General features: G+C 44.6%; 1 protein-coding gene across 1 annotated transcript; it reads left to right on the top strand.

Moving 5' to 3' along the window:
• The first annotated feature begins 49,478 nt into the window (after positions 1-49,478).
• Positions 49,479-108,968, top strand: LOC135507601 (vascular endothelial growth factor C-like). The gene is made up of 7 exons (XM_064927146.1): positions 49,479-50,083; positions 71,876-72,089; positions 72,372-72,562; positions 84,550-84,689; positions 99,976-100,088; positions 104,242-104,566; positions 107,664-108,968. Exons 1-7 carry the CDS (start codon positions 49,955-49,957, stop codon positions 107,773-107,775), a joined length of 1,224 nt encoding a protein of 407 aa, XP_064783218.1. The 5' UTR covers positions 49,479-49,954; the 3' UTR covers positions 107,776-108,968.
• Positions 108,969-144,179: the final 35,211 nt, after the last annotated feature.

The raw sequence follows: 144,179 nt of genomic DNA, 5'->3' as shown, positions 1-144,179 counted from the left end.
AAAAGCTACCAGACTAAGCCATCTTGGGGAGACAGGCAGGGAGGCAGTTTGACTTACAGTAATTACAGATACTCAGCACATTAGAACCCTGCTGCATTAGGAGTCGGGCGTTGGTTATAGGGAAAGGATGGTACTGGTGAGATGAACAAACAATGGCGACTGATTGGTTTTTCTTGCTCGCATGTTCGAGCTAAATGACGGCAAATATATTCAACACATTAACAAATGAATTACTTCTAAGAATAATTTGTAAAATAAAATATTATGAGAAAAATGCCATGGTAGAGCGTACATGCCAAATTGGGACAGAGCATTTATTTAAACGTATGTATGGTTTATTCATGATGTCATACAACTTAATTTCCTTGTTTTCAGTCCTTATCACTCGGGAGAGTGGAGCATTGGTCTAAGGCACTGCATCTCAGAGCTAGAGGAGTCACTACAGACATCCTGGTTCAATTCCAGGCTGTATTACAACCGGCTGTGATTGGGAGTCCCATAGGGCAGGGTGCACAATTGGCCCAGCGCCGTCCGGGTTTGGCTGGTGGAGGCCGTCATTGTAAATAAGAATTTGTTCTTAACTGACTTTCCTATTTAAATAAAAAATGTGACTTGACAGCAACCTGCATGTCTGTCTAGTTCATACCAGCTTCATACAGCACAGAGGGGGATCATTGCTTATTTTGTACACTGAGCCATCATTAGCATTGTTTAATGCGCAAGCGATGCATAATGCATGTCACACAAGCCCCACACACATCCGCGAACCCAGGATCCCTGCTGACAGGAGTGGGCATGTGGTAAGTTCTGTAAAGCTGAGGATCGTGGTGGTCTGAGCTGTTGACACACACACACGTGTGTGTGTGTGTGTGTGTGTGTGTGTGTGTGTGTGTGTGTGTGTGTGTGTGTGTGTGTGTAAACACACACACAAACACACACACAGAGAGCTGTTGACACTTAACGTCCCCCATTCTGCTCACTTGGAGGTGACTAACAAACACTGAGCTGTCCTGAAACATTCATCCTAAGGGGTCCTGAAACATTCATCCTAAGGGGTCCTGAAACATTCATCCTGAGGGGTCCTGAAACATTCATCCTAAGGGGTCCTGAAACATTCATCCTAAGGGGTCCTGAAACATTCATCCTAAGGGGTCCTGAAACATTCATCCTAAGGGGTCCTGAAACATTCATCCTGAGGGGTCCTGAAACATTCATCCTAAGGGGTCCTGAAACATTCATCCTGAGGGGTCCTGAAACATTCATCCTAAGGGGTCCTGAAACATTCATCCTAAGGGGTCCTGAAACATTCATCCTAAGGGGTCCTGAAACATTCGTCCTGAGGGGTCCTGAAACATTCATCCTAAGGGGTCCTGAAACATTCATCCTAAGGGGTCCTGAAACATTCATCCTAAGGGGTCCTGAAACATTCATCCCAAGGGGTCCTGAAACATTCATCCTAAGGGGTCCTGAAACATTCATCCTGAGGTGTTCTGAAACATTCATCCTAAGGGGTCCTGAAACATTCATCCTAAGGGGTCCTGAAACATTCATCCCAAGGGGTCCTGAAACATTCATCCTAAGGGGTCCTGAAACATTCATCCTGAGGGGTCCTGAAACATTCATCCTAAGGGGTCCTGAAACATTCATCCTGAGGGGTCCTGAAACATTCATCCTAAGGGGTCCTGAAACATTCATCCTAAGGGGTCCTGAAACATTCATCCTAAGGGGTCCTGAAACATTCATCCTAAGGGGTCCTGAAACATTCATCCTAAGGTGTCCTGAAACATTCATCCTAAGGGGTCCTGAAACATTCATCCTAAGGGGTCCTGAAACATTCGTCCTGAGGTGTTCTGCGTGGTTATAGTTCATGGTTCTTTAATAAGAAAACTCCAACATGAACAAACTACAAAACAATAAACGTGAAAACCGTAACAGTCCTAACTGGTGCATGAAAACACAAAGACAGGAAACAAAAGGAAAGGGAAGCGATGGCAGCTAATAGGCCGCCGAGCGCCACCCGAACAGGAAGAGGCACCATCTTCGGCGGGATTCGTGACAGATATGAAGGTATGAAAAAATAAAGGTGGAATTTCACACACAAAAAAAACATTATCACAAGGCCCTATTCATACTTCAAATAAGCTGATTTAACGTGGATTGATGACTGTAGTCAATTTCATCCTCAATCCATGTTTAAGTCTACTATTCTGAAGTCTGAATCGGGCCCTGTGATCAGAGTAACCAGGGTGGTTCAACACAACAGCTTACTCCTGTGGACTAAAGCAGTGTTTTGACAAGCAAGACGCCTGGGTTCACATCCACCTTTTCACATGATTACCCATGTTAAAGGCTCACTGTATACATTTTAACTCTGCAATAACTTACATAGCCCTAACCATTTTGGTTGTAACATTATTTATATCACAAAGTTGCCTGGCAACTGCAGCCTATAATTAGTGCCAAAGTCTACCCTGGGAAAAGCATTCTATTCCCAGTGTCTTTTTTAAAATGTTAGTTCAAATATTGACTGAAATCGATATCAATATTTCTAATCAATAAATATTTATGCTATAAACCATTTGCAATTTAGAAAGATTTGATTATATGAGAGACACAAGTCGGACAAAACATTTTGTGTTTGGATGCTACCTTTGACATGCATTAAAACACCCAACACGCTCTTAAAATTCCAAATATTCAGATTGGTGCCTCAGAAAACTTCCATTCTGTTTGGAAATACATCCTGTGTATAACACTTACATTGGGTTTGCATTCAAACACCCTCCAAAACACCAGATCTCAGCTAAGGTGCACTACTTTACATGGTTTTACTACACGAGGATGGTGTTGTGTGCCTTTCTATTTTAACAGTGAAGGCTCTCATGGAGAGCCTGATTGAGTTATAACTACGAGTTTTTCTATGAGAAAACTATCAGCATCTAGTTTGACTCTTTTGTTTTTTAGGAGCCAGATGTGCTCTCAATCATTGGTGTCATGGAGAAACCATAGCGGTACCTGTGTCTGGAGGTCAGGAGAGGAGAGCAGGAGGGGACCATGACAGAGACCACCCAGTGTCAAAGGCCATCCAATGACAATTCTCTGCCCAGTCAGCCAGCACGGGCCAGGTTCCACCTCAGTAACAGTCCACTGCTCCATCAGTTGAACTTTGTCTTTAGCCATGTCATCCATTGCCCATGCATTTCCTCTGTTCTATTATATAAATATTACAAATCTATACACAGTACCAGCCAAGTTTGGACACATCTATTCATTCGAGGGTTTTTCTTTATTTTGACTATTTTCTACATTGTAGAATAGTAGTGAAGGCATCAAAACAATATGGAATCATGTAGTAACTGTAACGTCCGTTGTTAAGGGTAGACCAAGGCGCAGCGTGATTTGAGTTCATCATATTTGATTGAAATGTGAACCAGCAACCAAAAAAAACAATAAATAATACGACGGCCGAAAAGCTTTGCCGTGCAAAAATACATGCAACTAAACAAAGACAAGATCCCACAACTGAAGGTGGGAAAAACGGCTGCCTAAGTATGATCCCCAATCAGAGACAACGATAGACAGCTGCCTCTGATTGGGAACCATACTAGGCCAATAAAGAAAAAGAAAACATAGATTTACAAAAACTAGAGTACCCACCCTAGTCACACCCTGACCAAACCAAACTATAGAGAATAAACAGGGATCTCTAAGGTCAGTGTGTGACAGTAACCAAAAAAGTGTTTAAAAAAATAAAAATATATTTTACATTTGAGATTCTTTAAAGAGGCCACCATTTGCCTTGATGAAAGCTTTGCGCACTCTTGGCATTCTCTCAACCAGATTAATGAGGTAGTCACCTGGAATGCATTTCAATTAACAGGTGTGCCTTGTTAAAAGTTCATTTGTGGAATGTATTTCCTTCTTAATGTGTTTGAGCCATTCAGTTGTGTTGTGACAAGGTAGGGGTGGTATACAGAAGATAGACCTATTTGGTAAAAGACCATGTCCATATTATGGCAAGAACAGGTAAAATAAGCCAAGAGAAACAACAGTTCATAATTACTTGAAAACATGGTCAGTCAATGGATAAAATGTCAAGAACTTTGAAAGTTTCTTCAAGTGCAGTCGCAAAAACCATCAAGTGCTCAAATGAGGACCGCCACAGGAAAGGAAGACCCAGAGTTACCTCTGCTGCAGAGGACAAGTTCATTGGAGTTAACTGGACCTCAGATTGCAGCCCAAATAAATGCTTCACAGAGTTGAAGTAACAGACACATCTCAACATCAACTGTTCAGAGGAGACTGCGTGAATCAGGCCTTTATGGTCAAATTGCTGCAAAGAAACCACTGCTAAAGGATACCAATAATAAGAAGAGCCTTGCTTGGGCCAAGAAACACGAGCAATGGACATTAGACTGGTGGAAATCTGTCCTTTGGTCTGATGAGTCCAAATTGGAGATTTTTGGTTCCAACCGCAGTGTCTTTGTGAGACACAGACTAGGTGAACAGATCATCTCTGCATGTATGGTTCCCACCGGGAAGCATGGAGGAGGAGGTGGGATGGTGTGGTGGTGCTTTGCTGGTGACACTGTCAGTGATTTATTTAGAATTCAAGGCACACTTAACCAGCATGGCTACCACAGCATTCTGCAGTTAACGTATTCGATATAGGGGGCGCTCTTTTAATTTTTGGATGAAAAACGTTCCCGTTTTAAACAAGATATTTTGCCACGAAAAGATGCTTGACTATGCATATAATTGACAGCTTTGGAAAGAAAACACTGATGTTTCCAAAACTGCAAAGATATTGTCTGTGAGTGCCACAGAACTGATGTTACAGGCGAAACCCAGATAAAAATCCAATCAGGAAGTGCCGCATTTTTTGAAACCGCCTCATTCCAATGACTCCTTATATGGCTGTGAAGGAGCTAGGAGTCAGCTTACGTTTTCCACATTTTCCCCAAGGTGTCTACAGCATTGTGACGTATTTGTAGGCATATCATTGGAAGATTGACCATAAGAGACTACATCTACCAGGTGGTCGCTTGGTGTCCTCCGTTGCAATTATTGCGTAATCTCCAGCTGCAGTATTTTTCCATTTGCTTCTGATGAGAAGCCAACTGCCACCACTGATAGATTATCAAATAGATATGTGAAAAACACCTTGAGGATTGATTCTAAACAACGTTTGCCATGTTTCTGTCGATATTATGGAGCTAATTTGGAAAAAAGTTTGGCGTTGTAAGTGACTGCATTTTCCGGTCTTTTTCTTAGCCAAATGTGATGAACAAAACGGAGCTATTTCGTCTACACAAATAATATTTTTGGAAGAAATTAACATTTGCTATCTAACTAAGAGTCTCGTCATTGGAAACATCCAAAGTTCTTCAAAGGTAAATTATTTTATTTGAATGCTTTTCTTGTTTTTGTGATAATGTTGCCTGCTGAATGCTAGGCTTAATGCTATGCTAGGCTATCAATACTCTTACACAAATGCTTGTATAGCTTTGGTTGACAAGCATATTTTGAAAATCTGAGATGACAGTGTTGTTAACAAAAGGCTAAGCTTGTGTTTGAATATATTTATTTAATTTCATTTGCGATTTTCATGAATAGGAAACGTTGCGTTATGGTAATGAGCTTGAGGCTATGATTACGCTCCCGGATACGGGATTGCTCGTCGCTAGAGGTTAAACGCCATCCCATCTGGTTTGAGCTTCGTGGGACTATGATTTGTTTTCAACAGGACAATGACCCAAAAAACACCTCCAGGCTGTGTAAGGGCTATTTGACCAAGCAGGAGAGTGATGGTGTGCAGCATCAGATGACCTGGCCTCCACAATCACCTGACCTCAACCCAATTGAGATGGTTTGGGATGAGTTGGACCACAGAGTGAAGGAAAAGCAGCCAACAAGTGCTCAGCATATGTGGGAAAAGCATTCCTCATGAAGCTGGTTGAGAGAATGCCAAGAGTGTGCAAAGCTGTCATCAAGGCAAAGGGTGGCTACTTTGAAGAATGTAAAAAATAAAATATATTTTGATTGGTTTTACACATTTTTGGTTACTACATGATTCCATATGTGTTATTTCATAGTTTTGAGGTAGAAATGTAGAAAAATATATATATATACATTGTGGTGGCAGTTTCCTAGTGTTTAGAGTGTTAGGCCAGTAATCAAAAGGTTGCTGGATCAAAACTCTGAGCTGACAAAGTAAAACCAAGGCAGTCAACCCATTCTTCTTCTGTAGGCTGTCAGTGTAAATAAGAATGTGTTCTTAACTGTGTTGCCGAGTTAAATAAAGGTAGAAATTATATATATAATGATTTACATACTCAGAGTTCTTTCTGCAGCAGGTCTCAAAATTACTTTTTATTATAAATACATAATTCATCATTAAAAAATGATGTAAATAATACATATATCAATAAAGGTTGAATAATTAATGTTGTTTGTGTGGATCATAGATTGATCTATGTGTTCATATCATGCTGCATTCATATACTGTGAATAGCCCACTGCTGAGAGCATGGGAAAATGAGAGCCACAGGTGTGTTTGAGTGCAGAGTGATTTAACAGAGCAGGTGCTTCCTATTGACGGAGTGCTTGTTGTTTCTCTGTGGTCTGGGAGGGCATAATAAACTATGGAATGCCTTCTTCAGAATCTTCCCACAGGAAGTGATGCAGTCCAGTGGCATGGTGAAGTTCCTGGATGCACAGAAATAATGGTGGTGACTTTTAGTGGTCCTTTGTCATCCAATGATCAACCATTTAGGGTTTTTTAAAGAAGTCTGCCACCTGGACTGCAACATTTCCTGTGCCCATGTTCCTTCCTTTGTTTCTGCTTTGTGACTTTATTTATTTCCAGGTTTTTAACAATCATATGTTTTAGAGACATTAGAAAAACATTTAAATGAATGTGAAATGATGTAATGAAAGAGGGAAATAAACAGCATGGAATTTGAATCAAGTAGTTACGAGGAGAAACGTAAGACAGCTTCCTCACACAGTGGTCCACCATGATCTGCTCCAGCAGTCCAGAACCATAGCTCTGACACACCCAGGGGATGCTATGATATGCTATGCTAGGCTACACATCCTCACGACTTGAGGGGAAAAAAAGAAGGGCCAACTAGACCGTCTCCCTCTTTCAGCTTGACTGACGGACAGGACACAGATGCTCAAACAGTAGAACGCAAAACGTATGTTCTTGTCAGACAACAGAAATTCACAAAGGTATATTCCCCGACAACGAGAGAGAGAGAGAGAGAGAGAGAGACGAGAACTCTGGCTGTTATTTCGATTTTAACTAAATATTCAGTTGATTCCCTTCCAGTGAGAAGTTGTATGATCTTGCTGTAAGCCACTGACTGACAGGCCATGACCTGCTCCACCTCGGTCTAACAACCACAGCGCTCCAACACGGCTCCACAACCAACGGGATCAATCAATTCTGGAAACGAATGAAAAATGATTTAGGAAAAACATGTCATGTGTGTGCGTGGTTTAACATACTCAAATTGCTTCAGAGGCTAAAAACAATACTGACCCTCGATTGAACATACCTTGGGTGAACATAACTTTCTCACCAATTGTAGTCTTAGCAATGGACACGTTTGATGATTCTTTGAGATAGACATTCACTGTAGATCTACAGAGACCACTCCCAAGTGTCCTACACCATTTACCAAGAGGTTTGTGTACAACACACATTTCCCCTGTAGCAAACTCTTGGTAGCATACAGCCCCACACAACACAACGCATCCCCCCTTTCTCTCTCTGTCCTTCAAACCCATGAAGTGAACAAATGCCAAAGTAATGGTAAAACAGCCGTGTGAGAGCTGACTGCCGTGTGGGGCTTTACTCTTCATCCCCCTGCAAAGCCCTCTCCCAACACAGAACAGGAGGGAGGATGGAGGGAGACAGGGGGAGACAGGAGGGAGACAGGAGGAGACAGGAGGGAGGATGGAGGGAGACAGGGGAGACAGGAGGGAGGATGGAGGGAGACAGGGGGAGACAGGAGGGAGGCAGGGGGAGACAGGAGGGAGACAGGAGGAGACAGGAGGGAGGATGGAGGGAGACAGGAGGGAGACAGGAGGAGACAGGAGGGAGGATGGAGGGAGGCAGGGGGAGACAGGAGGGAGACAGGAGGAGACAGGGGGAGGATGGAGGGAGACAGGGGGAGACAGGAGGAGACAGGAGGGAGGATGGAGGGAGACAGGGGGAGACAGGAGGAGACAGGAGGGAGGATGGAGGGAGACAGGGGGAGACAGGAGGGAGGATGGAGGGAGACAGGGGGAGACAGGAGGGAGACAGGGGGAGACAGGGGAGACAGGAGGGAGGATGGAGGGAGACAGTTGGAGACAGGAAGGAGGATGGAGGGAGGCAGGGGGAGACAGGAGGGAGGATGGAGGGAAGCAGGGGGAGACAGTTGGAGACAGGAGGGAGGATGGAGGGAGGCAGGGGGAGACAGTTGGAGGCAGGAGGGAGGAGGGAGGATGGAGGGAGGCAGGGGGAGACAGGGGGAGAAAGGAGGGAGGAAGGGGGAGACAGGAGGGAGACAGGAGGAGACAGGAGGGAGGATGGAGGGAGACAGGGGGAGGCAGTTAAGAGACAGGAGGGAGGATGGAGGGAGGCAGGGGGAGACAGGAGGGAGGATGGAGGGAAGCAGGGGGAGACAGTTGGAGACAGGAGGGAGGATGGAGGGAGGCAGGGGAGACAGTTGGAAGCAGGAGGGAGGATGGAGGGAGGCAGGGGGAGAAAGGAGGGAGGAAGGGGGAGACAGGAGGGAGACACTGAGCACAGCCTGTCAGGTTGGCGTGACGGAACACTCATTGTCACGATTCCCGGGCGGTGACATGCCTCATCTGGCCGGCCCAGGATGATGGCTAATCTGTGGACGGAATTACAGCTGCATCTGATTGACATGGAAGCCATGTGTTTGATGTGTTTGAGCCCGGTGCACTGATTCCGCACCAGTCATTAACATGAACCCGTTCTCCCCAATTAAGGTGCCACCAACGTCCTGTGGAACCCAGTCCCTCCTACAGGTTATGGAACATTGTCTCTTTTAGTATTTCTCTGCTGTGTTTCCTCAAGGAGAAAAGCCACCCACTTCTATGTTTTATTTGATTTATTTCACCTTTATTTAACCAGGTCGGCCAGTTGAGAACAAGTTCTCATTTACAATTGCGACCTGGCCAAGATAAAGCAAAGCAGTTCGACGCATACAACGACACAGAGTTACACGTGGAGTAAAACAAACATACAGTCAATAATACAGTAGAAACAAGTCTAAGTCTGTAAAGGATAATAAAACAAAATACTACATTAATGTCCCCAAAAACACCACAGTAAATACTACAGTATACTACAGTCTGCAAAAACACTACAGTTATTAATGTAGTATATACTAGTCTATACACTAGCATTTTTTCATCTAGGATTCCTGTGTTAGTAATAGACTGTATGCACAGAGAGAAAACAGACTGTGGGCTGGATTGATGTGGCCTTGATGACAGTTCAGTTGTATAACGGCAGCCTCTGACTGTAATTTAGAAATTAAGAATGGAAACAATTTGGTCTTCCAATGATTGCCCTAATGACAGTAGGGAGATCACATTAGCCTGACGAGCAAACGCATCAATAAGCTTACGAACCGGGGCATTTCTTCGTCTTTCCACCTGCCAAACGGCTGTTAAGTCAATTCAAAAGGTTTTCACTTCACTTTAATTAAAATCAATTGCAGTCTCTTTCAGTAGGAGACAACAATGGGGAGAGGTGCTCGTCAAGCCATTAGAGGGGAGACATTTAGTTAGAGATGAATAAGAATAAGCACCCTCTGTTCTTTTCAGAGTGTTTGAATTAAGGAGGGAAGGGAGGGAGGGAGGGAGGGAGGGAGGGAGGGAGGGAGGGAGGGAGGGAGGGAGGGAGGGAGGGAGGGAGGGAGGGAGGGAGGGAGGGAGGGAGGGAAAGGGTGAGAGAGAATGGAGGTGGACAGAGAAAGAGAGAACACTAGAGAGACAGAGAGCCAGAGAGAGAGAGAGAGCGGGAGAGAGAGAAAGGAGGTGGACAGAGAGAGAGAGAGCGAGAGAGAGTGAGAGAGATAGAGACAGACAGAGAAAGACAGAGAGATGGAGGACAGTCTCTCCTCTCCTCTAAAGTACTGTATGTACCCAGTACTAATAATTACAGCAGGGGGCTGATACAGTAGTCATAGAACCATGATGATGGAGGGAAATAAAATGGGAAAGTGTATGTAAAATCATTTAGCTCTCTACGTTTGTAGCCTATTAACAATGTCTGCTGTGTGTGTGTATGTGTATGTTTATGTGTGAGTTCACCAGCACTATATACTGTGTAATTCACACAGCACATCTCGCCACTCCTGAATTACCATTCAGATAGATCGGCACCATTTTGTTTGATTTACATTTTACATTACATTTACATTTAAGTCATTTAGCAGACGCTCTTATTCAGAGCGACTTACAAATTGGGGCCAAGACATAAAAATTGTAGGCCAAGACATAAAAACCTACACTTTGTGCCTTCCTCCTTGGGTAAACAGGTAAGCTACAAGAGGAGGAAAATGTCCTTCCCCCACATCTGTTATAGAACCTTTAATATACACTATTCTAAATGTATTAACATAAGAGGCATGAATCTTGAACACGTCTCTCCATCGCAGATGGGTGGATTCTGACAGTTGAGGGCAACAACCAGAAGGTGGCAGCGTTGAGTCGTTTTCTAAAGATACAGAGAGGAAAAACACGCATGGAAATGTTTCTGGTGTTTACAACAAATGCTGAGCTTTAATGTACTGCTTTATCATTAAAGAGGATATCTACTTCCATGTTGTGACATCCCTGACCTGCTGCTTTTCTCTTATCTGTTGATATTTCCTCTTGGCAGAGAGCAAAGCACACAAATGTCAAGAATCAACACCAAATGATTGAGTAAAATGTGTTTGATGTGTTCCCTTTAAACTGCAGATCAAACAGGCAATTCATTACATAAGATGCTGCCAAATTGTGTTTGTGTAACACCAAGATACTGTTCAATTGTGTGTTTAGACCTTTTCCACATTGTCATTGACTCATTGACTCCAGTCCACTTAAAACAGCACTTTTTCTTGATTCTGAAGTAGGCCTAGATTTATGATGGTGTCCATGGTAACCTAATGAACCCCTTGTCATTTTTTTCAGACCTTCCAAGCACCATCGTAAATCAAGGAGCAAATAAGGAGTGAGAGGTGAATCTGTTCGAGGTCTCTCTCTCCACTCTGAAGAAGGGGCAGGACTGTGAAAAACCATTGGGGTTGGTCACCATGGCAACACAGGGTCATAAGAGGTCACGATCTCCCGCCTCAAGCTCAGCTCAGACCTTTCCGGTCTCCACCGGTAAACCCCACATACTCTAGGTGTGACAGTGTCGTCTGTGAGTGTCGTCTGTGAGTGTCGTCTGTGAGTGTTCCTAATAATCGCCTGTTACTATGTTTTCACTGGCATCACTCCTGTGACACTCCACATCACGTCAACCTTCTGTCACAATTAAAAGAGTTATACCCATATGACAAATGTCATTCCAAGTCCTCTTGACAAGGCCTACCCACACACTCGAGATTAGACAGAGGGGGCTCGGAGTTAAACGCTGGCCCTCATCAAAACCATGAAGTACTTTTAAGTTGTCCACTCTTGACATTGGCCAGGAAATCATTTGGGGTGACTTGAGAAATTGCTGCTGGAGATTTCCCAGAGAAAATAAGAGTGGAGTGGATGGGTCTGTGGGTCTGTCAGGGCAGTGACTGATGCGGCGGACATCGCTGGTGCTAAACGTCTCTGTCGAACCCGCAGGGTACTGTCCAACCAGAGTCCTCTCTCCCATACTGCACCGCCTGCAGACGAGGTCTGGACCAAGACTGAAACCTTGAAGTTATCAGTGCGATGATGATGATGATGATGAAGAAGAAGATGATGATGATGAAGCAGAGACGTACCGAGAGTCAAACCAAGGACAGTCCATGGGAAACTGTCAAAGGAGTTGTCTGAAATGTGGCATTACCACAGAGTGAAAGCAGACAACGTTCACACAGTCAGGTTCCTTCAAAAGAGATATATTACTTAGCATAGCAAATTGAATAATGTACTGTAGGCTACTAACGGAGCCAAAATACACACAGTCTATTACAGTAAAGCGCACATCCTGTAAACCATTTAGACAGTATTGAGTCGCAGATAACGAGTGGTACATGTCACGCCCTGGTCGAAATATATTATGTTTTTTCTTAATTTATTCGGTCAGGCCAGGGTGTGACATGGGTTATTGTGGTGTGTTTTTGTCTTGGGGTTTTGTGGGGTGTCTAGCGTAGTCTATGGCTGCCTGAGGCGGTTCTCAATCAGCGTCAGGTGATTATCGTTGTCTCTGATTGGGAACCATATTTAGGCAGCCATATTCTTTGAGTGTTTCGTGGGTGATTGTTCCTGTCTCTGTGTTTAGTTTCACTAGATAGGCTGTATAGTTTTTTCACGTTTCCGTCTGTTGTTTTTGTACATTTCAGTATTTTCATGTCAAGTCATTTTCCATCATTAAACATGAGTAACCACCACGCTGCATTTTGGTCCGCTCCTCCTTCAACAGAAGAACGTCGTTACAGTACATGTCCAAGGCTGGTTCTCAGAGGGTTGTTGTTGGGTAATATGTCCCAAGGTCCCATGAGAAGCTGCCAGCACGGCGACCTCATCATCGTCGTCCATGACCTCTGACCTCTCTCTGCCATCCAATGGTGACCCTGTCTTTGAGACTTGTCAAGTGGCTGGGCTCTTTATTTAGCTATGTTAGGAAGTGGGAGCAAAGGACGTCTTTATAGGAAGTCAGTTGTGAGCCAATTTGTTCTAGTATGTAGTTAGGGCCTGAGAGAGAAGGAGAGAGAGAGAGGATGATAGGAATGGAGAGGGCGTTCATTCAACTCATTCCAGACATGTACTAGGCCTATTTAGTAATGGTTTCATCCGCATAGATGATGTGCTGCTGTTACAAAGAATGCGATGTAATGGTTTCATCCGCATAGATGATGTGCTGCTGGTGCAAAGAACGCGATGTAATGGTTTCATTCGGATAGATGGTGTGTTTGTTGTTGGTGCAAAGAACGCAATGTAATGGTTTCATCCGGATAGATGATATGTTGCTGGTGCATAGATGTCATTTGACTCTCCGACAACGAGCATTTCTCATGGATAATTGCTCCCTAAAAGGTAGTTAAGAATGATTGTCTGTCACACTCTGGAGCATTAGGCCAGCCATTATGTCTGACCCTTGGTGCTAGGTGTTTAGTAAACTGATGGGTGCTAGTGACACATGACGCCCCCCACGTGTTGGCAGTGGGGGTAGTGCCTGGATGAATCTGTCATTGGGTCAGTGGGGTTATGGTCGTTATAAGTCATAGGGTTACAGATTTTGACTGGTTTCTTCAGAGAGGCTATGGACTGAATTGGCTAGATTGGGCTCTGAAGTCTCAATTCTTGATATTCCAACAATGATTCTGCAATTAGTTTTGTCGTATCTGTGCCTGTCGTTTAGGGTTTTGATCTTTCAAGTTAATGAAAAGGTAATGACAGTGTACATAACATTGTAATCTATAGGCTCTGGGTACGAAGTCAATGCAGAGAGGTCTGTAACGTGCTTCAAAGAAATCACCAGAAAACCATCTATCATATAGAAACAGATCACAATCGGTGTGTATTCACGCAGGAAAAGAGAAGAGAAAAAGCTCATAAACTACCTTGGTAACCAGGCGATATTTCCGGACGTTATTCCGCTTGGCACAGCTTCCCAATGGATCCAGGAGGATACCTCTTTCGAATGACTGGAGCAGAATGGCATTCCCACCTCTCTTGGCATCACCAGAGGGATTCATCCTGAAACAAAAACAACCAGATTCCGGAATCCAGTGGCATTGCACAGTGACGTAGGCATAACGCTCCGTAGGCATAGTCATAAATACGGATGACTCTTACCCCATTGTCAATGCAGCAATTCACATAATCACATACGTACAGTATTCGCATGAAATACTTACACTACCGGTCAAAAGTTTAGGGTCACTTAGACATTTCCTTGTTTTTGAAAGAAAAGCACATTTTTTTGTCCGTTAAATTAACACCAAATTGATCAGAAATACAGTGTAGACATTGTGAATGTTGTGAATGACTATTGTAGCTGGAAACAGCTGATTTTTTAATGGAATATCTACATAGGCATACAGAGGCCCATTATCAGCAACCATCATTCCTGTATTTCAATGGCACGGTGTGTTAGCTAATCCAAGTGTATAATTTTAAAAGTCTAATTGATCATTAGAAAACCCTTTTGCAATTATGTTAGCACAGCTGAAAACTGTTGTCCTGATTATAGAAGCAATACAACTGGCAGTTAGACGAGTTGAGTATCTGGAACGTCAGCATTTGTGGGTTTGTGGGCTCAAAATGGCAAGAAACAATTAACTTTCTTCTGAAACTCGTCAGTCTATTCTTGTTCTGAGAAATGAAGGCTATCCCATGCAAGAAATTGCAAAGAAACTGAAGTTCTCGTACAACGCTGTGTACTACTTCCTTCACAGAACAGCGCAAACTGGCTCTAACCAGAATAGAAAGAGGAGTGGGAGGGGTTAGGGGGAGTGATGAGCTCTACAGCAGAGTCTCACAACTCAATCGCTGGTTGAAAACTGTTTTCTGCCCCTCCGAAAAGTTAGAATTTGTAGATAATTGGCCCTCTTTTTGGGACTCACCCACAAACAGGACCAAGCCTGACCTGCTGAGGAGTGACGGACTCCATCCAAGCTGGAGGGGTGCTCTCATCTTATCTACCAACATAGACAGGGCTCTAACTCCTCTAGCTCCACAATGAAATAGGGTGCAGGCCAGGCAGCAGGCTGTTAGCCAGCCTGCCAGCATAGTGGAGTCTGCCACTAGCATAGTCAGTGTAGTCAGCTCAGCTATCACCATTGAGACCGTGTCTGTGCCTCAACCTAGGTTGCGCAAAACTAAACATGGCGGTGTTCGCCTTAGCAATCTCACTAGGATAAAGACCACCTCCATTCCTGTCATTATTGAAAGAGATCATGATACCTCACATCTCAAAATAGGGCTACTTAATGTTAGATCCCTTACTTCAAAGGCAATTATAGTCAATGAACTAATCACTGATCATAATCTTGATGTGATTGGCCTGACTGAAACATGGCTTAAGCCTGATGAATTTACTGTGTTAAATGAGGCCTCACCTCCTGGCTACACTAGTGACCATATCCCCGTGCATCCCGCAAAGGCGGAGGTGTTGCTAACATTTACGATAGCAAATTTCAATTTACAAAAAAAAAAAATGACGTTTTCGTCTTTTGAGCTTCTAGTCATGAAATCTATGCAGCCTACTCAATCACTTTTTATAGCTACTGTTTACAGGCCTCCTGGGTCATATACAGCGTTCCTCACTGAGTTCCCTGAATTCCTATCGGACCTTGTAGTCATAGCAGATAATATTCTAATCTTTGGTGACTTTAATATTCACATGGAAAAGTCCACAGACCCACTCCAAAAGGCTTTCGGAGCCATCATCGACTCAGTGGGTTTTGTCCAACATGTCTCTGGACCCACTCACTGTCACAGTCATACGCTGGACCTAGTTTTGTCCCATGGAATAAATGTTGTGGATCTTAATGTTTTTCCTCATAATCCAGGACTATCGGACCACCATTTTATTACGTTTGCAATTGCAACAAATAATCTGCTCAGACCCCAACCAAGGAACATCAAAAGTCGTGCTATACATTCACAGACAACACAAAGATTCCTTGATGTCCTTCCAGATTCCCTCTGTCTACCCAATGACACCAGAGGACAAAAATCAGTTAACCACCTAACTGAGGAACTCAATTTAACCTTGCGCAATACCCTAGATGCAGTTGCACCCCTAAAAACTAAAAACATTTCTCATAAGAAACTAGCTCCCTGGTACACAGAAAATACCCGAGCTCTGAAGCAAGCTTCCAGAAAATTGGAACGGAAATGGCGCCACACCAAACTGGAAGTCTTCCGTCTAGCTTGGAAAGACAGTACCGTGCAGTACCGAAGAGCCCTTACTTCTGCTCGATCATCCTATTTTTCTAACTTAATTGAGGACAATAAGAACAATCCAAAATTCCTTTTTGATACGGTCGCAAAGCTAACTAAAAAGCAGCATTCCCCAAGAGAGGATGACTTTCACTTTAGCAGTGATAAATTCATGAACTTCTTTGAGGAAAAATTATTATGATTATTAGAAAGCAAATTACAGACTCCTCTTTAAATCTGCGTATTCCTTCAAAGCTCAGTTGTCCTGAGTCTGCACAACTCTGCGTGGACCTAGGATCAAGAGAGACGCTCAAGTGTTTTAGTACTATATCTCTTGACACAATGATGAAAATAATCATGGCCTCTAAACCTTCAAGCTGCTTACTGGACCCTATTCCAACTAAACTACTGAAAGAGCTGCTTCCTGTGCTTGGCCCTCCTATGTTGAACATAATAAACGGCTCTCTATCCACCGGATGTGTACCAAACTCACTAAAAGTGGCAGTAATAAAGCCTCTCTTGAAAAAGCCAAACCTTGACCCAGAAAATATAAAAAACTATCGGCCTATATCGAATCTTCCATTCCTCTCAAAAATCTTAGAAAAGGCTGTTGCTCAGCAACTCACTGCCTTCCTGAAGACAAACAATGTATATGAAATGCTTCAGTCTGGTTTTAGACCCCATCATAGCACTGAGACGGCACTTGTGAAGGTGGTAAATGACATTTTAATGGCATCGGACCGAGGCTCTGCATCTGTCCTCGTGCTCCTAGACCTTAGTGCTGCTTTTGATACCATCGATCACCACATTCTTTTGGAGAGATTGGAAACCCAAATTGGTCTACACGGACAAGTTCTGGCCTGGTTTAGATCTTATCTGTCGGAAAGATATCAGTTTGTCTCTGTGGATGGTTTGTCCTCTGACAAATCAACTGTAAATTTCGGTGTTCCTCAAGGTTCCGTTTTAGGACCGCTGTTGTTTTCACTATATATTTTACCTCTTGGGGATGTTATTCGAAAACATAATGTTAACTTTCACTGCTATGCGGATGATACACAGCTGTACATTTCAATGAAACATGGTGAAGCCCCAAAATTGCCCTCGCTAGAAGCATGTGTTTCAGACATAAGGAAGTGGATGGCAGCAAACTTTCTACTTTTAAACTCGGATAAAACAGAGATGCTTGTTCTAGGTCCCAAGAAACAAAGAGATCTTCTGTTGAATCTGACAATTAATCTTAATGGTTGTACAGTCATCTCAAATAAAACTGTGAAGGACCTCGGCGTTACTCTGGACCCTGATCTCTCTTTTGAAGAACATATCAAGACCATTTCAAGGACAGCTTTTTTCCATCTACGTAACATTGCAAAAATCAGAAACTTTCTGTCCAAAAATGATGCAGAAAAATTAATCCATGCTTTTGTCGCTTCTAGGTTGGACTACTGCAATGCTCTACTTTCCGGCTACCCGGATAAAGCACTAAATAAACTTCAGTTAGTGCTAAATACGGCTGCTAGAATCCTGACTAGAACCAAAAAATTTGATCATATTACTCCAGTGCTAGCCTCCCTACACTGGCTTCCTGTCAAAGCAAGGGCTGATTTCAAGGTTTTACTGCTAACCTACAAAGCATTGCATGGGCTTGCTCCTACCTATCTCTCTGATTTGGTCCTGCCGTACATACCTACACGTACGCTACGGTCACAAGACGCAGGCCTCCTAATTGTCCCTAGAATTTCTAAGCAAACAGCTGGAGGCAGGGCTTTCTCCTATAGAGCTCCATTTTTATGGAACGGTCTGCCTACCCATGTCAGAGACGCAAACTCGGTCTCAACCTTTAAGTCTTTACTGAAGACTCATCTCTTCAGTGGGTCATATGATTGAGTGTAGTCTGGCCCAGGAGTGGGAAGGTGAACGGAAAGGCTCTGGAGCAACGAACCACCCTTGCTGTCTCTGCCTGGCCGGTTCCCCTCTTTCCACTGGGATTCTCTGCCTCTAACCCTGTTACAGGGGCTGAGTCACTGGCTTGCTGGGGCTCTCTCATGCCGTCCCTGGAGGGGGTGCGTCACCTGAGTGGGTTGATTCACTGATGTGGTCATCCTGTCTGGGTTGGCGCCCCCCCTTGGGTTGTGCCGTGGCGGAGATCTTTGCGGGCTATACTCAGCTTTGTCTCAGGATGGTAAGTTGGTGGTTGAAGATATCCCTCCAGTGGTGTGGGGGCTGTGCTTTGGCAAAGTGGGTGGGGTTATATCCTTCCTGTTTGGCCCTGTCCGGGGGTGTCCTCGGGTGGGGCCACAGTGTCTCCTGACCCCTCCTGTCTCAGCCTCCAGTATTTATGCTGCAGTAGTTTATGTGTCGGGGGCTGGGGTCAGTTTGTTATATCTGGAGTACTTCTCCTGTCCAATTCGGTGTCCTGTGTGAATCTAAGTGTGCGTTCTCTAATTCTCTCCTTCTCTCTCTCGGAGGACCTGAGCCCTAGGACCATGCCCCAGGACTACCTGACATGATGACTTCTTGCTGTCCCCAGTCCACCTGGCCGTGCTGCTGCTCCAGTTTCAACTGACCTGAGCCCTAGGACCATGCCCCAGGACTACTTGACATGATGACTCCTTGCTGTCCCCAGTCCACCTGGCCGTGCTGCTGCTCCAGTTTCAACTGTTCTGCCTTATTATTATTCGACCATGCTGGTCATTTATGAACATTTGAACATCTTGGCCATGTTCTGTTATAATCTCTACCCGGCACAGCCAGAAGAGGACTGGCCACCCCACATAGCCTGGTTCCTCTCTAGGTTTCTTCCTAGGTTTTGGCTTTTCTAGGGAGTTTTTCCTAGCCACCGTGCTTCTACACCTGCATTGCTTGCTGTTTGGGGTTTTAGGCTGGGTTTCTGTACAGCACTTTGAGATATCAGCTGATGTACGAAGGGCTATATAAATAAATTTGATTTGATTTGATTTGGAGGCCCCGGTGCACAACTGAACAAGAGGACAAGTACATTAGAGTGTCTAGTTTGAGAAACAGACGCCTCGCAAGTCCTCAACTGGCAGCTTCATTAAATCGTACCTTCAAAACACCAGTCTGGTCAACATTGAAGATGCTGGCCTTCTAGGCAGAGTTCCAAAGGAAAAGCCGTATCTCAGACAGGCCAATAAAAAGAAAATATTAACATGGGCAAAAGAACACAGACACTGGACAGAGGAACTCTGCCTAGAAGGCCAGCGTCGCCTCTTCACTGTTGGCGTTGAGACTGGTGTTTTGCGGGTACAATCGTGGGAGGTAGAATTGAGTGTGCCCTTATACTGGCCATTGAAAGAGCATGGTCTCTCTCTCAAAAAAATTCCAGTTTGTTTTTCTTTTTCTCCTATAATCTATTGTGTTATACTCTCCTACGTTATTTTAACATTTCAACAAACTTCACAGTGTTTTCTTTCCAATGGTACCAATTATATGCATATCCTGGCTTGAGGGCCTGAGTAACAGGCAGTTTACTTTGGGCACATCATTCAGACAGGAAGTGGAGAAAAAAGGGGCCTAGCCCTATGGATCATTTTAGTACTGTGACTTGTGGCTCAGTGGATCTTAATGTCGTTTCAGCACTGTCGTGACTTGTGGCTCAGTGGATCTTAAGGTCGTTTTAGCACTGTGACTTGTGGCTCAATGGATCTTAAGGTCGTTTTAGCACTGTGATTTGTGGCTCAGTGGATCTTGACTTCTTGACACTACCCATCCCTTTAGCGAGATAATTGTCATCAACAACCGCTGAATTGCATAGCGCCACATTCAAATAATATTACTAAAAATATTTATATTCATGAAATCACAAGTGCAATATAGCAAAACACAGCTTAGCCTTTTGTTAATCCACCTGTCGTGTCATTTTGAAAATATGCTTTACAGCGAAAGCAATCCAAGCGTTTGTGTAAGTTTATTGATCACTCAACAAAACATTAGCATCAAGTGCTTGGTCACCTAGCATCAAGTGCTTGGTCATGAAAATCAGAAAAGCAATCAAATTAATTGTTTACCTTTGATGATCTTCGGATATTTTCACTCACGAGACTCCCAGTTACACAATAAATGTTCCTTTTGTTCCATAAAGATGATTTTTATATCCAAAATACCTCCGTTTGTTTGGCTCGTTATGTTCAGAAATCCACAGGAAAGAGCAGTCACGACAGCGCAGACAAATTCCAAATAGTATCCCTAATGTCCACAGAAAAATGTCAAACGTTTTTTATAATCAATCCTCAGCTTGTTTTTAAAATATATTATCGATAATATTCAAACCGCAACTGTCTTTTTCAGTCGGAGAGGGAAAGGCAATGGCTGCCCAAACTTTGTTGCGCCAAGCAAAACACTGCTGGCACCCGGCCATACAATGACGCAATGTTATCTTTCTCGCTCATTTTTCAAAATAAAAGCCTGAAACTATGTCTAAAGACTGTGGACACCTTGAGGAAGCGATAGGAAAAGGAATCTGGTTGATATCCCTTTAAATGGAGCAAAGGCAGGCTATGGAACATGGAGTTTTCAAAATAGAAGCCACTTCCTGGTTTGATTTTCCTCAGGGGTTCGCCTGCAATATCAGTTCTGTTATACTCACAGACAATATTTTGACAGTTTTTGAAACTTTAGAGTGTTTTCTATCCTAATCTGTCAGTTTTATGCATATTCTAGCATCTGGTCCTGAGAAATAGTCTGTTTACTTTGGGAGCGTTATTTTTCCAAACATAAAAATAGTGCCCCTTAGCTTCAAGAGGTTTTAATTATTTAAGGTCGTCTTAGCACTGTGACTTGTGGCTCAGTGGATCTTAAGGTCGTTTTAGCAGTGTACCAGGTGGCTCAGTGGATCATAAGGCTAGTGAGAGAACAAAGCATTGTTATGACCATTTTGGCAGTGATGCATAGTTTTATATATAAACATGACCTACACTTATAATGATCTTACACCGTATGATGACTAATAGTACTGTACCCCCACTTTTGATCAACATATTATTATATTGATATTTTAAATGGTCAAAGTTGGCCATGGTATTTTCACTACAAAGCATTCCAGACATATGGTTTTCCACAATCTGTCCACAAAGGGTCATGTTAAAAAGTTAAAGGTTATAAGTGGCTGACCGGCAGACCTGCTCCCTCCATGAGTTTCCATCAATCACAGCGTCATTTCCTGTTTAGCATATTTCAGTCCGTAGGCAACCCGATCATGACTCATAGTAGTTTCATGGAAGTCTTTCCTCATGTTTCAGGGAGACAGGAAGTGTACAATCTGGAAGCTGTGACAGGTTGTGAGATGACCTCATCCCTCAATTCTCTCTGTGTGTGTGTGTGTGTGTGTGTGTGTGTGTGTGTGTGTGTGTGTGTGTGTGTGTGTGTGTGTGTGTGTGTGTGTGTGTGTGTGTGTGTGTGTGTGTGTGTGTGTGTGTGCGTGCGTATGTGCGTGTGTGTGCGTATGTGCGCGTATGTGCGTGTAAGCCCTGCAGACTGGTAGTCATAAATCCACCGGAATTCCACACATATGATTCCATCTCCAATGAATTCAATTCCTAAAATAAAATGACTTGTTTGGCGTAGCTGAGGCTCGGTTCTGCACTATAACCTGTGTGAAACGGTGCTCAATTGGTCTTTTTGTTTCCTTTTGATCGGGGTCACTTGGTATTCATACACTGTGATGCTGGTAATAATTGTGAATGAAGGCTGTGCAAAATTGAAAACACCTGGACATGCAGTCACCTGAGCATGGATCAATGTCATTGGTCAGTTGTGTATTCCAAGATTTGTGTTCTTCCGTATATGCAGATGAACATCTTGTCCAATGTTCTTTATTTAATGTTGCTGACTTTTTTTTTTATAATTCTGTCCTGGATATCATTCATATTAACACTCATAATCACTCTATTACTGTGAAATGTAGCAACTGAAATTGTCAAAGTTACGCGATTCCAATCAAATCAAACTGCAGATAATGAATTTAGAACAGAGACCCTGTTGCTGTTCTATACTGAACCTGGTTGGAATTTAGAGTTCTGAGTTCTAACAAAATAAAGGGTTCAACCTATTGGGAACATTAAGTTACATTGCCATTGCAGCCATTCCAATCATTAATGGAACCACTTATCTCCTCAGATTCATGTATTTTTCTATGTCAAACTGAATAAAACCCATTTTTACATAAAACCTCAGCACAACAGCTACTTCTGAATGATTGTGTTTCTGTAACGGTTTTCTTCTGGTGAAAGAGAGGCAGACCAAAATGCAGCATGGTTAGTTTTGTACATCATTAATAAAGATGAAAGTACAACAATCTACAAAACAACAAACATGAAACAACCGAAACAGTCCTATCTGGTGCCACAAAGACAGGAACAATCACCCACAAGAGACCTAAAGAATATGGCAGCCTAAATATGGTTCCCAATCAGAGACAACGAAACACCTGCCTCTGATTGAGAACCACTCTAGGCAACCATAGACCATAGCCATAGAAAACAAAGGGACAGCCAAGACATGTACAGTTGAAGTTAAAAGATTACATAGAGTCATTAAAACTAGTATTTCAACCACTCCACAAATTTCTTGTTAACAAACTATAGCTTTGGCAAGTCGGTTAGGACATCTACTTTGTGCATGACACAAGTCATTTTTCCAACAATTGTTTACAGACAGATTATTTCACTGTATCACAATTCCAGTGGGTCAGAAGTTTACATACACTAAGTTGACTATGCCTTTAAAAAGCTTGGAAAATTCCAGAAAATTATGTCATGGTTTTAGAAGCTTCTGATAGGCTGATTGACATAATTTGAGTCAATTGCAGGTGTACCTGTGGATGTTTTTCAAGGCCTACCTTCAAACTCAGTGCCTCTTTGCTTGACATCATGGGAAAATCAAAAGAAATCAGGCAAGACCTCAGAAAAATAATTGTAGACCTCCACAAGTCTGGTTCATCCTTGGGAGCAATTTCCAAATGCCTGAAAGTACCACATTCATCTGTACCGATAAGAGTACGCAAGTATAAACACCATGGGACCACGCAGCCGTCATACTGCTCAGGAACGAGACGTGTTCTGTAGAGCTAGAGATGAACGTACTTTGATGTGAAAAGTGCAAATGAATCCCAGAACAACAGCAAAGGACCTTGTGAAGATGCTGGAGGAAACAGGTACAAAGTATCTATATCCATAGTAAAACGAGTCCTATATCGACATAACCTGAAAGGCCGCTCAGCAAGGAAGAAGCCACTGCCCCAAACCCGCCATAAAAAAAGCCAGAATATGGTTTGCAACTGCACATAAGGACAAAGATCATGTCCTCTGGTCTGATGAAACAAAAATAGAACTGTTTGGCCATAATGACCATTGTTATGTTTGGAGTAAAAAGGGGGAGGCTTGCAGGTCGAAGAACACCATCCCGGCCGTGAAGCACGGGGGTGGCAGCATCAGGTTGTGGGGGTGCTTTGCTGCAGGAGGGACTGGTGCGCTTCACAAAATATATGGCATCATGAGGTAGGAAAATTGTGTCTCAAGACATCAGTCAGGAAGTTAAAGCTTGGTAGCAAATGGGTCTCCAAATGGACAATGACCCCAAGCATACTTCCAAAGTTGTGGCAAAATGGCTTAAGGACAACAAAGTCAAGGTATTGGAGTGGCCATCACAAAGCCCTGACCTCAATCCCATAGAACATTTGTGGGCAGAACTGAAAAATTGTGTGCGAGCAAGGCTACCCGAAATGTTTAACCCAAGTTAAACAACTTAAAGGCAATGCTACCAAATTCTAATTGAGTGTATGTAATCGTCTGACCCACTGGGAATATGCTGAAAGACATTAAAGCTGAAATAAATCATTCTCTCTACTATTATTCTGACATTTCACATTCTTAAAATAAAGTGGTGATCCTAACTGACCTAAAACAGGGCATTTTTACTAGGATTAATTGTCAAGAATTGTGAAAAACAGAGTTTAAATGTATTTGGCTAAGGTGTATGTAAACTTCCAACTTCAACTGTATGTCTTTGCAGATATTAAACATCTTGAAAGGAAAGGCAAAAGAAACACACATTAAGCATCATTAGGGGCAGAACAGTATCTCACTTTACTATTTCAATATATGTATAAAATGTTCACAGTATTTTCAGCGACAAAGTCCTTCAAAATGTCTTAAACAAAATACACTGTTTCCTACACACTTAGGCTATCTAATTGTTTATTACTGTTGCACAATCACAATCAATGAACGTAAGGTATGAAACCATAAAGTTTGATTGATATGTCTGGACATTTCAGTGATGGATAGTACCTGTGAGGTTGTGTGAAGGCAACTTGGGTAACTGGAGATTCCAGGAGGTTCCACACAATAAAACCCAAATGTGTTGTGAGGTTGACAAATGTACAGCAGAGATTCCCCTGCCCCAACCATCCGTTAAAACATGGAGCTGCGGTGACAGCAGCAACATTATTCATAAGTGTGGTGTACTGTTATATGTTGGGAAATCAAGGCGGAATAATATGGACACACACACAACGTTGATTTGTTGCCCGAAACTCACCTTTGGCCCATGGCTAACACCATTGTCAACAGAGGGACATTTGTTTTAAGTGTTTGGCTACCTCACTAGCGTAGCAGGCTCACTGCTCCTCTCGAGGATACAGAGCAAGTTAAAAAGGTCTTGAACCAAAACATTGACGACAATAAATGGGCAGACTGGTAAAACCTTGTGTGTGTAACATGTACCCTGGGAGTCAGGAAGCAAGTACAGGGAGTGAATCACTCAATAATAAATAAAACATGGAACAAACCAAGAAACAGGAAAAGCGTAGAGACATGAAACAGAGTCAATAACTCCTGAGGAAAGAACCGAGGGGAGTGACAGATATAAGGGAGGTAATCAGGAAGGTGATGGAGTCCAGGTGAGTGTCATGAGGCGCAGGTGCACGTAACGATTTTGGCGGGTGTGCGTAATGGTGAGACAACTGGCGACGTCGAGTGCCGGAGAGGGAGAGCGGGAGTAAATGTGACAGTGTGGGAGTTTTTTCTTTCTTTTTGTCCTGAAAAGCCCAGAACAGAACAGGGAATTATAGTTTAAGAGCAGTACGTCCATGAATCTATTCAAAAACTCCATTACCCAGTAGGCAACCAGAGCAAACGGGCAAAAGGACAGTGAGTAGTAATGTAAAGTTGTGGCAACATACTGATACATGACCCCTGCACTATAATACTGCTTCATCAAAGGTATAAAAACTAATGTTTTTTCCCATCAGACAACAGCATACATGCGCAGTTCGTTAGTGAAATAAAACATTCAGTCCTTGCTGGAATAGTTGGTTCTATCAATATTAACTTAAAAGCACTGTCCAAGACAGCTGTTGGTCTTGAATACTGTCCATGTGCAATGTATTCACAGTATGTGAGTACAGACAGCCTGTGTCCCTCCAAACTATTTTTGTTTGTACATAGTTGATAGAAGATATTGTCAGAAACGCTGGATTTTGATGATACAACTGAGTGTTGTTTTTACTGCTTTGGTTCCCCCCAAAGCTGATCTTGCTTAATAAGTTTGGTCAAAATGACAGCTCATCGAAAAGAACACTGCAAATCTTCAACACCATTTTAAGAAAGAAACTACATTTCCCATATTATATTATTCTCACTCCATGAGATCCTCTAGGTGCCCATATTACCAAACGCAACAACAACATTTCAAGACTCTATGTCCATCATCAATGAGAAAAATCCTAACAGCTAGTGATGATGCCAGAGCCTTCTATTGACCTGATGGAGGGAGTTTGTGCCCTCAGAGATGCAGGGTACATAATGCCTCAGCGTGCATATACAGTATACGTTAGTATAACCTAGAGAGGCAGCATTCCTTGGGCCTGGATCACAGGCGGCATTCCAAATACCACCAGATTCCCTACATAGTGCTTTACTTTTGACCGGAACCTTGTGAGCCCTGGTCAAAAGGAGTGCACTATATAGGGAATAGGGTGCTATTTGGGATGCGGCCACAGACGGCCTGTATTTCAACATACCCCACTGGGACAGTGAACTGAAGTACCCTGTCTGGCTTCTTGGCAGGCTACGAGGGAGCTTGAAATCACGTATTTATCAACCATTTGAAGGCACGAAAGTCCATGAATTCTTGAAGTCGACATCGGAGGTTGCCAGGAAAAGCGGTGATAGATAAAGCCGTACCGCGGCAACACACTGAAGGTCAAGTCGCCAGATGTGAATGTGTGGGGGAGGGAGAGGGACATAAAAAGGTTGAGGGGAAAGTGAATGGAGGAGAGGAGGGCTAGTGAGGAGAGAGAGCGGAGGAGATAGATAGAGGGAAAGATAAGAGAGAGAGAGAGAGAGAACTGAACAAAATGCTTGTTTTCTCAGAGGACAAAAGAGGGGGGGATGAGGTCTCTATGGGGCTAACAAGCGGTGGATGTATAAAGGGTGGGGAGGGGGGGGGGGGTATTTGGTCGTCCTGTTCTGAGGTGGTCCGAATCCTCTGGCTCGGGTTTCAAGGGCCTCCGATGCCTCTGCTGTGAGAGGGGGGTTTAGACCTGTGTGTGCGTCCAGGAAAACCAACAAACACACTGCAAGGTCTATTTAAGTCCCCCAGTCGAAAAAACACAAACACCTCGAAAACCGAGCGGCCGCGAAAACCCAGAATGGCTCAACAAACAAGACAGGGACACTTGTCTGGTTCGAGGGTGAGCAGGGGACATACACTCAGGCATATCCCAAAACAAAATGTGTGGCAAAGTAATGAAAGGTCTCTAGACTCAGTCTGCTTCCTTCTGAGTCTATTGAATTCAGCCATTCCCACTAGGTGCCATATAAGGAGGATGCAAATGAGCTAACTTTCACTAAGATAGCTAGCATGTGGCTAATTGCTCACTGCGGTGCTGAGCTCACCCTTTGATGAGGAGGAGGCAAGCACAGACTGCCAGGAGAGAGAGTAATGATCTTCTCTAGTGGCATAGCACACAAGCTATCCTACCAGCCTCCTTAGGCTTAGTAAGGAGACGCAAACTTTCCCCTACTGATATGTAATCAATAGGGGGATTTTGGTTCCGTTTGCGAAGTGCAATATAAGCATGAAGAAATCCGATAAAGTTAAACAGACTCATACAGCCAGGGCCATGTTTTGGCCAGAAATAAACAGGGAAATCGCTCTATACAGTACCCTAAACATAACAGCCACGTGGTCCTGTTTAGGACCAAACAACGTTAGTATTCTATAGTACTTCTGTAAAGCCAACACTCAAGAGTCTCTTCTAATGAAACGAGAGCGTTTACACACATCCAAACTTGGAATTGAATTACATTAACATTTCAGTCATCTAGCAGACGCTCTTCTCCAGAGCAACTTACAGGAGCAATTCGGGTTACGTGCCTTGCTCAAGGGCACATCGACACATTTTTCACCTAGTAGGCTCAGGCTTTCAAAACAGCGACCTATCAGTTACTGGCCCATCGCTCTTAGCCGCTAGGTTACCTGCAGGATCTAGACAATAAAGGACAAGCTAGAGAAATAAAGCAATGTCCACTCACTATTTGAATGTGTCTGAAAGCGAACCTGCTCCAGGGACACAACCTTCAGACCGTTTATAGCAATGACGAGACAAACAAAGTGAAATCAAACCATCATGCAAAGGCACGCAATGATTTGAAGTTAGAAACATGGAAGCCGACAGTAAGTAAAAACACATAGGAGGACGCTGGCTTTGTGGTTCGTATCGGTCTCACAAACGATGTGCGACTGCAAGACATCTCCCATCAGACCACAACGTACACTCGACTATTTCCTGTACTCCTTCTGTGATAGTAGTTACAGCGCAGCTCTTCAATAGGGGGCCGTAAAGAGACACAATGGGACTGTAGGGCGCTGAGGTGCAGCGCACAAATCAAAGGCTTTTTATGTCTCGTTGGAACCAAAGCAAAGTAGCGCTGCAACCGGTGTCATAAACATACCTTTTCCATATGTACTCAGACTGCTGTACTCACTGGCTATGCAGTATGTAGGCTGTTGTGCAAAACCCAAAGCAAATGTACCATTCCTTAGTTCATTACAGGCCCCGTTAATGGCCTGCAACAACACAATTGTGTTTACCCAATGCAAATGCTCCGCCATAAGGATTCCATTTACACACCGTTATCTCCTCAAATAACACACCACAGTAGGCTTATCAAACCGTTTTTATGGGACATTAATATAGCAGGCTTCATAATACATTTTATCGTCACGTACACCAGAGAGGTGCAGTGAAATGTGATGTTTTACAGGGTCAGCCACGGTTGTACCGAGCCCCCGGAGCAAATTAGGGTTAAGTGCCTAGCTCAAGGGCACATGAACAGATTTATTTTTACCGTGTCGGCTCGGTTCACCGAACCAGCGACCTTTCGGTTACTGGCCCAACGCTCTAACTGCTAGGCTACCTGGCACCCTATTAGATCTGTTCCTAACTCTTACTACAAGCTCTAAACAGGCGCAAGATTCGGAGTGTTGCAATGTCGTCACAAAATAATACGCCCCTGCAGTCGACATGCTTTTTGACGACCTGAAAATTGAAACCCACACTATCAGGTGTGTGGGTTTATCGCTTGGTTCCTTGATCTGATCTATAGGCTATATAGGTTGTTCATCAAAGTAGCTATTTTGCATTGATAGCCAAACAGTAAACGAAACAGCAAGAATCCACCCCAAAGGGTATTTTGTTTAGAACTTAGAACTTGTATTCTAGGCTATTGTGAAATGGTAGAACCTGCTGTTGCCAACAAGCTAGCCTTGTGCTTTTTTTCTCCAAAACATGATAACGTTCTATTTTTTAGCTAATATGGGAATTAATACACAAGCATCATATCAAACAGGGATCATGTTTTAGGTTACACCGGCAAGTATAAGAATATTTGACAGGTCATATTGTTTTTATTATGAATTAGATTATTTCACATGGAGATGTGGGAAGCCTAAAAGGCTGTTTTTAGCTAGGTTTAAGCCAGCTAGCTACTACTAGAAAGGAAAGGCGACTCTTTCTTGTTTTTTAGAAAATGAAAAGAGAATATAAAATAATTTGCTATCGCGCCTTGTGAATGGGAATGGGACCTGCAAGGATATCATGTTACCAAACAGTGTCCACTACTCCAAAAATCCCACTCCACCCATAGGCACGCACGTAACCTTTACACAAATGTCTTTCACAGAGGTACAAGCTTTCACATTTAAGTACAATAAAGAACAGAATCTTAATTTTATCTAAATCAAATCAAATTTTATTTGTCACATACACATGGTTAGCAGATGTTAATGCGAGTGTAGCGAAATGCTTGTGCTTCTAGTTCCGACAATGCAGTAATAACCAACAAGTAATCTAACTAACAATTCCAAAACTACTGTCTTATACACACAAGTGTAAGGGGATAAAGAATATGTACATAAAGATATATGAATGAGTGATGGTACAGAGCAGCATAGGCAAGATAGAGTAGATGGTATCGAGTACAGTATATACATATGAGATGAGTATGTAAACAAAGTGGCATAGTTAAAGTGGCTAGTGATACATGTATTACATAAAGATGCAGTAGATTATATAGACTACAGTATATACGTATACATATGAGATGAATAATGTAGGGTATGTAAACATTATATTAGGTAGCATTGTTTAAAGTGACTAGTGATATATTTTACATAATTTCCCATCAATTCCCCTTATTAAAGTGGCTGAAGTTGAGTCAGTGTGTTGGCAGCAGCCACTCAATGTTAGTGGTGGCTGTTTAACAGTCTGATGGCCTTGAGATAGAAGCTGTTTTTCAGTCTCTCGGTCCCAGCTTTGATGCACCTGTACTGACCTCGCCTTCTGGATGATAGCGGGGTGAACAGGCAGTGGCTCGGGTGGTTGTTGTCCTCGATGATCTTTATGGCCTTCCTGTAACATCGGGTGGTGTAGGTGTCCTGGAGGGCAGGTAGTTTGCGCAGACCTCACTACCCTCTGGAGAGCCTTACGGTTGTGGGCGGAGCAGTTGCCGTACCAGGCGGTGATACAGCCCGCCAGGATGCTCTCGATTGTGCATCTGTAGAAGTGTGTGAGTGCTTTTGGTGACAAGCCAAATTTCTTCAGCCTCCTGAGGTTGAAGAGGCGCTGCTGCGCCTTCTTCACGATCCTGTCTGTGTGGGTGGACCAATTCAGTTTGTCTGTAATGTGTATGCCGAGGAACTTAAAACTTACTACCCTCTCCACTACTGTTCCATCAATGTGGATAGGGGGGTGTTCCCTCTGCGGTTTCCTGAAGTCCAAAATCATCTCCTTAGTTTTGTTGACGTTGAGTGTGAGGTTATTTTCCTGACACCACACTCCGAGGGCCCTCACCGGCCCCAGTGTTGAGGATCAGCGGGTGGAGATGTTGTTGCCTACCCTCACCACCTGGGGGCGGCCCGTCAGGAAGTCCAGTACCCAGTTGCACAGGGCGGGGTCGAGACCCAGTGTCTCGAGCTTGATGACGAGCTTGGAGGGTACTATGGTGTTAAATGCCGAGCTGTAGTCGATGAACAACATTCTCACATAGGTATTCCTCTTGTCCAGATGGGTTAGGGCAATGTGCAGTGTGGTTGAGATTGCATCGTCTGTGGACCTATTTGGGCAGTAAGCAAATTGGAATGGGTCTATGGTGTCTGGTAGGGTGGAGTTGATATGGTCCCTGACTAGTCTCTCAAAGCACTTCATGATGACAGAAGTGAGTGCTATGGGGCGGTAGTCGTTTAGCTCAGTTACCTTAGCTTTCTTGGGAACAGGAACAATGGTGGCCCTCTTGAAGCATGTGGGAACAACAGACTGGGATAGGGATTGATTGAATATGTCCGTAAACACACCAGCCAGCTGGTCTGCGCATGCTCTGAGGGCGCGGCTGGGGATGCCGTCTGGGCCTGCAGCCTTGCGAGGGTTAACACGTTTAAATGTTTTACTCACCTCAGCTGCAGTGAAGGAGAGTCCGCATGTTTTCGTTGCAGGCCGTGTCAGTGGCACTGTATTGTCCTCAAAGCGGGCAAAAAAGTTATTTAGTCTGCCTGGGAGCAAGACATCCTGGTCCGTGACGGGGCTGGTTTTCTTTTTGTAACCCGTGATTGACTGTAGACCCTGCCACATACCTCTTGTGTCTGAGCCGTTGAATTGAGATTCTACTTTGTCTCTATACTGATGCTTAGCTTGTTTGATTGCCTTGCGGAGGGAATAGCTGCACTGTTTGTATTCGGTCATGTTTCCGGTCACCTTGCCCTGATTAAAAGCAGTGGTTCGCACTTTCAGTTTCACGCGAATGCTGCCATCAATCCACGGTTTCTGGTTTGGGAATGTTTTAATCGTTACTATGGGAGCGACATCTTCAACGCACGTTCTAATGAACTCGCACACCGAAACAGTGTATTCGTCAATGTTATTGTCTGACGCAATACGAAACATATCCCAGTCCGCGTGATGGAAGCAGTCTTGGAGTGTGGAATCAGATTGGTCGGACCAGCGTTGGACAGACCTCAGCGTGGGAGCTTCTTGTTTTAGTTTCTGTCTGTAGGCAGGGATCACCAAAATGGAGTCGTGGTCAGCTTTTCCGAAAGGAGGGCGGGGCAGGGCCTTATATGCGTCGCGGAAGTTAGAATAGCAATGATCCAAGGTTTTGCCAGCCCTGGTTGCGCAATCGATATGCTGATACAATTTAGGGAGTCTTGTTTTCAGATTAGCCTTGTTAAAATCCCCAGCTACAATGAATACAGCCTCAGGATGTATGGATTCCAGTTTGCAAAGAGTCAAATAAAGTTTGTTCAGAGCCATCGATGTGTCTGTGTCACGCCTTGGTCTTAGTATTGTGTGTTTTAGTTTATTAGTTAGTCAGACCAGGGTGTGACATGGGGTTATTTTGTATTGTATTTTCATATTGGGGTTTTGTAGTAGTTGGGATTGTAGCTGGTTAGGGGTGTGTGTGTGTGTGTTAATTAGGTTGGCTGCCTGAGGCGGTTCTCAATCAGAGTCAGGTGCTTCTCGTTGTCGCTGATTGGGAACCGTATTTAGGTAGCCTGTTTTTCGCTTTGCATTTCGTGGGTGATTGTTCCTGTCTCTGTGTTAGTTTCACCAGTCAGGCTGTATTAGGTTTCGTTCTGTTTGTTGTTTTCTTTGTATTTATTAGTTATTCGTGTTAGTTCGTTCGTTTTGTCTTCACTTAATAAACATGAGTAACATACACGCTGCATTTCGGTCCGACTCTCCTTCAACAACAAAAGAACGCCTTTACAGAATCACCCACCAAACTCGGACCGAGCAGCGTGTCAACAGGCAGGAGCAGCGCAAAGAAGAGCCGCGCAAAGAGGAGCCTCGTTATAAGGATTTCTGGACATGGGAGGAAATCCTGGACGGAAGAGGACCCTGGGCTAAACCAGAAGAGTGTAGCCGCCCTAAAGCGCAGCAGGCGAAGAGTAAACAGGAGCAGCGTGTCAACAGGCAGGAGCAGCGCGTCAACAGGCAGGAGCAGCGCAAACGGGAGCTACACGAGAAACAACAGAAGCAGCTTCAGTGGGAGAGGCTACACCATTTGGAGAATTGGACATGGGAGGAGGAACTGGACGGAAAAGGACCCTGGGCTCAGCCTGGTGATTATCGCCTCCCCAAGGAAGAATTAGAAGCGGCTAAAGCGGAGAGGCGCAAATATGAGGAGGCAGCACGGCGATGTGGATGGAAGCCCGAAAAGCAGCCCCAAATTTTTTTCGGGGGGGGCTATCAGGGGGAGTGACTGAGTCAGGAGACAGACCTGAGTCAACTCTCCCTGTTTATTGTGAAGAGCCAAGGAGGAGGTCAGAACCAGTGTTGGAGGTGAGCGAAGCAGAGACTGTGAAGGAGTTAATGGGAAAATTGGAGGAGAGTCTAATGAGCCTTCAGTGCGCCTCGCCTGTTCAGCGCTTTCTCCCTCTCCTGCGCTGTCGGAGTCTCCCGTTTATTCAGCGGTTCTAGAGCCTTCCTCCTCCACAGCGCTGCTGGAGTCTCCTGTCTGTTCAGCGCAGCCAGCGCTTTCTCCCTCTCCTGCGCTGTCGGAGTCTCCCGTCTGTTCAGCGGTTCTAGAGCCTTCCTCCTCTACAGCGCTGCTGGAGTCTCCTGTCTGTTCAGCGCAGCCAGCGCTTTCTCCCTCTCCTGCGCTTTCGGAGTCTCCCGTCTGTTCAGCGGTTCTAGAGCCTTCCTCCTCTACAGCGCTGCCGGAGCCTCCTGTTTGTATAGAGCAGCCTGAGCTGCCAGTCTACATTAAGCAGCCAGAGCTGTCAGTTTGTATAGAGCAGCCTGAGCTGCCAGTCTACATTAAGCAGCCAGAGCTGTCAGTTTGTATAGAGCAGCCTGAGCTGTCAGTCTACATTGAGCAGCCAGAGCTGTCAGTTTGCATAGAGCAGCCTGAGCTGCCAGTCTGCATGGAGTTGCCAGTCTGCATGGAGCTGCCAATCTGCAAGAAGCCGCCAGAGCTGTCAATCTGCATGGAGCAGCCTGAGCCGTCAGTCAGCATGAAGCAGCCAGATTTGCCAGTCAGCCAGACTCTTCCAGATCTGCCAGTCAGCCAGACCATTCCAGTCGGCCAGACTCTTCCAGATCTGCCAGTCAGCCAGACCATTCCAGTCAGCCAGACTCTTCCAGATCTGCCAGTCAACCAGACTCTTACAGATCTGCCAGTCAGCCAGACTCTTCCAGATCTGCCAGTCAACCAGACTCTTCCAGATCTGCCAGTCATCCAGACTCTTCCAGATCTGCCAGTCAACCAGACCCTTCCAGATCTGCCAGTCAACCAGACTCTTCCAGATCTGCTAGTTAACCAGGATCCGCCAGTCAGCCAGGATCCGCCAGTCAGCCAGGATCCGCCAGTCAACCAGGATCCGCCAGTCAGCCAGGATCCGCCAGTCAGCCTGGATCTGCCGGATTCAACTTCCTGGCTGGGCTTCATCTCAGTACTGGGCTTTTTCTCAGTGATGGGCTGCCTCTCAGTGCTGAGCTGCCCCTCAGTCCCGAGCTGCCCCTCAGTCCCGAGCTGCCCCTCAGTCCCGAGCTGCCCCTCTGTCCCGAGCTGTCCCTCAGTCCCGAGCTGTCCCTCAGTCCCGAGCTGTCCCTCAGTCCCGAGCTGCCTCAGTCCCGAGCTGCCCCTCAGTCACGAGCTGCTCTTCTATTATGTAGGGTTCTGGGTGAGGACTATTCGGCCATGGTCGGCGGTTAGGGTGGATTATCTATGGACGCGAAGGGGAGGAACATTGACATTTATGAAGTGGGGTCCACGTCCGGAGCCGGAACCGCCACCATGGACAGACGCCCACCCGGACCTTCCCTATGGTTTTGAGGTGCGTTCGGGAGTCCGCACCTTAGGGGGGGGGGTTCTGTCACGCCTTGGTCTTAGTATTGTGTGTTTTAGTTTATTAGTTAGTCAGACCAGGGTGTGACATGGGGTTATTTTGTATTGTATTTTCATATTGGGGTTTTGTAGTAGTTGGGATTGTAGCTGGTTAGGGGTGTGTGTGTGTGTGTTAATTAGGTTGGCTGCCTGAGGCGGTTCTCAATCAGAGTCAGGTGCTTCTCGTTGTCGCTGATTGGAAACCGTATTTAGGTAGCCTGTTTTTCGCTTTGCATTTCGTGGGTGATTGTTCCTGTCTCTGTGTTAGTTTCACCAGTCAGGCTGTATTAGGTTTCGTTCTGTTTGTTGTTTTCTTTGTATTTATTAGTTATTCGTGTTAGTTCGTTCGTTTTGTCTTCACTTAATAAACATGAGTAACTTACACGCTGCATTTCGGTCCGACTCTCCTTCAACAACAAAAGAACGCCGTTACAGTCTGCTTGGGGGGGAATATATGCAGCTGTGATTATAATCGAAGAGAATTCCCTTGGAAGATAATGCGGTCGACATTTGATTGTGAGGAATTCTAAATCAGGTGAACAGAAGGATTTGAGTTCCTGTATGTTTTTGTGATCACACCACGTCTCGTTAGCCATAAGGCATACGCCTCCGCCCCTCTTCTTACCAGAAAGATGTTTGTTTCTGTCGGCGCGATGTGTGGAGAAACCAGCTGGCTGCACCGACTCCGATAGCGTCTCTCCAGTGAGCCATGTTTCCGTGAAGCAAAGAACGTTACAGTCTCTGATGTCCCTCTGGAATGCTACCCTTGCTCGGATTATAAATGTACATTTTGATTACAATCAAAATACTTCTACTGCAGTTGGCAGAAGACATACACTTTTTTGACTGTTTATTACTAGCGTTCTGAGTCACACTGTATTTTGAGATATTAAAGTAAAGTACAGCTGGTCAGAGTGGAAGTCTGTATGTTGACAGACACTGAAGTAATATACAGTAGGCCCCAGACAGTAAATCACCAATGTACAGCAGATATTCATCATATTGGCATCTTTGTTTGGATGTCATTAAGATTTAGCTGTTGTTTTATAAATGTTGACAGGACTATTTCATTTAAAAAAATCATATTGTATTCTACTCCTTGACCTGTGCTAGATCTAACTCCTCTACACCCGCAGAATGCCCCAACCAGGGTCCACGCTCTCCAGCCATCCAGCTAGCCTTGCAAAACAAGTACTTGTTGGCCTAACCACAGTTTAACATTTCACTATCATCCTCAAAAGACCACAGTACAGTCAATCTATGGAGCCACCTGTGTATTCACAGTCACGAGCGCCAATGTGTTCTACAGCTGCGACCTGATAAAAATCCCCAAAACCACATTGACAGGTGAGTGGACCGGGGACCGGGGGTTGGCCAGAGTAAAGGCCATATTGACCCAGTTCTAGACTGGGTCCATCTCTGCTGGTCTCTAGGTGGTCGGGAGTTTCCTTCCTCTCTCCATCACTCTATAAAGTCCCACTGACAGCATCTCCATATACAGTAATACAGTACAAACATTGATTTATGGCAATAAATTGATTTATGAGAATTAAAATGCAAATGTATTTTTGAATGTTTTTCTATACAGGCGGACAGACGGGAAGGGACGCTTGCACAACACAGTCATGTTACTGTTACTAGGTGATAAATCACTTGGCTCCACTGTGACGATACGGTATATGGCGGTGGGGTTAGAAATTAAAACACGTAACGTTGTTTGCTCGGGGAGGGGTCGGGGGGGTATAAACTGCAGGGAATCGCTGTTAGGTGTGCACGCATTCCGGAAATACGTCCCAGGCAGTATGTCCTCCTTGGCAAAGAACGGCGTGTCGTCAAGGGTGCGCCTGATAAAACATGAGAAATTAGTTGAGGGTGTCAGAGATGTTTTGGATGTAAACTCGGTGTTAAGTTATTTCACACAGAATGAAGCCAGGCTGACACTATCATTGTTATCAATTGTTAAACACCCCTCGCCTTCTCGTCAAAATAATATTCATGATTTGTGTCACTAAGGTATTTTACGCACATTTTGTCGAACACATGACTGACCTTGTATAGTCCCCGGGGGGAAATGTGGATGTAGAATCTACATCGTGTCAGTTATTCGTCCACAGCTTCAGTCTCTAATTCCCAATGAAAATATCAGCAACATCAATTGTCACTACTGTTTTGTCTCACTGCGTAATCTTGCTAGACTTCCATACGTCATGCATGCATTTCCCAGAGTTTAGCATCGTGACGATTCAATAGGTTAATTAAAGGATCAACAGGGGTTCACTTAGGCTACTACATGAACTCAACTAGTTGGCCCTTATGAGACGCTATGGATCTCAGCTCAAGCCTCGTTGACCTGCTGTGGCCTCCCCTCTCCTTTGTTCTATAACTAGGTTGGTTAGGAAAACAAACCGTCTTTGAATTGATTTCCCACCCCGTCGCCTTTCAAACGTACCCTCCATGTTTTCGCAGATAAAAACATCTACAGTGCCTTCAGAAATAATTAATATCCCTTGACTTATTCAACATTTTGTTGTGATACAACTTGAATTCAAAATGGATTAAATGGAGAGGAAAACATGTCTCACCCATCTACAGTACACACAATACGCCATAATGACAAAGTGAAAACGTGTTTTTAGAATTTTTCAGGAAAGAATTTCGGGAAGAATTGACATTCCAAGGACAAGGACGCTTATTTGGTCATTCGTAAAAATCTGTCAGTAAATTTAAGATGACAGGTACATCAATACTAAGGACTAAGATAAGACATGTCTGCTGTCTCCAGTCTGTCGTTAGTTAAGTTTCCCAGTATTGTCTAAGATAGCCTTCTGTATTCCCAAATGGCACCCTATTCCCTATTTAGTGCACTACTGATATTTTCCTTGTCAAAAGTAGTGCACAATGTAGGGAATATGGTGCCATTTGGAACGTAGCCCCTAACCCCGTGGCTCTGTGATGTACACACACAGATAACAGAGCAAATCCCCTTAAATTCTCCCCTGAAACCAACCTTAAACAACATTCTGTCAAAGGAATTTTAGCTAAGTCAAAATATATATCGACCAAAGCAATGGTTGAATAACAAGAAAAAACATCCTCGTCGCTCTCCCAATGTGCATCCCAAATGGTATCGAATTCAAAAGTAGTGCCCTAGGGAAAAGTCTCAAGACAGTACCATCAGAAAACACACTCATTAGCTAACAAAAGTGTCAGATCGAATGCACTTACAAGAAATGACCCAACGACATCGACGCAGGCCAGAAAGACAACAAGACTATGGGCTAAGTCCTTGCTTGGTTTGCATCCAACAACATACTTTGCCTCCTTGGTTTGAATTCCTTTTTTATGCACTCATCTGACACTTGTGTTAACTGCTTGCTCTGAAACAATCATACGATGCATTGGCCCACCTTGCTGACTTTAAAAGAGGTCAAGTAGATGAGCTAAGGAGTAAACGAGACGCAGGACAGCAGTATCTGTCTCCTCTCCTCCCAAAAGAAAAAGAAAAGCCTCATTTGGTCCCATTAAAGACTGGAGAAAGGCAACCGGGAGGAATGTTCTCGTTACCTAAGCAGAAGGGCCCTGAAACAGTTGGCTTGTTTCTCGACTTGACGGGATTATCCTTGACAGAACCTGGCAAACGTTTCTGGGAAATGGCCTGAATACCTCCCTCCTCCCCTCCCCGGTCAAGTCTCTCCAATCCGCTTCTCAGCACGTTCTCATTTTCCCCCAGTTTCCCTACAGTTTCCCATTCGGGGAGGGGTGGCGGTGCCGCAGGACCAGGTTTTGATGCTATAGAGGGAAAACAAAGCGTTCTGTTGCCCTCGTTGGGAAGACATGCCTGTGGGATGTGACGCACCTTTCAGGGTTGGCCTGTTATGATAATGTTGCCTATTAAAACGGCGTCGCAGCTAATGAGGCATTGCCTCACTCTCAATACACACTATACGACGTTCCCGGAGGAGGTGTGAAAAATGTGCACGTTTCAATGTTCAAAACAATATCCTGGTCATTTAAGTTGAGTACTTATCCACGAGGTTGCAATATAAAATAATACACCGAGACATTTCCTCAGATCCAAGTGTTTGAACACTACTTTAGACCAGAGCCCAGGGTGCCATTTGGGTCTCAGTACAGGTATTTTCCCTCCACTTCTCAGAAGGGGGATGTTCCTTACTATTATAGGGGCCTCTCTGATGGCTTCGGGCAGGGGAAGGCGATGAAGGGTGATGAAGGTGTCCATCGCGGCTGACGCCACAGGGAGCCGTCACTCAGCCACCCAGCGAACAGAGGGGCTGACACAGCTGTGGTTTTAGCTCCCATCTTTCAAGTATGTTGTATTGTAAAAGGGTGGGGGGTATAACCACATACTATAGTGTAGTAGAATAATATCAAGAGTATCAACAGACGAGAACCAAGAGGCCAAAAGTGTCAAGTCTGGGGTTTCATCGGTATCCAGCAGTGCCTTTTCTCTTTTCTGACATTAGAACATTTTCTTTGGCAGCCGACCTTTAGTAATTTTGCATTGCGATGCTCATTTCGTATATTTCTACATTCCAGTTGCTCAACGTTTGCGTGGGATGAGGAGGACATCTTTCTTTAAGCAGGGCTCCGCTAGTCCAACGTTTGTCCACCGGCCAACCCCTGTGCAGTCACAGAGACACGGATATACAGATACACGCAAACACACACACTCGTACACTCGCGGTGAACGCGCACACACACACGTACTGTTCTATGTCTTCACACACACCTCTCTCCCAATCCGTTCACGGGCCTTCATCCCACCGTGTTGATTTACACAGTTTTCTAGACTATAAAATGCTTTTTCTTCTACCCATAAAAGCTTAAGGGGATGTTGTAATATGTCGCCAGGTTTCAGTCAGTCATGGTGAATATTCAGAAAGCCTCACTCTGTCTGTCTTCCAACTCTGAAAAATTCCCCAAATTCACATTCTAAGTGACTGTTCCGGAGGGAACCGCTGATGAGGGAAGCCAGTGACACTTCAAGATTGGTCGTGTGCGAGAGGCTATCAGCTAAGTCAACTAAACCATCGCTACAACGCGCTCTCTGTCTTTCGTAATCGGCATCTACCCTTCACATATGAACTGTGTCCCAAACACCACCCTATTCCCTATAGGTCCCTGGTCAAAAGCAGTGCATTAAATAGGGAATAAGGTGCTATTAGGGAAGAAGCCAAGGCCTTGTGCTGCTTGATTTCCTGTGTTATGGAGACACATACTTTCAACCGCTTTTGACCAAAAGAGCCATAAATTTCGGGTCCTGCCTAGCCGGTTCGTGCCTAATAAAAGGAATGCGCCATGGTCTAATTTGTTTTTCCACAACCTTAAGTGCTTCGTCCTCCATTGCGAGGTTACGATAGGACGTTTGGGGAGCCACACACAACTACATACTGTAGGTCAAAGGTCGAGAAATGCCAAAGAGCGATTGATTGAGCTTCATTTGAAGAGTGGAGCAGAGATAATGGCATTAATTAAGCTGTGTCACACTGACAGATAAAAATCACACACGCGGTTGTACACTATCACACTATTATAGAGACAAAGCAAAATGGAGAACAGAGTGAATAAGTCGGTGTCCCAATGGCATCCTATTCCCTATGTAGTGCCCATGTGTAAGCCTATAGGGCTCTGGATATAGAGCCCTTCATAGGAAATAGGGTGCCATTTGGGAAACATATTCATTCTAATCTAATTGAATTTAAGGTAATTTGCTCCTTCCGTCAAATAGTCTGACAGTCATTTAATGAGTGGACAGGTTGCGTCCCAAATGGCTCTCTGTTCCTTATAGACTGCACTACTTTTGACCTGGGCCCATAGTGCTCTAGTAGTCACAATATATGGATTAGTGCATCATTTGAACTTTTCACCCACAGCTCATTGCAGAAAGCAGTACTCAACACAGCCAGGGAGGGAACTAATACAGGGAACTAATACATGAGCAATAAGCCATTAGACCTGCCAAACCAGACTCTATTTCAGAAGCAGAACCTTTTTTATTTGGAGACTCATATCTCCCTCACTAGCTTTAAGCACCAGCTGTCAGAGCAGCTCACAGATCACTTCACCTGTACATAGCCCATCTGTAATTAGCCCATCCAACTACCTCATCCCCATACTGTTACAGTATCTATTTTATTTATTTTGCTCCTTTTCACCCCAGTATCTCTACTTGTAAACTCATCTTCTGCACATCTATCACTCCAGTGTTTAATTGCTATATTGTATGGCCTATTTATTGCCTTACCTCCCTTATCTTACCTCAGTTGCACACACTGTATATAGACTTTTTCTATTGTATTATTGACTGTGTGTTTGTTTATTCCATGTGTAGCTCTGGGTTGTTGTTTGTGATGCACTGCTTTGCTTCATCTTGTCCAGGTCTCAGTTGTAAATGAGAACTTGTTCTCAACTAGCCGACCCGGATAAATAAATGACGGTTATTATCGTCACAGCAACGTTTGTAAGAGTAATATTACTACCCACACAACCCCTGTTATTTTGATTACTGGATGTAGGTAGACCTACTTTTTTGTCAAACAACTCGCATTAACTCTCCTGTTGGGGGAGGGGGGAGGTGAGAGAGAGAGAGAGAGAGAGCAGGGCAGCGAGAGAGAGAGAAGGGCAGCGAGAGGGGGAGAGAGAGAGAAGGACAGCAAGAGAGAAGGGCAGTGAGAGAGAGAGATGGGCAGCGAGAGGGGGAGAGAGAGAGAGAGAGAGAGAGAGAGAGAGAGAGAGAGAGAGAGAGAGAGAGAGAGAGATGAGCAGCGAGAGAGAGAGAGAGAGAAGGTCAGCGAGAGGGGGAGAGAGAGAGAGAGAGAGAGAGAGAGAGAGAGAGAGAGAGATAGAGAGAGAGAGAGAGAGAGAGAGAGAGAGATGAGCAGCGAGAGAGAGAGAGAGAAGGTCAGCGAAAGGGGGAGAGAGAGAGAGAGAGAGAGAGAGAGAGAGAGAGAGAGAGTTGACCAGGCTCTGTTTTAACACTGGTTTGACCCCCAGACTACAGAAAGCTAAATAAAACAGTTATGAACATAACAGTATGCCAGTTTAAGGGAGGACAGTAGCAGGTGACCCAAATGTGGACTACTATGATTTCCCATTGTAGCCAATTCAGTTGCAGTAATTCCGTTACTGAGTGTGAGTGTATCCTGGTCAGTGTGTGCGTGCACATCTCTCTTTGAGTCTGCCTGGTCGTGATGGGGTGACCCAAGCTACACAAACAACAGTAACAAATCCTCTGGCCTGTTCTACTGGGTAATGGCCTCTTTAAGGTTTGGTAGTTACCCACAACCCTCTGGGGGAAGCAGGCTGCCCGGTCAAGGTCCTTAAGCCTGAGACATTCAGACGTTTTCAAGACTGACCTGAAAATCCTAAGACTTTAGGCCATAAACTCCCAGACAGGCTGTTTCAGGAAATACTTGAATCGTTCTATGTATGGAGAGTTGTGCTATTTGTGGCATCTGTATGAGGGGATAATATCAATTATTCATTCTGCCTTTACTTGGTCATTGAATGTTTCCCTCAGCATTTGGATATCAAACTCGTCGCTATAACAACCACTTGCGGAAAGCAGAACCCCACATGTGTTTAGACTTTGTCTTACGAGGAAACAGCTACATGCAATAATAACACACGGAATAATCCTACAAATCTGTGTGAAGTAAATGTATATTTGGAGCGTGGTGGTTTTATCGCTAACACACGTGCGGGCAATATTTAATCAGGGCCAGTCGGCTGCCGTGAGGGAGAAGTGTGCTCATTAAATGCAGTGTTTAGTGAACTGGGAGCCAGGCTAATCCCCCCTCAGAGGTCTTAAACATAAACTTCACAGGATGACTGATTTCCATACGAATGCCAGCAGGGCCAGAGTTTGGGATAGAAGGGGATCTGTGGGGGCCTTCTGTTGTGGTGTTGCAGCCAGTCTGCCTTTGGAGGTGGGTTGCTTACTGGCCTGCGAATAATTTGCTGGGGAAATACGTCAATGGCTGTGCAAGGTCAAATGGCGACCTGGTAAATGACTATTTTGATGTTTTTGATGAAGTGGGGCACTAGAACGTCAAATGATAAAAGGCTTCTTCACAGATGCATGTATGCTTCCCAAAGCCCTTTGGGAAAGTGGGGAGGAGGGTAGGGGGAAGAGGAAGGGGGGAGGAGGGTAGGGGAAAGAGGAAGGGGAGAGGAGGGGAAAGAGGAAAGGGGAGAGGAGGGTAGGGGGAAGAGGAAGGGGGAGGAGGGGGAGGGGAAAGAAGAAGGGGAGAGGAGGGTAGAGGAAAGAAGAAGGGGGAGGAGGGTAGGGAGAAGAGGAGGGGAGGGAGAAGAGGAAGGGGGAGGAGGGTAGGGGAAAGAGGAAGGGGAGAGGAGGGTAGGGGAAAGAAGAAGGGGGAGGAGGGTAGGGAGAAGAGGAAGGGGAGAGGAGGGTAGGGAGAAGAGGAAGGGGGGAGGAGGGTAGGGAGAAGAGGAAGGGGGGAGGAGGGTAGGGAGAAGAGGAAGGGGAGAGGAGGGTAGGGGAAAGAAGAAGGGGGAGGAGGGTAGGGAGAAGAGGAGGGGAGGGAGAAGAGGAAGGGGGGAGGAGGGTAGGGGAAAGAGGAAGGGGAGAGGAGGGTAGGGGAAAGAAGAAGGGGGAGGAGGTTAGGGAGAAGAGGAAGGGGAAAGGAGGGTATGGGGTATGGGAAGGGGAGAGGAGGGTAGGGTAGGCAGAAGAGGAAGGGGAGAGGATGGTAGGGTAGGGGGAAGAGGAAGGGGAGAGGAGGGTAGGGGGAAGAGGAAGAGGAGAGGAGGGTAGGGGGAAGAGGAAGGGGAGAGGATGGTAGGGGGAAGAGGAAGGGGAGAGGAAGGTAGGGGAACTGGAAGGGGAGAGGAGGGGAGGGGAAAGAGGCAGGGGAGAGAAAGGTAGTGGGAAGTGAAATGGGAAAGGAGGTTAGGATATGGGGAAGAGGAAAGGGAGAGTGGGGTAGGGTAGGGGGAAGAGGAAGGAGAGAGGAGGGTAGGGTAGTAGGAAGAGGAAGGGGAGAGGAGGGTAGGGAGAAGAGGAAGGGGGAGGAGGGTAGGGGAAAGAGGAAGGGGAGAGGAGGGTAGGGGAAAGAGGAAGGGGAGAGGAGGGTAGGGAGAAGAGGAAGGGGAGAGGAGGGTAGGGAGAAGAGGAAGGGGGGAGGAGGGTAGGGGAAAGAGGAAGGGGAGAGGAGGGTAGGGGGAAAGAGGAAGGGGAGAGGAGGGTAGGGAGAAGAGGAAGGGGAGAGGAGGGTAGGGAGAAGAGGAAGGGGGGAGGAGGGTAGGGAGAAGAGGAAGGGGGGAGGAGGGTAGGGGAAAGAAGAAGGGGGAGGAGGGTAGGGAGAAGAGGAAGGGGAGAGGAGGGTAGGGAGAAGATGAAGGGGGGAGGAGGGTAGGGGTATGGGAAGGGGAGAGGAGGGTAGGGGACAGGAGGGGTGGGGGAAGAGGAAGGGGAGAGGAGGGTAGGGTAGGCAGAAGAGGAAGGGGAGAGGAGGGTAGGGGGAAGAGGAAGGGGAGAGGAGGGTAGGGGGAAGAGGAAGAGGAGAGGAGGGTAGGGGGAAGAGGAAGGTAGGGGAAGAGGAAGGGGAGAGGAGGGGAGGGGAAAGAGGCAGGGGAGAGAAAGGTAGTGGGAAGTGAAATGGGAGAGGAGGTTAGGACATGGAGAAGAGGAAGGGGGGAGTGGGGTAGGGTAGGGGGAAGAGGAAGGGGAAAGGAGGGTAGGGTAGTAGGAAGAGGAAGGGGAGAGGAGGGTAGGGTAGAAGGAAGAGGAAGGGGAGAGGAGGGTAAGGGGAAGATGAAGGGGAGAGGAGGTTAGGGGGAAGAGGAAGGGGAGAGGAGGGTAGGGGGAAGAGGAAGGGGAGAAGAGGGTAGGGGGAAGAGGAAGCGAAGAAGAGGGTAGGGGAAGAGGAAGGGGAGAAGAGGGTAGGGGAAGAGGAAGGGGAGGGGAGGGTAAGGGGAAGAGGAAGGGGAGAGGAGGGTAAGGGGAAGAGGGTGGGGAGAGGAGGGTAAGGGGAAGAGGAAGGGGAGAGGAGGGAAAGGGGAAGAGGAAGGGGAGAGGAGGGAAAGGGGAAGAGGAAGGGGAGAGGAGGGTAAGGGGAAGAGGAAGGGGAGAGGAGGGAAAGGGGAAGAGGAAGGGGAGAGGAGGGAAAGGGGAAGAGGAAGAGGAGGGTAAGGGGAAGAGGAAGGGGAGAGGAGGGAAAGGGGAAGAGGAAGGGGAGAGGAGAGGAGGGTAAGGGGAAAAGAGGGTAGGGGGACGAGGAAGGTGAGTGGGAGCCCTGGCTGTGAATGGATGGTGCTGAACTGTGAGATTTGGAGTATATCATCCCAAATGGCAGCCTATTCCCTATATAGCATACTATGAGCCCTGGTCAAAAGTAGTGCACTATTTAGGGAATACAGTGCCATTTGGAATACAACATTGGACACACCAGAGCCACCAGAGCTCTTTAACAAGTGTCATTGCTGAGTCTCACACAAGGCATGTTTATGAGATCATAACACAATCAGTCAGAGCTCTAGGTAGATTAAGCTGAAACCCCAAGATTACACAATTTCAACATTGAATATTTTGCAAGGTTTCAGTCTAAAATGGATTATGAAAGAAATAAATTTGCTGTGATGAGTTAAAAAGTAGAGAAGAATCACTCAACACATATCCAACTTCTTCTCATGAAATATTACCCATGTTCCTTGCAAAGGGAGGTATTTCAGTCTTAGAAACTCATTGGAAAGAACATGAAACATTTCCCTCCAACACAGAAACCCAGCCAGCCCGCACACACCGGGTATTTCCACGTTTCCCTTCTTCTTTCAGGGTAATTAATTGTGTTCGGCGTCAACATTCCCAACAAAGAACTCTTATCTTGCACCCTACATGTTTTCCCTCCATAGATTACCATGCGCTGTGGCCCCTACTGGCCCCGAGTAGTCTCAAGCTGATTAAGCTGGTAGTTCTGAGCTCGCCAACGAAGGCAAAATGACAATGTAATCCCGGCTCAATTTCCTCCCCCTGTCACGGGCGTCGTAAGAAGCGGACCAAGGTGCAGCGTGGTGAGCGTACATATTCCTCTTTATTAGAATGTCGCCAACAATAAACAATACAAAACGGCCGTGACGCTTTAACAGGGCTATGAATGCCTCTAACAAAGTTCACTACCCACACTGAAAGGAGGGAAAATGGGAACCTAAGTACGATTCCCTATCAGAGACAACAATAGACAGCTGTCCCTGATTGAGAACCATACCCGGCCAAAACATAGAAATAAAGAAACATAGAAAACAAAACATAGAATGCCCACCCCACATCACACCCTGACCTAACCAAATAGAGAACTAAAACGTCTCTCTAAGGTCAGGGCGTGACACCCTCATATAGAGTATGCTGCCTTACCCACATGTATGGGTGCATTGTACAGTATGGCGTAGACGATTAGTCTTGAAACTGAATATGATTACTTCTAGAGAGTTTTAAACTCTCTTAGAGCATTTCATTTCTCCATATTGAAATAATTAAGTCACAGCTTTAAGAGGGCCTCTCTCCCGTGAAAAAGTTAAGAAAATGAAGGACGGAAAGGAAGCAGAGGATTGTGGGACTGAACAAGATTAGCCCTTTTTTCTACCACCCCACCACCCATCTCCTCCCATCTCGTCATCCAAATCGACCACCCAGACACGGTTGAACCTGGGGAGGTTTTCTTAGCCAAGGGGGGGCGGATAGGAGGGCTGAGTGGACACACACACACACACACTGAAAATTCCACTTTTAACAGGGGCCACCAGTTCCCAAAGCAGAGTCTACAGTCATATGGTTCCCTTCCATTGTTCCACAGTTCCGCCCAGCAGTCATTCCCACTGTGGGAACTAGCTGTGCACACATGCGCAGACCAGCAGGCTGAACAGGTGGGCGGTCAGGCTTCGCTTGGCCATGGGATGCTGCTAGTAGAGAAGTAGCTTCCTCATCGCCACTACTTCCTATTAGGGGGGAGGGGGGGGTCTTACCACGCGTGAGAAAATCAAGATGGACAATTAACAATGTCAACAAAGGGTTTTAAATGGGTAATGGCGGACAAATCTACACACTGAGAGTTCCACATCTACATGCATTGACTTGTCGAAGTGGTAAATATGACGCTCAACCAACACACACTAAAACAGTGGTTCACAGCAGGTTGTCTAAGTAATGAGTGGAAAGAGTAGCAGCCTACATTGTCAGAAGCAGGTAATTATTGCAAAACTAGACGACAAAGCCAGACAGAGCGAGAACATTGCTGGAGAGGACGGATTTGACTTTAAATACTTTAAACCCCTTTCGGCTTTAAATTGAGGTTGCTGCTCAGTTTAATCCACGTTGACATCTTTTTGTGTTGCTGTTCAGATATTCTGACAGGAAGTTGATCCGGTGCCACCTCTTTAAATGACGCTGAGCTTAGAGGTCCGCCATTATAGGTTGGTGAAAATTTCCCAGCTCTCCATGCCTTCTAGACATTTAACCTCAGAACTCTGCGATAGCGATGGGCGCTACGATGGCCACTGCCATGGTTGACGTGGTGGATGTGATAGGCTCTTTCAAAGAAAATAAACACACAGGCCCAAAACAGAAAGGAGATACCAAAAAAAATGTAATAAAATGCCTCCAGTTGATCAAAATCCAAGAATGTTATCATGTTGCAATTTTCCACAAGGGATACGTCAAGCAATAAGGAAGTCACAAAAACACGATAAGTGCTAATGACTTCCTTTGGGTGACAGCCTAAAACAGACTTCTGGTACAAAGGGACTTCTGGTCCTTTAGTATACAGGAAGGTTACAGAGGGACAAATACTTTGACTTTGTGAGTCATACAGACAACCGTGAATCGGTAGGAACATTCGCTTGTATCTGACACCAACTTCTTCTAACTCTGAGGCTGTCCTAATATGGACACCGTATTTATGGCACTTACTGATCAGGTATAAGAACAGTATAGCTGCATGGTTGCCTGGTAACGTGTATTAACATACACAGCAGCAGTGCTACCATTCAACCAAACAGTGATTGTGAAATAGTCTGGCATTGGATATGTCTGCGAATAGACTCCATATTGACAGCTATCCCAAAGGGGAAATCAACATGTGAAATTCCATTTGCAAATAGACGTGGGTTTACTTTACATTACGTGCTACAAGTTATTGATACATATGAAAACGAGGCAAGATCCTATATCAGATTAACAATTAGTGGCCGACTCAAAGTTTTGATTCCACTCCAGCTCGTGGCAAAATCTTTTATCAACAATCTTTCGGCTTGTGGTAGTAATACAATTGAGGTTACCCGCAATCTGATATATATATATATATATATATATACTCCTCATCCCAGTGTGGGGCATGTGGCATATCTACCAGCAGCTAAAGGACGCTAAGGTGTCAGTATTTCATTGCCAACTGATTCAATGTCTGATGTATATTATACAATAATGACTCTATTTCTACTTTAGAATGAACTTCACCCAACTCACCCAACGTCTAGCAACCAAAGGGTTGTATGTTCAAATATCATAACGGACAACTTTAGCATTTTAGCTTATTAGCTACTTTGCAACTACATAGCATGTTAGCTAACCCTTCCCCCGACTCTAACCTTAACCTTTTATCTTAACCCTAACCTAACCCTAAACTTAAGCATTTTAGCTAAGTAGCATTTTTGCTACTACTTAACATGCTAGCTCTTCCCCTAACCCTAGCCTTAACCCCTAACCCTAACCCCTAGCATAGCTAACGTTAGCATTAGCCACCTAGCTAATGTTAGCCAAAACAAATCAGACGTTTAGCAAATCCTTATCCTTGGTGATCACGCACCAAAACAGCAACATAAAACACAGTGAACATGAAAACACAGCGCACATAAAAAGATGCAACCGCAACAAGTGTGATTAACTTGTAATATATAGGTTGACATCCCATAAACCTTATAACATATCATCCTAAATTGATGTAGCTGGAACAAATTCTAACTAAGCGGCAAGCATAATACAATACAGTATAACAGTGTGTGTTTAACGAATCCATTAAAACTATTTGTGGTTCTCTAGCTAAGTGAAGAGGGGCCACTTACAAGACTGTAAAGGGGTTTGGAAATCCTTCAGTGTGGCTTGCATTCCAAACTATTATAAGAGCCCTCAATGAATTTGAGGTTTAGCACGTAGAGAGACCCCCTACAGAGCAGAGCACTACAAACTGCCCCTCTCTCTCTCTCTCTCTCTCTCTCTCTCTCTCTCTCCCTCTTTCTCTCTCTCTCTCTCTCCCCCTCTCCCCCTCTCCCTCTCTCTCTCTCTCTCTCTCTCTCTCTCTCTCTCTCTCTCTCTCTCTCTCTCTCTCTTTCTCTCTCTCAATTACATTTCAATTCAAGTGGCTTTACTGGCATGGTAAACATGTGTTTACATTTCCAAAGCAAATGAAATTGATAAACAAAAGTGAAATAAAACAATAAAAAGTGAACGGTAAATATTACACACCCAGGTTCTCACTCTGATGACGCCATACTCATGTTGGGCAGCGTTTCTGTAAAGTATTTCATTATAAATTCCCACACTGAACTCACACAAATCTGGTTAAATGAAGTATAAAGCTTAAGACATATGGCAGTGCGCCGTGGCGTGGATTACATAAATAACTCGTAAATATATGATATACTTAATATGTCAGGCTTGAGATTATAAATCCACACTTTAGGATTAGGATATTAGGATATGGATTGTTATGGGTTAAATAACATCTGTAAGTCATTTGTAGCGGCCACAGAAGGCACCTTGCAAACGTTCGTAATGATGGCAATACAGGGTTTGATAATTGGTAAAAGTGTTTACCCCTGGCGATATTAAGCATAGTTCTGCGATATACATATGTAGTAGTCAGTGTACAACCATTGAAACACAGCAAGGACATTTCACTCCACATGTTGAGTCCACAAGGGATTCGTCTCCAACGTCTCCAAGAGAAGGTGCGCGTGTCCCAACTCATATTTTTAGCAGTAAATTGCAGCTATTCCGTGGAGAAACAGACTGAGCTGCTAGGAAGAAAAAACGCATGCAGGGGGAGGAGGAATATCTAGTGACACCGTGAAATTGCATTGAACATGCCATTCTCTGCTCCGAGGACGTTCATGCTCCCCAAACTCTCATCTGCTCGCTGGGTGGATGCCGCCGCTGACACAGAAGTTTGACGCAGAAAGCTCACAAGTGAAAAGAGTTGTCTCCAGCAGCTTTCGTTTCACGGAGAAAATAACGGCCTTATTTTGACCTGTCGTCATCGCACCATCATTTTTATGACAGCGGTCTCACGAAAATTCGGATATCTGATGCGCTATTCATTTTCTTTTGAGGAAAAAGAACTTGAGAAACAGCGCTTGACCAAAAGAGGTCAACAAATAAGGAGTACCTTTTTTTGCTCCGGATAAAGACTTCTAAAATGCACTTATTTGGAATATCTGTTCTCCTTGCCAATTCAGCGATTCTCTACGCAAATCTAGCCAGTGAATCGAGTCATGAATTCAATCACGATTATTATGATTATGATCAGGATCAAGGGGATGCACGGGTATGTATTTGGATACAAGTTTTCTATTTAACGCATGCCATGTATAATTACTTTATGCATTACTATTATGCATTGTAAATTATTCAATTGATATTCAAACACATTTTAACATTATAATGGGGAATGTGGGATGCTTGACTTTCCACAAATTTGATGATGATGTCACTGAAACAAGGGGCATATCAACAGGAGGTCATTTAATCTGAATTTTTAATGGGAAAAAGGCTCGGAGTATATGGCATTTTATTACAGGGGATAATATTTATCTCCAGCTGGGGGGGGGGGGGGGGCTATCGTGGATGAGATGGCGAGAGAGCAGTGAGAATTCCTCACAATGAAAGGATGCAGAGGAGATTAGAGTAGAGCACTTTGAAATTAGCAGAAGAAAGGGGGGTGGAGGCAGGTGTCACTGTATCAAGACCTGTGGGGGCTTCAGTGTGTGTGTGTGTGTGTGTGTGTGTGTGTGTGTGTGTGTGTGTGTGTGTGTGTGTGTGTGTGTGTGTGTCTGTGTGTGTTCCTCAGTGTGTGTGTGTGTGTGTGTGTGTGTGTGTGTGTGTGTGTGTGTGTGTGTGCCTCAGTGCGTGTTCCTCAGTGTGTGTGTGTTTTTCCTCAGTGTGTGTGTGTGTGTGTGTGTTCCTCAGTGCGTGTGTGTGCCTCAGTGTGTGTGTGTGTGAGTGTGTGTGTGTGTGTGTGTGTGTGTGCCTCAGTGTGTGTGTGTGTGTCTGTGCCTCAGTGTGTGTGTGTGTGTGTGTGTGTGTGTGTGTGTTCCTCAGTAGCGGTAAGAGATAAGGAGACAGGGATAATCTTAAACACGTGGCTATTTGATCCTATAATATGACACTTAGTTGGTGGGATTAACACTGCTAGTAGTTGACTTTTAGTGTCTCAAATAAGCCTGCAGCTGTAATGATGCACTGAAAACACAGGTTCTCATTCTTACACTCTCTTCTCCTTTCTGTGTGTGTGTGTGTGTTCAGTAATGATCTTGTTATGTACTCCCATTGGCTCATAACGTTTATTTACAGTCATACGTCTTTATGACCTGACAAAACAAAATGTCCTGTCTGGATAGTTTCACTTCCAGTATCTACCTCTGTTATCAAAGTAGTATCATTCTGGTTTATGAAATTCACTGTGTAAGTAAATTACCTCATATTTACTATACATTCACAAAATCTAATGGAAACATTAAACACCCCCCATAGGGACTGCAGTGATTGGTCTGACTGTGTGTGTGTGTGTGTGTGTGTGTGTGTGTGTGTGTGTGTGTGTGTGTGTGTGTGTGTGTGTGTGTGTGTGTGTGTGTGTGTGTGTGTGTGTGTGTGTGTGTGTGTGTGTGTATGTAATCACAGTTATGTTAACCCCCTGGAGTCGTTATCAAATTAAAAGTAATTAAGACACATTTCATCAGAATTCAAAGACTACATGTTCAACCATATATATATTGTTTTGTCCAAGCGGGAGGTATTTATCCTACGGTGATTATGGTTACGATACAGCGATGAATATTTGACCCATAACTGAACTGGAACCCAGACCATGTGTGATTTTATAGTAAGAAACACATCCTGTGCAGGTTCAGTGTGTTTACTTCTTCAGTACTGTAACTACACTATAACACGCACGCGATGCGAGCGTTGCAAAATAAATGTTGAAATCTATATTATTCAGTTATTGCACCCACACTGCTCATGCACGTCAACGAGTGTCTGTGTTGCCAAGGGCTAAAATAGAAGTCAGTTCTATTTGTGATGCAGATCGCACTGTAAGTCCTGCCTCTCCCATCTCCTCATTGGTTTATAGAAGCAGGTACCCACATGCCATCTCCTCATTGGTTTATAGAAGCAGGTACCCACATGCCATCTCTCCTCATTGGTTTATAGAAGCAGGTACCCACATGCCATCTCCTCATTGGTTTATAGAAGCAGGTACCCACATGCCATCTCCTCATTGGTTTATAGAAGCAGGTACCCACATGCCATCTCCTCATTGGTTATACTCACGTGGGTGACTGAAAGACAAACAATGTAATGCACCTCATTTATGAAAGTTGCCAATCGCAGCATAAAGTCAAGAGATGAAAAAGCATGGAAGGAGCAGAGATGACTAGAAACGGACACACTGAGGACTATAACTACTCTATAACACACACGCGTCTTTCAGTCACCCACGTGGGTATAACCAATGAGGAGATGGCACATGGGTACCTGCTTCTATAAACCAATGAGGAGATGGGAGAGGCAGGATTTGCAGCACGATCTGTGTCAGAAATAGAAATGATTTAGATTTTAGCCCTTGGCAAGGCAGACGCTCGTTGGCACGTGCGAGCAGTGTGGGTGCAATAATTGAATAACATGTAAGTCTAAATTTATTTTGCAATGCGAGTGGTGTAGTAGTCAGCCTGTAACTCACCAAGAACTAGAAGTCATCTGGCTGCATCACTCAGTGTTGAGTTTACACACACACACACACACACACGTCGAAGTGAGACATCCACTTCGAAAGAGTACTAAGGATGAATGGCTGTTCTTGTGGGGCTAGAGAGTAGAACGAGGCTGGGTTGAGAGAGTTGAGAAGGGGTACGTCCATGAGGGGCGAATTGGAGTAGGGGGTGCTGTTAGGGATAAGAGGGGCGGCTGTAATTTGTGGTCACCTGGAGGTTTGGATCAGACCTCAACCCAACCGTAGCGTAGACCGTTGTGCATGCCGGTGGGTCTGTCCCAATAGTCTGGTCTGGATAATTGTTATGTAGCTATTTCATGTTGAAACATTGCTTGATTTGTGCCTGTTTGCTTTATCACACACGCACACCTCTGTAAGGGGGGCTCTTGGTAGTGTAATTACAGGAAGCCTGGGTGTTCGTGTTACAGTTGGTGAAGAATGCAGACATTTTTATCCAAAGCAACTGACAGTCATGTGTGCATACATGTCATGTTTGGGTGGTCCGGGGTGTCGAACCCACTACCCTCGCGTTACAACACCATGCTCTACCAACTGAGCTACAAAGGGACCCCTAGCCAGTCCTCCCCGATATACTCAAGAGACTAGGCAGGGAGTGGGAGTTAATGAGTGTTTCCTGTCTTCTCCATGACAGTCAGTGTAGTATGTGAAGAGACTAGGTAGGGAGTGGGAGTTAAGGAGTGTTTCCTGTCTTCTCCATGACAGTCAGTGTAGTATGTGAAGAGACTAGGTAGGGAGTGGGAGTTAAGGAGTGTTTCCTGTCTTCTCCATGACAGTCAGTGTAGTATGTGAAGAGACTAGGTAGGGAGTGGGAGTTAAGGAGTGTTTCCTGTCTTCTCCATGACAGTCAGTGTAGTATGTGAAGAGACTAGGTAGGGAGTGGGAGTTAATGAGTGTTTCCTGTCTTCTCCATGACAGTCAGTGTAGTATGTGAAGAGACTAGGTAGGGAGTGGGAGTTAAGGAGTGTTTCCTGTCTTCTCCATGACAGTCAGTGTAGTATGTGAAGAGACTAGGTAGGGAGTGGGAGTTAAGGAGTGTTTCCTGTCATCTCCATGACAGTCAGTGTAGTATGTGAAGAGACTAGGTAGGGAGTGGGAGTTAAGGAGTGTTTCCTGTCGTCTCCATGACAGTCAGTGTAGTATGTGAAGAGACTAGGTAGGGAGTGGGAGTTAAGGAGTGTTTCCTGTCTTCTCCATGACAGTCAGTGTAGTATGTGAAGAGACTAGGTAGGGAGTGGGAGTTAAGGAGTGTTTCCTGTCTTCTCCATGACAGTCAGTGTAGTATGTGAAGAGACTAGGTAGGGAGTGGGAGTTAAGGAGTGTTTCCTGTCGTCTCCATGACAGTCAGTGTAGTATGTGAAGAGACTAGGTAGGGAGTGGGAGTTAAGGAGTGTTTCCTGTCTTCTCCATGACAGTCAGTGTAGTATGTGAAGAGACTAGGTAGGGAGTGGGAGTTAAGGAGTGTTTCCTGTCTTCTCCATGACAGTCAGTGTAGTATGTGAAGAGACTAGGTAGGGAGTGGGAGTTAAGGAGTGTTTCCTGTCTTCTCCATGACAGTCAGTGTAGTATGTGAAGAGACTAGGCAGGGAGTGGGAGTTAAGGAGTGTTTCCTGTCTTCTCCATGACAGTCAGTGTAGTATGTGAAGAGACTAGGTAGGGAGTGGGAGTTAAGGAGTGTTTCCTGTCTTCTCCATGACAGTCAGTGTAGTATGTGAAGAGACTAGGTAGGGAGTGGGAGTTAAGGAGTGTTTCCTGTCTTCTCCATGACAGTCAGTGTAGTATGTGAAGAGACTAGGTAGGGAGTGGGAGTTAAGGAGTGTTTCCTGTCTTCTCCATGACAGTCAGTGTAGTATGTGAAGAGACTAGGTAGGGAGTGGGAGTTAAGGAGTGTTTCCTGTCTTCTCCATGACAGTCAGTGTAGTATGTGAAGAGACTAGGTAGGGAGTGGGAGTTAAGGAGTGTTTCCTGTCTTCTCCATGACAGTCAGTGTAGTATGTGAAGAGACTAGGCAGGGAGTGGGAGTTAAGGAGTGTTTCCTGTCTTCTCCATGACAGTCAGTGTAGTATGTGAAGAGACTAGGTAGGGAGTGGGAGTTAAGGAGTGTTTCCTGTCTTCTCCATGACAGTCAGTGTAGTATGTGAAGAGACTAGGTAGGGAGTGGGAGTTAAGGAGTGTTTCCTGTCTTCTCCATGACAGTCAGTGTAGTATGTGAAGAGACTAGGTAGGGAGTGGGAGTTAAGGAGTGTTTCCTGTCTTCTCCATGACAGTCAGTGTAGTATGTGAAGAGACTAGGTAGGGAGTGGGAGTTAAGGAGTGTTTCCTGTCTTCTCCATGACAGTCAGTGTAGTATGTGAAGAGACTAGGTAGGGAGTGGGAGTTAAGGAGTGTTTCCTGTCTTCTCCATGACAGTCAGTGTAGTATGTGAAGAGACTAGGTAGGGAGTGGGAGTTAAGGAGTGTTTCCTGTCTTCTCCATGACAGTCAGTGTAGTATGTGAAGAGACTAGGTAGGGAGTGGGAGTTAAGGAGTGTTTCCTGTCTTCTCCATGACAGTCAGTGTAGTATGTGAAGAGACTAGGTAGGGAGTGGGAGTTAAGGAGTGTTTCCTGTCTTCTCCATGACAGTCAGTGTAGTATGTGAAGAGACTAGGTAGGGAGTGGGAGTTAAGGAGTGTTTCCTGTCTTCTCCATGACAGTCAGTGTAGTATGTGAAGAGACTAGGCATGGAGTGGGAGTTAAGGAGTGTTTCCTGTCTTCTCCATGACAGTCAGTGTAGTATGTGAAGTAATCCGTTGTTCTCGTAAGCCCAACAGTTAGATTCCAGGTGGAAGCGATTACCTCACAGCTGCTTTCCTCAGCTCGACGTTATCTCTAGGTTATCTCTGTTACACAACCCACCTGTCCCAACTCCTCGTCTTACGAGGAGTGTGTATCACACCTCTTTTCAACACTTCATCCCTTTTCACCAAGAAAGAACACTGAGACAGAGTATCAAACATGAGCTAGATGAGTTGGTGACATAAGGTTGTAGGGTTTGGATGTGGCATAGGCAAAGGGAGAGATGGTCAAAGTTCAGCTGTCCTTTGAGTTAGGACACAGTTGCAATTGCAGTCAGTATTACAAGAGAGCTGTCACTTGTATGGCCAAACTAGCCATCTCAATGTGCTTATGAAATGTCTATAATGGCAAGTATTTGAGTGCCTGCCAAAATGGAGAGAAAAAAACTTGTCAGAGGTTCAGTGGAGAATATGGGAGTCCCAAGCACTGGATTACAATAAGAGGATAAAAATATTAACAAATATATACAAGACATTTTTCATTACATGATGTTGATGCTGCTTCAGACAATTGAGTTAATGCTTAGACGCCTTAATGTATACATGCCTGTACCCACCAAGGAGTACAATGCTCTCACTCTCTCCCACACAAACACGCTATTCTCTCTCTCTCTCTCTCTCTCTCTCTCTCTCTCTCTCTCTCTCTCTCTCTCTCTCTCTCTCTCTCTCTCTCTCTCTCTCTCTCTCTGTCTCTCTCTCTCTCTCTCTCTGCCTCTCTCTCTCTCTCTGTTGCTCCTCATTCCATCTATCTGCCTCTCTCTCTTCTCTCTCTATTTCTGCCTCATTCAGTCTGTGCTACTAACGACCCCCTCATAAACCCAGGCCGTATAGTGAACCTTATGAACAACAAGCAGTCAATGATCCTCAGTTGAATCCTCAGTGTGTCCATATGTCTGTGACAGTAGCACAGTGGGAAGCCTTTGACTACCAGTACTGTTTGTCTGTCTGCTACTGAACCCTCCAGCTCCCTCACACAGCAGCCAGCAGGTGGTAGCTCACTACAAAACTAGAGCTGACATACCGTAAGCTAGGATCAACATCACTGTCAGAAGTATGGCTGTGTGCTAACTCTGTCTGGTTAATGTAAAGCTGAGAACAGAGAGAAGAATGTATTCCCATGGTCCTTCAGGACAACTAATGGTGCCTCTCTGACACTCTCTTGCCCTCGCCTCACCAACTTCCTGGAAACAGTGCAGTCAAGAAGAGGTCAAATGAGTTCACGGTCCTCAGAAGAAGTTCTGGATGTTTTCAAAACACCTTTATCTGCAGTGGAGACCCTTTAGTTCAGCTCACGTGGGCTGGAAATGAACAGTAGCTGCCGTGCCAGGTGCTTAGGGTGTAGTGTGACCAAACAATGCTTAATTCCCATTGTTAAGATGATGCAACAAGTATTTCATGATTTAATAAAGGCTGAATGCATTTTCTCTTGAAGTGCCAAAGCCCCCTAAAAATATTGTGCCTAATTGGTGCAACAAAAAAACAGCAAATTGCTTTGTGTTTGATGTTTGATGTTAGCACCAGCTAGCCGTGATGTTATGCAAGTCTAATTTCTTCCTCACATCGAACATCTGCCATGCTTTCATGGGGTTACTGACAAGGTCTATCACTGCATACAGGTTTAATCCTATCAGTGCAAACAGTAATTCACTAATCTGCTTCTTTCGCCACGTTTCCTGTACCGTGTTTGACAAAGAACAGAACATCCCATAATAACGGAGGTACTGAACCGCCAAGGACCGTTCCATTCTTTTCACAACCTATTTGGATGAATGCTTTAACTAATAAACGCAAAATCTCTCACAACACAAAAAACAACAAACCCAGGCTAGCAGTACCAGTATGAATAGTGACCTTTTAGCATGTTATCACCTGCTATGATACTGCACCGCGTGTCATTTCAAAGTTTCAGCATTGATTTTACACGTGCACAGGAGACAGCAGGTGGTAAACGGTACAGTGAAATGCTTACTTGCAAGCGACTTCACAACAATTCAATATCAAGGTGAGAGAATATAATGTTCAGAATGAAAAAGTAAGAAAACACATGAGAAACACAGAGAAAGTAACACAGAAATAGAAGCTATACTTGCCTAGTTAAATAAAGGTCAAATAAAATAATACACAAAATATATATATACTGAGTGTACAAAACATTAAAAACACCTTCCTAATATTGAGTTGCATGGACTCTACAAGGTGTCGAAAGCGTTCCACAGGGATGCTGGCCCATGTTGACTCCAATGCTTCCCACAGTTGTGTCAAGTTGGCTGGATGTCCTTTGGGTGGTGGACCATTCTTGATACACACAGGAAACTGTTAAGCATGAAAAACCTAGCAGCGTTGCAGTTCTTGACACAAACCGGTGCGCCTGGCACCTACTACCGTACCCCGTTCAAAGGCACTTCAATCTTTTGTCTTGCCCATTCACCCTCTGAATGGTACACATACACAATCCATGTCTCAATTGTCTCAATTGTCTTTAACCTGTCTCCTCCCCCACATCTACACTGATTGAAGTGGATTTAACAAGTGACATCAATAAGGGATTCACCTGGTCAGTCTATGTCATGTAAACAGCAGGTGTTCTTAATTTTTCAGACACTCAGTGAATTGAGCCTGAAGCTTAAACTGACAGATTTTGATGGGTATTTCTGTATTATGTTACTTAGATTGATGCAGGGGTGTGTCAATAGACTCTTCATTATTACTTAGACATGGCAAAATAGGAAATTAATCATAGTAAATTAAGCAAACACAGATTTTTACAATAATCACATATATTTATCACTAGCTTAACCATTTAGAGATTTTAAAAAATGCTCCTAAGCACAATTTAAGCGCTGTAGACTGGGTCAGTGCAGCAGACTGAACTCTTGACGGTCCTAGCATACCTACCGATCCTCGACTTCGGCGATGTCATTTACAAAATAGCCTCCAACACTCTACTCAACAAATTGGATGCAATCTATCACAGTGCCATCCGTTTTGTCACCAAAGCCCCATATACTACCCACCACTGCAAACTGTGTGCTCTCGTTGGCTGGCCCTCGTTTCATACTCGGCGCCAAACCCACTTGCTCCAGGTCATCTACAAGTCTTTGCTAGGTAAAGCCCCGCCCTATCTCAGTTCACTGGTCACCATAGCAGCACCCACCTGCAGCACGCGCTCCGGCAGGTATATTTCATTGGTCACCCCCAAAGCCAATTCCTCCTTCGGTCACCTTTCCTTACTGTTCTCTGCTGCCAATGACTGGAACGAACTGCAAAAATCGCTGAAGCTGGAGACTCTTATCTTCCTCACTAACTCAAGCACCAGCTGTCAGAGCAGCTCACAGATCATTGCACCTGTACATAGCTCATCTGTAAATAGCCCACCCAACTACCTCATCCCCATACTGTATTTATTTATTTATTTTGCTCCTTTGCACGCCAGTATCTCTACTTGCACATTCATCTTCTGCACATCTACCATTCCAGTGTTTAATTGCTATATTGTAATTACCTCGCCACTATGGCCTATTTTATAGCCTTACCTCCATTATCCTACCTCATTTGCACACACTGTATATATACTTTTTTCTACTGTATTATTGACTGTATGTTTGTTTATTCTATGTGTAACTCTGTGTTGTTGTATGTGTCACACTGCTTTGCTTTATCTTGGCCAGGTCGCAGTTGTAAATTAAAACTGGTTCTCAACTAGCCTAGCTGGTTAAATAAAGGTGAAATATATATATATATATATTTTTTTAAACACCTAACATCTTCAAACTGAAGAGTAAAGAGTTGGATTAAACTCACAAAGGATATACAAAACTCTCAACTCCCATTTTCTGCAGTGGGGAGATTGAATGGGGGTCAATGAGGTTAGAATGCATCATGACCAGGCTCAGTTCAGGCTACTTGTTGGTAGCAGACATTGTATAAAGCGGTGCTTCTGAGCTCTTCAGGTGTTAACATTTAACCTGTTTCTCATTGTTATGCTGATCCCGCCTCTCAATAACCGGTCTTTTCTGACTAGGAAAATGAAAGCAGATTAAATGGAAAGTGAAAGATGCCCAGTTAGTTTTTCTGTGGTGATTAGATAATCAGATCCAACTCTCTGTAGTCAGAAATGTGTACTAGACATTGTCATGGTCCTTGAATTTAAGAAATTTTGCTATGATAACATCTTAGTGTTTGAGAATATCTTCAGGGACTCAATGTTACATATAATGCAGCAATTCAAAGCTGGACGAATGGGACCAATTTCATATGGGAGACAAATTCTAAAAGAATCACAACAGCTAAGATGAGAGAACACACTAGTCTACAGAGTCCCACCTCGTCTACAGAGACCCACCTAGTCTACAGAGATCACACTAGCCTAAAGAGACCATGCTCGTCTACAGAGACCCACCTAGTCTACAGAGACCACACTAGCCTAAAGAGACCATGCTAGTCTACAGAGACCATGCTAGTCTACAGAGACCCTGCTAGTCTACAGAGACCACACTAGCCTAAAGAGACCATGCTAGTCTACAGAGACTGCAATAGTCTACAGAGACCCACCTTGTCTACAGAGACCACACTAGCCTACAAAGACCATGCTAGTCTACAGAGACCGCATAGTCTACAGAGACCACAAAAGTCTACAGAGTCCACAATAGTCTACAGACACCACTCTAGTCTACAGAGTCCATGCTAGTCTACAGAGTCCACAATAGTCTACAGAGACTACTCGAGTCTACAGAGACCGCGCTAGTCTACAGAGACCACAATAGTCTGCAGAGACCACCATAGTCTACAGAGACCCCGCTAGTCTACAGAGTCCACCATAGTCTACAGAGACCACGCTAGTCTACAGCATCCACAATAGTCTACAGAGACCACTCTAGTCTACAGAGTCCACAATAGTCTACAGAGACCACACTAGTCTAAAGAGACCAGGCTCGTCTACAGAGACTACAATAGTCTACAGAGACCATGCTAGAGACCACGCTAGTCTACAGAGACCACGCTAGTCTACAAAGTCCACAATAGTCTACAGAGACCACGCTAGTCTACAGCATCCACAATAGTCTACAGAGACCACTCTAGTCTACAGAGTCCACAATAGTCTACAGAGACCACACTAGTCTAAAGAGACCAGGCTCGTCTACAGAGACTACAATAGTCTACAGAGACCATGCTAGAGACCACGCTAGTCTACAGAGACCACGCTAGTCTACAGAGTCCACAATAGTCTACAGAGACCACAATAGTCTACATACACCACGCTAGTCTACAGAGACCACACTAGTCTACAGAGACCACTCTAGCCTACAGAGACCACTCTAGTCTACAGAGTCCACAATAGTCTACAGAGACCACAATAGTCTACAGCAACAGCATCCACAATAGTCTACAGAGACCACTCTAGTCTACAGAGACCCCACTAGTCTACAGAGACCACACTAGTCTACAGAGACCATGCTAGTCTACAGAGACCACGCTAGTCTACAGAGTCCACAATAGTCTAAAGAGACAACAATAGTCTACATACACCACACTAGTCTACAGAGACCACTCTAGCCTACAGAGACCACAATAGTCTACAGAGACCACAATAGTCTACAAAGACCACAATAGTCTACAGAGACCACACTAGTCTACAAAGAACACAATAGTCTACAGAGACCACAATAGTCTACAGAGACCACAATAGTCTACAGAGACCATGCTAGTCTACAGAGACCACGCTAGTCTACAGAGTCCACAATAGTCTACAGAGACCACAATAGTCTAAAGAGACAACAATAGTCTACATACACCACACTAGTCTACAGAGACCACTCTAGCCTACAGAGACCACAATAGTCTACAGAGACCACAATAGTCTACAAAGACCACAATAGTCTACAGAGACCACACTAGTCTACAAAGAACACAATAGTCTACAGAGACCACAATAGTCTACAGAGACCACAATAGTCTACAGAGACCATGCTAGTCTACAGAGACCACGCTAGTCTACAGAGTCCACAATAGTCTACAGAGACCACAATAGTCTACATACACCACACTAGTCTACAGAGACCACTCTAGCCTACAGAGACCACAATAGTCTACAGAGACCACAATAGTCTACAAAGACCACGCTAGTCTACAGAGACCACAATAGTCTACATACACCACACTAGTCTACAGAGACCACACTAGTCTACAGAGACCACTCTAGCCTACAGAGACCACTCTAGTCTACAGAGTCCACAATAGTCTACAGAGACCACGCTAGTCTACAGCAACAGCATCCACAATAGTCTACAGAGACCACTCTAGTCTACAGAGTCCACGATAGTCTATAGAGACCCCACTAGTCTACAGAGGCCACACTAGTCTACAGAGACCATGCTAGTCTACAGAGACCACGCTAGTCTACAGAGTCCACAATAGTCTACAGAGACCACAATAGTCTACATACACCACACTAGTCTACAGAGACCACTCTAGCCTACAGAGACCACAATAGTCTACAGAGACCACAATAGTCTACAAAGACCACAATAGTCTACAGAGACCACACTAGCCTACAAAGAACACAATAGTCTGCAGAGACCATGCTAGTCTACAGAGACCATGCTAGTCTACAGAGTCCACAATAGTCTACAGTGACCACAATAGTCTACATACACCACGCTAGTCTACAGAGACCACTCTAGCCTACAGAGACCACAATAGTCTACAGAGACCACAATAGTCTACAAAGACCACAATAGTCTACAGAGACCACAATAGTCTACAAAGACGACAATAGTCTACAGAGACCACGCTGGTCCAGAGAGACCACAATGGTCCTGAATAGCAGGTGACAAGAAATCTTCCTTTCATAACTGCACCAGTTTTCTGTTCATCTCTTTTCTTCTCTTCCCTGTTCAGCCTGTTCTGTTCACATATGGAAGTACATCTAATCCCCTACATGTGTTTAACCACTTCTAAAACAGTAGCGTAGAAGAGCATCAATCAGCTGAGGTTTAATTAGAAAAGAGAGAGCCTAGAGGGAAGAAGAATGAGATGTGGAGGAGATGTGGTCTTTAACCTCCCAGCCGCTCCTCCTAAACTCTTGTCCTCTGCGTTGACTTTGTGCACGCGCCTTTAAATGCAGCCCTACAGAAACGAGGTGATTGGCGGTTTTATTCATACCACCAACATAAAGACTTGCCATTTGGAAGTGCACAAAGGTGGTAGAGGTGCAGAGAGAGGAAAATCCCCTATTCATTCTTAGACTGGTTTCCTTTAAGCTCTGACAGGTTTAAAGAAAGGGGTAATTTAAAATGTTCTGGACCTCAGACAGAGGCACGGAGCAGACAGAGGGAAAAGCTTTACTGGTCGACTGGAAAAGACCCAGGGTCATATTAGATAGCATTTCTTGATTGTGGCAATATTACTTTCGGAATGGAATTCAACCAATAATTTCTCTGTCTACTGCCTTATAACCTAAGCCTGTCATGGTACATGCAACATATGAAGTCCTCCATAGTGATTTGATTGACTTTCGTTACAAGTTTCACAATTGACTGTTCTGTTTGACTAATCTCTATTGTTCTGTTTGTCATACCACTCAGGAAGCAAAGGATCCTCACAAGCTTCCCTGTTTGTCATGGGTACATGTTTAGGGGCCCCAGTAACTCTGAATGTACTGACACCATGACTAAACAAGAGGGCTAGCTAGGTGGTCTCCTCATCGGGAGTAGCAGAGTGTGCATGTAGACTGTGTTGTGTGCGGGCATCTGTGAGTATGTGTGTGTGTGTGTGTGTGTGTGTGTCACTGTGGCGTGTCTTCAGACCAGTCATGCAGCTCACACTCCTCTTCTAAACAAACGTCTTGCCTCAGTGAGTTCTCAGTTAATCAAAGACCGCTACGCTAACCCGTTGTCTCCAAACCAGTTTCCCCACACACACACACACGGCTCTGCGCTCCTAAGTCAGCTTACACCACGACTGCCAGCGTGCAACCGCAGGACTCCAAGCCCTAAAACAACAAGTCGTGACGTAATGCCCTCGCGGCCAATACCGCAAAAAGCGATGAGCCCTGGCTCCCTCTGCACTGTATCAGTTTAGCACTTCCAACTGCTCTGTGAAAACAATTGCAATTAGAGATCTGTGAGTGCAGTTCAAATTTTCACACACTTCTCTCTTGACAATACATGAAACTCAAGTTATTCAAGTGTATCTCAAGGATTTGCACATGCAGGGCCTGCCCTGTCAAGAGAAACCAACAAGTTAACTCTCAGGCTCCTACAAGGACAATTAGCATAGGACAGCATGTAAGATAGACGTTTTCTCCTGTCCTATGCTTTGAGGTTTTCCCTCATCCATTATGTTGGAAAGAATCAGCATGCATTGGTAGACCAGTGGGAGGGGTCATGGCTTGAAGGGATCCAGCTTTTGTCAAATGTACATCAAAAGTTGTTTTATGTGCATTTTAGCTAACCCAGTGGAGGCTAGCTAACCCAGTGGAGGCTGGAGGCTAATGTGTGGGGATGAAAAGTCGGCCAGGCAGAACACCCTGGAAGGGGAGTTCAGAAGGTGGGCTATGCTACATCAGGCTCTAGTTCCCGGTGGTCCTATAGAGCCAGATAAATAGGCTGAGCTGATTGCTTCACTGCACCACAGAAACCCTAAAGCAAGCAGCCATTCACAGATAAACATGTCTAATCCCACTAAAACACATCCCACATGTCCTTCAAGCTGTCAGATATCTGCGAAACGAATCTGCAAAGTCAAAGTGGAAGGGTGACAAAATGGAAGCCAGTTGAGGATTACAAGATCAGTGTTCGAAATCCCTTTTCCTCCAAGTTCTTCTGCAAAGCTGATTGTATGTTGGCAATTATTCAATAAAAGTTTATTGGGGTTTTGAAAGATAGTCCTATACTATGTACATTAACACTGACTATGATATTTTATTTGCTCAGACTTTGCACAGTGCCAGTTTTACATCTAATGGCTATAGCAGCTCTAGCGCTAAGAAGGGATAAGCCATTCCCCCAAGGAAGAAGGCAAGTGGGGGAGAGAGTGTGGAAGAAGGAGGGTGGAATGATGCTGGCCTTTGGATGAGCTGTAGCGTGATGTACATGAGGAATTGTTGGAGTCTTCCTACCTACCGGGAGACATCTCAATCACACCAGGGCTGCGTCCCAAATGGCACCCTGTCACCTATATAGTGAGGATTGGGTGCCCATAAGGCTCTGGTCAAAAGTAGTGCACTAAAAAGGGAGTAGGGTGCCATTTGAGAAGCACACCAGGAAATGATTAGTGATGAATAGCATTATTCAAATGAAACCTGCGGTCTGTCTGGGTTCTGGTCTGCTGAGCGGTCCCTACATGATGATTTGTATCTCAGTTCATTTCGGGTCCGTATCAGTAGAATAGGACAGATATCCCTGAAAGTGGCTTACCCTGCATACCAGATGGATGGCGGCATGGGGGTGCATGGGCCCTCTCTTCCCTTACAACTCCTTCTATCTATATTGTGGTGGGAGTCTGCTCAGCCATCCAGAGCTGGTGTTTGTGCTGTGTAGCTAGGTCAGTTGGGTCTGGTGTTTGTCCTGTGTTACTGTAGCTAGGTCAGTGGAGTCTGGTGTTTGTCCTGTGTTACTGTAGCTAGGTCAGTGGAGTCTGGTGTTTGTCCTGTGTTACTGTAGCTAGGTCAGTGGAGTCTGGTGTTTGTCCTGTGTTACTGTAGCTAGGTCAGTGGAGTCTGGTGTTTGTCCTGTGTTACTGTAGCTAGGTCAGTGTAGTCTGGTGTTTGTCCTGTCTTACTGTAGCTAGGTCAGTGGAGTCTGGTGTTTGTCCTGTGTTACTGTAGCTAGGTCAGTGGAGTCTGGTGTTTGTCCTGTCTTACTGTAGCTAGGTCAGTGGAGTCTGTTGTTTGTCCTGTCTTACTGTAGCTAGGTCAGTGTAGTCTGGTGTTTGTCCTGTCTTACTGTAGCTAGGTCAGTGGAGTCTGGTGTTTGTCCTGTGTTACTGTAGCTAGGTCAGTGGAGTCTGGTGTTTGTCCTGTGTTACTGTAGCTAGGTCAGTGGAGTCTGGTGTTTGTCCTGTGTTACTGTAGCTAGGTCAGTGGAGTCTGGTGTTTGTCCTGTCTTACTGTAGCTAGGTCAGTGGAGTCTGTTGTTTGTCCTGTCTTACTGTAGCTAGGTCAGTGGAGTCTGGTGTTTGTCCTGTCTTACTGTAGCTAGGTCAGTGGAGTCTGGTGTTTGTCCTGTCTTACTGTAGCTAGGTCAGTGGAGTCTGGTGTTTGTCCTGTCTTACGGTAGCTAGGTCAGTGGAGTCTGGTGTTTGTCCTGTCTTACTGTAGCTAGGTCAGTGGAGTCTGGTGTTTGTCCTGTCTTACTGTAGCTAGGTCAGTGGAGTCTGGTGTTTGTCCTGTCTTACTGTAGCTAGGTCAGTGGAGTCTGGTGTTTGTCCTGTCTTACTGTAGCTAGGTCAGTGGAGTCTGGTGTTTGTCCTGTCTTACTGTAGCTAGGTCAGTGGAGTCTGGTGTTTGTCCTGTCTTACTGTAGCTAGGTCAGTGGAGTCTGGTGTTTGTCCTGTCTTACTGTAGCTAGGTCAGTGGAGTCTGGTGTTTGTCCTGTCTTACTGTAGCTAGGTCAGTGGAGTCTGGTGTTTGTCCTGTCTTACTGTAGCTAGGTCAGTGTAGTCTATTGTTTGTCCTGTCTTACTGTAGCTAGGTCAGTGTAGTCTGGTGTTTGTCCTGTCTTACTGTAGCTAGGTCAGTGTAGTCTGGTGTTTGTCCTGTCTTACTGTAGCTAGGTCAGTGGAGTCTGGTGTTTGTCCTGTCTTACTGTAGCTAGGTCAGTGGAGTCTGGTGTTTGTCCTGTCTTACTGTAGCTAGGTCAGTGGAGTCTGGTGTTTGTCCTGTCTTACTGTAGCTAGGTCAGTGGAGTCTGGTGTTTGTCCTGTCTTACTGTAGCTAGGTCAGTGGAGTCTGGTGTTTGTCCTGTCTTACTGTAGCTAGGTCAGTGCAGTCTGGTGTTTGTCCTGTCTTACTGTAGCTAGGTCAGTGGAGTCTGGTGTTTGTTCTGTCTTACTGTAGCTAGATTAGCTCCCCCAGTGCAGTGCTCTCAAAACTTGTCCTGTCTTACTGTAGCTAGATTAGCTCCCCCAGTGCAGTACTCTCTGAACCTGTCCTGTCGTACTGTAGCTAAGTCAGCTCCCCAGTGCAGTGCTCATCAAACCTGTCCTGTCTTACTCTAGCTGCATCCGGAGTTGTCTAAATTTAGATATATGAATATGCTTCTGGCAAGGTCTGTTTCCCCAGTACAGTGTTCTCTAAGCCTGTCCTAGCTAGGCCTGTTCTAGTTCCATTACTTCCTGTTCGCTCTCTCTAAGCCTGGTCCTGAGGGTCTAATAAATATGGATGAAAGTAATGGCTGCAACAGATGCTACACGTGTAATTCCTGTGTTTGTGCATGTAGCTAGTAGTGGGATCAGACTATGGAGAAAATCCTACTTTAGCAGCCTTCTGTTCCACCTTGCCACTGGCTACATGCCATTCCATAAACTCTTATCCCCATTTCAAAGTTATGGTTCCTTCTCATGTACAGACCGTGGATGAAATGCAGACATCAGAGATATTACGGTTCGTCATGGATCTGTTTTGGTTTGAATATTTAGTGGTTTCACATCTGGGGCTATAACATAATGTCGTCAGATCAAACTTCAGATGACTGAATGTTGGATCTGACTTGACCAAAAGAGGATATGCCTTGGTTTTAAAGGATCTGTTTAGTGAGTTCTGTCCTGATGTACAACAGTGAATACAATTCTGTGTTTGGTTGGTTTCAAATCAATTGAAGCAGATTTGGGAAGTGGAAAACTATTCAGTTTTAAATTGTTGGATGACATAAACAGAATATGTTACTATCACAAGTTAAGGACAGGAATAGTTTGAGGTTTTCCTGTCAGTCCGTTGACATCAAATACATCATTTGTTGAGTAACTCTCAGACAATGATGCTTGTTTGTTCTTAAGGGAACCAGTTTCAATCGGTTATTTTGTTTTCAATATGACTCATATGATTAGATTATGCGGTTTGTACATATTAGGAAATCTTTAATTCACTATTTATGCAATATCGATGAGTCAATGTCTGACTTTGGCAGGATTTTGACTGTTTTTATTGATTATGACATCACTTTTGGGAATGGAAAAATCTTGTCAGACACTAAATGTCACTCTAACGCAGAACATGACATCAGGCTCCGTCTTTAGGCAGTGTAAAACAGATACAAACGGACGATACAGTATCATATACTCTCCATGGCAATACATGCATGGTAATATATTTGAAGAGGTAGATTCTAGTTGAATCCTGGCAACACGGATTAAATCCCTGGCCCTGCAGGAGAACGGAAGAGAGGAATTCCAGGCTCAGATTGGGAAGATCGTTTTGGGCTGGTGGATCCTAGAGCATCCGGGATTCCGGTGAACCAGAGGATGAGGGGGGGGGGGGGAGCACGGACACTGCTGCTTCACAGTCCAGTCCAGCCCAGGCTCAGGCTGTGGTTTATACCTGTCATCATAGGAAATACCTAGAGCCGTACTGTACAGGATAGGATGTAGCAGCCTTCCAGTAACTCAGTACTGAGCCCATCACTTCGGCCACAAGTGTTTCCTGTTCGTTACAGAAAGTAACTCCCACGCATATGATTCCATCTTGACATCTTTTATTGTCCGTTTTCCCTGACTAGGGGAATCTCACAGCTGTGGTTGTAATCTATACAACCAGGGACTGGATTTGTTCCTGGTCAGATCGCATGGTCAGGGAAACCTCCTGGCCCTAGCCACTCCCTCCTAATGGTGTCAAGTGAACAATTGAAAGTCAGTTCAATTTACAATATTGTTTTTAGGCAAGGGTGAGCATGTTTGCTTGGTAATTGGAACCACACACGCTGATGATTAAACCACACTGGCATGTTATTATTGTCATAGTGGTCAGGAGGATTTCCTGTGCCTGCTTGTAGTGTGGCAATAATGTTCCATGACCTTATCACTCAGTCATACATTCACCTTCCTGTGCCTGTGGCAGTGCGTTCCACTAACAGCAGAGATTCGTCCAAAATGGCACCCTATTCCCTATACAGTGCACTACTTTACTGGACTGTGAAGGGAATACTGTGCCATTTTGGATGAAGACCAGGACTGACAAAAAATGAACTTTGGCTGAGGTTTTATGTGTTACATTTTGAACATTCTTTTATCCGGACTGTATGTCTGTCCGCGCGGTCATTCATATAACTTTCACCGCATGAACCCTAGTCAAAAGTGGTCAATGTAAGTGTCATCAGTGGGATTGCTTGGCAGAGTTCTAAACTGCATGGAGCAAATTAAAGTGTTGTGTTTTGTGGTGGATGTGATTCATTTGAACCTTTTTACTGCAGTTGGCTAAATCGGGGTCACACAGAGTGTTTCTTGAAACAACTCTATTTTGAAACAAAGGGATACACCTCACACACATGGTTATGGGCTTTCAAAAAATAAGACACCTGTACCATGTCAGAAATAGAGTTGAAATGTACAACATTTTTAGTTTGCATCCCAATATTACATTACATTACATCCCAATATCATTTGACTGCAGGAAAGGTCTACCTATCAAATGTTCTGCTTGCCTACTGTACAATACTGTCAAGTATCTACTGCCTGGTGGATGCATTCCACTGTGGATCCTTATTGTGTTTCCATATTGGTCTTCTGTACTCTGTGCTCCCATGTCAATAGTAAAACAACAATGGGTTCTATTTCTAGTTAAACGGAATGTTTAGTTGGAGATACGTTTGTTCGTTGTTTGCCTTTGTCTCTTAAATTTGATTTAAGACGTCAGACATTTCTGTTCCCTAGTGAAAGAACGTGAGGGTGGACCAAGGTGTGAATAAGCTTACACACACACACACACACGCACACGCACATACACACACACACATATACACACATACATACACACACACACACACACACACACACACACACACACACACACACACACACACACACACACACACACACACACACACACACACACACACACACACACACACACACACACACACACACACACAGTGTCTATTGTTTCTGGTGGGAAACAGACCACTGCGTGTTATCTCTAGAATCATTGGCAACTAACACATGAAAGGAGTCTAATACAATTGTCTTGTTCAGGGTTTCTCTGGTGTTTGAGTTTCCTGAATAAATAAAGGGGAAAATGCCCGCTTACGACAAGGAATTGAATTCTACCTCTTCACCTGATACTTTGACAAGAAAGCAGTGCTCGGGAGAGAGAGGTTGCATGTCCAGAGGAGCAGAGTTGAATACCACCGCTGTACAGGCAGTACACTGTAGATTCCAATATATAAACAACTCCAAGGTTTCTCTGTAACCTGACAGAAAGGTCAAGCTCTTTCTCTCTCTGTTTCTGGATTATGTCAACCAGAGTGGAGCTGAGGTCGCATTGTCAATGAACTATTGGCGACACAGGAGTAAAAGATAGAACTGCTGTTCCATCCAGTTATTTTCTTTGCCTTGTTTATTGTCATGACATCTGACGTTCAAGCAAAAGGCTTGAACCTGTGTCCTCGGAGAGTATCGGAGTCCAACAAGCATTCCCTGAGCTGAATAATACAATCAGTATGTTTCCAATCTGTCCATGCAAACTGCAAAGCACTTCCCCTTTCAGTTCAATCATCTTCCTTATCGTTTGGGCGAAATGTTTGCAAACAGCTCGTGGCTCATCTTTGAAGACAAGATGAACTAGACATATCAACATATTATTAAATAACCTTCTCTGGAAACAACTCAACTAGTGAAAACATAATGGTTCATGTCTTTGTTGAATTTGCCAATCCTGTCAAACGTGTTTTAAAACACTAAACATACCACAAACTTTAAGTCAAACATGAGTCATGTATTTATTATCATGTTCTCCAAGACAAGCAGTTAAGAGATGTGTTCTCTGTAAATTAGAGTCAAGAACCTTACATATCCATGTGTAAACATGGTGGTCAGCACAGAATAAGATGTCATGTCTATTTAATAATCCCAGCCCGGTCTCGGATAATAAACTATTCTGAATTACCCAGATAGAGTCTGTCCGATTAAAATTATCGGCCCTTTTTTTCTTACTTTCGTTTTTTGACACCTTGAAGGGAGACGAATGTGAGGGAGGGAGGTTCTCTCTTTCTTTCTCTCTCTCTCTTTTTTGGTTATCACCGGGGGTGATCAGTCATGACTCATGGGGTTAACTGGGCATGTTTCCTGGAATGTTCCAGACAGCAGTATCCCTTTTCATCAGCGACTCCTGTACACTCTGTTAGACGGTGCTCGTGTTTTCACACTTTGCAAACCCGTATCCCCCAAGGAGTGGCGGTGTGTAGGGAGGGGAGCAGCCCGTCAATTGTTTGGTCGGTGAGGGGCGACCGGGTGCTGAAGGTGTCCTAGACGATTCTGATAGAGATGTCTTCCAGGGGTTGGTTGTACTGTTGAAGGAGGATAGGTCATTAGCTATAGTAGCGCCTCCCTATTCGTTCAGACAGTATTGGCCTGCCTCTCCATTGTGTAGACACCCTGAAGGCGTAACCAATACGTGTTGGTGTATTTTAATAAAGTCTTAGCCCGTACGTTAAAGGCTTTTTATCGTTCACTCTACACTTATTTGTAGTTATAATTATTTAATCTCATTTCAATACTGGTCTGTGGTTGATACAACTGCTACAGGTAGGCGCAATACAAAGGGATTCTCAACATTGAATGAGAATTATGTTTTGTAATTAATCATAAAACTAACACAGTCAGTAGGTTGAACTGATTCATGGCAGGTCATTGGAGACCAACAAGTGCAGGAGCCTACTAAGGGCTGGTTTGCAGTCCGTGAATGAATGAGTGACTGATTGCTCTAGAACGTTGGACCAGTAACTGAAACTTTGATGGTTCAAATCCCTAAGCCAATTAGGTGAAACATCTGCCAATGTGCCATTGAGCAAGGTAATTAACCCTAATTGCTTCTGTAAGTCACTCTGGATAAGACTATGTTAAAATGCATATCACCTGATTCCACTGAATCTTTTAAAATGGTTGGCTGCCAGGACAGGAAATGCTTTACCAATGCAATTGAAATGGCTTCGAACCAATGAAAAAGGCTCAATGTGGCTAAACAAGCATTTATTACACTTACTAGGGAGTTAGTGGCATGTCTATGTCCGTGAGCCAAAACCATCACATTGAGATTCCTTTCTAAACACACTTCCTCCTCCTAAAAAATAACAAAAAGATCTAAGTCAATTCATCAGATCATGGTATTGTCTCCGACTGAGTTGACTCTGGTAACACAGTTCCTCGTGAACCCTGTCTGTATCGTTCACCACACTATTGTGGGAGGTCTCCTCAAACCAAAAAAACTTAATGTCTTCTCCCCAGTCCTTAATGTGTGATAACGGTACCAGTACATCAGTCCTTATAGGGTCTCTCTGTTCTTTCCATCCAGGAGCCGTCGGAGCCAGACCTTGAGCAGCAGCTGCGCTCCGTGGCCAGTGTTGAGGAACTGATGAGGATAGTGTACCCTAACTACTACAGCGTGCTCAGTTGCCGGTCAAAGCGGGGCGCACGCTTCCCCCTGAGAGGGGAACACACAGCCACGGAAACGCGGTCGAGCGACGAACTGCCGGCGTTCGCTTCCTTGAACCCTGACACACTGAAAAGTAAGTGTCTGTTTTCAGGAGAGGCTGTTTCCGTCACTGTTTGTTTGTTGTTGACCAACTGACCTTGTAGCCTAGTAACATTTGACTATAACAAACAATTCGATCAGCGCTTAGTTTAGCAAACAAATTCATATCACCGAAAAAAGAAAAGACATTTGATTGGCCACTTACCTTGACTGATGTCAATACAGGAAGTGCAATACAATACATGGTTTGTCGAATGATGATGTCATTTTAATGCTCTGGTCTTCCTGTCTGATTCTCTCAACGTGCATCCAACAGGTATTGTGTCAGAGTGGAAAAAGACCCAGTGCATGCCACGAGAAGTTTGTTTAGATGTGGGGAAAGAGTTTGGGGCGGCTACAAACACCTTCTATAAACCACCCTGCGTGTCTGTCTACAGATGTGGGGGCTGCTGCAACAGCGAGGCGCTGCAGTGTATGAACATCAGCACCTCCTACATCAGCAAGACGGTGAGTTACACACTGGGGACCGCAAGGGAGGGGGGGGGCTGTGGTGGGTGTGTGTGTGTGTGTGTGTGTGTGTGTGTGTGTGTGTGTGTGTGTGTGTGTGTGTGTGTGTGTGTGTGTGTGTGTGTGTGTGTGTATGCGTGCGTGTGTGTGTGTGTTGGCTATGTTGGAGTGGGGTTCTTAAATAGAGCCGGTACTCAACTTCAGTCCTCACAGGCCGCAGTATCTTGATTGACCACAGATCACTCACAGATCATCATTTTACTAGTTGAATGGCAAGACCTGAAAACCGTTAGACACACAGGCCCCTGAGGACTGGAGTTGGATTAAAGCCTTGCTTAATATGATTCAGAAATGGTTTAGTTGATTTGCAGGAAAATGCCAAAACAATGCATTGTTTTTACAGAGTGTGATGTGTAGAAATCCAAATGACTTATTGAAGGTACTCTGATGTGCTTATAGCTTCTTTAAAGCCTACTCATAGTTTTTCTCTACTAGACTGAGGTGAGTGAGTGGTTCATTCTCAGTGTCCCACCTTGATTCAGGGGGTAAACGACAGGCAGGGGGTCTTCTGCGAGGTTGTGTGTGTGTTGTAGTTATTAGCGGCTGGGCCTCTTTTAATTGTCCACTTATTTTGGGTGGGCTGATCCGAGTCTGGCTGTTCTGAGTCTGTGTGATTTAAAGCATGACATGCTCACAGTCAGGGGTTTGAGTACTCCTGGTCAAGGCCTTAGCATTGCAACTGTTGTTAGACTGCTAATGTTTCTATGGAGACTTACCACAGCCTCTGTAGGTGTAGCTCAATGACCTAATTGACTTAATCCTGGTCACCCCTGGGAACCTAAGGGCTTTTCCTATAAGTGTTACTGCCCTAACACATTTTTTTGGACCATCAAGAAATTACATTCTCTATTTTAAGGGATAAGAAAAAATACCTAATAGTTGTACAATTGTTTTTGTGCAATTCAACAGTGCAATGATTTTCATGACCAGTGAACTAGACTCATAGAGCTGGGGATGTGATATGCTGTGGTGTGGGGGGGGGGGTGGGGGGGGGGTGGGGGGGTCTGTGTGGTACAGTAAATGTGTTTGCGTCAGTCAGAGAATAAGCATGCGTCAACATTCAAGGAGACACTGGGGGAGCATAGATGTTAGATTAGGACTCGTCTGTACAATTCAGGTGGGCGCTGGCGTGCCCTGATCTATGCAGATAAAACATACATGTATGTTTTCCATCCAAAGTGGTCAGATTTAAGCGAAGGGTTCTATATATCTATATAGCTCTCATTAGCAAGACACAGGGCACCAAGAATGAAATTGAAACCTGCAGTTCAATAACACAGCGAAGTAATGTAGCCGACATGTGTTTGGTAACGTAACTACTTGTTCAACATTGCCGGTTGGATACATACCAAGCGTGATTGGATTCAGATTGAAAATTGAAGCATGCATTTTCCATGCTATTTTGCGAATACAGATTTAAATGATTTCAAGCCCAACTACAGCTCCCATGACTCTTTGATAGGCTTACTTGGAGACTCATAGCTAAACCACTGACTCATGGTACTACTGGGTATCCCCAGAGAAAGACCAGCTGGTTGTGTCAACACCCCCTGACATTTTTTTTCACCTTTATTTAACCAGGTAGGCTAGTTGAGAACAAGTTCTCATTTGCAACTGCGACCTGGCCAAGATAAAGCGTAGCAATTTGACACATACAACAACACAGAGTTACACATGGAATAAACAAAAACATACAGTCAATAATACAGTAGAACAAAAGAAAACAAAAAGTCTATATACAGTGAGTGCAAATGAGGTAAGTTAAGGAAATATGGTAGCCATGGTAGCGAAGTAATTACAATATAGCAATTAAACACTGGAATGGAAGATCGGCAGAAGATGAATGTGCAGGTAGAGATACTGGGGTGCAAAGGAGCAAAATAAATAAATAAATACCAGTATGGGGATGAGGTAGGTAGATAGATGGGCTGTTTACAGATAGGTTATGTACAGGTGCAGTGATCTGTAAACTGCTCTGACAGCTGGTGCTTAAAGCTAGTGAGGGAGATGTGAGTCTCCAGCTTCAGAGATTTTTGCAATTCGTTCCAGTCATGGGCAGCAGAGAACTGGAAGGAAAGACGACCAAAGGAGGAATTGGCTTTGGGGGTGACCAGTGAGATATACCTGCTGGAGCGCGTGCTACGAGTGGGTGCTGCTTTGGTGAGCTGAGATAAGGCGGGGCTTTACCTAGCAGAGACTTGTAGATGACCTGGAGCCAGTGGATTTGGCGACGAGTATGAAGCGAGGGCCAACCAACGAGAGCGTACAGGTCGCAATGGTGGGTAGTGTATGGGGCTTTGGTGACAAAACGGATGGCACTGTGATAGACTGCATCCAGTTTGTTGACTTGAGTGTTGGAGGCTATTTTATAGATCACCGAAGTCGAGGATGTGTAGGATGGTCAGTTTTACGAGGGTATGTTTGGCAGCATGAGTGAAGGATGCTTTGTTGCGATATAGGAAGCCGATTCTAGATTTAATTTTGGATTGGAGATGCTTAATGTGAGTCTGGAAGGAGAGTTTACAGTCTAACCAGACACCTAGGTATTTGTAGTTTTCCACATATTCTAAGTTAGAGCCTTCCAGAGTAGTGATGCTCGACGGGCGAACAGGTGCGGGCAGCGATCGAATGAAAATCATGCATTTGGTTTTACTAGCGTTTAAGAGCAGTTGGAGGCCACGGAAGGAGAATTGTATGGCATTGAAGCTCGTCTGGAGGTTAGTTAACACAGTGTCCAAGGAGGGGCCAGAAGTATACAGAATGGTGTCGTCTAAGTAGAGGTGGATCAGAGAATCACCAGCAGCAAGAGCAACATCATTGATGTATACAGAAAAGAGAGTCAGCCCGAGAATTGAACCCTGTGGAAAAACCCATAGAGACTGTCAGAGGTCCAGACAACAGGCCCTCCGATTTGACACACTGAACTCTATCAGAGAAGTAGTTGGTAAAGCAGGCGAGGCAATCATTTGAGAAACCAAGGCTGTCGAGTCTGCCAATAAGAATGTTGTGATTGACAGAATCGAAAGACTTGGCCAGGTCGATGAATACGGCTGCACAGTAATGTCTCTTATCGATGGCGGTTATGATGTCGTTTAGAACCTTGAGCGTGGCTGAGGTGCACCCATGACCAGCTCTGAAACCAGATTGCATAGCGGAGAAGGTATGGTGGGATTCGAAAGGGTCAGTAATCTGTTTGTTAACTTGGCTTTCGAAGACCTTAGAAAGACATGGAAGGATAGATATAGGTCTGTAGCAGTTTGGGTCTAGAGTGTCACCCCCTTTGAAGAGGGGGATGACCACGGCAGCTTTCCAATCTTTGGGAATCTCAGACAATACGAAAGAGGTTGAACAGGCTAGTAATAGGGATTGCAACAATTTCGGCAGATCATTTTAGAAAGAGAGGGTCCAGATTGTCTAGCCCGGCTGAGTTGTAGGGGTCCAGATTTTGCAGCTCTTTCAGAACATCGGCTATCTGGATTTGGGTAAAGTAGAAATGGTGGGGGCTTTGGCGGGTTGCTGTGGAGGGTGCCGGGCTGTTGACCGGGGTAGGGGTAGCCATGTGGAAAGCATGGCCAGCCGTAGAGAAATGCTTATTGAAATTCTCAATTATAGTGGATTTATCGGTGGTGACAGTGTTTCCTAGCCTCAGAGTAGTGGACAGCTGGGAGGAGGTGCTCTTATTCTCCATGGACTTTACAGTGTTCCAGAACTTTTTTGAGTTAGTACTACAGGATGCACATTTCTGTTTGAAAAAGCTTGCCTTGGCTTTTCTAACTGCCTGTGTATATTTGTTCCTAACTTACCTGAAAAGTTGTATATCACGGGGGCTATTCGATGCTAATACAGAACGCCACAGGATGTTTTTGTGCTGGTCAAGGGCAGACAGGTCTGGCATGAACCAAGGACTATGTCTATTCCTAGTTCTACATTTTTTGAGAGGGGCATGCTTATTTAAGATGGTGAGGAAGGCACTTTTAAAGAATAGCCAGGCATCATCTACTGACGGGATGATGTCAATGTCATTCCAGGATACCCCGGCCAGGTCGATTAGAAAGGCCTTCTCGCAGAAGTGTTTCAGGGAGCGTTTGCTAATGCATTTGCTAACGCCACAGGATAGGGGGTGGTCGTTTGGAGGGTGAATTAGTTAGGATGACATCTATGAGGGTTCCCGTGTTTACTGATTTGGGGTTGTACCTGGTAGGTTCATTGATAATTTGTGTGAGATTGAGGGCATCAAGCTTAGTTTGTAGGATGGCCGGGGTGTTAAGCATGTCCCAATTTAGGTCACCTAGTAGCAGGAGTTCAGAAGATAGATGGGGGGCAATCAGTTCACATATAGTATCGAGGGCACAGCTGGGGGCAGAGGGAGGTCTATAGCAAGCGGCAACAGTGAGAGACTTGTTTCTGGAAAGGTGAATTTTTAGAAGTAGAAGCTCAAATTTGTTGGGTACAGACTTAGAAAGTAATACAGAACTCTGCAGGCTATCTTTGCAGTAGATTGCAACACCGCCCCCTTTGGCAGTTCTATCTTGGCAGAAAATGTTATAGTTAGCAATGGAGATTTCAGGGTTTTTGGTGGTTTTCCTAAGCCAGGATTAAAACACAGCTAAGACATCTGTGTTGACAGAGTGTGCTAAAGCAGTGAGTAAAACAAACTTAGGGAGTAGGCTTCTAATGTTAACATGCAAGGCTTTTACGTTTACAGAAGTCAACAAATGAGAGCACCTGGGGGGTGGGAGTGGAGCTAGGCACTGCAGGACTTGGATTAACCTCCACATCACCAGAGGAACAGAGGAGAAGTAGGATAAGGGTACGACTAAAGACTATACGAACTGGCCGTCTGGCACGTTCAGAACAGAGTAAAAGGGGCAGGTTTCTGGGCACGATAGCATAGTGTACAGACAAAGGTAAGGTAGGATGTGAGTACATTGGAGAGAGAGAGATATAGTCTCTAGAGATGTTTAAATCAGGTGATGTCATCGCATATGTAGGAGTTGGAACAACATGGTTGGTTAAGGCATATTGTCCAGGGCTAGAGGCTCTACAGTGAAATAAGACAGTAATCACTAACCAGGACAGTAATGGACAAGGCATATTGATATTAGAGAGAGGCATGCATAGCCAAGTGAACATATGGGTCCAGTGAGTGGTTGGGCTGGCTGGGGACATGGCGATTCAGACAGTTAGCAGGTTAACAAGCTAACAGTTAGCAGGCCAGAGCTAAACAAGCTAGCAGCTAGTAGACCAGGGCAAGCTAGCAGTTAGCAGGCCGGGTTAGCAAGCAAGCAGTTAGCATGGGCTAGCATTTAGGAGACCAGGGCAAGCTAGCAGTTAGCAGACCGGGATAGCAAGCAAGCAGTTAGCAAGGGCTAGCAGTTAGCAGACCGGGCAGGCAAGCTAGCAGTTAGCAGACCAGGGCTCGGCAGTTTAGCAGTTAGCAGACTGGGTTAGCAAGCAAACAGATAGGAGGGGCTAGAAAGTTAGCCTTTGGAGGGGACGTCGCGATGGGGGTTTGTTTTTGCCTCTTCGTGCGGTGATGTCGATAGACCAGTCGTGGAATTAGTAGGGTTCCAAGTAGCTCTAGGTAGCTAGCCGGCCGATATAGCTCAGGAGTATGCTTCGGTGGTAGCACAGGAGCCCTGGCCGGGCTAGCTTCAAGCTAATTGGTGCTTGCTCTGGGATGGAAATGCTTGCCAGGAGTAGTCATCCGGGATTGCGGTTAGCTAGTTGTGAATATCTAGATGAAAATGTTCAGTTTGTGGTAGGAATTCGGGGATAAAAATAACAGGTCCGTTATGCTCTGGTTAGAGTCACGTTGTTCGAACTGGCGAGAGCTTTCCGAGCTGAAGGTTAGCTGATGACCGCTGGCAATGGTCTGCTGACTGATAGCTGGTAGTTAGCTGGCTAGCTTCAGTTGAGGGATTCCAGATCCGAAGTAAATATAAATACATTAGGAAAAAAAATCAGATCCACGCCACATTGGGTGAGGCGGGTTGCATGAGAGTATTTAGATGATGAGGTTTAGCAAAATATTTGAAAGGATATGCGACAAAAAATATGTAAAATGATATATACAAGGAACATGACAGGACAAAGACGTCTGACTGCTACGCCATCTTGGATATGTCTTCACCCACAACCTTTGGATTACTTGTCAGTCTGTAGCCAGGCAGGTTAGTCTGTGGCCAGGTAGGTTGGTCTGTGGCCAGGCAGATTGGTCTGTAGCCAGGCAGGTTGGTCTGTGGCCAGGCAGGTTGGTCTGTAGACCTACTGTTTGGTTTCCACTACCAGAACTAATGGCCAATCAAAAGTCTCTCCAGTTACCTGTTATCTGGCTTTATGCCCACCTGATCCCAGACAATGTGCAGGCTCAGTGGATTGTAAATGACTCAACGAACTCATGTGTTTGACAGGGCTGGAAGTCAGACAGGTTGACTCACTGAATAGTTAGGATGAACTTAATTAGTAAACAGTTTACCTGACTTTTGCTTTACGTAACCTGCAGTATCATGGCGCCGACAGAGATGGTCGCCTCGCTTCAGGTCCTTGGGAAACTATGCAGTACTTTTTTTTCTGTATTATTTCTTACATTGTTAGCCCAGAAAATCTCAAGCATTATTACATACAGCTGGGAAGAACTATTTGATATAAAAGCGACGTAAACTTAACAACATTATTACCAGGAATACGACTTTCCCGAAGTGGATCCTTTGATCGGACCACCACCCTAGACATGCGATCTTATCCCAGAGGCTGACCCAATTAATTAATTAGCAAATGCATCGGTGATGTTGTACCCACTGTGACTATTAAACGTTCCCTAACCAGAAACCGTGAATTGATGGCAGCATTCGCGCAAAGCTGAAAGCACGAACCACCCAATTTAATCATGGCAAGGCAACTGGAAACATGACCGAATACAAACAGTGTAGCTACTCCCTCTGCAAGGCAATCAAACAAGCAAAGCGTCAGTATAGAGACAAAGTAGAGTCGCAATTTAACGGCTCAGACACTAGACGTATGTGGCCGAGTCTACAGTCAATCACAGACTACAAAAGAAAACCAGCCTCGTCGCGGACATTGACGTCTTGCTCCCAGACAAATTAAACAACTTCTTTGCTAGCTTTGAGGACAATACAGTGCCACTGACGAGGCCTGTTACCAAAGCCTGTGGGCTCTCCTTCACCGTGGCCAAAGTGAGTAAAACATTTAAACGTGTTAACCCTCGCAAAGCTGCCGGCCCAGATGGCATCCCTCGCCGCGTCCTCAGAGCATGCGCAGACCAGCTGGCTGGTGTGTTTACAGACATATTCAATTAATCCCTATCCCAGTCTGCTGTGCCCACATGCTTCAAGATGGCCAGCATTGTTCCTGTTCCAAAGAAAGCAAATGGAACTGAGCTGAATGACTATCGCCCTGTAACATTCACTTCTGTCATCATGAAGTGCTTTGAGAGACTGGTCATGGATCATATCACCTCCACCCTACCTGATACCCTAGATCCACTCCAATTTGCTTACCGCCTCAATAGGTCCACAGACAAACGCAATCGCCACCACACTGCACATTGCCCTATTCCATCTGGACAAGAGGAATACCTATGTAAGAATGCTGTTCATTGACTACAGCTCAGCATTTAACACCATAGTACCCTCCAAACTCATCATTAGCCTCCAAACTCATCGGTCTCGACCCCGCCCTGTGCAACTGGGTCCTGGACTTTCTGATGGGCCAGCCCCAGGTGGTGAGGGTAGGAAACAACATCTCCAGCCCGCTGATCCTCAACACTGGGGCCCCACAACAGTGCGTTCTCAGCCCTCTCCTGTACTCGCTGTTCACCCATGACTGCGTGGCCATGCACGCCACAAACTCAATCATCAAGTTTGCAGACGGCACTACAGTGGTAGGCTTGATTACCAACAATGGCGAGACGGCGTACAGGGAGGTGGGGAGGGCCCTGTCAGTGTGGTGTCAGGAAAATAACCTCTAACTCAACTTCAAAAAAAAACAAAGGAGATGATTGTGGACTTCAGGAAACAGCAAAGGAAGCACCCCCCCAATCCACGTCGACAGGACAGTAGTGGAGAAGGTGGAAATTTTCAAGTTCCTCAGCGTACACATCACAGACAAATTGAAATGGTCCACCCACACAGACAGCGTGGTGAGGAAGGCGTAACAGTGCCTTTTGAACCTCAGGAGGCTGATGAAATTTGGTTTGTCACCGAAAACACAACACAAACTTTTACAAATGCTCAATTGAGGGCATCCTATCGGGCTGTATCACCACCTGGTATGGCAACTGCTCCGCCCACAACGGCAGGGCTCAAACCGCTGGGCGGTTTGCACAACGCATCACCGGGGGCAAACTACCTGCCCTCCAGGACACCTACACCACCCGATGTCACAGGAAGACCAAAAAGAACATCAAAGATAACAACCACCCGAGCCACTGCCTGTTCACCCCGCTATCATCCAGAAGGCGAGGTCAGTACAGGTGCATCAAAGCTGGGACCAAGAGACTGAAAAACAGCTTCTATCTCAAGGCCATCAGACTGTTAAACAGCCACCACTAACATAGAGTGGCTGCTACCAACATACATACTCAAATCTCTTGCCACTTAAATCAATTTAATAAATGGATTTAATAATGGTATCACTCGTCACCACATATCCTACATTACTCATCTCATATGTATATACTGTATTCAATACCATCTACTGCATCTTGCCTATGCCGTATGGTCATCGCTCATCCATTTATTTATATGTACAGTTGAAGTTGGAAGTTTACATACACTTAGGTTGTCATTAAAACTAGTTTTTCAACCACTCCATAAATTTCTTGAAAACAAACTATAGTTTTGGCAAGTCGGTTAGGACATCTACTTTGTGCATGATGCAAGTCATTTTTCCAACAATTGTTTACAGACAGATTATTTCACTTATAATTCACTGTATTACAATTCCAGTGGATCAGAAGTTTACATACACTAAGTTGACTGTGGCTTTAAACAGCTTGCAAAATTCCAGAATATGATGTCATGGCTTTAGAAGCTTCTGATAGGCTAATTGACATAATTTCAGTCAATTGGAGGTGTACCTGTGGATGTTATTCAAGGCCTACCTTCAAACTCAGTGCCTCTTTGCCTGACATCATGGGTAAATGAAAAGAAATCAGCCAAGACCTCAGAATTTTTTTTAGACCTTTTCCAAACGTCTGAAGGTACCATGTTCATCTGTACAAACAATAGTACGCAAGTATAAACACCATGGGACCACGCAGCCGTCATACCGCTCAGGAAGGAGACGCGTTCTGTCTCCTAGAGATGAACGTACTTTGGTGCGAAAAGTGCAAATCAATCCCAGAACAACAGCAATGGACCTTGTGAAGATGCTGGAGGAAACAGGTACATAAGTATCTATATCCACAGTAAAATGAGTTATATATCGACATAACATGAAAGGCTTCTCAGCAAAGAAGAAGCTACTGCTCTAAAACTGCCATAAAAAATCCAGACTATGGTTTGCAACTGCACATGCGGACAAATATCATACTTTTTGGAGAAATGCCCTCTGGTCTAATGAAACAAAAATATAACTGTTTGGCCATGATGACCATCGTTATGTTTGGAGGAAAAAGGGGGATGCTTGCAAGCCGAAGAACACAATCCCAACCGTGAAGCAAGGGGGTGGCGGCATCATGCTGTGGGGGTGCTTTGCTGCAGGAGGGACTGGTGCACTTCACAAAATAGATGGCATCATGAGGAAAGAAAATTATGTGGATATGTTGAAACAACATCTCAAGACATCATTCAGGAAGTTAAAGCTTGGTCGCAAAATGGGTCTCCAAATGGACAATGACCCCAAGCATACTTCCAAAGTTGTGGCAAAATGGCTTAAGGACAACAAAGTCAAGGTATTGGAGTGGCCATCACAAAACCTGACCTCAAGCCTGTAGAAAAATTTGTAGGCAAAACTTAAAAAGCGTGTGCGAGCAAGGAGGCCTACAAACCTGAGTCAGTTACACCAGCTCTGTCGCAATGGGCCAAAATTCACCCAACTTATTGTGGGAAGCTTGTGGAAAGCTACCCAAAATGTTTGACCCAAGTTAAACAATTTAAAGGCAATGCTACCAAATACTAATTGAGTGTATGTAAACTTCTGACCCACAGAGAATGTGGTGAAAGAAATAAAAACTGAAATAAATAATTCCCTCTACTATTATTCTGACATTTCACATTCTTAAAATAAAGTGGTGATCCTAACTGACCTAAGTAAGACTGTGAATTTTTACGAGGATTGAATGTCTGGAATTGTGAGAAACTGAGTTTAACTGTATTTGGCTAAGGTGTGTGTAAACTTCCGACGTCAACTGTGCAAATTCTTATTCATCCCTTTCCATTTGTGTGTGTAAATTAGTTGTTGTAAAATGTGTTAGATTACTTGTTAGATATTATTGAACGGTCGGTACTAGAGGCACAAGCATTTTGCTACACTCGCATTAACATCTGCTAACCATGTGTATGTGACCAATAACATTTTATCTGAGCATCGCTAGTTGATTTTACAGATCTTTTAATATTTCTTTCCTCTGGCCTCAATGAACTATTCTGTGGGTACAGTGGGAGTGTTCTTTAAGACAGCTCTTTGGTAGTGCTCACTTCCTTTCCCCAGATGCGAGTCGTGTCCATTGTCAGGTACAGTACATCAAGACTCCTTAAGGATTCTCTCTCATGTACGTTGCCAGCCTAACGAGGGGTTAGTGTGTTGAGGGGGGATGTGGGATGCAGTATAAGTGCGTAAGCACGGCTGTAAGGAGCCGGGTGTGGATGGGAAGGAGGGGCGGGTAGGGGAAGGTAGGGAAGCACCCCTCCCTGTCACCGGGGAGGACTTTCTGGGGCGACGTTAGGGCAAGGGGGTCAGATCATCCCGTTATTACAGTATTTTTGGTATTCCCGGGTATTCCCCTCACGTATAAACCATTCCCAACCTCATCAATGTATTGTGATAAGGGTTGCAGTATTTATTACCGGGGCATTTGTCATGTTTTACCGCTTTATTAAGAGGAAGCTGGAATGGCCTCTGCCAAAGCCCATTGCCAAGGTGCTGAGACTAATCAGACTGGGCTGCCTTGGTAACATGTCTGCCAGGTGGAGGATCGGGGTGGTTGCTTAGGTCAGTTTTAATCATCCTAAAGGACTCTAGTCCTCATTGAGTGGTCTGTTATTTTCTTTGAGTGAATGTGGACTGACCTGTTTCATTGAAGGGAAGAAAAGTCTGGATTCAAGTCACAGAGACGTTTGTTTGCTATTCATGCTTTGGGAGCCAATGGCCATTCACAGACTCACTCTCAATCACTGCTTGAGTCTACTCCATTCCTCCCTATGCGGCCCTAGAACAGAGTAACCTCAATGAATAGTGTTTAATTGATCAAGGCGTGATACAGAAATCTCCTGCCAACACTAATAACAACAAGCTCCCTTGCCTCATTCCCTCTATCATGGCTGCTATCCCGTCCACTTCAATGTTGTCTGTAGTTGTGGTTAGAGAGTTTATACACAGTGTGGTTGTGTGTCAGTGGTCTGTGAATTTAGAGTTGCACAACATGCCCCATTCTTAGCCCCACTTATCTGGTTGTTTTTAGATTTAATCTTCAACCCTCAAATGGTCCTGACTCGAATGCTGCAAAGAAACTGTGGCAAAAAGGTTGATCATCAAGTTTGGTCGTGCCGTGACATCAACTAGACAAATACAGATCCTACAAGTACTATTATCTCTGTCAGTTGCTTGATAATAGTTTTTTTTCTCTCATAACTGTCTGAAAACCACTATTCATTGTAGGTTTCACCATTATGGTGACTAAAGAAAACTGTCTGAAAGTCCTACTATCTGTTACTTGACTCATTTTCTTTCTCTGTTTCTCCTAGCTGTTTGAAATCACAGTTTCCAGCAGTACAAATAACAACCTAGTGACTATCAGCTTTGCCAACCACACCGTGTGCAATTGTCTGTCCAAACTGGATGCCTACAGACAAGTACACTCCATCATACGACGATCTCTACCAGAGTAAGTGTTCCTTTTCTTAATCCAGTCCTCTAACTTAGCTATGTTGATCTGCTCCTACCCCTGTAGGAGTTAGGGGTAATAGTAATAGTTAAGTTAGCTATGTTGATCTGCTCCTACTCCTGTAGGAGTTAGGGGTCGTAGTAATAGTTAAGTTAGCTATGTTGATCTGCTCCTACCCCTGTAGGAGTTAGGGGTCGTAGTAATAGTTAAGTTAGCTATGTTGATCTGCTCCTACTCCTGTAGGAGTTAGGGGTCGTAGTAATAGTTAAGTTAGCTATGTTGATCTGCTCCTACTCCTGTAGGAGTTAGGGGTCGTAGTAATAGTTAAGTTAGCTATGTTGATCTGCTCCTACCCCTGTAGGAGTTAGGGGTCGTAGTAATAGTTAAGTTAGCTATGTTGATCTGCTCCTACCCCTGTAAGAGTTAGGGGTCGTAGTAATAGTTAAGTTAGCTATGTTGATCTGCTCCTACTCCTGTAGGAGTTAGGGGTCGTAGTAATAGTTAAGTTAGCTATGTTGATCTGCTCCTACCCCTGTAGGAGTTAGGGGTAGTAGTAATAGTTAAGTTAGCTATGTTGATCTGCTCCTACCCCTGTAGGAGTTAGGGGTAGTAGTAATAGTTAAGTTAGCTATGTTGATCTGCTCGTAAAGTATCTTCTCTGCATTATATAGGCCTATTCTAGAGCCTTTTTCTGGATTCTTAATCCAGTCTACCCATTGTGTTTTCAGATCCAGTACATTGGATCCGTTGAATTAACTGCTAAAAGCATTCTAACAGATATCTGTCACAGGGACTTTTCCAAATGCCCAGAAAGTGAGAAGGAAGCATTGTCCACCACAGGACAGGAAATACACCTCAAGAACAGTTTGCAAGATGTTGCGGATGTATTTAAGCCTGCAAAGAGCTTGTTCTCGCACCAAGAAACTTAGGATAGCGTCTCTGCTGTCAGCATGCTAACCAAAAGTCCCCAGTTCCAACAAACTCGCTCAGTTTTTCCAGTCAGTTCCTGGATTCTGGTTCTCTTTATTGGGAGTATATGTGGCGAAAGGGTTGTGTGTGTTTTGAATACAGTGGGAGGTTGCCTTATGTTGTACAGCAACAGTATTTTCCCTTGAACGGATATAGAGGTTCATATTGGCCAATTTAATGTGGACACCTATTGTTCCTGTGCTGTGAAGGCTTCCTGTCAGTGTGTTGATATAAGAGGTGCTACTACAGGAAATCCCAGCAGTGAACCTTGATTAACTTTCCATCTCGGCAGGGCAGTGCACTGTGGAGCATTATGGACTGAGTCCATAGTCACTACGTGTAGTGAGGACAGTTTCTGTCACCAGCGTTAGTGTCATTTCCTCCATCATACACACACCTGTGTAGCACCCACTTGGGTGATGTAAAGATGAAATGTTGCTACTCCTGCAGTAAATGTCCAGAAGCATAACTTAACCTGCCTCAACTTATGAAAACTGCAGTATATCGTGAGCAAGAGGTTACACGGGAGATGTATCTACAGACAGCCTCTCGTCTTGTCAGAGGAGCAGAGGAGTGTAGACTTGGCCCTAGACCCGAACACCTAGACCGGCCCCCAGTCTCACGCCCCCACATGTACTGTACATTAAGCTGTGTTTGCATACAGTAGTTTTCTGGGAGCGGTAGGAGAGTTAGCTGGGGTGTTAACTGTTTCGCCTAACCAGAACATGTCAGGGGACAATATTGTTTCCAGAGCCTCCACCAGACTTAGAGCAGTCGTTCTTCTACAGTAGGGTACATGTATCTAGAGGTTTACCATCAAGCAGTAGCAATTGCAGTGGTAGTAGCAGTAGCAATAGTAGTAGCACTAGCAGTAGCAATAGTAGAAGCAGTAGCAGTAACAGTAGCAGTAGTACTAGTAGTATCAGTAGTAATAGCAGTAGTTGTAGCAGCAGTAGTAGCAGTAGTAGAAGCAGTAGCAGTAGTAGAAGCAATAGCAGTAGTAGAAGCAGTAGCAGTAGAAGTAGCAGCAGTTGTAGTAGTAGCATTAGTAGTAGCAATAGTACTAGCAGTAGCAGTAGCACTAGTACTATCAGTAGTAATAGCAGTAGCAGTAGTTGTAGTAGTAGCAGTAGTAGCAGTAGTAATAGCAGTAGCAGTAGTAGTAGCAGTAACACTAGCAGTAGCACTAGTAGTAGAAGTAGCAGTAGTACTAGTAGCAGCAGTAACACTAACAGTAGCAGTAGCAGTGGTGATATAAGGAGCAGCATGGTGGGGATGGCCTGTCAACACCCCATGGAGAGGAAAGCAAGACCAGGGAACAAGGCAAGCAAACAGGCTTAAGAGCAACACTCCATAAACACTTAGAATTTACTATAGACAATGAGCTCATAGGTAAAACCTCAGGCCCTATTTATAACTCTGGAGCCTAAGGATTAATCAACAAGGGCCCAGAGTTTGACCTGCTTCAGTTCACGTGTTCAGGAAAAAGTCCTCGCCCCAAAATTGAATGGCTAATTTCAAACCGAAATAAGAAACGCTACGCCAACTGACGTGTTCACTGGCCTTGTCATGTCATGTACTGTCAATTCATAGTCTCTAAGATGGCGCCGGAGGAGATGGCTGCCGTTTTACGGTCTCCTAACTATTTGTGCTATTATGTTTTTTTTTTCGCGATATTTGTTAATTATTTTGTACATAATGTTTCTGCCACAGTATCTTACGGCAGAAAAGAGCTTCTGGATATCAGGACAGCGATCACTCACCTCAGATTAGACAAAGATTTTTTCAACAACAAGAAGGACTTACACGATATCCTCCAAACACCCCACAGTGTAGACATCCCATTTATTCGCAAAAGGAAGCGACTCAGAGGACGAAGAGCCGGATGCCTCGTCCGGACCCGCAGAAGGCGAGTAGGAAAGCTGCCATTACCGTCAATATTACTCACCAACGTGCAATCATTGGACAATAAACTAGATGAGGTACGATCACGAATATCCTACCAACGGGACATCAAAAACTGTAATATCCTATGTTTCACGGAATCGTGGCTGAATGACGACATGGATATTCAGCTAGCGGGATATATGCTGCACCGGCAGGACAGAACAGCACACTCCGGTAAGATGAGGGAGGGCGGGCTGTGCATATTTGTAAACAACAGCTGGTGCACGAAATCTAAGGAAGTCTCTACATTTTGCTCGCATGAAGTAGAGTATTTTGTGATGAATTGCAGGCCACACTACTTGCCTAGAGAGTTCTCAGCTATACTTTTCATGGCTATTTATTTCCCACCACAAAGAGCTACGGGCAATAACACCTCACTCAGTCAGCTGTATAAGGAAATAAGCAAACAGGAAACCGCTCACCCAGAGGCGGCGCTCCTAGTGGCCGGAGACTTTAATGCAGGGAAACTTAAATCAGTTCTACCAAATCTCTACCAACATGTTAAATGTGCAACCAGAGGGGAAAAAACATGTAGATCACCTGTACTCCACACACAGAGATGTGTACAAAGCTGTCCCTCTTCCTCCATTTGGTAAATCCGACCACAACTCTATCCTCCTGATTCCCGCTTACAAGCTAAAATTAAAGCAGGAGGCACCAGTGACTCAGTCTATAAAAAAGTGGTCAGATGAAGCAGATGCTAAACTTCAGGACTGTTTTGCTATCACAGACTGGAACATGTTCTGGGTTTCTTCCGATGACATTGAGGAATACACCACATCAGTCACTGGCTTTATCAATAAGTGCATTGAGGATGTCATCCCCACAGTGACTGTATGTACATACCCCATCCAGAAGCCATGGATTACAGGCAACATTGCAACTGAATCCTGGACTTCCTGACGGGCCGCCACCAGGTGGTGAAGGTAGGTAGCAACATCTGCCACATTGATCCTCAACACTGGAGCTCCCCAAGGGTGCGTGCTCAGTCCCCTCCTGTACTCCCTGTTCACCCATGACTGCATGGCCAGGCATGACTCCAACACCTTCATTAAATTTGCAGATGATACAACGGTGGTAGGCCTGATCACCGACAACAACGAGACAGCCTATAGGGAGGAGGTCAGAGACTTGGCCGTGTGGTGCCAGAATAACAACCTATCCCTCAACGTAACCAAGACTAAGGAGATGATTGTGGACTACAGGAAAAGGAGCACCGAGCACGCCCACATTCTCATCGACGGGGCTGTAGTGGAGCAGGTTGAGAGCTTCAAGTTGCTTGGTGTCCACATCAGCAACAAACTAGAATGGTCCAAACACACCAAGACATGAAGCCTATTCCCCCTCAGGAAACTAAAAAGATTTGGCATGGGTCCTGAGATACCTCAAAAGGTTCTACAGCTGCAACATCGAGAGCATCCTGACCGGTTGCATCACTGCCTGGTATGGCAATTGCTCGGCCTCCGACCGCAAGGCACTTCAGAGGGTAGTGCGTACGGCCCAGTACATCACTCCGGCAAAGCTGCCAGCCATCCAGGACCTCTACACTAGGCGGTGCCAGAGGAAGGCCCTAAAAATTGTCAAAGACCCCACCCACCCCAGTCATAGACTGTTCTCTCTACTACAGCATTGCAAGCGATACCGGAGTGCCAAGTCTAGGACAAAAAGGCTTCTCAACTGTTTTAACCCGCAAGCCATAAGACTCCTGAACAGGTAACAAAATGGTTACCTGGACTATTTGTATTGAGTCCCCCCCCAACCCCTCTTTTACGCTGCTGCTACTCTCTGTTTATCTTATATCCATAGTCACTTTAACTATACGTTCATGTACATAATACCTCAATTGGCCCGACCAACCAGTGCTCCCGCACATGGCTAACCGGACTATCTGCATTGTGTCCCACCACCCGCCAACCCCTCTTTTTATGCTTCTGCTACTCTCTGCTCATCATATATGCACAGTCACTTTAACCATACCTACATGTACATACTACCTCAATAAGCCTGACTAACCGGTGTCTGTATATAGCCTTGCTACTCTTATTTCTTTACTTACACACACACACACACACACACACACACACACACACACACACACACACACACACACACACACACACACACACACACACACACACACACACACACACACACACACACACACGCACACACACACACACAATGTGACACAATGTTTAGAACAATAGTAAGTCTCTGCATGTATGAGTCTCTGTAAGTCTCATAAATGCTCTTAGTATACTAACAAGGGATCTTGCTCTCTATTTCTGCTCAGCATTGCTCTGTTTCAGTGCGACTAGTGTAAATGTTTATTGCCCTTGTGTCAAACCCACAGACTGAAGGATTAGCCTTTCGCCCGTTCTTGACATGTGCCGGCAAGCCGAGAAATGACTCATTCCCCAAGGTGAAAAACTCTCCTCTAGCAATGCAATGGCAATTGGAACACCATTGATCTGTAAGCCCTAATGTTCTCCATGTCCTAAAGCTGTGGTGTTGTTGTGACCGACCAGGGAGGACAGTATTGCCAAGAGAGAGCTGCAGATCGATCCCAGATGAGAGGCCTGCTTCAGTCAGATCCAGGGCTGCGTTCCAAATGGTACCCTGTTCCTTTTATAGTGCTCTATTTTTGACCAGGGCCCATAGGGAATAGGGCGCAATTTGGGATGGAGACCAGAGGTCCAGGTCATGACTACCTGGCTCAAAGATCTATGGCAGGATATGAGCCATGCTACAAGGCTGTTTTGCACAAGCCGTGTCATAGGGGCCAATCAATAGGATAGGTTGAAGCACAATGAATTACAATGTAGGTGACTGAGTGTTTTTGGTACGGAAAAGTTTATTCATGGTATAATGCTTGAGTTCGGTAGTAACGTTTAACGATGTGTGGTTAATGGATAGAATCTTACCTGACGTGATTGAAATGCCTGGTCCTCTTTATGGCGTTGCCGTAAATGAGAATGTGTTGTCAGTCAATTTACCTGGTAAAATAAAGATTAAGTCAAATTAAATAAATATGTTAGAGGCTGAGAGTCCATGTTCAGGATGTCTATGACGTTATGACTTATCTGGCTGTGACATCACCACATATCAAATGATGGAATAAAGGTCTTATTTCAGAGGGAATGAAGTTGACAAATGATCAGCGTTCGTCCCCTTAGACCCCGAGTTGGTCCTGGAGTTGTCAGAACCTTCCAGAGAGAGTCAGCAGACCTGTTTATTATTATGTGATATTTTACAACAGCATTTTTCTGCCTGCTCCTCTGTCAGAGTGATTTTCAATAGCAGGAAAACGCATCATCCCTCGGCGAGTGAGCTGCTCTCTCTCTCATACATCGCCAGGCTTCGCTCAGCTCCTCGTGTAAGAAAAAGCAGATGTGTTCCTACGGCGAGCAGAACTTTGTTCTGCTAGGATGCATCCCAAATTGCACCCTTTTCCCTTTATAGTGCACTACTTTCGGTCAGGGCCCATTTGGCTCCAAACAAAAGTAGTGCACTATATAGGGAATAGGGTGCCATTTGGGACACAACCCTTGTGTTTTTCTTCTTTGCCTTGACACTAAGGGGTGTCTCTTTCCACCATTCCTTTCTGCCTGTAGCTCCAGTGGGGGTATGGTTACATAGCAGCAACAGTTTATGTTCTGATTGCGGACACAGAGGAATTACAACTGTATACAACATCTAAAAGTGACCTAATGGAGTCTAGTCTAGACCAATCCATCCCCAGAATGATTCCCGGATTACAGAAATAGGACCGAATTAAGCTGTGAGGGCTAATAATAATTTATCAGTTTGGGCTGCGGATTCAGCTAGCTGCTAAAGACTGAAACAAACCCGTGGGTCCAGTAGTAGAGCTCTCATCTTTCTCTGGTCTATTTCTCTGCGGTTCTTTTCCATGGACCTTTAATATAATAATTTTACAACTTAACTGTTGTGAATGCGCAGGACACACAGACCAGTACAAGCACAGGTCTCTCAACATGTGTAAGGATCTCACCTATTGATATCAGTAGAAAAATCACGAGGAGATGCTACGGAATGGTCGTCTAATACATGTTGGCCAGTTCTGCCAGTTCTGTCATCATATAAATAGACACGTATGGAGAATGCTGTTGTCTAAATGGCAACATCTCCTGATCATATAGTCTGTAGGCTGCCAGCGTTAACACAACGTGGTCTAATGTTACTTATCAAGACCCAGGGCTAAGAAGTGCCAAAGAAGGAGCTCTCTGCCCTCAAACATACTGGACACAATAAACCATTAGAGAGATGAGCTACTCTTCAGAGTGAAGAGAAATGCTTTCAACTTGAGAGTGTAATTCCTCAAATGTCAAATATTAGAGTGTGTTGTTCTGATCTGTTGAGGTGGGAGGACGGGTAATAACTATGACAAGTTGGCTAAGAGTTTCACGCTCGCTTGCTTGTTCTTTGGGGTGGAGGTTTTGTGAGTTACTCACAGGCGTAATGAAAATCAAATCTCTCTCTGGGATACCGCAGGGCAAACAGTTAGCCGTTACCCGAGCGAGAGGAGCGAGGAGGAGCTCAAAGGGCACCCCAGCCGTTACCTAAGATGACGTTGATCGTGGCGTGCGGCTGTCAGTCAGGGGGGAAAAACCTCAGTGCCAGTAAAACGCTTGATGTCAAGAGACGCAACACAGATGTGCTGCCGAAGCGTCGTTTCTCCAATTTTAAAATATACATATCTTTGCTTGAGCTTGTAGAGTATGTGCGGGTAAAATGTTGAGTGAGTCTCGTCTTCCTGCTCCGAAAGATTACATTTTTTTTGTTGCAACAGATGCGTAGCTAGTTTTACAGATGAACATTTAATGGGGGACCTATTCAAGAAGAGGACGTTTGGCATATGGAATGCTGACGTGCGTACTCTGTAGACCTGTGCCATAAATTGGAGCAGGAAATGACATTACAGCAGGTACCGCCAAGACTGCAGAGCTATAAAATATAACATTATGTACAGTGATGCTCTATATCACCAGATCAATTTAACATAAGAAAAGCTACTAAATCAGGTGGATGGCCCCCTAACGCAGTCTACCTTCTATTGTATGCACACAGTTATTTTTCATTTCAATCCATCACATTCCAGAGGAGGCCCTGTACATACCAATCTATTCCTCATAGGAAATATAGACAGTAGTTATTTTGCTATATGGATGAAAACAACACATACCAAGAGAGGCCTTCACATACCATATGCAAATCCTATCCTGATGTGAATAATAACACAGTAGTTGTACTTTGTTAATCAAATCACATGCAGCAAAGTTTCCCGGCTGAAGTAGAACTGACATGTTCCTGGGATTACCCCAACCTATGTATTATCTAGGGGGGGCGACACCTTGGCTGTCGAAACGGACACGACTGTTGTGTGTTACGAAAGGTGCACAGTGCACATGTTGTTAATCCGATTACGTGGCTTCCTACGAAGGAGGAGGGTGATTTTCGTTCTTTTTCCAGCCCTTCGGAATGTGTTGTCTGCTTAAGCCACTGTGTGTATGGTAATTGAAAGCACATTGACAATCCCTCAAACGTGTAGAACTGCCACTGAGCCGTTTCATGGCAGCTTTTATTTCAAATAAATAGTCGAAAGGGTATGTTTTTGTTTTCCATAGATAATCAAGCCAAAATGTTAATTAAGCCAACATCTGTTTGCATTGTGGCCTTTGAAACGAATGCTTTGTGATTTCAAGACAGTTGATTTTTTCTGACGTTCTCTAACCACTAACTGTAATTTGTTATCAGGTCGACTCAGCTCACTCTTCACTTTCAATCAGGGGCACAACTTTCACTGGGGACGGGGGAGACATGTTCTGAAATTGCATTTTTGTCCCCCACAGTTTTATCATTGGAATGTGATACAGAACGAGGCAACATTGTGCTTTAGGACCATGTGGATGCCTCCGAGCGGTCGGGTAGGCTGTTTGGAGTGTTTATCCGACTGGATACATTTTTAAAATTAATTATGTCCCCTCCACTTCTTAAACGAAAGTAGCACCCCTGCTTTCAAGCATATGGATGCCTACTGTGATTAGCACACCAATTGTGGAATGTCTCAGATATGTTTTCGGAGGCTCAGAGGTTCTGACCTCAAAGAGGCCTGACTAATTTTGTTGTTGCCGGGATTTCCATAATAAAAGTGCCTGCCCGTCCCCCCTTACTCACCCCAACACCCTCCAATGACAGAATGTTGTACCAGGGTCATATATCAGGCAGGACCTCCATTTGAAGACAGGATGATCTTAGACCTGAGGAGAAGAAGGCAGAGAGAAAGGAAGAGGTGAGAGGGCACGGATGTAGAGATGGGGGAGGTGAAGGAGGCTTCATGCCTCCCTACCTGAGTCCCAGGCCTCCCTGAACGTCTGTGTCTGGTAAACCTCTGCGTCTCACCCCCTCACCCCTCTCACCCCATCACCCCCCGACAAAGGGGGCTCAATCAATCGCAGAGAGGGGGTAACCTTAACTGTTACATCCGTCCACTTTCTCAGTGGGGCTCGGTGCAAAGGTGAGGGGGTGCTCCTCGGGGCATGGATTGGAAGCGTGGAGAGGGGCATGGGTCTGGGTCCTCCTGTCCTTTATAGTGGATAGTCAGTCTGAGGCTGAACCCCTGCACCCCTGCCTGCTGGGGCTGATATTGGGGTGATATATTAGAGATCAGGTCTGATATTGGGGTGATATATTAGAGATCAGGTCTGATATTGGGGTGATATATTAGAGATCAGGTCTGATATTGGGGTGATATTGGGAGTGGTCGTTCATGGAGCTGCCTGCCATGACTGGACCATTTAAATCAAACTGCCAGAGCAGACGGGGAGACTGAGGGGGAAACGGATATAGAGACTGAGTGGAAAACGGATGTAGAGACTGAGGGGGAGACGGATGTAGAGACTGAGGGGGAAACGGATGTAGAGACAGAGGGGGAAACGGATGTAGAGACAGAGGGGGAAACGGATGTAGAGACAGAGGGGGAAACGGATGTAGAGACAGAGGGGGAAACGGATGTAGAGACAGAGGGGGAAATGGATGTAGAGACAGAGGGGGAAACGGATGGAGAGACAGAGGGGGAAACGGATCTAGAGACTGAGGGGGAGACGGAGGGGGAAACGGATGTAGAGACTGAGGGGGAGACTGAGGGGGAAACGGATGTAGAGATGGAGGGGGAAACGGAGGTTTAGATGGAGGGGGAGACGGATGTAGAGACTGAGGGGGAAACGGATGTAGAGACTGAGGGGGAAACGGATGTAGAGACTGAGGGGGAAACGGATGTAGAGACTGAGGGGGAAACGGATGTAGAGACTGAGGGGGAGACGGATGTAGAGACTGAGGGGGAGACGGAGGGGGAAACGGATGTAGAGACTGAGGGGGAAACGGATGTAGAGACTGAGGGGGAAATGGATGTAGAGACTGAGGGGGAGACGGATGTAGAGACTGAGGGGGAAACGGATGTAGAGACTGAGGGGGAAACGGATGTAGAGACAGAGGGGGAAACGGATGTAGAGACTGAGGGGGAGACGGATGTAGAGACTGAGGGGGAGACGGATGTAGAGACTGAGGGGGAAACGGATGTAGAGACTGAGGGGGAAACGGATGTAGAGACAGAGGGGGAAACGGATGTAGAGACTGAGGGGGAGACGGATGTAGAGACTGAGGGGGAGACGGATGTAGAGACTGAGGGGGAAACGGATGTAAAGACAGAGGGGGAGACGGATGTAGAGACTGAGGGGGAGACGGATGTAGAGACTGAGGGGGAAACGGATGTAGAGACTGAGGGGGAAACGGATGTAGAAACAGAGGGGGAGACGGATGTAGAGACTGAGGGGGAAACGGATGTAGAGATGGAGGGGGAAACGGATGTAGAGACAGAGGGGGAAACGGATGTAGAGACAGAGGGGGAAACGGATGTAGAGACAGAGGGGGAAACGGATGTAGAGACAGAGGGGGAAACGGATGTAGAGACAGAGGGGAAACGGATGTAGAGACAGAGGGGGAAACGGATGTAGAGACGGAGGGGAAACGGATGCAGAGACGGAGGGGAAACGGATGTAGAGACAGAGGGGGAAACGGATGGAGAGACAGAGGGGGAAACGGATGGAGAGACAGAGCGGGAAACGGATGTAGAGACTGAGGGGGAGAAGGAGGGGGAAACAGATGTAGAGACTGAGGGGGAAACGGAGGTTGAGATGGAGGGGGAGACGGATGTAGAGACAGAGGGGGAAACGGATGTAGAGACCGAGGGGGAGACGGATGTGGAGACTGAGGGGGAAACGGATGTAGAGACTGAGGGGGAGACTGAGGGGGAAACAGATGTAGACACTGAGGGGGAAATGGATGTAGAGACAGAGGGGGAAACGGATGTAGAGACTGAGGGGGAGACGGATGTAGAGACTGAGGGGGAAACGGATGTAGAGACAGAGGGGGAAACGGATGTAGAAACTGAGGGGGAGACGGATATAGAGACTGAGGGGGAAACGGATGTAAAGACAGAGGGGGAAACGGATGTAGAGACTGAGGGGGAGACGGATGTAGAGACAGGGGGAAACGGATGTAGAGACAGAGGGGGAAACGGATGTAGAGACTGAGGGGGAAACGGATGTAGAGACAGAGGGGGAGACGGATGTAGAGACTGAGGGGGAAACGGATGTAGAGACTGAGGGGGAAACGGATGTAGAGACAGAGGGGGAAACAGATGTAGAGACTGAGGGGGAAACGGATGTAGAGACAGAGGGGGAAACGGATGTAGAGACAGAGGGGGAAACGGATGTAGAGACAGAGGGGGAAACGGATGTAGAGACAGAGGGGAAACGGATGTAGAGACAGAGGGGGAAACGGATGTAGAGACAGAGGGGAAACGGATGTAGAGATGGAGGGGGAAACGGATGTAGAGACAGAGGGGGAAACGGATGGAGAGACAGAGGGGGAAACGGATGGAGAGACAGAGGGGGAAACGGATGTAGAGACTGAGGGGGAGACGGAGGGGGAAACAGATGTAGAGACTGAGGGGGAAACGGATGTAGAGACAGAGGGGGAAACGGATGTAGAGACAGAGGGGGAAACGGATGTAGAGACAGAGGGGGAAACGGATGTAGAGACAGAGGGGGAAACGGATGTAGAGACGGAGGGGGAAACGGATGTAGAGATGGAGGGGGAAACGGATGTAGAGACAGAGTGGGAAACGGATGGAGAGACAGAGGGGGAAACGGATGGAGAGACAGAGGGGGAAACGGATGTAGAGACAGAGGGGGAAACGGATGTAGAGACTGAGGGGGAAACGGATGTAGAGACAGAGGGGAAACGGATGTAGAGACAGAGGGGAAACGGATGTAGAGACAGAGGGGGAAACGGATGTAGAGACAGAGGGGGAAACGGATGTAGAGACGGAGGGGGAAACGGATGTAGAGATGGAGGGGGAAACGGATGTAGAGACAGAGTGGGAAACGGATGGAGAGACAGAGGGGGAAACGGATGGAGAGACAGAGGGGGAAACGGATGTAGAGACTGAGGGGGAGACGGAGGGGGAAACAGATGTAGAGACTGAGGGGGAAACGGAGGTTGAGATGGAGGGGGAGACGGATGTAGAGACAGAGGGGGAAACGGATGTAGAGACTGAGGGGGAGACGGATGTGGAGACTGAGGGGGAAACGGATGTAGAGACTGAGGGGGAGACAGAGGGGGAAACGGATGTAGAGACAGAGGGGGAAACAAAGGTTGAGATGGAGGGGAAATGGAGGTTGAGATGGAGGGGGAGGGGGATGTAGAGACTGAGGGGGAAACGGATGTAGAGACTGAGGGGGAGACGGATGTAGAGACAGAGGGGGAGACGGAGGTTGAGATGGAGGGGAGAGTCATAAATCACTGCCAGAGAAGGGTAAGACCTGCTTTTTCACTACCATGAGGAAACCAACGGTCTACGTTATCAAGAAAAAAAAATGTTTAAGCTCCCCTGTCAATCCGTTAGTTTGCTTCTCGCAGAGCTCGTGTATGTTTGGCATTTCCTCATTACTTAACCAGAGGCCCATTTTTTAACAGTGGGTTTGCCCTTACGGATGCCTTTTCAACTGCACTGACCAGCTGAATGCACTGTGACACTTTACACAGTTGTACTGAATGTCGAATGAAGCCTTAGACCTGCATGCACTCACAGTACAGTGGCTAGTTACACAAGTGTGCGTTGAACACAGCCTTATCAAACTGTTTAGGAATGTTCCGTGCTGGGGGTAGTAGAGTTTGTTAGCATTTTTGCACCTAAACACATGAAGCTTCGAGTGTGAGTTCCAGGAGCTACAGCGGAAGCCTCAGCTCTAGCACAGCACCTACCCTGGTGTGTAGCACCATGGAAAGTCAACACAGTAATTCATTTCATACACTTGTTTTCTTTACCATAAACACCCACCTGCTCCATTCATATTCTCCCCCCTCTTGAAAGGAATACAACAGCGAACCTCCATAGAGGCGCTAAGTGCTATTTGTTGGCTCTCTCTTCAGAGGCAGAATGGAGCTAGTGAGGTTCTCTTTTCAGTGCATTTTCCTTAGTGGTGATAAACTCAGCCTGGCAGGAACTACTGACTAGAGTATACAGGTTATGTAATATCTCTGGTTCTGCTGAAATGCAGTTTATTGTCTTAGGAGGTAGGGTTGCTTTCTTTCAGGGGGTTAATTGAAAGAAGAAACTGCCGTGTGTTTACAAAGAACCTGATAAGTTGGACTATACTGAAGTATTTCACTGAGTTACAATTCCTAAAAGGAAATCAATCAATTGAAATAAATGCATTAGGCCGTAATCTATGGATTTCACATGACTAGGCAGGGGTGCAGCCATGGATGGGCCTGGCAGGGCATAGGCCCACCCACTGGGGAGCCAGGCCCAGCCAATCAGAATGAGTTTTTCCCCGCAAAAGGGCTGTAAAAACAGACAGAAATACTCCTCAGTATGTTCAGTGTAAATACCAATTCACTTCAATACATTTTAATTGGATTTATTGCCATTTTACTTTTGTGTCAAATCTCTTGCAATTCTACTGCTGTTACATTCACGTGGATCAGATGTTGCTTAACAACAGTCCTTCTCCATGTGAAGTTTATATGGAGTTGACGTCTTTTAAATGCACTCCACTACATCTTTGATGTTACACACATTTGAACTCCACCATGCTGAGAGCTATCCCTTTTCTTTCACAGCAGTTAAAACAGCCAGAATCAAGTTCAGCTCGGGATGCGGCCGTGCTTCCACTGGCCAGCGGTTGCACTGTAGCACGAGCCGCGCGTTTGTCTCGGAGCAAAAAGACAGATGGATGGAGCATGACACTGGCTCGGATAAAGTCCGTGTGGGTCGGTTGGCAGTATGTGATTTCAACTGGATTCTCAGCAGTGGTCTAGCCTAATGTGTAACAGTATGAGAAAAAGCAGAGCAGTGAGCTCCAAAATGGATGATATCAAAAATGTAAAAAACTAAATAGACCCATATTGGTCTGGCAAGTGTCAGATGTGCTTGTGAAATACGCTGTCCACGATGGGCAGTCATTTGTCTAATGTGTTTTGTCAATGGAAAGTGTGTGAGTAGGATATTATTGTGGAGGTTGTGAAGACAGAGACGATGATGATCGCTGAACTCTGAGAGAGAGAGAGAGAGAGAGAGAGAGAGAGAGAGAGAGAGAGAGAGAGAGAGATGATCATCCCCATTGACAGATCCAGTGGCGAAAGAAGTGCCACGTTCTGAAGTATGACTTCTGTCTGGGAACTATGCAGTCATTCACAATCAAAGGGTTCTATTCTAGGACGTGGAACGGAAAGGAAGCACAAGAGATGAATACAGCTCTAAGCTAAAGTGAAGGGTCTTACCAATGTTAACCAATATTTACTAGACGACCAAATATATTCTTCTGACTTTTTTTCATTGCTGTCCATTGATGTCTTCCCAAGAGTCCTCTCTCTTTGATGGTTGTTTGTCTAAACTCAATCAGCATCCCTCTTATCTTTAAGGGGACAGAAATGTTTCATGTCATCAGAGCCAATTGGCTTATTCATTCTCACTCTGCGATTAGATTGGGCTGCTAACCCAACTTTGATGTGCTGGGTGGGAGTTGTCAAAATATATCTTAAAATAGCCAGTCCAGCCCTGTCACATTTCATCCAACAACCAAAACAACATCAAATGTTACATAGCTTTGTGGTTAATGAATGTCGATGAAGTGAGGAATTTCCTTTCCAGCTACTGCCACCCAAATGGCACCCTATTCCCTATACAGTGCACTACTTTTGACCAGGGCCCATATGGGTCTGGTCAGCAGCCTCTGTCTGTCGGTTTTCTCATCTTCTAATGCTAATAACTGTTTTCCCCTTCCAGATGTCTGGTAGCCAATAAAACCTGCCCAAAGAACCACAGCTGGAGCAACCGCTTGTGCAGATGTATGGCGGTGCAACGCGACACCCCTCCCCCGCCCCAGACACAACACTATGGTGAGTATGCCCTCGTACCGCTTATTAGACTGAATTAGCTATCGCTTATTAGACTGAATTACATCTTATTAGACTGAATTACATCTTATTAGACTGAATTACATCTTATTAGACTGATTTACCACTTATTAGACTGAATTACCCCTTATTAGACTGAATTACAGTCTATTAGACTGAATTACAGTCTATTAGACTGAATTACCCCTTAGACTGAATTAGCTATCGCTTATTAGTCTGAATTACATCTTATTAGACTGAATTACATCTTATTAGACTGATTTACCACTTATTAGACTGAATTACCCCTTATTAGACTGAATTACCACTTATTAGACTGAATTAGCATTGATTAGCTTGAATTACCATTTATTTGTCTGAATTACCACTTAATGTGGTGAATTATGTTTCTCTTTGAGTTCAATATTAGTAAGATAGGTTTATGCTGTTCTGAGGGTGTCCTAGTTGTGGTGTGGATTGAAATGTGGAGTCAAGAGAATGTGTTGAGCACGATTAATGGCGTTTTGATGGCAAGACTGTGACAGAGTGAAGCAATATGCTAGAGTATAATACATTTTTAAAAACAGACACAGAGAAGGACAATGTGCTCTTGGTTTTTTACAACAGCCCTCAAAATCCTCACAGAAACACAGACCAGCACTTGAGTCACTTCAACAGCTCACCAACAAGAGAACAACTCATTCCACTCCACGCGAGAACGTACCCGTGATCCCCATACACTATTTACAACCGAGTCCACTTTCTTTCTAAGACAGATGTTGAAATCTTCTATGGCATATCATATCTCGGTGAGTTGTCACTATGAAAACACAACATGGCAGTTGTTTTTCAGCAGATGTGGAGAGAGTAGAGAGAACTCTGAGTGAACAAACGAGAGACAGAAGAATTCAGAAAGAATCCCAGAGCTCTGGATTCCAATGGGTTCGTCCCAAATGCAACCCTATTCCCTTTATAGTGCACTACTTTTGACCAGGACCTATAGTGGACTATGTAGGGAATAGGGTGCCCTTTGGAACAAATCCCATGCCTCACTCCACTCTACCCCAGCCACACAATGTTTATGAAGCACTGAAAGCAGGAAGCCAATCACTCTGTTGTCTCATGAAAGTTAATCTCTCTTAACAGACTTGGCTTGAAAGTTTACTCACTCATGTTGAAAAGCATCTGGGTGAATTGGGGACATCGAGCCATCAACATTTGGTTTAATGGGGATCACCCCTTTTCATCGGCTGATATTGACTTCATGATCGAAGCATATCTTTCTCATGCAGTTACCAGATTGAAGAAGATGTTGGTCATCTGTAGGTTTATTGTCCAGTCATCCGATGACATTTACTGGCTGACAATTCATTGAATTTCTCATTGATTATCATTCAACCCCATTGCCATGTTCTACAATTTGATGGAACCCAAAGAAACATTTAGCTAGGCTTAGATCTTCCACATTACAGACTAATAATTCAACGAGAGGACTCGATAGCAATAGCCATATGAGAGCAGCAGAGCTGATTTGGGTTTCCTCTTCACACTAACCAGCTTTGACAGGCCCAATCAGAAGGTAGATCTAGAAGCTTAGAGATGCATGCTCTGCTCACAGGGACAGTATATCTCAAATGGCCACCCCATTCCCTAGATTGTGCACTACTTTTGACCAGAGCCCTATGGGCCCAGTTGAAAATAAGCACACTAAAGGGAATATAGGGTGCCATTTGGGATGCAACCATGGAATAGAATGTCTCCACTATGCTGTCAGAGGCTCCCCAGGTCAGTATGAAACACCAACTGAAGTCTTCAGAGGAACAGACACCAAAACTCTAGAGCTGGACTGTTATAGAGCCTGTGTAATGTACAGTTGGGGTCATTACTCCTCTAGGAGTTAGGACTTTGATTTAGGAAGACAGATACGTCATTGTGCCGTGGTTATGGTCCGTCCGGGTTTAACCATCATCTAGACCTGGGTTTTGTTTTTCATTGGTTCGACTGCATCAGGGTTGCCACTAATGACTAATAGAGGGCTCTCGCTCCTATTTCTCTGCGATCACATCCTCTTGCATAAAGTGAGAGAGAGAGAGAGAGAGCGTGAGAGAGGGAGAGAAAGAGCGAGAAGGGGAGAGAGAGAGACATTAGCGCGAGAGTGAGCGAGAGAAAGAAAGAAAGAGACGAGAAGAGAAGAGAAGAGAAGAGAGAGCGAGCGTGTGTGTTCGAGGTAATTAACGTAGCATTTTTTTCTACCACGTCTCGAGGTTTGTGGGGATCTCATAAGTCACATAAGTAATGGTAGTTATGGGTGACTCCCTCTGCAGCTAGATCCTTACTCCCTCCTGTCTCTCTCTCTCTTCAGATAAGCAGAACATTGGCTTATAATGATCTCTACACAAGACAGAGGAGCTGGAGATCCGTGAGAGACCTTTCTAGATCCATTAACTACAGTACACTACCTCCCTGACGATGACCAAAATCACAGAGACACCGTCGACACATCGTTAATTATGGTCGACGTCAGCGGGCACAGTGTCAATCTTCTGTGTAAAACTGTAAAAAAAAATAAAAAGTTGATTTGGATGCCACTGAAAATGCTGTGATTGTTTTCAGATTGCAAAGTTGTTGGACCGTTCCAAATCAAGCCAAACTTGATTTATGATTTACTGTAAATTCAACTCAATAACTGACAACTGACATTGATTCATGATAAACCAACATTATGCATATTCAAGCATACCATGAATTATGAATTGATAGTTTTTTCAAAGTGGAAATGTATTTTCTCTTTGTCTGAAGCACCACAACAGCCCCATATACAAGCAAACAGTCCATTAATGTGTTAGGGTTAGAAAACCTCACTGTGGTAAACATCTCCATGCGTTGCCATCGCAATCTGGGTCTGTTCATCAGCAAACACATAAACACAGTAACGACAGGAATTTAGATCCTGACTGCAGCCAAATCTCTCTCTCTCTCTCTCTCTCTCTCTCTCTCTCTCTGTCTCTCTCTCTCTCGGTCTCTCTGTCTGTCTCTCTCTCTCTCTCTCTCTGTCTGTCTCTCTCTCTCGTTTATTCGCCCGTGTTGTAAAGAAAACATCTGTTTGCTCCACTGGGGGGAAAAATATATTGTGAGGAATTTAGGACAGGAATCTATTCACTCTATCTCAAATAGTTTGCTGCTGTGATGTCAAACAACAACTCTAGCTAACTTTTGAGTCTGCAGGATATTGGTATATTCTTCTTATGTACAGATGTAGAATCTTAACTTGATCAGTTTCTCACAGCAAGAAAAGAATCATGCAGCAATCGCAAATATAGAGGTTGCTACATTTTTCAGCTCTGTCCACCAGAGCTGTTGCCAGAGAATTGAATGTTAATCTCTCTACCATTATCCACCTCCAATATCGTTTTAGAGAATTTAGCAGTACGTTCAACCGGGCCTCACAACCGCAGACCACATGTATGGTGTCGTGTGGGCTAGCGGTTTGCTCAACAGAGTGTCCCATGGTGGCGGTGGGGTTATGGTATGGACAGGCATAAGCTACGGACGATGAACTCAATTGCATTTTATCAATGGCAATTTGAATGCACAGAGATGCCGCAATGAGATCCTGTCATGCCATTCATTCACCGCCATCACCTCGTGTTTCAGCATGATCTGTACACAATTCCTGGAAGCTGAAAGTGTCCCAGTTCTTCCATGGCCTGACTACTCACCAGACATGTCACCCATTGAGCATGTTTGGGATGCTGTGGATTGACGTGTACAAGAGCGTGTTCCAGTTCCCGCCAATATCCAGCAACTTCTCACAGCCATTGAAGAGGAGTGGGACAACATTCCACAGGCCACAATCAACAGCCTGATCAACTCTATGTGAAGGATATGTGTCGCGCTGCACGAGGCAAATGGTGGTTACCAGTTACTGACTGGTTCTCTGATCCACGCCCCTACCTTTTTTTGGTCTGTGACCAACAGATGCATATCTGTATCCCCAGTCATGTGAAACCCATAGATGAGGACCTAATGAATTTATTTCAATTGACTAATTTCCTATGGACAGTAACTCAGTAAAATCTTTGAAATGGTTGCATGTTGCGTTTATATTTTTGTTCAGTATAATTCCAATCTAATCTCCTCCCCTGTATCTCTCTAGACTCGTTTGAAGCGGATGTCTGCGGGTCAGATAAGGAGTTGGACGAGGAGACGTGCCAGTGTGTTTGCAAGCGACAGCTCCGGGCCTCGGGCGCATGCGGACCCCACCGCTACCTGGATAAGAACACGTGCCAGTGTGTGTGTAAGACGCTCCCCTCGTCCTGTGGGCCGCACCAGCTTTTCAATAAAGACACGTGCCAGTGCTCCTGCGCCAGGACGTGCCCCAGGCACCAGCCACTCAACCGCACCAAGTGTGCCTGCGAGTGCAACGAGTCACCCAACAGGTGCTTCCTGAAAGGCAAAAGGTTCCACCAGGCCACCTGCAGGTAAATACAGCTTGATGATGATGATGATGATGATGATGGGGATGAAGGATGAGAAGGATTGTTGAAAAGGAGGAGGAGGACGACATGGAGAAAGGGAAAGAGTGGAGGACAGGGATAAGTCTGATGATGACATTCCAAATTGCTAGCGTGACAGCCTTTTCAGATCTTTTCAAACGCATATTTCCATCGCAGACCGTATACATTAGCGTAGTCATTGGTAATTCAGGCAGCCAGTCAAGACGAAGGACTGAAGGGGGGGATGAGAACCTCTCTCCATTGATCAATGTGGAAAGAAGAGACTAAGTGACTTAGAGGAGAGTGTGGTTTGGAGCGTTCCTGACTTATTAATGGTATTCCAGTTCCAGTTGAACCCAGTACTCTGCTGGAGACGAGACCAGGGCATAGGGCTCTTAGTCAAAGTAGTGCACCAAATAGGGAACAGGGTGCCATTTGGGATACAACCTAGGTATAAGTCTTGTTAGATCCACGCCGCTAAGCCCCAAGGCTGTACCACAGCTGTGTTTGCCAAACCCTAAAATGACATGGCCTGTGTAAGACTAACCCTCTCCAGCTGGTGTCTATCAGAGCCATGCTAAATGTACTTGATTCAGGACATCCAGCGTCCAGATTCTGGGTAACGGAGAGAATGTATACGGCCGCACATCCAGAGCTGTGGCGTGTTCTATCATTGAGAACGCCAACAAAGAGAGAATGACGGACTCAAATAGAAAGTGAAGAGTTATTATGTCAGCGAACCAATGGAATATATGAATTATATTAACTGATGAGTACAATTGAGGACTCAAAAACATGTGTATTGGCACACAGAGAAACTCATATGACCTGCTGTACCATATACCCTACATGGCCAAATGTATGTGGACACCCCTTCAAATTTCTGGATTTGGCTATTTCAGCCACACCTGTTGCTAAAAGGTGTATAGAATTTAGCACACAGCCATGCAATCTCCAAAGACAAACATTGGCAGTGGAATGGGCCGTACTTAAGAGCTCAGTGACTTTCAACGTGGCACCGTCAAAGGATGCCACCTTTCCTCAAAGTCAGTTCCTCAAATTTCTGCCCTGGTCAACAGTAAGTGCTGTTATTGTGAAGTGGAAACATCTAGAAGAAAAGTGGTAGGCCACATAAGCTCACAGAACAGGACCGCCAAGTGGTGAAGCACGTACAGAGTAAAAATCGTCTGTCCCTGGTTGCAACCCTCACTACCGAGTTCCAAACTGCCTCTGGAAGCAATGTCAGAACAACTGTTCATCGGGAGCTTCATGAAATGTGCTTCCATGGCCGAGCAGCCACACACAAGCCTAAGATCACCATGTGCAATGCCAAGCGTCGGCTGGAGTTGTGTTAAACTCGCCGGCATTAGACTCTGGAGGAGTGGAAACGCGTTCTCTGGAGTGATGAATCACATTTAACCATCTGGCAGTCCGACGGATAAATCTGGGTTTGGCGGATGCCAGGAAATGCAACCTGCACGAATTGATAGTGCCAACTGTAAAGTTTGGTGGAGGTCTGGGGCTGTTTTTCATGGTTTGCCCTTTTGTTCCAGTGAAGAGAAATCTTAACGCTTCGACATACAATGACTTTCTAGATGATTCTGTGCTTCCAACTTTGTGGCAACAGTTTGGGGAAGGCACTTTCCTGTTTCAGCATGACATACATGTTCACTTTCCAGATGCCCTCACACACAAATTAGACATAAATCATTTTCATTTCAAAGCTGACAGCCCCTTTATTTTTTAGAAGTCTGCAAGGAGAGAAGTCCTGTGAATACAAATCCGCCTAGAGTTGTAAATGAACTTGCAAGTCTTACACATTACACTGCGATAAAAACACTGACATAAGGGCTGCCCATTTACCAGTGATCTCACTCTTCAGGTGATGTTGCCAGTTCTGCTCCTGTGGTCTTAAACCAGTGCCAGGGTGATAAACTATACCCCGTTAGTCAATATGAGCCCTCTTTAAGGGCTTGGTGTTCATTGGTCATAGTACAACATATTTCACTTGCAAATAAATGGTTTCACTGCCTTACTGCTGTCAGTTAACTGCTAGTTCCCCCTGCCTGAAGGAACGACCCACAACCCACTACGGTGACCCCTTGTAGCCCCACGTTAATATGATTTATGACTATCCATCTGCAGTAAGGATCCAATGTCGGGAACACGGCCGATAGAATAGAATCAGCTTTCGTTTCTTCCTGTTTTTATTTGATACCAAACTTACTAGAAAATGTTAATTTCCTGAAGAAGCCTGAGGGACTTCCTTATATCGATGCCATAAAATTGACATATACTGAGTAAGAGGTTGTACCTCGTAGGACAAATATTAAAAGAAAGAGTATACCAGAATGGACTACTAAACCTGTGGTTATGTATATGGTTAAAACTACTGCACGTTACATGATTTAAAGAGAAATTTACAAAAAATGCTACTTCATATTCATCACCTTCTGCCCAACCCAACATCAACATATGTGAAAATGGCACGTTTCTGTATTTTGCAGTAAAAAATACAGAGGAAAATAAGTGTTCCCGATGACATCATCGGTGTGCATCGTGATTTTAACCAACTATGAGCATTGCCTACTATTTGCCTACTATTTGTCTACTAATGTCACAACTTCCACCAAAGTCGGTTCCTCTCCTTGTTCGGATGGCGTTCGGCGGTACCGGTCTTCTAACCATCGTCAATCCACTTTTCATTTTCAATTTGTTTTGTCTTGTTTTCCTACACACCTGGTTCTCATTTCACTCATTAAGTTTTGTGTGTTTAACCCTCTGTTCCCCCCATGTCTTTGTGTGTTATTGGTGCGTGTCGGGTTTTGTACCCATGTTGGTATTTTCTTTATGCCGTTGGTTTTGAAATTAAACTGCTCCGGCTATTACCTAGTTCTGCTCTCCTGTGTCTGACTTTACTGCCACCAGTTCCGCACCCCTTACAACGAATTAGTTGATGATGTCATTGAAACGCGCCATTTTCCCATATGTTGATGTTGGGGTGGTGCTGGAGATGATGAATATCAAGTTAAACATTTTTGAAATGTACCTTCAACATGAATCGTCTTTTGTCTTCCCCTAGCTGCCACAGACCACCTTGTGACGTGCGGAGGAATCGACGCTGTGCAGCAGGTTTTTACTTCAGTGAGGAGGTCTGCCGGTGCGTACCAACATACTGGAGAGGACAGGATTAACTTTGAGTTCACATTCTGCAGCTGACCTTCTACCCGGTTATAATGATTAGAATCTATTATGCTAGCCGCAATCGTGTGGAGAAGTACCTAGCCTGGACCTAGGTCGGGAAATGGTTGGAAGGACACATAGTTTGTGGGCTACTTTGGAATTCTAAAAGTGACACTTGGGAAATATTATGGACATATTGATGTGAACCCCAAATATCATGAGAGGATCTAATGAAAAGACTGAAGGATGGGGAGAAATTGAAGGCGAAGCCTTATTTTTGTTATTTTGTATTTGTTTGTTATTCGTATGTCAGATATTGATTCTATAATTTATTGCCACTAAATGTTTGCCACCTCGTTGTTTATTGCAATTTCAATCTTTCCAAGAAAATACACTGTGATCGATATGTTTGCATCATGTGATGCCTCTTTAAAATAAAAGTTGAATATTGTTAACGTATTTCTAATCTAGATTATCATATTGAATTGTAGTTACTGATTGTAAATAACTAATGTACACACTTATCTTACAATTATGATCATAAGGCAGGCTATATTTACACAACAAAAATGTCATTTCAATTTCCATATGAATTAACACAAAATAGTATGTCATTTCTGAACTGCCATCCACAGCATACACATTTATGTTAGATACTTGAAAATATACTATATATCACTTGTATCTTTGGTCAAACCACCTCACCAGCCACACTAACAATGGACTCTCAGTTCTAGGATCAGGGCCATACGTTTTTCCAGGTTTGAACCATTTTATGACATGATGAGGATATCCTATGAATGTAAGTCACCAGTAGTAAACCTGCAAGGAAGGGATACGGTGAACTAATACATGAATCCTGCCTTGTCAATGAATGAATACAACTACTATAGAAAACCCTAATCAGCCAAATGGACAAGGATATCCAATCTACAGTACAGCAGTATGAAGACCAGTATGAGAATGCTCCTAATCGTCTGACCAAAACTCATTGGACAAGTGAATGGATGTCTACCATGAATGACACATCGGGACAAATGGTTACTAAGATGTTTCTAAGGTGCTCACGCCGTATGGGTTTAAACAGGAGCAGGTCGAGTTCTTGTTATAGTGTTGAAGTATGTCATGGTCATTTTCTACGTCAACTGTATTTGTATTGTTCCTATGTTTTTCTACTAGAAAATAAATCACCAATTTCGCAAGACGCACAGCTACTCTGAGTCAGTGATTGGACTGATGTAACTGACTGTTGAAAGATTATGTGGAAGCAAATAGTTCCTTTTTACTTGTCCTGTCTTTTGTCTTGTGTGCAGAGTAAATAGAAATGGACGCAGAAAAGCGTCTGGACGGAAGGGCAATGAAAGAAGGCAAGATAGATGGACTGTGGGTTTTGGCTTATTTCAACTGGAGAGTTGGAACACTTTAATCTTGACATGGATATGCAAGCTAGCCATCGGGTTGGTACGTGAAAGACCACAAGATGGCACTTAATAAATGTGCATTCATGAGCTTTGGAACTGGCCTGGGTCCACCTGATATTCACACACACTTTTCATCTGAGCACTGTAAATATAGTAAATAATTTGCTGCTCTTGTCCCACGCCAATGCATCTGTGTGTGTGTGTGTGTGTGTGTGTGTGTGTGTGTTTTGGGCCTGCCTCTACTACAGAGACCGCTCATTACGGTATAAAGTATTTAAAAGTATTTCATAGCGCCCAATAATGTCGTAAATTCATAGTTCCATTGAGAGGGGAGGGGTGAGAGGTATAAAGGGGGTTATTGCTGGTCTCCCCAGTTAATGAGAGCTCCACCTCTTTCTTATTTACACACCAGGTGGGCCTGGTCCTCCTGAAGCCCCAACCCTCACCCCTTAACCATTGCTCACTTCACCAGTGCAATGCATCTGGAGCACATTACCTCCATTACCTCCAACTATTCACTCTCTGTTACACTTCATCCAGACTCTTTATCTTCCACCCAGACTCTTTATCTTTATCCAGACCCTTTATCTTCCACCCAGACTCTTTATCTTCCACCAGACTCTTCATCTTCCATCCTGAGTCTCTATCTTCCACCCATACCCTTTATCTCCCACCCAGATCCTTTATCTTCCACCCAGACTCTTTATCTTCATCCAGACTTTATCTTCCACCCAGACCCTTTATCTTCCACCGAGACTCTTTATCTTCCACCCAGACCCTTTATCTTCCATCCAGAGTCTCTATCTTCCACCCAGACCCTTTATCTTCTACCCAGGCCCGTTATCTTCCACCCAGACCCTTTATCTTTATCCATACTCTTAATCTTCCACCCAGACACTTTATCTTTATCCATACTCTTAATCTTCCACCCAGACACTTTATCTTCCACCCAGACCCTTTATCTTCCACCCAGACCCTTTATTTTCCACCCAGAACCATTATCTCCCACCCAGATCCTTTATCTCCAACCATACTATTTATCTTCCACCCAGATCATTTATCTTCCACCCAGACCCTTTATTTTCCACCCAGAACCATTATCTCCCACCCAGATCCTTTATCTCCCACCCATACCCTTTATCTTCCACCCAGATCATTTATCTTCCACCCAGACCCTTTATCTTCCACCCAGACACGTTATCTTCCACCCAGACCCTTTATCTTCCACCCAGAACCATTATCTTCCACCCAGACCCATTATCTTCCACCCAGACCCTTTATCTTCCACCCAGACCCTTTATCTTCCACCCAGACCATTTATCTTCCACCCAGACCCTTTATCTTCCACCCAGACCCTATATCTTCCACCGAGACCCTTCATCTTCCAGCCAGACCCTTTATCTTTATCCAGACTATTTATTTTCCACACAGACCCTTTATCTTCCACCCAGATCCTTTATCTTCCACCCAGACCCTTTATCGTCCACCCAGACCCTTTATCTTTATCCAGACTCTTTATCTTACACCCAGACCCTTTATCTTCCACCCAGACCCTTTATCTTCCACCAGAACCTTTATCTTCAACCCATACCCTTTATCTTTATCCAGATTCTTTATATTCCACCCAGACCTTTATCTTCTAGCCAGACCCTTTATCTTTATCCAGACTCTTTATCTTCCACCCAGACCCTTTATCTTCCACCCAGATCCTTTATCTTCCACCCAGACCCTTTATCGTCCACCCAGACCCTTTATCTTTATCCAGACTCTTTATCGTCCACCCAGACCCTTTATCTTTATCCAGACTCTTTATCTTCCACCCAGACCCTTTATCTTCCACCCAGACCCTTTATCTTCCACCAGAACCTTTATTTTCAACCCATACCCTTTATCTTTATCCAGACACTTTATCTTCCACCCAGACCCTTTATCTTCCACCCAGACCCTTTATCTTCCACCCAGAACCATTATCTCCCACCCAGATCCTTTATCTCCCACCCATACTCTTTATCTTCCACCCAGATCATGTATCTTCCACCCAGACCCTTTATTTTCCACCCAGAACCATTATCTCCCACCCAGATCCTTTATCTCCCACCCATACCCTTTATCTTCCACCCAGATCATTTATCTTCCACCCAGACCCTTTATCTTCCACCCAGACACGTTATCTTCCACCCAGACCCTTTATCTTCCACCCAGAAACATTATCTTCCACCCAGACCCTTTATCTTCCATCCAGACCCTTTATCTTCCACCCAGATCATTTATCTTCCACCCAGACCCTTTATCTTCCACCCAGACCATTTATCTTCCACCCAGACCCTTTATCTTCCACCCAGACCCTATATCTTCCACCGAGACCCTTCATCTTCCAGCCAGACCCTTTATCTTTATCCAGACTCTTTATTTTCCACCCAGACCCTTTATCTTCCACCCAGATCCTTTATCTTCCACCCAGACCCTTTATCATCCACCCAGACACTTTATCTTTATCTTTATCTTACACCCAGACCCTTTATCTTCCACCCAGACCCTTTATCTTCCACCAGAACCTTTATCTTCAACCCATACCCTTTATCTTTATCCAGATTCTTTATATTCCACCCAGACCTTTATCTTCTAGCCAGACCCTTTATCTTTATCCAGACTCTTTATCTTCCATCCAGACCCTTTATCTTCCACCCAGATCCTTTATCTTCCACCCAGACCCTTTATCGTCCACCCAGACCCTTTATCTTTATCCAGACTCTTTATCTTCCACCAGAACCTTTATTTTCAACCCATACCCTTTATCTTTATCCAGATTCTTTATATTCCACCCAGACCTTTATCTTCTAGCCAGACCCTTTATCTTTATCCAGACTCTTTATCGTAGACCCAGACTTCTTTATCTTCCACCCAGACACTTTATCTTCCACCCAGACACTTTATTTTCCACCCAGACCCTTTATCTTCCACCCAGACCCTTTATCTTCCACCAGAACATTTATCTTCAACCCAGACCCTTTATCTTTATCCAGATTCTTTATATTCCACCCAGACCTTTATCTTCTAGCCAGACCCTTTATCTTTATCCAGACTCTTTTTCTTCCACCCAGACCCTTTATCTTCCAGCCAGACCCTTTGTCTTCCACCCAGAATCTTTATCTTTATCCAGACCCTTTATCTTCCACCCAGACCCTTTATTTTTATCCAGACTCTTTATATTCCACCCATACCCTTTAACTTCCACCCAGACCCTTTATTTTTATCCAGACTCTTTATCTTCCACCCATACCCTTTATCTTCCACCCAGACCCTTTATCTTCCACCAGACCCTTTATCTTCCACCCAGACCCTTTATCTTCCACCCAGACCCTTTATCTTCCACCCAGACCCTTTATCTTCCAACAAGACCCTTTATCTTCCACCCAGACTCTTTATCTTCCACTCAGACCCTTTATCTTCCAGCCAGACCCATTATCTTCCACCCAAACCCTTTATCTTCCACCCAGACCCTTTATTTTCCACCCTCGACCCTTTATCTTCCACCCAGACCCTTTATCTTCCACCCAGACTCTTTATCTTCCACCCAGACTCTTTATCTTCCACCCAGACACTTTATCTTCCACCCAGACCCTTTGTCTTCCACCCAGACTCTTTATATTCCACCCAGACCCTTTATCTTTATCCAGACTCTTTATCGTAATCCAGACTCTTTATCTTCCACCCAGACCCTTTATCTTCCACCCAGACACTTTATCTTCCACCCAGACCCTTTATCTTCCACCCAGACACTTTATCTTCCACCCAGATCCTTTATCTTCCACCCAGACCCTTTATCGTCCACCCAGACCCTTTATCTTTATCCAGACTCTTTATCTTACACCCAGACCCTTTATCTTCCACCCAGACCCTTTATCTTCCACCAGAACCTTTATCTTTATCCATACTCTTAATCTTCCACCCAGACACTTTATCTTTATCCATACTCTTAATCTTCCACCCAGACACTTTATCTTCCACCCAGACCCTTTATCTTCCACCCAGACCCTTTATCTTCCACCCAGAACCATTATCTCCCACCCAGATACTTTATCTCCCACCCATACTCTTTATCTTCCACCCAGATCATTTATCTTCCACCCAGACCCTTTATTTTCCACCCAGAACCATTATCTCCCACCCAGATCCTTTATCTCCCACCAATACCCTTTATCTTCCACCCAGATCATTTATCTTCCACCCAGACCCTTTATCTTCCACCCAGACACGTTATCTTCCACCCAGACCCTTTATCTTCCACCCAGAACCATTATCTTCCACCCAGACCCTTTATCTTCCATCCAGACCCTTTATCTTCCACCCAGATCATTTATCGTCCACCCAGACCCTTTATCTTCCACCCAGACCCTTTATCTTCCACCCAGACCATTTATCTTCCACCCAGACCCTTTATCTTCCACCCAGACCCTATATCTTCCACCGAGACCCTTCATCTTCCATCCAGACCCTTTATCTTCCACCCAGATCATTTATCGTCCACCCAGACCCTTTATCTTCCACCCAGAAGCTTTATCTTCCACCCAGACCCTTTATCTTCCACCCAGATCCTTTATCTTCCACCCAGACCCTTTATCATCCACCCAGACCCTTTATCTTTATCTTTATCTTACACCCAGACCCTTTATCTTCCACCCAGACCCTTTATCTTCCACCAGAACCTTTATCTTCAACCCATACCCTTTATCTTTATCCAGATTCTTTATATTCCACCCAGACCTTTATCTTCTAGCCAGACCCTTTATCTTTATCCAGACTCTTTATCTTCCACCCAGACCCTTTATCTTCCACCCAGATCCTTTATCTTCCACCCAGACCCTTTATCGTCCACCCAGACCCTTTATCTTTATCCAGACTCTTTATCTTACACCCAGACCCTTTATCTTCCACCAGAACCTTTATTTTCAACCCATACCCTTTATCTTTATCCAGATTCTTTATATTCCACCCAGACCTTTATCTTCTAGCCAGACCCTTTATCTTTATCCAGACTCTTTATCTTCCACCCAGACCCTTTATCTTCCACCCAGATCCTTTATCTTCCACCCAGACCCTTTATCGTCCACCCAGACCCTTTATCTTTATCCAGACTCTTTATCTTACACCCAGACCCTTTATCTTCCACCCAGACCCTTTATCTTCCACCAGAACCTTTATCTTTATCCATACTCTTAATCTTCCACCCAGACACTTTATCTTTATCCATACTCTTAATCTTCCACCCAGACACTTTATCTTCCACCCAGACCCTTTATCTTCCACCCAGACCCTTTATCTTCCACCCAGAACCATTATCTCCCACCCAGATCCTTTATCTCCCACCCATACTCTTTATCTTCCACCCAGATCATGTATCTTCCACCCAGACCCTTTATTTTCCACCCAGAACCATTATCTCCCACCCAGATCCTTTATCTCCCACCCATACCCTTTATCTTCCACCCAGATCATTTATCTTCCACCCAGACCCTTTATCTTCCACCCAGACACGTTATCTTCCACCCAGACCCTTTATCTTCCACCCAGAAACATTATCTTCCACCCAGACCCTTTATCTTCCATCCAGACCCTTTATCTTCCACCCAGATCATTTATCTTCCACCCAGACCCTTTATCTTCCACCCAGACCATTTATCTTCCACCCAGACCCTTTATCTTCCACCCAGACCCTATATCTTCCACCGAGACCCTTCATCTTCCAGCCAGACCCTTTATCTTTATCCAGACTCTTTATTTTCCACCCAGACCCTTTATCTTCCACCCAGATCCTTTATCTTCCACCCAGACCCTTTATCATCCACCCAGACCCTTTATCTTTATCTTTATCTTACACCCAGACCCTTTATCTTCCACCCAGACCCTTTATCTTCCACCAGAACCTTTATCTTCAACCCATACCCTTTATCTTTATCCAGATTCTTTATATTCCACCCAGACCTTTATCTTCTAGCCAGACCCTTTATCTTTATCCAGACTCTTTATCTTCCACCCAGACCCTTTATCTTCCACCCAGATCCTTTATCTTCCACCCAGACCCTTTATCGTCCACCCAGACCCTTTATCTTTATCCAGACTCTTTATCTTCCACCCAGACCCTTTATCTTCCACCCAGACCCTTTATCTTCCACCAGAACCTTTATTTTCAACCCATACCCTTTATCTTTATCCAGATTCTTTATATTCCACCCAGACCTTTATCTTCTAGCCAGACCCTTTATCTTTATCCAGACTCTTTATCGTAGACCCAGACTTCTTTATCTTCCACCCAGACACTTTATCTTCCACCCAGACACTTTATTTTCCACCCAGACCCTTTATCTTCCACCCAGACCCTTTATCTTCCACCAGAACATTTATCTTCAACCCAGACCCTTTATCTTTATCCAGATTCTTTATATTCCACCCAGACCTTTATCTTCTAGCCAGACCCTTTATCTTTATCCAGACTCTTTATCTTCCACCCAGACCCTTTATCTTCCAGCCAGACCCTTTGTCTTCCACCCAGAATCTTTATCTTTATCCAGACCCTTTATCTTCCACCCAGACCCTTTATTTTTATCCAGACTCTTTATATTCCACCCATACCCTTTAACTTCCACCCAGACCCTTTATTTTTATCCAGACTCTTTATCTTCCACCCATACCCTTTATCTTCCACCCAGACCCTTTATCTTCCACCAGACCCTTTATCTTCCACCCAGACCCTTTATCTTCCACCCAGACCCTTTATCTTCCACCCAGACCCTTTATCTTCCAACAAGACCCTTTATCTTCCACCCAGACCCTTTATCTTCCACTCAGACCCTTTATCTTCCAGCCAGACCCATTATCTTCCACCCAAACCCTTTATCTTCCACCCAGACCCTTTATTTTCCACCCTCGACCCTTTATCTTCCACCCAGACCCTTTATCTTCCACCCAGACTCTTTATCTTCCACCCAGACTTTTTATCTTCCACCCAGACACTTTATCTTCCACCCAGACCCTTTGTCTTCCACCCAGACTCTTTATATTCCACCCAGACCCTTTATCTTTATCCAGACTCTTTATCGTAATCCAGACTCTTTATCTTCCACCCAGACCCTTTATCTTCCACCCAGACACTTTATCTTCCACCCAGACCCTTTATCTTCCACCCAGACACTTTATCTTCCACCCAGATCCTTTATCTTCCACCCAGACCCTTTATCGTCCACCCAGACCCTTTATCTTTATCCAGACTCTTTATCTTACACCCAGACCCTTTATCTTCCACCCAGACCCTTTATCTTCCACCAGAACCTTTATCTTTATCCATACTCTTAATCTTCCACCCAGACACTTTATCTTTATCCATACTCTTAATCTTCCACCCAGACACTTTATCTTCCACCCAGACCCTTTATCTTCCACCCAGACCCTTTATCTTCCACCCAGAACCATTATCTCCCACCCAGATACTTTATCTCCCACCCATACTCTTTATCTTCCACCCAGATCATTTATCTTCCACCCAGACCCTTTATTTTCCACCCAGAACCATTATCTCCCACCCAGATCCTTTATCTCCCACCAATACCCTTTATCTTCCACCCAGATCATTTATCTTCCACCCAGACCCTTTATCTTCCACCCAGACACGTTATCTTCCACCCAGACCCTTTATCTTCCACCCAGAACCATTATCTTCCACCCAGACCCTTTATCTTCCATCCAGACCCTTTATCTTCCACCCAGATCATTTATCGTCCACCCAGACCCTTTATCTTCCACCCAGACCCTTTATCTTCCACCCAGACCATTTATCTTCCACCCAGACCCTTTATCTTCCACCCAGACCCTATATCTTCCACCGAGACCCTTCATCTTCCATCCAGACCCTTTATCTTCCACCCAGATCATTTATCGTCCACCCAGACCCTTTATCTTCCACCCAGACCCTTTATCTTCCACCCAGACCCTTTATCTTCCACCCAGATCCTTTATCTTCCACCCAGACCCTTTATCATCCACCCAGACCCTTTATCTTTATCTTTATCTTACACCCAGACCCTTTATCTTCCACCCAGACCCTTTATCTTCCACCAGAACCTTTATCTTCAACCCATACCCTTTATCTTTATCCAGATTCTTTATATTCCACCCAGACCTTTATCTTCTAGCCAGACCCTTTATCTTTATCCAGACTCTTTATCTTCCACCCAGACCCTTTATCTTCCACCCAGATCCTTTATCTTCCACCCAGACCCTTTATCGTCCACCCAGACCCTTTATCTTTATCCAGACTCTTTATCTTACACCCAGACCCTTTATCTTCCACCAGAACCTTTATTTTCAACCCATACCCTTTATCTTTATCCAGATTCTTTATATTCCACCCAGACCTTTATCTTCTAGCCAGACCCTTTATCTTTATCCAGACTCTTTATCGTAGACCCAGACTTCTTTATCTTCCACCCAGACACTTTATCTTCCACCCAGACACTTTATTTTCCACCCAGACCCTTTATCTTCCACCCAGACCATTTATCTTCCACCAGAACATTTATCTTCAACCCAAACCCTTTATCTTTATCCAGATTCTTTATATTCCACCCAGACCTTTATCTTCCAGCCAGACCCTTTGTCTTCCACCCAGACACTTTATCTTCCACCCAGACCCTTTATCTTTATCCAGACTCTTTATCTTCCACCCAGACCCTTTATCTTCCACCCAGACCCTTTATCTTCCAACAAGACCCTTTATCTTCCACCCAGACTCTTTATCTTCCACTCAGACCCTTTATCTTCCAGCCAGACCCATTATCTTCCACCCAGACCCTTTATCTTCCAACAAGACCCTTTATCTTCCACCCAGACCCTTTATCTTCCACCAGACCCTTTATCTTCCACCCAGACCCTTTATCTTCCACCCAGACCCTTTATCTTCCACCCAGACCCTTTATCTTCCAACAAGACCCTTTATCTTCCACCCAGACCCTTTATCTTCCACTCAGACTCTTTATCTTCCAGCCAGACCCATTATCTTCCACCCAAACCCTTTATCTTCCACCCAGACCCTTTATTTTCCACCCTCGACCCTTTATCTTCCACCCAGACCCTTTATCTTCCACCCAGACTCTTTATCTTCCACCCAGACTCTTTATCTTCCACCCAGACACTTTATCTTCCACCCAGACCCTTTGTCTTCCACCCAGACTCTTTATATTCCACCCAGACCCTTTATCTTTATCCAGACTCTTTATCGTAATCCAGACTCTTTATCTTCCACCCAGACCCTTTATCTTCCACCCAGACACTTTATCTTCCACCCAGACCCTTTATCTTCCACCCAGACACTTTATCTTCCACCCAGATCCTTTATCTTCCACCCAGACCCTTTATCGTCCACCCAGACCCTTTATCTTTATCCAGACTCTTTATCTTACACCCAGACCCTTTATCTTCCACCCAGACCCTTTATCTTCCACCAGAACCTTTATCTTTATCCATACTCTTAATCTTCCACCCAGACACTTTATCTTTATCCATACTCTTAATCTTCCACCCAGACACTTTATCTTCCACCCAGACCCTTTATCTTCCACCCAGACCCTTTATCTTCCACCCAGAACCATTATCTCCCACCCAGATACTTTATCTCCCACCCATACTCTTTATCTTCCACCCAGATCATTTATCTTCCACCCAGACCCTTTATTTTCCACCCAGAACCATTATCTCCCACCCAGATCCTTTATCTCCCACCAATACCCTTTATCTTCCACCCAGATCATTTATCTTCCACCCAGACCCTTTATCTTCCACCCAGACACGTTATCTTCCACCCAGACCCTTTATCTTCCACCCAGAACCATTATCTTCCACCCAGACCCTTTATCTTCCATCCAGACCCTTTATCTTCCACCCAGATCATTTATCGTCCACCCAGACCCTTTATCTTCCACCCAGACCCTTTATCTTCCAGCCAGACCATTTATCTTCCACCCAGACCCTTTATCTTCCACCCAGACCCTATATCTTCCACCGAGACCCTTCATCTTCCATCCAGACCCTTTATCTTCCACCCAGATCATTTATCGTCCACCCAGACCCTTTATCTTCCACCCAGACCCTTTATCTTCCACCCAGACCCTTTATCTTCCACCCAGATCCTTTATCTTCCACCCAGACCCTTTATCATCCACCCAGACCCTTTATCTTTATCTTTATCTTACACCCAGACCCTTTATCTTCCACCCAGACCCTTTATCTTCCACCAGAACCTTTATCTTCAACCCATACCCTTTATCTTTATCCAGATTCTTTATATTCCACCCAGACCTTTATCTTCTAGCCAGACCCTTTATCTTTATCCAGACTCTTTATCTTCCACCCAGACCCTTTATCTTCCACCCAGATCCTTTATCTTCCACCCAGACCCTTTATCGTCCACCCAGACCCTTTATCTTTATCCAGACTCTTTATCTTACACCCAGACCCTTTATCTTCCACCAGAACCTTTATTTTCAACCCATACCCTTTATCTTTATCCAGATTCTTTATATTCCACCCAGACCTTTATCTTCTAGCCAGACCCTTTATCTTTATCCAGACTCTTTATCGTAGACCCAGACTTCTTTATCTTCCACCCAGACACTTTATCTTCCACCCAGACACTTTATTTTCCACCCAGACCCTTTATCTTCCACCCAGACCATTTATCTTCCACCAGAACATTTATCTTCAACCCAAACCCTTTATCTTTATCCAGATTCTTTATATTCCACCCAGACCTTTATCTTCCAGCCAGACCCTTTGTCTTCCACCCAGACACTTTATCTTCCACCCAGACCCTTTATCTTTATCCAGACTCTTTATCTTCCACCCAGACCCTTTATCTTCCACCCAGACCCTTTATCTTCCAACAAGACCCTTTATCTTCCACCCAGACTCTTTATCTTCCACTCAGACCCTTTATCTTCCAGCCAGACCCATTATCTTCCACCCAAACCCTTTATCTTCCACCCAGACCCTTTATTTTCCACCCTCGACCCTTTATCTTCCACCCAGACTCTTTATCTTCCACCCAGACTCTTTATCTTCCACCCAGACTCTTTATCTTCCACCCAGACACTGTATCTTCCACCCAGACCCTTTGTCTTCCACCCAGACTCTTTATATTCCACCCAGACTCTTTATCTTTATCCAGACTCTTTATCTTAATCCAGACTCTTTATCTTCCACCCAGACCCTTTATCTTCCACCCAGACACTTTATCTTCCACCCAGACCCTTTATCTTCCACCCAGACACTTTATCTTCCACCCAGACCCTTTGTCTTCCACCCAGACACTTTATCTTCCACCCAGACCCTTTATCTTTATCCAGACTCTTTATCTTCCATCCAACCTTCTTTATCTAGACTCTTAATTTTCCTTCCAGACTCTTTATCTCTATCCAGACTCTTTATCTTCCATCCAACCTTCTTTATCTTCCATCCAACCTTCTTTATCAAGACTCTTCATTTTCCTTCCAGACTCTTTATCGTAATCCAGACTCTTTATCTTAATCCAGACTCATTATCTTCCACCCAGACTCTTTATCTTTATCCAGACTCTTTATCTTCCATCCAACCTTCTTTATCTAGACTCTTCATTTTCCTTCCAGACTCTTTATCTCTATCCAGACTCTTTATCTTCCATCCAACCTTCTTTATCTTCCATCCAACCTTCTTTATCAAGACTCTTCATTTTCCTTCCAGACTCTTTATTGTAATCCAGACTCATTATCTTAATCCAGACTCCTTAGGGCAGCAGGGTAGCCTAGTGGTTAGAGCGTTGGACTAGTAAGGTTGCATCGAAATGTTGCAAGTTTGAATCCCCGAGCTGACAAGGTACAACTCTGTCGTTCTGCCCCTGAACAGGCAGTTAACCTCTTACATCTATGGGGGCGCTATTTTATTTTTGGATGAAAAACGTTCCCGTTTTAAACAAGATATTTTGTCACAAAAAGATGCTCGACTATGCATATAATTGATAGCATTCGAAAGAAAACACTCTGACGTGTCCAGAAATACCAATATATTCTCTGTGCGTGCCCTAGAACGTGAGCTTCAGGCAAAACCAAGATGAGATGGCATCCAGGAAATGACAAGGATTTTTGAGGCTCTGTTTTCCATTGTCTCCTTATATGGCTGTGAATGCGAGAGGAATGAGCCTGCCCTTTCTGTCGTTTCCCCAAGGTGTCTGCAGCATTGTGACGTATTTGTAGGCAGATCATTGGAAGATTGACCATAAGAGACCACATTTACCAGGTGTCCGCCCGGTGTCCTGCGCCGAAATTGGTGCGCAAAAGTCACCTGCCAGTATTTTTCCATGGGATACAGAGAGGAAAGCAAGCTTCCACGAACTGCATATCAATGAAGAGATATGTGAAAAAACACCTTGAGGATTGATTCCAAACAACGTTTGCCATGTTTCGTCGATATTATGTAGTTAATCCGGAAAAGGTTTTACGTTGTAGGTGACTGAATTTTCGGTTCGTTTCGGTAGCCAGACGCAATGTAGAAAATGGAACGATTTCTCCTACACACAGACGCTTTCAGGAAAAACTGCGCATTTGGTATGTAACTGAGAGTCTCCTCATTGAAAACATCAGAAGCTCTTCAAAGGTAAATGATTTTATTTATTTGGTTATCTGGTTTTTGTGAAAATGTTGCGTGCTAAATGCTACTCAAAATGCTATGCTAGCTTTGCATACTCTTACACAAATTAGTCTATGGTTCAAAAGCATATTTTGAAAATCTGAGATGACAGTGTTGTTAAGAAAAGGCTAAGCTTGAGAGCAGACGCATTATTTTCATTTTATTTGCGATTTTCAGAAATCGTTAACGTTGCGTTATGCTAATGAGCCTGAGGCTTTAGTCACAAACCCGGATCCGGGATGGGGAGTTTCAAGAAGTTAACCCACTGTTCCTAGGCCGTCATTGAAAATAAGAATTTGTTCTTAACTGACTTGTCTAGTAAAATAAATAAAAAATAAATAAATCTTTATCCAGACTCCTTATCTTTATCCAGACTCCTTATTTTTATCCAGACTCCTTATCTTAATCCATACTCTTTATATTAATCAAGACTCGTTATCTCGTTAAGACCTCCTCCATTCCTGTCATTATTGAAAGAGATCATGATACCTCACATCTTAAAATAAAGCTACTTAATGTTAGATCCCTGACTTCAAAGGCAATTATAGTCAATGAACTAATCACTGATCATAATCTTGATGTGATTGGCCTGACTGAAACATGGCTTAAGCCCGATGAATTTACTGTGTTAAATGAGGCCTCACCTTCTGGCTACACTAGTGACCATATCCCCTGTGCATCCCGCAAAGGCTGAGGTGTTGCTAACATTTACGATAGCAAATTTAAATTTACAAAAAAAAACTGTATTTTTTGGTGAAAAATCAACAACAAGTGGGACACAATCATGAAGTGGAACAACATTTATTGGATATTTCAAACTTTTTTAACAAATCAAAAACTGAAAAATTTGGCGTGCAAAATGATCATGATTGTGTCCGACTTGTTGTTGATTCTTCACAAAACAATACAGTTTTGTATCTTTATGTTTGAAGCCTGAAATGTGGCAAAAGGTCGCAAAGTTCAAGGGGGCCGAATACTTTCGCAAGGCACTGTAAATACATTTGATTTGATTTGATTTGATCTCAATCCAGACGCTGGTTGAGAGAATGCCAAGAGTGTGCAAAGCTGTGATCAAGGCAAAGGGTGGCTACTTTGAAGAATCTGAAATTTAAAATATATTTTGATTTGTTTAACACTTTTTTGCTTGCGACATGATTCCATATGTGTTATTTCATAGTTTTGACGTCTTCACTATTATTCTACAATGTAGAAAATGTTCAAAATAAAGAAAAACCCTGGAATGAGTAGGTGTGTCCAAACTTTTGACTGCAACTGTACATATGTCTGTTCAAAGTATACCTGTATGCTCAAAGTAAGTTCCTTCCTTTCCAGAAACAGGGCTTTCCAATGACATGGTAGAACACACTGTCTCTGAATTCCGTCCAAATGGTTTTCCCATTGGTTCACCTCAGAAGGAGTCGGACAGAACATGTGAGACTGTGGACTGTGAAACAGACAGAAAACCAGAAACAGCCATCGCGTCAACAGAGGAAAGAAAGAAAGCTGAAAGAGAAAAAACATTGTCTCACTGATTTAACCCTTCTTTGACTTTTGCGGTCAACGATTAAAGTTTACGTTCCACTGTAATAATGTGGGTCGCCACGGGAACGGGATCAGGCCTTTGTTTGGTATTGGTGTGATCCGCCGAGCGGGAAACAAAAACACTTTGCAGGATGGAACAGACAACAGTCTAAACAAACCAGTGTCTTGTTTCGTCGGTTTGTTCTACAGTTCCAGACATTGAACACGATTTGTTTTGATAGAAAAATTACTAAAACTGTGGTAAAAAAATTATAAAATTGTATCATAAAAACTAAATAAAAATGTATATTCAAAAATGTGATTACATTCAGAATAAAAAATCTTGGGGTAGTCTTAAAAAACTAAGAGCATTTATACAAGCATGTGATATGTGACACCGTCCACATCGAGGTCTCTCTCTTGGGTGGTCTGTGTGAAAGTGCAGTGCTCATGGCCTAAAATCAGTATGAAACCGTTCCAGTCTCATTGTCTGGCTGTGCAGTAGTTATAACACACCTGAGTGACCTGGCTTCATCTGGGCTGAGTTATGTGTTCTGTGTCTGTCTGCTGTTAGTCCCAGGGCCAGGACTCCTGTGGTGAACAAGGCCTGTGTTAGTCATGTTATTTATTGTTGCTCTATTTAGCCACTCTCACTAATCCAGTGTAAATGTATGGTGCATGGCTGTCAGGTGTGGTGCACTGTGGAGTATACCACTATATATAAACGGTGTGGTTCCAGTCCTGAATGCTGATTGGCTGTCAGCCGTAGTATATCACACAGTACACCACGGGTATGACAAAACATGCATTTTTTTTACTGCTCTAATTTCGTTGGTAACCAGTTTAAAATAGCAATAAGACACCTCGGGGTTCGATATATGGCCAATATACCGTGGATAAGGGCTGTTCTTTTGCACGACGCAACACAGAGTGCCTGGAAACAGCCCTTAGCTGTGGTATATTGACCATATACCACAAACCCTTGAGGTGCATTATTAATATTATAAACTGGTTACCAACGTAATTAGAGCAGTAAAAATACGTGTTTTGTCATACCCGTGGTATATGGGTCTGATATACCACGGCTGTCAGCTAATCAGCATTCAGGGCTCGAACCACCCAGTTTTTAATACTATATACTGTATATCATGTTTTTCAGGTGTGGTGTAATATTACATATATCATGTCTGTCAAGTTGCCAGTATGTTATATAGCAATAGAACCTTGTAAAAGGTTGTAACTAGAGGGGCTACTGGAATAATGGTTCCAAATGAACTACTGAGCTTTAGCCAAGGTCTGTTAAGGTCTGGTCTACCTTATCGGTCTCCCACCTTGTAATTCTTCTGTTCCCCTAAACTTCTATCAATCACCGGCAGATCTTCCACCTGGTTAATGTTTCAGGCTGAAATGTTAGCCCGCCAATAGTTTCAGGCTACATTGTTAAGCCAGCAAATAGTTCAACCAAAAAGTATTTCGGTCATAAGGGGATGTGTCCCTCAAAATTCATTTTAATTCAACAATCAACTAGAAATGATCCGAAAAATGATTATTCATCTTTGTAATGCACTGATAACTAACCTCTGGTGCATTACTGAGGCCAAATGGAACACTGTCAAAACTGTACGGCCCGTAGCCAGTAACATACTGTACGAGAGTTGATGTCCACACATATATCCATTTACTTCTTAAGTAACATTCTCAGATTACCGTAAAACAAACTGGATTATGGTTACGGCGTTATTATGGCGTCTAAGGGGTCTGTTGTCTGTACTGTTTGCCTTTAAAACAGCTGTTGAGTTGATTAGGGAACACACCTCCGGCTCAGCTCACCAGAGAGGTCTGGTTATCACCTCAGTCCAAACTCTGTGGTCTATCCTTATATTTCATTTTTCTAGAGGATTATCCCGTCTACAACACATGCACACGCACACACACACACACACACACACACACACACACACACACACACACACACACACACACACACACACACACACACACACACACACACACACACATTAGCCACATTGACTGCATTCCAGTTAAAACAACAATCCTGCCATTTGGTATCATCCACTACAATGCGCTGATGTGAACGTGTATCCCAGTAACATATAGTTGGAATCAGATATAGACTGAGTGACAGGTATGGGAAACAGACTGTGTCTTTCTGTCTTCTCAGAACCTATAAATCATGTCAGTGTTTGGCTGTTATGTGACGTGTTGGAAAATACCATTGTTCTCTATGTGTGCATACCAAACGGCACCCTATTTCCCATATAGTGCACTACTTTTGACCAGGGCGCGTAGAGCTTTAGTGCATTACCTAGGGAATAGAATTCCCTTTGGGACGCATCCTCTGTCTTCCCGTAGGTTTATGGTTCTGGCCGGGCTGTGTAGTTCTGCTATTGTTTTATGGTTCACGTTCTTCCTTTAGAAAATGAGTGACATAAACGACTCATAAGGTTGCTGTAATATTGATCTCTTTCAAGCTGATAGCTGTCGGAATTTGGATCAAAATGGGACTTTTGTGTTATTATTGTATGAAACGGTACATTTCATGTGGAACTAGGCCTACCACAATTAGTCAGCAATATCCACAGGGGTCTTATAGAAAGAGTTTGGAATTCAAATGAATCGTACGTTATGAGGAACAATGCCCGGCCCTCACTTCTCCTCTTTCTGTCTCTGTTGAATAGTCCTGGGCCTGTATTCTAATAGTGTAGGAGTGCTGATTTAGGATCAGGTCCCCCCTTCCATATAATCGTATTTATTATGCTTTGAAAGGCTAAACTGATCCTAGATCAGGCCAAAGTTTCCTCCACTCTCCAGCAGTCTGACTACTCCTGCCTCTGGACCTCACCCTCTTCCTGCCTTAGTACTCTGACCACAGTCCTTTTCTTCTACACCCACGCAACAATCAACAAGAGAAATGTACCAGTCTATACGAGCTACAATCGCCTACCAAGAGGTTCCCAGGCGAAAGAAAGCTATGACCGCATGACATTCTACTGTAGAACTAAAACCACCATCATTCTTTCTCACACACACCTCATAACAAAAACTATATTTTCCCATCCCCTGCCTTTGTACAATCCCATATGTTTGACAGAGTCATAAAATAACTTGGATTGAAATCAATTGAAAGAAAGATATATGTTGAACGCTAACGGGTAAAAGTCAAATCAAATGAAGAGAGAACCTTGTGGGAGAGTTCCAACGCCCTGAGAGTCAGAGTACCTTGAGCCCTATCAGAGGGTGTGTGTGTGTGTGTGTGTGTGTGTGTGTGTGTGTGTGTGTGTGTGTGTGTGTGTGTGTGTGTGTGTGTGTGTGTGTGTGTGTGTGTGTGTGTGTGTGTGTGTGTGTGTGTGTGTGTGTGTGTGTGTGTGTGTGTGTGTGTGTGTGTGTGTGTGTGTGCGCGTGTTGAGGCCAGCCAGGGTGAACATAAGGTTTTTCTAATGGTTGGTGTTTGTTTAGGATGTGGGAAAGGGAAACCATTAAGTAGTAATGAAAAATTGATCTAAAGGCAAGAAAGGGAGGATGTGGAAATTGCCAAGTGGGAGACTGGGTGTGTTTTTCTCTCTGCAATGAAAACATTCATGCCTCCACCTGTAAAGAAAAGTCAATAATTGCAATACACTCCCTCCCACCAGCACACATTCTCTGATTACTGGACCTCAAAAAGCCTACTGCTCGGGGTCCATTCCTACACCATGTGCCTGGTGAATTTGTATGTGGCATGTGTCGTATGCAGAATTCTCAGTGAGCTTGACGTATTCCTTATCTTCACGTCAACGCGGCTCGGTTGATAAAATCTCAAAGAGGCACAGTTTCCTTTGGTAACTCGGTCATGTTGTGATTATGACATTTAAAACCTGCAGTAAATTATGATTCAGTTTCACTATGAAAAGACTGCATCCCAACAGAAACTGAAATTGCACAAATCGCCCTGACAATTTAGACCCTTGAGCAACAGTTGGTGCTCTGTTTCTTGCTCCATATATCTCGAAAATACACTGTGTAAAATTGATAATTATTGTTAATTTAGTGGTAATATAGACCAATGACAGTGACTGATGTCAGACGTGGGTCCCTCAGAAACAGTTGAATAGGTAGAGAGTCTCGACAGAGAAGCCAAATCGGAGATGGCTAGTAAAACCGACAGAGGGGTATTCAAGGACCTTCATTTGGGACATTGTTCGGGTGACTGGTTGACTGAGTAACGGACTAGGCATGCTAGTCTTTCTAAAACCCACAGGGATGTGTTGATATGCTGAGAAGGAAAGGTCCAGCGTGTGAGGAATGGACTGAGCGAGAGAGTTGGTGGTCCACACCAAGCATGAGCCAATAGTCGGGTTACAGTGTAAACAAAAACACTCGTCACTTCAAGGCGAAGAGAGGCAGCACCAAATTCAACCCCACCACAAGGTACACAGAACACTGTTGAAACAAGTAGAAGAAAAGTAAACGGAGTATTAATCTAATGTTGTGTAACAGTAGTTCTTCTGCCCTGTAACGGTTTTCTTCTGGGGAAAGAGAGGCGGACCAAACGCAACGTGGTTACTTGTAAACATCTTTAATAAAGATGAACAATCTACAAAAAAAAAAACAAGAAATGTGACAAAACCAAAACAGCCCTATCTGGTGCAACAAACACAGAGACAGGAACAATCACCCACAAAACCCAACACAAAACAGGCTACCTAAATATGGTTCCCAATCAGAGACAATGACTAACACCTGCCTCTAATTGAGAACCATATCAGGCCAAACATAGAAATAGACAAACCAGACACACAACATAGAATGCCCACCCAGCTCACATCCTAACCAACACTAAAACAAGGAAAACACACACGAACGATGGTCAGAACGTGACATGCCCTGTCTTGACATATTTTTTCCCAACTGTTGGATTGTTTGATTTGGCTGTAATTGGTTGTTTTAATCTTGTACATTTTTCCTTTATAGACTTGGAGCTTTCATGATAACGATATAATACAATTGGACATTTTTCAAATGAGTCTTTCTTTATCTTCTTAGAATGCCCTTCACTTAAATACATTACATCTTGCTATGCTGTGTAAGCTGAAAACAGACCTTTTTCATTGGAAATCATAAGTGGAATCAAAAAGTTGTCTAGCAATTAGCAATTAGTAGTGGGGAAAAGGATGAGTATTGAAATGCATCATTACTGATCCAATATTCACTGTGTGTACCGTTACGTTTCCACTATAGAAACAATACAATACATCTGTTTAGTATTTTACACCATGGATAGCTTTTTAAACGAGACGTCCGCTGAGAGGCGGCAAAACCCCGGTTGCACACAAGTTAACCGTTTTCTCAGAGTTTCTGTCCATTTAAACGATGCGGTGATGTTGCTCATCAATGTAAATGGCTCCATGAGACAGCTGAGGAAAACCCACTGATTGTTTAGACTAACTGGAAGTAGAATAGAGACAGAGACGTTATTCTGTTCCAACCTTCATTACGGCAAATCTCATGCGAGTGCATTCCATCTATTGGCACAATGGACAGTTTTTAACATCTCGTCCCATGTTTTATGATTCTGATCATCTGGACCAGTCCAGTGACTGCTGTGAAATGACAGCTGACAACATAGGAAAGTCTGTGTGACAGCTTGGAGAGACAGCTGACCGGAGGGAATAGACCCTACTGGGGCTGTCATGGGCTAGCTACCCATGTTGGCAGTCTCCGACGCTGCTTCAGTATGTTGGAGACACCCGCTAAGTGCTACTGAAAGTCAACAAAGGAACATACCCCTAGAGCCTGCGAGAGCTGGGGCGCAAGATGGCTCAACGACTGATCACACGGTTACGGACCCAGGAACGGAAACAACTACGAGTAGGAACACAGCACATGAGACAACCATAACAGCAGCAGGACACACACTTCAGGTGTGCAGCTGTGGTTGGGAGAGAGTAACATCGGCAAAGGGGTTAAGGATCCATCAAGGGAGGAAAAGGTGCTTGGGAGAGCAGAGACAGGGACCTCACATTGACCAGTACTTCTTACGAAGCAGCCAGTCAAATCATCTGTACAGAAAGCAGGCACTCCTGGTTTCTCTGGTTGCCTGGAACATACTAGTATGATTTGGCACCAGATCCAAACAGCTAAGAAGGACAAGAGAGACCTCTCTGTCATCTTCCTCGACCTGGCCAATGCCTGTGGCTCAGTTCCCCATGAATCCTCTGGGAATCCTTCAACATTTTCCACGTACCAGAACCCATCACTACACTGGTAAAGGCCTATTCCCAAGACCTGCAATTGTGTTTCACAACACCCGACTTCACAACAACATGGCAGCGCTTGGAAGTAGGCATAATGGCAGGCTGTACAATTTCTCCTCTGGCCTTCACTATGGCCATGGAAGTCATCATCAGGGCATCGAGATGGGTGGTCGGCGGTGAGAGAACTAAGGAAGGGCTCCGTCTCCCACCTATCCGAGCATACATGGATGACATGACAGCACTGACCACCACTGCAGCATGCCCCAGGCGGCTACTTGCAAAACTGCAGGATAACATCAAGTGGGCCTGGATGAAAATCAAGCCAAGCAAATCTCGAAGCATCTCTATAGTCAAGGGACAGCTTAAAGATGTGAGGTTCTGCATTGGAGATGACCCGATACCAACAGTGTCTGAGCAACCCATCAAGAGCCTGGGTAGATGGTACAACAAAAGCCTCCGGGATAAAGATCAAATGCAGCAAGTAAGGCAGGACATCTCTAACGGTCTTGAGAAAATCAACAAGACCCTACTGCCTGGGAGGCTCAAGCTTTGGTGCCTACAGTTTGGACTTCTCCCCTGGGTAATGTGGCCACTCACCGTCTATGAGGTCCCAATAACAACAGTGGAGAAGATGGAGCGAACCATTACCTCATACATGAAGAAATGGCTTGGTGTCCCACGATGCCTGAGTAACATCGGCCTCTATGGCAAAGGGGTCCTTGAACTACCTCTTACAAGTCTAACGGAGGAGTACAAGTGCTCTAAAGTAAGACTTCAGATGACATTGAATGACTCCAAAGACCAGACCATTATCAAGGCTGCACCTCCCCTACAAACTGGACGGAAATGGACATCATCCAAGGCTGTGCAGCAAGCAACATCAGCCCTGAGACACCAAGACATTGTGGGGAATATCCAGCATGGAAGAGGAGGCTTTGGCCTGGCAGCAAGCAAACCAACGTTCCATAAGGCAACAACATCTGAACGCAGGAAGCTGGTGGTCGAGGAGGTACGCAGACAGGAGGAGACTGCAAGAAGTGCAAAGGCTGTCTTTGCACTTGCTAATCAAGGGCAATGGACGCGGTGGGAATGCCTGGAGAGGAGAAAGATCAACTGGAGTGAGTTTTGGCAAATGGAGGCAAGCAACATCAGCTTTATCATAAGAGCTGTTTATGATGTGCTTCCATCACCAAAAAAATCTACATCAATGGTATGGCGAGGACTCGACCTGCCCCCTCTGCCCAGCTCCAGCGACTCTCAGGCATATAATGACAGGTTGCAAGACCAGCCTCTCACAAGGCCGCTACACCTGGAGGCACAATCAGGTCCTCAAGAGCCTGGCTGCAGCACTTGAGACCAAGAGATGTGCAACCAATTCATTACTTCCAAAACAAGCAACATTCATCCGGGAGGGACAGAACAGGCCCAAGTATCCTCCTACAAAGCCAGAAACTGGACACCTAGCCATGGCCCGGGACTGGAAGATGCTTGTTGATATTAGCCAGCAACTAATTTTTCCACCTGAGATTGCTTCTACCAACCTTAGGCCAGACATGGTACTCTGGTCCCCTTCACGAAAGGCTGTGTACATCATAGAGCTCACAGTCCCGTGGGAAAACTCTGTTGAAGAGCCCTACGAGCGTAAGAAACTGCGTTACACAGAGTTGGCAGCAGACGCAACTCAGCGTGGCTGGAATGCAAAAGTCTGGCCAGTTGAAGTGGGATGCAGAGGATTCGTGGCTTCTTCCACCATCAGGTTGCTGAAAGAACTTGGAATCCATGGACAGGCTCTGCTGCAGACCGTCAGAGCAGTTTCTCAAGCAGCTGAAAGAGGCAGCCAGTGGATCTGGATCAAACGGAAGGACCCTTGCTGGGCTATAACTTCATGACCCCCCACCCCCACCTGAGAACCCAATTCAGATCCCTCCAACTTGAGGAGGGCATATGAGGTATGTGGTCAGCTGTAGGGCTGGCTCAGGGAAGAGGACGCCCCTGCCTTGCATAGTCCCGTGGGACATCTTAATTGGGCATGGGACGCAAGCTAAGGCTTGATCACCCTTTAGCTGGCCACCTTTGATGAGGGTGTTTAGTGATTAAATGCCGAAACACCCACTGATTCGAAGGCACACTACTGAGGATGTGTCCCAAAATTGACATCTTAACCCAGTCTAAGAAATAAACCTCCCATGCCACTCTGTCAACATCACAGCAAATCTCATACGAGTGCATTCCATCTATTGGCACAATGGACAGTTTTTAACATCTCGTCCCATGTTTTATGATTCTCATACTGTTTCTCACAGGCACTAAAGTCACTGGAGCCCAATTTCGGTATACTGTAAGTAACACAAGTTAAGCAAACAAAGTTGGAACTGAACATGTTTTTATTTTCACTTACAATTCTCATTTGTGTCCGTGCAAAACAAGGGGAGAAAAACATAGGGGAGAAAAACAGCACCGAGCACTTAAAACAGATGACTAGAAAGTGTATTTGTGGCACGGCTCGACAATCACCGCAAACATTCCGTTTTCTTCCCAAACACACATTTTTCATCAAATCCCAAAATCTTCTGTCCACTCAGCTATGATTCAGTCTTACTTCCTCTCAAGGTGTAAAGCCATCTGACCATATCCTCAAGACGGAGTTATACCCAACAGATTCCGCTGTGTTTATGGGTGGTTTGTAGCTCTACGTTCTCATAGGCCACACACCGGTGACGCTAACTGAGGTGACCTTCTCAGCAATGGATCCCTGACCCCTGACCTCTAGGTCAACTCCAGCAGTGTGCCTGCCAGACAACAGTGAGGAAATAGTGAGGATCCAGCTTTAACCAATACTACAAGACTGGGAAAAAAACTCTGATATAAGCAACAATTCATCCAAAGAATGGGCACTAATTAGAATACATGAATCCTAATCCTATCCATAAAGTATGCCTACACAGTAGTAGGTTCTATTGTATAGTTCTTCCATTATATCAGTAACGTCACTCACTAAAGCAAGAGGGTATGAACATGAGTTTAGAGATTGAGGCTTAGCTCCGAGTATCAGTTGCACATGATCCAAAGTCCAAAATAAACATGTCCTCCAATCATTTTATTTCAACTACATGCATACAAAATTCAGTGGCACCCTTTTAGGATGAAAAAGAAAAGTGCTCCAAAAAGTGAATATTTTCCCTCTTGTTTTCTCCTCGTTCCATAACTCAAGCGCTTGTAGACGTTGGGGTGCATCGTAGTCCTCTCGAGCTGAGTTATGACCCAGCGTTTCCACATCAATCTGATAGCTTCCATCTGTCCACAACACCGACGCTCCTTTTTTGGCCCTCTCTGCACCCCATCAAGGATGATCTTTTTTACACTTGAGAAAGAAATTCAAACAGAATCAATGGCATGCACCTCATTTCCTAGTAAGTCCTAATTAAGCCACCAACACGGAACTCTACTTAGAAAGGAAAGACTCTTGTTTCTCTGCCTAAAGATGGCTTTTCTCACATTTTAGAACTGCTTCATTGTCACAGACACTTGTTGGTATGCGATTTTTAAAAGGGAAAAATGCTTTAACTTGCTATTTTAAACAAAACACGAGTTTTACTATGTCTCCCCTTCTACAGTTCATGGTAAGCTTAAGCAATACTGATTTTAGGTTCTTATAAGAGGTTTATGAGCACCCTATTAAGTTACGGGCAGGACGCATAAATGTATTTTTGTTGGGAACTGTGGAGAGGTCCACTATGTTGAAGACTGATTCCCTACAGAGTGTAAAATCTCATTCTCACTCTCCTTCTGCAAACCATGAAAGCCTGAGTATGCCTCGGCGTGCCAATATCGCCACGGGGAGACACAAACGCATTTCTATTCATCACGACCACAAACTGCAACACCCAAAACAATACTGCTGGGCTGTGTGAGAATTTGAACTTCCAGCTCAAATGAGGAAGACAAGAAGCTTGGCACAAGCTTGGCACAGCTAACTGCCTCCAACTATCTAACTGAGTTACCTTTGACTACTTTGTGTATGCCACAGGCATAGGTCGGATTTCCATTCCTAGTCTAAATCCTAACACACACCTTGGTCTAAGCTTCCATACAGATGTAGGACCTTAATTTGCTACAGCAGGAAAATTATCCTGCAGCAACAGGAAATGTGAATTATTTATGTGGAGTAATATTCATGGACATTTTTTTGGGAGGGATTGATGCATTTTTTTTGTAAAAGTTTAAACCTCAAATACACTACACGTTTTACATTTCCTGCATTGCAGGAAAGTTCTCCTGTAAAAGGGTGATCTAATTAAGATCTTACATCTGTACTTCCTAACTTTATATTTTTCTCCCTTTGCTCCTTTCCACGCTGCAGAAGAGGGCCATCCATTCTAATCAAGGCGAACACACCGCCCACCGACAAGAAGCTTTGTCATCCATGTTCCTTTATGTTTCACAGGTCTCTCTCTCTCCAGCCAATAGACAGTTGTCATACTTTCTCTATGGGACATAATTTGTACAGCACCGTTTTAAACTTCCTCAGAAGACATCAAAACGTGATCGTGTGTATGAGCCAGGAGCTCTTCCTGACTACGTGACTTGACCAGGAAAGGCATGTTAACAAGGGGTTGTCACTAGTAACCACAGCCACTAAGTAAAAATTGGCTATAACCTTAATTTAAGGTTTTGGTTAGGCATAAGGTTAACAGTGTGGTTAAGGTTAGGGTTAAGGTTAAGGTTTAAAATCTGATTTTAAGAAGAGAAATGGGTAACTACCTTAACTAGGGCCTGTGTTGTCCCTGGTGAGGTCACATGTTCACAATACTACTGAACCCTGAGCCCATTAGGGTTGTGGCATTGAGAACAGAGACACAAATACAAATCCCATGGGACAATTGGTTTATGGTGTGCCAGGTGGTCTACAGTGCATTGCAAAAGTATTCACCCCCCCTGGAATTTTTCATATTTTGTTGTATTACAACTTGGAATTTAAATAGATTTTTATTTGGATTTCATGTAATGGACGTACACAAAATAGTCCAAATTGGTGAAGTGAAATGAAAAAAATAACTTAGAGAGAAAGCCCAGTACTGAGAGGAAGCCCAGCCAGGCAGTTGAATCCGGCAGATCCTGGCTGACTGGCGGATCTGGAAGAGTCTGGTTGACTAGCGGATCTGGAAGAGTCTGGCTGACTGGCAGATCTGGAAGAGTCTGGCTGACTGGCAGATCTGGAAGAGTCTTGCTGACTGGCAGATCTGGAAGAGTCTGGCTGACTGGCAGATCTGGAAGAGTCTGGCTGACTGGCAGATCTGGAAGAGTCTGGCTGACTGGCAGATCTGGAAGAGTCTGGTTGACTGGCAGCTCCTTGCAGACTGGCAACTCCTTGCAGACTGGCAGCTCCTTGCAGACTGGCAGCTCCTTGCAGACTGGCAGCTCCATGCAGACTGGCAGCTCCATGCAGACTGGCAGCTCTGGCTGCTCCAAGCAGACTGACAGCTCTGGCTGCTCCATGCAGACTGGCAGCTCTAGCTGCTCCATGCAGACTGGCAACTCTAGCTGCTCCATGCAGACTGGCAGCTCTAGCTGCTCCATGCAGACTGGCAGCTCCTTGCAGACTGGCAGCTCTAGCTGCTCCATGCAGACTAGCAGCTCTAGCTGCTCCATGCAGACTGGCAGCTCTAGCTGCTCCATGCAGACTGGCAGCTCTGGCTGCTCCATGCAGACTGGCAGCTCTGGCTGCTCCATGCAGACTGGCAGTTCAGGCTGCTCCGAACAGGCAGGAGGCTCCGGCAGCGCAGGAGAGAAGAAAGGCTCTGATAGCGCTGAACAGACAGGAGACTCCGGTAGCGCAGGAGAGGAGAAAGGCTCCGACAGCGCTGGAGAGGCAGGAGACTCCGACAGCACAGGAGAAGCGAGGCGCACTGTAGGCCTGATGTGTGGTGCTGGTACTGGTGATACTAGAGCGAGGACACGCACAGGAAGCCTGGTGCGGGGAGCTGCTACCGGAGGACTGGTGTGTGTAGGTGGCTCTGGATGGACCGGACCGTGCAGGCGCACTGGAGCTCTTGAGCACCGAGCCTGCCCAACCTTACCTGGCTCGATGCCCACTCTAGCCCGGCCAATACGAAGGGCTGGTATGAACCGCATCGGGCTATGCACCCGCACTGGAAACACTGTGCGCTCCATAGCATAACACAGTGTCTGCCCGGTCTCTCTAGCCCACTGGTAAGCACAGGGAGTTTGCGCAGGTCTCCTACCTGGCATAGCCATACTCCCTTTAAGCCCCCCCCAATAATATTTTGGGGCTGCTTTTCGGGCTTCCATCCGAGTCGCCGTGCTGCCTCCTTATACCAGCGCATCTCCACTTTAGCTGCCTCTAGTTCTTCCTTGGGACGGCGATATTCTCCAGGCTGTGCCCAGGGTCCTTTTCCGTCTAATATCTCCTCCCAAGTCCAGAAGTCCTTAGATCGCTGCTCCTCACAATTAACAGGAAGAGTAGGCTCAGGTCTGACTCCTGACTCTGCTACTCTCTCCCTGAGCCCTCCCCCAATAAATATTTGGGGGTGACTTTCGGGTTTCGCTCTGCGCCGCCGTGTCTTTCTTTTCGACTCCATTCGCCTATAGCCCTCATCGCACTGCTCCAGCGAATCCCAGGCGGGCTCTGGCAATCTCTCTGGGTCGGCCGCCCTCCTGTCTATTTCTTCCCACGTCGTATACTCCAAGCCTCTGCTGTCCATAACTTCCTCCCTTCGCTGCTGCCTGTTAACACGCTGCTCGGTCCGAGTGTGGTGGGTGATTCTGTAACGGTGTTCTTCGTTTGTCGAAAGAGAGTCGGACCGAAATGCAGCGTGTTGGTTACTCATGTTTTTAATGAAATAACTGATACAAATACAAAAACAACAAAACGGAACGTGAAACCTAATTACAGCCTATCTGGAGAAACTACACAGAGACAGGAACAATCACCCACAAAATACAAAGTGAAACCAAGGCTACCTAAATACGGTTCCCAATCAGAGACAACGAGAATCACCTGACTCTGATTGAGAACCGCCTCAGGCAGCCAAACCTATGCAACACCCCTACTCAGCCGCAATCCCAATAACTAAAAAAACCCAATACGAAATACAACAACATAAACCCATGTCACACCCTGGCCTGACCAACTAATTAACGAAAACACAAAATACTAAGACCAAGGCGTGACAGTGTGTGCATATAGTGAGGGGAAAAGTATTTGATCCCCTGCTGATTTTTTACGTTTGCCACTGACAAAGAAATGATCCGTCTATAATTTTAATGGTAGGTTTATTTGAACAGTGAGAGACAGAATAACAACAATACTTTTTTACCTCACTGTATGTATTCACTGCCTTTGCTATGAAGCACCTGAATAAGATCTGGTGCAATCAATTACCTTCAAAAGTCACATAATTAGTTGAATAAAGTCCACCTGTGTGCAATCTAAGTGTCACATGTTCTCTGTCACATGATCTCAGTATATATACAAATGTTCTGAAAGGCCCCAGAGTCTGGAACACCACTAAGCCTGGGGCACCACCAAGCAAGTGGCACTATGAAGACCAAGGAGCTCTCCAAACAGGTCAGGGACAAAGTTTTTGAGATGTACAGATCAGGGTGGGGTTCTAAAAAAATATCTGAAACTTTAAACATCCCACGAAGCACCATTAAATCCATTATTGAAAACTGGAAAGAATATGACACCACATTAACACTGCCAAGAGAGGGCCGCCCACCAAAACTCAAGGACCAGGCAAGGAGGGCATTAATTTCTCATGTTTGGTGTTCGCCAAAGGGTATGTGGGAGAATCCCAAAAAAAGTGGAAGAAGGTACTCTGGTCAGATGAAACTAAAATTGCGCTTTTTGGCCATCAAGGAAAATGTCTGGTGCAAACTCAGCACCTCAGATCAGCTCGAGAACAACATTTCCACAGCATGATGCTGCCACCACCATTATTCACTGTGGGGATTCTTTTCATCAGCAGGGACAGGGAAAGTGGTCAGAATTGAAGGAATGATGGAAGGGTGCTAAATATAGGGAAATTCTTGAAGGAAACCTGTTTCAGTCTTCCAGAGATTTAAGACAGTGTCACGCCCTGGTCGTAGTATATTGTGTTTGTCTTTATTTATTTGGTCAGGCCAGGGTGTGACATGGGTTTATTGTGGTGTGTTTTGTCTTTTGTTCGGTATTGGGTGTGTGGCTTAGTGGGGGTATCTAGCATAGTCTATGGCTGTCTGTAGTGGTTCTCAATCAGAGGCAGGTGTTTATCGTTGTCTCTGATTGGGAACCATATTTAGGCAGCCATATTCTTTGAGTATTTTGTGGGTGATTGTTCCTGTCTATGTGTTTATTTTAACCACAGATAGGCTGTATCGGTTTTCACTTTCATTTATTGTTTTGTTTAGTTATTTCATGTCGAGTCATTTATTAAAGAACATGAATAACCACCACGCTGCATTTTGGTCCGCTTCTCCTTCAACAGACGAGAACCGTTACAGACAGGGCCGGAGGTTCACCTTCCACCAGGACAATGACCCTAAGCATACTGCTAAAGAAACACTCAAGTGGTTTAAAGGGAAACATTTAAATGTCTTGGAATGGCCTAGTCAAAGCCCAGACCTCAATCCAATTGAGAATCTGTGGTGTGACTTAAAGATTGCTGTACACCAGCGGAACCCATCCAACTTAAAGGAGCTGGAGCAGTTTTGCCTTGAAGAATGAACAAAAATCCCAGTGGCTAGATGTGCCAAGCTTATAGAGACATACTCCAAGACACTTGCAGCTGTAATTGCTGCAAAAGGTGGCTCTACAAAGTGTTGACTTGGGGGATTGAATAGTTATGCACGCTCAAGTTTTCAGTTTTTTTGTCTTATTTGTTTGTTTCGCAATATAAAATGTTTTGCATCTTCAAAGTGGTAGGCATGTTGTGTAATTCAAATGATACAACCCCCCCCCCAAATCCACCTTAATTCCAGGTTGTAAAGGAGCAAAATAGGAAACATGCCAAGGGGGTGACTACTTTTGCAAGCCACTGTATGTCTCTAAGTCCTCTTCGTTACTAATTAAGCCTGCAGTTTGTTTTTCAGTGCTATTCAATCTTTTGGCGCATCATTGAATTTCAAACGAGAATGGGCAGTACAGCATTGAACCTTCCATAATTGAAAAACCAACATTCTTAGTTTCGTTGTTTGACAGTAGACCTTTGCCACAGAAGAGCTGCAAAATTAGGCTGCATCAGCAAAAATAATACATTTGATGACTTGTATAATTGGCTGAATATTAAGTTTGGCCAATCCAGATGTTTTGCTTTAAATTTCAATTCTCAACTTCAATATTTTGCAAGAACCTTGTAGGTTACACAGAGGTCCTGAAGAAAAATTCACCAGTCTCAAATTAAAATGATAATATATAAAACAAAGCAAAACTTATCAAATGTGAGATTAACCACCATTACAACTAACCAACCCACATCCTAACACCAATGAACACATCTAACTTCACAGGATGTCTTTGGAACGTAGTTTGTTGTCTGGGTTGTCCCCTTGGATACGGTTTCACAATAACAAACGCCTTAACCACCGAAAAAGGTTCTTAAAAGGATGATCAATATCCTCCACCAAGGGAAGGAAATCATGTCAATTGCCTTGGTCTTACTGATTGTCAGATAAGCGTTTGTGGCACAGTCGAAGCGTTCACACCGTATATTACATAATTGTGCCCATTATTTACTATGATGCGCTCTTCCTGCTATTGAAATTGTGGAAGACTTATGACCTATGTGAAGGGGTGGAGGTGTAGGGGTGTGGATTTCTATTATAGGAACGGGGTGTGTCCTTGACTCAGCGAACAACAATGGAGAGGGTGGGTGTAAGGGTGGAGGGGTATAAATTCACAGCCCTCACAAAGCCTTTGCATTCAGAAGCCAGTAGTTGCCATGTATGTGCTTGAAAATGTTGACTTGTTTCTATGTTATTTCAGTTACTTGTAGCTCCATAAAGTACTGAGTGACATTTGGTAGACTGAGGAACACAAACTCAAACCTGTCGGTTCAAAACTAGAACTGTTGGTCGCCTATCCAAAACAAACCACGGTTTGTTACCCGTGTCCACAGCAGAAACGCCAAGAAAATCATCAAAAGCTGAATGAGATATAATACAAAGTAAATGTGATTGTGTTTGAGAAATATTGTTTTATGTCAAAAACACTTAAAGATAGAGGTTTCAGTTATGTTCACGTCATAATCTGATCATTTGTGTAAATATCACAGTCATAATGGTGCCAATTCATTTGATACTGGATATTTATAGTGCTTTTAGAAGCCCCTAATAAGAGGAAGAGATTCAAACTGGACAAGAGAACCCTCCCAAATGGAACCCCTTTCCCTACATAGTTCCCTACATTTGACCAGAAGCCCTTTGAGACCTGTTCAAACGTAGTGCATTATATAGGGAATAGGGTGCAATTTGGAATGTAGCCCAGGTTTGTGAATGTAGCTGAAGTCTGGCACGAAAGACTGTTCTTTTGGCACCGTCTGTCCAATGGACTGGCGGAGAAGAAAACACAATCCATGAAAAAGCTATGAAATGGAAAACCATGTTCTAAATTAAATTCTGATTTCATAATGATTTTAAAACGTTCCTCTGTCCTAATAAACATCACACAGGTTCCAGACAGAGGCCTCGTGCAGGTAGTCTACTAACGAAGGAAAAGGGTCAGCAATATAAACCTTGCTAATACATAGATGGCATGTGGGTCTACTGCTCTCTACTTAACCTGATATCTCCATCAGGACTTTACAATGTGAGCACCAGCCCATCATACCACTTTATACATCTGGCCTAATTTCCTGTAGACCCTTGTGGCGGTTTAATAACACGCAAGGGGTCTACTTCACTTTACTGAGTAAAGTTGGCTGTAAAACTCAATGCAAGGAGACCCTCCTCACACCATTACCCCGACTATGGTGCGTGTCTTCAGGTGAGTGGAAGGGAAAACACTCTCAATGCTGCCTGCCTTTGATGCTGGCTGGCCTTCTGGCTGGCTGGTTGACTGACTGACAGGATGACTGGCTGAATGGCTGGCTGGCTGGATGATTGAGTGAATGAATGAATGAATGAATGACTGGCTGGCTGACTGACTGACTGACTGGCTGGCTGGTTGAATGAATGAATGAATGACTGGCTGGCTGATTGACTGACTGGTTGACTGACTGACAGGATGACTGGCTGAATGGCTGGCTGGCTGGCTGGCTGGATGATTGAGTGAATGAATGAATGAATGAATGAATGACTGAATGAATGAATGAATGACTGGCTGACTGGCTGGCTGGTTGACTGGCTGACTGGCTGGCTGGTTGACTGACTGACTTGCTGGAAATGAACTCGGCCCATTGTTGTGCTTGATTATTAACATTTCCATGTAACAGAACAGAAACACTGCCAGGATGAAAATGAATCCCAACGGCTACAACTGGGTGGCTGGGTTCCTGGTCTACTTCACTTTACTGAGTAAAGTTGGCTGTAAAACTCAAGGCAAGGAGTCCCTCCTCACACCATTACCCCGACGGGGTGTCTTCAGGTGAGTGGAAGGGGAAACACTCTCAGTGCTGCCTGCCTTTGATGCTGGCTGGCTGGTTGACTGACTGACAGGCTGACTGGCTGAATGGCTGGCTGGCTGGCTGGCTGGTTGAATGACTGACTGACTGACTGACTGGCTGGCTGGCTGGCTGGTTGACTGACTGACTGACTGACTGGCTGGCTGGCAAGTTGACTGACTGGCTGGCTGGCTGGCTGGTTGACTGGCTGGCTGACAGGTTGACTGACTGACTTGCTGGAAATGAACTCGGCCCATTGTTGTGCTTGATTATTAACATCTCCATGTAACAGAACAGAAACGCGGGGCGGCTGCCAGGACGGAAATGAATCCCAACGCCTACAACTGGATGTCTGGGTTTCTGGTACCACACAACAGAGATCGACTGATATGGAAAAACACTGGTAACAAAACAAGGAGTGGAGGAGAGAGAAGTAGACATACATGACAGACAGGATGTGGACTGGGGAGAACGTGTGCACTTACATGTGTTTGATTTGAGGGGGAACAAATGGAAAGCGCATTCAACCACTCATATTGAAGAGATAATACAACTCACATTGTGTGGATATGCCTACATGTCTGGCTTTAATGTGAACGTGTGGTGCAGTATGACGTGTTGCTACGCAAGGAATGCAGAAAACAAATTCTAAATGCCATGTAACAAATGCTTTTACTCTGTTATTCCTACTCTAAGTGCGTTGATGTCCACAAACATTTAGATCTATGTCAGTGGTGGCTGCTGAGGGGAGGACGACTCATAACAATGGGTGGAACAGAGGAAATGGAATGGCGTTAAAACTCATGGAAACCATGTGTTTGATGTATTTTCTACCGTTCCACCCATTCTGCATCGGCCATGACCACGAGCACGTCCTCCCCAGTTAAGGAGCCACCAATCTCCTGTGGTCTACGTCAACCACCTATGCCTCCATTCAGTCCCCGGAACAGACCTACGTGCTACATTTTGGCGACAGGGAAGACAGAATGAGCAAATACCTGAAAGAGTGAAAAAAAGAGATGAATTCTATAAATGACTCTGGAATGACGTCATCCAACGAAGAGTCACACATGACACAATGACACAATGAGTGACATTGGGGTTCTATCCAGGAGAATGCACAGGGACTGGTGGTAAGAGCAAAACAACAGCAACAGCTCCTGTGGCTTTGTTTTCCAGCAGTTCTTACTTCAATGCTAGGGGATTTACAGTAGGTACAATAGCATGGGCCTCACAGCCTATTTGGAATTACACATTTTATCACCAGGGTTATTGTTTGTGTTTGCACTTTGGGGATCAGATCATACAATGCTGTAGCATTCTGGAGGTACTGGTCACTGCCAACCATTGACAAAATATGTCTTGGCTTTGTGCTTGGAATGCCAACTGTGCCACCCTGGGCTCTGGGTGGCATTGGATCAGGACAAGAACAATGGAGCATTATGACTAACACACACAGACCTAACAACAACATGATAGTATGTGATATCTGGGCTCCTGAGTGGCGCAGCGGTCTGAGGCACTGCATCTCAGTGCAAGACGGGGTCACTCCCCGGTTCAAATCTAGACTGCATCACATCTGGCCATGATTGGGAGTCCCATAGAGTGGTGCACAATTAGCTCTGTGTTGAAAATGCCGAACCACTTGTATAATCTATTTGCATACACATCAGACATACATACGCCACTATGGGTTTCTTCACGCTAAGTTATGTATACAGCCATGTCATTGTTGAATGCTCTGCCACCAGAGGTTACTCAGAAAAAAAGCAAGTAAAATGTTTTTGGGGATAAAAAAAACTTGTATCACTGCGCCTCTTCCTCTTTCCAAATATCTAATTTTACTGTGTTTTATATAGGAATAGGAATATGTATATATGAATAGTGTATAAATAGTATTTTTGTTGTCTCTTGGAGTAAAAATGTGTTTATTTGGAATTGAATGTAATATCTAATGTTGTTCTTGTCTATTATTGTTCTGTACATTATCATGTATTTGTACGTTTTAGGAGGACCTTGTCACGTTCTGACCTTTATTTCCTTTGTTTTGTCTTTATTTAGTATGGTCAGGGCGTGAGTTGGGTGGGCAGTCTATGTTTGTTTGTTCTATATTTTTGGGTATTTCTATGTTTCGGCCTAGTATGGTTCTCAATCAGAGGCAGGTGTCATTAGTTGTCTCTGATTGAGAATCATACTTAGGTAGCCTGGGTTTCACTGTGTGTTTGTGGGTGATTGTTCCTGTCTCTGCACCAGATAGAACGGTTTGGGGTTTTCACATTTCTTGTTCTTGTTTTTGTTTTTGTAAGTTTGTTCATGTTAAGTGATTTATTAAAACATGAATCAAAGTAACCACGCTGCGCTTTGGTCCGCCTCTCCGTCAATGGAAGAAATCCCTTACAGACCTCAGGAAGAGTAGCTGCTGCATGTGCAATAGCTAATGGACCTAATGAACTAAACTAAACAAAAATCTATTGGTTTCTATATTAATACACACATTAGCACACAGTGTTCCTCTCTCACTGTCATTCCGTTAGATACACGTGCCGAGGTGACAGCATTCTTACCAGGAAGCAGGGCGAGCTCTGTCTTGACTCGGTTGTCAGCCAACCCAAGCAGATCATTAATGTTGAGGCTAATGACACAAACTAACAATGGAAAGACATGAAAAATGCATACTATTGGGAAGAAATTTGCAAACAACCTTGGGAAGGCTACTTAATCCACTTCTCCACTATGATTACCTGCTTATAACTCTCAGTACCTGGCCCAGTTGCTGCTACCTTCTAGGGTTGGGATGCGTGTAGTGGAAGTGTAGAGTGGACTACCCATGCCCTAAACAACTTCCAGAACAATACTATGTTTCTACGGGGTTGGGGCAGATAACTCAGGGTCGGGGGTCAATTCCATTTCA

The sequence above is a fragment of the Oncorhynchus masou genome, chromosome 21 (genome assembly GCF_036934945.1).
Source record: "Oncorhynchus masou masou isolate Uvic2021 chromosome 21, UVic_Omas_1.1, whole genome shotgun sequence".
Classification (NCBI taxonomy): domain Eukaryota; kingdom Metazoa; phylum Chordata; class Actinopteri; order Salmoniformes; family Salmonidae; genus Oncorhynchus; species Oncorhynchus masou.
The sequence above is the reverse complement of the archived record's forward strand: the minus strand, read 5'-3'. Positions and strand labels throughout refer to the sequence as shown.

Excerpts from the sequence above, each read along its gene's own strand:
- LOC135507601 (XM_064927146.1), top strand. The coding sequence starts at position 49,955 with ATGCACTTATTTGGAATATCTGTTCTCCTTGCCAATTCAGCGATTCTC. Across the intron at positions 84,690-99,975 it reads ATACGACGATCTCTACCAGA|ATGTCTGGTAGCCAATAAAA; the intron begins GTAAGTGTTCCT and ends TTCCCCTTCCAG. Across the intron at positions 100,089-104,241 it reads GCCCCAGACACAACACTATG|ACTCGTTTGAAGCGGATGTC; the intron begins GTGAGTATGCCC and ends GTATCTCTCTAG.